General features: G+C 36.2%; 2 protein-coding genes across 2 annotated transcripts; both read left to right on the forward strand.

The window, feature by feature from the left end:
• The first annotated feature begins 34174 nt into the window (after positions 1-34174).
• On the forward strand, positions 34175-99015 carry grin2da (glutamate receptor, ionotropic, N-methyl D-aspartate 2D, a). Its single transcript, XM_051137116.1, has 13 exons — positions 34175-34461; positions 43362-43628; positions 50339-50667; positions 71074-71188; positions 72406-72611; positions 76689-76857; positions 77122-77275; positions 80223-80348; positions 80588-80817; positions 82792-82952; positions 89596-89783; positions 91079-91311; positions 92726-99015. The coding sequence occupies exons 1-13, from the start codon at positions 34216-34218 to the stop codon at positions 95756-95758; spliced, it is 5457 nt and encodes a 1818-aa protein (XP_050993073.1). The 5' UTR covers positions 34175-34215; the 3' UTR covers positions 95759-99015.
• Positions 99016-115767: 16752 nt separating this feature from the next.
• cacng7a (calcium channel, voltage-dependent, gamma subunit 7a) lies at positions 115768-140257 on the forward strand. Its single transcript, XM_051137117.1, has 6 exons — positions 115768-116017; positions 123518-123713; positions 126309-126395; positions 126783-126923; positions 134991-135136; positions 137682-140257. Exons 2-6 carry the CDS (start codon positions 123518-123520, stop codon positions 138135-138137), a joined length of 1026 nt encoding a protein of 341 aa, XP_050993074.1. The 5' UTR covers positions 115768-116017; the 3' UTR covers positions 138138-140257.
• Positions 140258-144179: the final 3922 nt, after the last annotated feature.

Consider the following 144179-nt stretch of genomic DNA (forward strand, 5'->3'; position numbering starts at 1 on the left):
TTCAGCTCGATGGGCTAATCATGGAGCCCATCAGGCTATTACAGCATACAGTTACAGGTTCAAGACCTTCGAGACTGCCTCTGATGCATGAAGCTGTGAGAGCCTTTGACAAATATGGCTGCCTAGCTCCGTGTTGATTTTCTAAGACAAATTATCAGGGCAAATCACTCTCTGCGGTGGTGAATTTCATTACACCAGAGCACTTGATTGCACTTTTTCTGCGCTCATTGAATGTGATCATTGGTAATTAGCACTGGGGTGGTGACAAGTCAGAGCATTTCTGGGAATATGTTTGGACGTGCAAAAGACACTGAAAAAATGTGCCTTTGCTCAACTGAATCTCTAATTAGAAACAACTTTTCTTTTAGGAAATAAAACTCCTTATTTGGAAAATCCATCACACAGCTAAAAGAGGTTATTAGAATAAGTATATAAATGCAGTTTGATTTTAAATCAATTAAGGAAGCATCCATGCCACTGTATTATTTAACATTTCACATGCGTAAAGTATTTCCGTGTGTGGCTCAGTTTATGCTTCTTAAGTTTAACATGTTAGGTATTAAATGTAGGTTAATATACTAAACCAACAATATGGAAAGGTGTCCAAAAATCAACTATAAGGTGTCGGTTGTAGCTCAGAAATCACTTTTATGCACTAAATCGGGAATTTACGTTCATTTAATGCACATGAGGCCATTGTGGAGTGTGGAAAATGAGAGCTGGTTTTGGTTGGCTGTCTATAATAGAGGTGCTTGGGCATAAAACTGACTCTCTGGAGAGCCACTCAGAAATAATGTACAGAGAATAAGAAGAGTTCTTGAAGAAAACGTATGCTGGAGGATGGGTCAGAAAGACTGAAGTAACTTAGCGTTTAAAAAACTTCATCTATGGAAAGATATTCGGAAAACCCCCCAAAATAACTGATGCACATTTGTGACCCTGGACAACAAAACCAAGTAGTCTTAAGTAGCACGGGTATATTTGTAGCAATAGCCAAAAAATACACTGTATGGGTCAAAACTATTGATTTTTTCTTTTATGACAAAAATCATTAGGATATTAGGTAAAGATCATGTTCCATGAAGATATTTTGTAAATTTCCTACCATAAATATATCAAAACTTAATTTTTTGATTAGTAATATGCATTGCTAACTTAATTTAAACAACTTTAAATGTGATTTTCTCATCATTTTTATTTTTTTGCACCATCAGATTCCAGATTTTCAAATAGTTGTATCTCAGTCAAATATTGTCCTATCCTAACAACCATACATCAGTGGAAAGCTTGTAACCCTGGACCACAAAAGCAATCATAAGGGTAAATTTTTTTAAATTGAGATTTATGAATCATCCAGAAGCTGAATAAATAAGCTTTCCACTGATGTATCGTTTGTTAGGATAGGACAATATTTGGCCGACAGCTATTTGACAATCTGTAATCTGAGGGTGCAAAAAAAAAAATCTAAATATTGAGGAAATCGCTGTTAAAGTTGTCCAAATGAAGTTCTTAACAAAGCATATTACTAATCAAAAATTAAGTTTTGATATCTTTACATTAGGAAATGTACAAAATATCTTCATGGAACATGATCTTTACTTAATATCCTAATGATTTTGGATATTCTAATTTTGACCCATAAAACGTATTTTTGGCTATTGCTACAAATATACCCATGATACACTGTAAAAAATAAAAAACACAATTTGTTGAGTCAGCTTAAAATAATTTGTTACCCTGCTGCCTTAAAATTTTAAATTCAGTCAACTAAAATAGGTTTATTCAACTTGAAATGTTAAGTTGTACTAAGTAACAACTTAGATATTTGTGTTTGCTAAACTTAACAGATGGTTAAGTAACCCAGCTGCCTTAACATTTTAAGTTGATTCAACTCAAATATCTAAGTTGTCACTTATATAATTTAACATTTCAAGTTGAATAAACTCTTTTTGAGTTGACTTAAAATTTTAAGGCAGCCAGGTTACAAATTATTTTAAGTTGACTCAACAAATTGTTTTTTTACAGTGTACTTATGACTGGTTTTGTGGTCCGGGGTCACATTTATTCAGCTTTCAGATGATTTATAAATCTCAATTTCAAAAAATGACCCTTATGACTGCTTTTGTGATCCAGGGTCACATTTCTTTTAACCCTAAAACACAACTTGATGCAATCTGTAATTTTAAATACAAATAAACCATCTGTGAAAATCTACAGAAAATTTCTTCATATTAACACAGTACATTGAAACATATTTTAAAAGACTTTTCTTAGAGTGTAGGGCTGTTAGCACCTGCAATTAATTGTTTAACACTGTTAATCCTTTTTTTTAAACTTCGTTAACACATTTATTACATTTTAATTGTTTTGTTCTTTGTGACTTCTAGAAACTGATTGGTGCTGAACAAATCAGTGCAAGTGTCTCACTCACACACACACACACACACACACAAGTGAAATACCCAAGGGTGAAATGCTGTGGTCCATAGAAATGTGAAAAACCAGTCTAGGATTGCAGGTCAGTGCCATCAGTAGAAGCAGAAACCTGTTTAAAAGCAATCATTTTTCATTCTTTTGGTTGGTAACACTAGTACAACATAAATTAACTATTTTTCTTTAAAATCCAAAAGAATGTGTACATACAATAAACTACAAAAACTAAAATATTTATCACAATTTTTCATTGTCAGCCCTTGAATAAGTCTTTCACGTAAAAATGACAATAAATTCTGAACATTGTTCTCTGAACTCAAAATACACATAAAAGTTTTATCTGATATGAACAAGACACGCTTGCCAAACGCTGCCTTAATATCCAAATCAAATTCACTTCTGGGGATTCTGCCTGTAACTGCGATCCCAAAGTTCATAAATAATATACTCACTGTAAACAAAATAATATGCACCATTCATGCAAAGCCCTAAAGCCCCCTAGCTGTTTGTATTTGAGTAAATCAATAACCTAATAAGAAATTTCTGCCATTTCTAATAGAAGATGACAAAACTAATAAATAGGTTCTGAGGCTGTAACTCAAATCACATAATTCCTGTCTGAGCATGTAAAATAAATAAAAGTAAATTGCGAGGTACATGTGACCTGAAGGAAAATCAATACATATTTGAGAATATCACACTTTTCTATGAAGTATAAACATGCACCTTTTTGGGCATTAGCATATCAGTTTTCATATTACTTTGCCTTAAAGGAATAGTTCACGCAAAACTGAAAATTCTCAATATGTTATGCTATGTATGACTTCCTTAGTATGTTTTTTTTCTTATATAAATATATACCTTTTATTTAATATACCTTAATATATTTAATATATAAATATACAACTCAAACCTTGATTTCTATGCCCAACCTCAAAGACTGCATGCATAAAGAGACATTTTTTCCCCTCTATACATATATAGTGATTTAGTAATGGGGAAAACTTATCCAGAAACCGCACTCTCATTCTTTGCTTGAATGTAAGACTGCTGATAAAATGGTTTTCACTGTAATCCTGAAAAAGTTGCTGATTTTGCTGTTGGCTTGAAGTAGATTCAGAGATGAACAAGCTATATAGATACACATGGATGGACACACATTCAATAGCCAGTGCCATTGGAAATAAGAAAAAAGCCATTTATACGACTAATATTTCAAGTATATATAAAGAATGATTATGACATGAATGATTCATAATGACTATACAGAGACCTGCTTACTGGACTGTATAGCTAAATTATTCACTTTCGCCTCTGGTAGCAGCTAAAATAATATAGCAGGGAAAGCTTTATATCCAGATTTTATGGAAGTAGTCTACCATTTTCATAATATTCACATTAGTTCTATACAGTTCGTCCTGCATATTCCCTTTTTCTGGTGCTGCACAAGGGACTGCATGTCAGAACTGTATACTGGACTGACTGTACCAGTATTCGCTGATTTATGTATCCATGTTTGGACGCAGTCGCCACTGTATAAAAATATTTTCAATGTTCATCATACCGCTACTGCCAACAGAGGTCACTGCCCTGTCCTCCAATTACTGGCTAGACCATACAAAAATGGGATGCGAGTCCTCTGCTTTTAAATTAATTAGAGCTATTTTTAATATTTGAAGGAAATTGAGGGCTGCTGAGTATTTATGGACAAATACAGACCAGTGGAAATACAATCGTGTGTAGCTTTTAGGAACACACATAAACACACTCACAATCCTCCTCTCAGTCACACTTGTGCACACACACACTCACACTGTCAATCTGTCACACAAATATAACACATAGATACACACCTCTTGGCCCATGTGTCTCTCGCTTGCTCTCTTACACACACACACACACACACACACATGCACGCCAGGGTTGTGTGCCATTCAGAAGTGAATTGAGAATGGCTTTTTAAATTCTGAATAGGAACTGAACAACAGGATTCAGAAATGCAATTTAAATTTAAGGAAATAGCATTAAAATAGAAGGAACTGACAAAGCTGCAGCAATATAATATTGATATTTTTTAACTAGAAAAGAAAAGTTTATCATGACAAACATTTATTTTGGTTTGAAGGTTTTATAATGTAGATTTTATGCACGGTTCAGACTACACGATTTTAGCCCGTGGTCTGCTTGGCGTAGGGTGTTGTGTGGGTTCATAAACGACAATGGCCGTCAGAACGCAAGTTTCGATCATTTCATCTTGTCATAGTGGACAACATCTGATGCCACCACTGCAACACTTCACAACATCACCACAGAAAGACACCGAAAGTATGTTCAAGTTCAGTCGGATCTGTGACATTGGTCAACAGGAGCACAGAAGCGCCTTCGTACATGCTGAAACAAAAGAGCAGGGGTGCCCAACCTCGGTCCTGGAGGACTGGTGTCCTGCAGAGTTTAGCTCCAACCCCAATTAGACACACCTGAACCAGCTAATCAAGCTCTTACTAGGCATGCTAGAAACTTCCCGGCAGGTGTGTTGAGGCAAGTTGGAGCTAAACTGTAGGACACCGTCCCTCCAGGACTGAGTTGGTGCACCCCTGTGAAAGACAGACAATGGTATCGGTCCTGCTAGGTGGACTTTTACAATGGAGGAAATGTTCGTGACTACTGCAACAGTCCATACTGACCTCTTCATGCAATCCAGGTTTGTGTCCACTCTCAGGTTTTCTTTTTTTTTCTGATGACAAGACAATGTTTGCTATCCATTGTTTGTTTACGCTCACAGCACCTTCCCTGATAGCACACATAAATCTTGGAGACGTCTATTTGTCTGCATTTACATCTGCAAGATGTAGTTTGCTCTTCTGCAATACGTCTATTGAACGTTTCCTATCAGATGTCAAATAGACGTCTATTAGATGTCTTTAAGATGTTCATGATTTAGAATGTATGTAAAACTGACATCTTACAGATGTCTGCCAGACATTTGTACACAGCAGATGCTTTCCAGATCAAGAGATCTTTAACAGACATCTTGCAGACGTACGTGTGCTATCTGGGTTGTCTAGTCCCGATGACAGGATGCACGTTGTTAAAGATGGCAAGCGATCAACATGTAGTTTGACATTATTCTTGTTCACGTCACAACAAGATTTTAGGAGTCAAAATCACATAATCTGACACAGTGACTGCCGTAACCGACAAAAACGTGTAGTCTAAACTGGGCTTTAAATGTACACCAACAGATACCAATATAGTGATAAATAGATACTATATACTGCCAAAAGTTAAAACAAATCAAGGAGATGAGTGCAAAAAACTCTCTGAGGAGCAAAAGGTGTTTGTGGTTGGCCAGACTGAACCAGGATTTCCAGGGCAAGAATATTGACAACATTTGTGTTGATTTCCAGGTAGGTCAGGTAGGTAAAATATTAGGCTAATATCTTTATTAATACTGCTCATACGTATCTTTACCACCTATTAACTTTAGTTTGTCAAAATATTGCACCTTTTCCTGCTTACTAAGTAATTCTCTATATGATTTGGCAGCTTCTACACATTTTTTTACAAGGTTTAGACAGCATAAATTAGCAGAACAATCATTGTGTTTTTTGATTTATTAAGTTGATGCAAACTGCATTATTAAATATTCTATGGTAATTATACAATAATATAATATTTTGTATATGTAACATATAGTTTTATTGTACATTACAAAAAATAATCATTTTATTCATTTCAACAAATTTACCCAGATAGCACACGTAAGTCTGCAAGATGTCTGTTAAAGATCTCTTGATCTGGAAAGCATGTCAGTTTTAAGATGTAAATTTTACATACATTCTAAATTATAAACATCTTAAAGACATCTAATAGATGTCTATTTGACATCTGATAGGAAACGTCCAATAGACCTATTGCAGATGAGCAAACTACATCTTGCAGATGCCTTGTAAATGCAGTAAAATGCAGATGTAAATGCAGACATCAAATAGACATCTCTGAGATGTATGTGTGCTATCAGGGTACCGTCAGTACAGACGCTGCCCCACTAAACATTGGACGTCGGATAGACGTGCAGATCATGTCTATATTGGGTCCGTCGGTCAGGGTCACGTCACTACGACGTCCAATGTTTAGTGGGGCATATCTATTGTCTCTGGCTGCAGTCCATTGCAACCCACACGTTTTTCACTGACGCGCCCCCAAATCGGAAACTCGGGGCTTAAAGAAAATTTTGAGTTTCCCACTCGTAATAACGACCCTGTGGTGGCGTTCATGTGCGTTCAACTCGTAAATACAATCTATCTGACATAACTTGAACGCGCCAAAAGTGCAAACCCTCTATTAACTGTAGCATTTTTATTTTTTATAGTAAAACACAGCAATTTATTTATTTATTTAATTTTCAATTAAAACATTTTACAATGTTAAAATGCCAGTTAGTAATCATTAGTATATTAGTGTATTTCATTAATTAAGCTTTCTCTCGTTCTTTTTGACTTTTAATTCCGATTCAATAAATGTGTCTTCCTGTCAATTCACTTCAACTTCCTGTGGCCAAAGGAAAGTCAATTTTACAAACTCACACACCTTTCTGCTCAATCACACACAACATCTTAACCCACGTGAACGCGTTCTGCATCTCCCAGTCCGTCCACATTCACAGCATAAAGTGATTACCTTCAGATAGGACAGCGGAGTGCTGAGCACTCACGTTCTCTGCAGCATTCAACACCCAGATGTCCAGCAGAGGACAACAAAATGACCGGCTCGGGGGGAGGAGTTCGATAAAACAGACAAAAATCCTCAAGAGTTTGCTACGCTCTCAATATAGATCACCTTTTTCTCCTTGCGCCGGGCAAACCCCCATCTGGATGGATCTAAATTAACGATTTGTTAAAAAAAATGACTTTGTTAGTGTTCTATGGAACACAATGAACGAATAATCTCGGGTTAGAGAATAATTTAGTCGCGTTTTATATCTCTGATGCCTCTCCTTTTTGGCGGCTTGACGCTAAGTTGCGTCTCCGGGGTCTGTTGGGGGGGAAAAAGAGGGAACGTTCCCGGCTGGGGTTAAAGGGACGGGAGGAGGCGTGTGAGGAAGCGGGCTATAATAACTATCTTGATTGCATAGTGATACGCCACCGGCGCGTGTACGGGCGCTTTTAAAATATTCCTGCAACCGTCCACAACGGCAAGTTTAGCATTCAACACGTGTCGCTCGAGTGATGAAGAGAGAGAGAGGTTGCTAGGTGACGGGGCGTATATACTGAATTTTAACAAAATAACTGGGGAGAGAGACTGAGTGAGTGAGAAAGAGAGAGGAGGGGGAGGTAAGGAGGGTGGGAGAGAGCTAGTCAGCAACATGTAGGCAGGCTGAGTAAAGAGAGGTCGAGACTGTGTACGTACATTTTTTACGTTTTTTTTTTTTTTACCTCAGAGAAACATACCGGGTGGAAACGTCGTGGAAATGGGCAGCTGTGGAATGGATATACAAGTGACGAAGTGCCGCAGGGAGAACAGAGTGTCTGGATCCTGAAAAACAGTGAGTATGCTGTTTTCCTGCTTTCTTGTGGGGTGTTTGGTCAAGTCCTCAACGGATTTTTGCCCTTCAAATCGGTAAAAGGCGGCAAGCGCTAGACACGCTTCTGCGTCAGCGCCTAGAACGCGCGCATATCCACTTTGATGGATAGCAGACAACCGGCCGGTGCGCGAGGGGTTTGACCCCTCTGTCATTGATGCGCGTGCACGTATCGCAAGGTCTCTCTCTCCCACTAACCCGACTATCATCTAGACATCCTAAACACATATAGGATAGTAGTGACTTGTACCCTACGGGCTCACGAATAGCCTCTCAACTTTACCTCACTGACAAGGGTAGAGCCTAGTATGCTTCCTCAGGGAGAGCAGCAGTGCACGGGGGAGAGCACGTATGTATAGCCATTTCGTATTCCGGCGTTATGTGTGACAAGTGGTCGCGTTAATTTCCTTGATAGACTAATAGTCTTATATATTAACTGTTAAATATTTTAACGTTCCTGTAAAAACACTGCAGTTTTAATGCAGTCATTCGTTTCTCCTTGTGTGTGTGTGTGTGTGTGTGTGTGTGTTTTCTTTTGAGTTGCGTTCAAATGATTAATCAGTTTTCGTCATGTTGTGTGCAAAAATACGCCGACATTTCAAGGTTTCAGCGTTTTTCCTCGTATAAAACACAGAAATGCTATCATTGCTGAAACTCACAGGGATATAGTTTTAGAAGTGTAGCATATTAAAACAGGTTTAATAAATTTAATGTTTTTCAAATGCGAGAATTAAATTTCATTAAGTCTATAATATCAGAGCCAGTGTGCTGAGTTTAGTAATTGAGGTGCCTTCTTTCTTGTAGCTCAGATTGCCTCCTTTTGTGTGCCACTTGTTACTGGGCAATCAAGATCCAAGGAATCTGCATGTCTCCGGCTTATTAGATGGAATAAGCTGGCTTTTATTGTTCGGCAGGCTTTAACATTGCTGCAAATATCTAAACGCTTTGCTGCGAATGTCGTATGTGTTGTAGGTTCAATTACTTTTGGTGTGGCTGCCATTCTACTCATTCCTCTAACCCGGTTTTATATAGGCTACTCAGGGTATTTGACAGCGCTTCACAAATACTTCAGCCACCTCCTACCTAAATGTTGAAGTTCTGCTGGTGACCTGCTTGAGACACTAGAGTTGGTTTGACAGCCTTAGACGATTCCCCATGGGAAAGCCAGGTTTTTGCAGGAGCCACCTAAAGGCTCGTCTGACAGGTTTGAAGGTGGCAGGAATGTGCTGGTGACACCGGAGGAGGGGGCATCGTTTGGACTGTCTGAGATTGCTAGTGCTTCAAAGTCCTCCCCAGGTTATAGTTGCTGACTCTAAGAACATAACCACCCACCATATAAACACACCACACATATACAAACAAAAAAAACCCTCACTTGCTTCAGTTGAAGCAGCACAGCTTGAGGGCATTTTGGGACGACTGCCCAACAGGAAGCTGGCCTAGAGGTCTTGAAAAGGCACATCCCAGGGAGAAAGCGAGAGAGAAGCCAAATTGCGTCCTGTTTTCCCCTCGCCTTTTTAAGCCCCCCTCCCTACGGGATTCGGTGCTTGCCAGACCCCAGCTGTTCTGAGGAGCCACCTCCTACGTCCAGCCCTGTCATGTCTATGCATCAGAGCTGTGTTACATCACCCTACGTACAAGACTGAGACTGACTGATTTTTTTTCACACGACTTTAGAGCAGTTGAAAATTGACTACATTATCTAACGGCATGTAGCAATCGTCGATTTTTTTTTTTTTTTTTTTTTGCGGCAGGGCAGTATCTAGATCCGAAGAACAGTCTGAACTGAATGAAGATAACACATTTTGACATCACATTGGACATTTTTAATTTTAATTTGATTAATTTAAACCTCGCTTATATATTACAGAGCATTGTTTAATTGTGGGATGAACGGGAGCATTGTTCTGGATTAGGGTGTGGATGCAATTGAAGGCCCAGACAGAATACACCTGTATTTGCCTCTAGTCTCTAGTAGTATGTTAATATCGGTCACACAATAGATTTTAATCATACCCAAAACCCCCGGAAGGACTTACCTTGCCCTTTAAACTTAATTAAATGTCAAAAAAGAGATATAGAAGCAATTAGCCTCTCTATATTCCAAAACATGTCTCAACAGGTGTCCAAAAATGGGCTTCTAAAAATCCACAGAGATACTGAATATTTCTATATCATTTATTTAACCAGTGAAATGAGACGGGCAAATATAACCAGATCTGTTAAATACTCGTCAAACCTTTTCACCATGGTACGGTTTAAATAACCCCATAGCCTTCTGTTCCTGCTGTTTGAAGCTCATAGGCATGTAAAACTGGAATTGAATCTAAATGAAGAGGATGGTAGCAGTCGGCATTACTTTCCCATGGTACCATAGGATTTGTCAACATCACTATGCAAAGTGAGACTTAAAATCTTGACAGTGTAGCTTCTCGGCGAACTAGAGTGCTAATGATTTTCAGCAGCTCTGCATCCTGCTTTTCCTGTTCTTCTCCTTGACGGTTCGTATTTGTTGATGTTGTCTTCTCACTGCTCGGCAGTGAGATCACTGGGAGGAACAACTCAGACGTTGGCTGCATCTGGAAATAGCAGGCATTTTACTTTAAAAAAAAACTCAATGTATGCTACCGGGGGAAGACGCTGAAGCAGCAAAACTGCTGGCTTTGAAGCACGTAAGGGCATATGCTACAACGCAAGACATTTATTTATGTCTGTGATATATTTTTACCTAGATATTGATGCCTGAGGCCGGCCCACTGCGAAATTGAGGAGATTTGTCTTTCTTTCATATGATTTCAGCATTATGGATGCACCAAGGAGAGCAGGCATTGTCCATTTGCGCTAATGAGAATAAATGTAGTTAAGTTAAGTGATATTATGTTCAGTTTGATGTACCAAACTCTTTGGAAGCCCTCATTGCACATGTGTAGCGCTTTAATAATGGAAGCCGCTGTCTCAGTCTCAATGACAATTCTAGACGTGGTTTCACCTTACCTTTTATTTTTACCTTTGTTTATAAACTCTTGTCCCCAGATAGTTGTAGTGCCGTCCACACTCCCAGGATACTCTCAGAAAACAATAGATTTGACTTTCGATCCAACTTTATGTCAAGGCAGGGTTTCGGCTCTTCCGCAAGGTCGACCTCAAAGGCATGCGACAGGAAGTCAATGGTGCAACGAAGCCACAATTCCAAATAGCCTAAGCCATCATTTTGCGTTGCACTCTCTGTGATAACCTTTTGATTGCCACCGAAAGTGCATATATCATCATATTCTATAGCATTTAATCAAACCCCTGATAGTTGAACCGAAAATTTGAGTGATGTAACCTCTTTGTTTAATTTATAATCTATTTCAGACTAGTATTTCTGCTTTCCTTCTAGCTATTCAATGTCCTGTTTTTGCTTTATTTGGCTGTGAAAACACTCGGACCCCCCGCTGCATACCGTGACAGAGTGACATGATATTTAAACACAATCTCTCCCAATGCGCAACAGACATTTTCTGTCTAATGGCCCTGCACTAGGCTGCCTGGCAGCCAGCATCGTTCCACATGCTCTCTCCCGCCGGTCTTTTCTCCACCCCCTGAAGAATCTCGCCCAGACCCAGATGCGCTCTGATCACTGTGAATTAATAACTCCACACTTCCTTCTCAGTACCAACAGAGACTCCCCAGATGTATTTATTCATCTGATTTTTAAGTTCGATTCCAGTAAGCGCACTGCCCTCATGCATGAACTTGGTATGAACTTGATGGCCATTGAGTTTTGTCCTTAATTTGTAGCCTTTCGGTCAAGTTGTATTTTGTAAGTTGTATCTCAAGTGATATGTGGTGGAATGATGTCTTTGTCTTTCGACCGCTGGGCTTGATTGCTCATCTAAATAAGTACCTTAGTGAAAAGGGAACAAGGGCGAAGCGCTATTTCGCACTCTGTTAACATCGGGGCTTGAAATCAGCTGTAAATTACCCTTGCTTATCGGACAGGCGTGAATGTTTTTTTTTTCTCTTTCTCAGGCCATTGATTGTAAATCCCTTTTTGTTCCAGTGTAAACCGACATTTTATCTGTGCGCTTGGGCTTGATGAAGTCTAAGCTGTGGAGTCCAGAGCCTCCGAAGCTAGCCAAGCTCATCCTGGGTTCGAATTAATCTGACATGATGTCTTGCGGGGGCGGGCGGATGGTAGGGTGGGGTTTGCAGGGATTCCCTCCTTCTCTTTCCCCTGAGCAAGACAGACAGAAACCGGCTCCCCGCGAGCATCCGAAATTAAATCTCAGGGGCCTCCACAGATGTGATTTTCAACGTAGGGCAATATGGCTTGCTGCTGCCACTGTCACTTTTACTCTTTGGTTCTCCACTCTCTCCTCCCTCCCACTGGGCTTTGGGATATGACTCAAATTAAGCTCCTCACCTTTGCAAGTTTTTTTTTTGGTCTCCTGAGTGGGATATGGTTCTGTGTGTGATGAGATGGATGAGTTTTTTCAGCTCTTTTCATTTTGTACCTCAAGGAGGAGACATTCATTTATCATGGATTCATAGCGAGAGGCTTCTTTGTTTTGGACATGGCTGTTTTCTGATGTTTCACCGATTTATGAAAAATGTGTTGTTTGCAGTGGTTCATACAAAAAAAGACTTCCATAGAAATTTTTTATTGCTTGGAGGTTGCTCTGTCACAGCTCAGGGGACTTAATGGGAGTCTCAGATTCTTTTAAGGAATATTCCAGGTGCAAGTTAAGCAAAAAGGCTTGTGGTATAATGTTCATTACCACAAAATTATTTATGCCTCACTTTTTTTTTCAAAGTTCAGTGAAATTCAAGGTTCAATCAAGGTTGCATTGAGGCACTTACAATGGAAGTAAATGAGAGCAATTTTAAACCTAGTGGATTTAAAAGCAGAATTGTGAAGTATATTTTATAACCACACTTACGTTAACTTTAATGTGTATATCATTAGTAGAGTTGTAAAGCTGTTTAAATAGTTTTTACAGTAATTTTAGAATTTATATTGTCATGGTGGTTCAAGTTGTAAAAGTTGAATATAAGTTTACAAAGAAAAGGCTAGTAAGTGATTTTTTTTTTCTTGCTCTAAAATCACTTGAACACGCATGTTTACTTTGGTCTGTACTATTAATAAAGCAAGTACTTTAACATTTATGGATTGGCCCCATTCAGTTCCATTGTAAGTCACTCATCGTAACCCACATTTTTCACCTTTCTTAAGAAAAGGAAAGACAAGTGGAGATAAATTTCTGTAGTTATCAACATCTACTGAGCATAACTTGCACTGAACCCAAAATATTCTTTGAAGTGCCAATTTTGTTCACTTAAAATTCCTTAGGAGAAATAAAATTGAAATAAAATCAGACAATTATTGCGAACAGAAAGCATATGACAGCACTGTTACCCTGTTTGCCAATGCACTTGAATGAAGATGGTGAGTAATGGATTGGGCAGAAACATCTGGCTGTGATTCTCTACTCTAACAGCATTGTTACAGCTAGGGGCATTGTTAGTGTGAAGAGAACTAAAGTAGATATATATCTATATCTAAAATAGATACACCGATCAGGCATAACATTATGTCCACTGTCAGGTGAAGTGAATAACATTGATTATCTCTTCATCACGGCACCTGTTAGTGGGTGGGATATATTAGGCAGCAGGTGAACATTTTGTCCTCAACATTTATGTGTTAAATGCAGGAAAAATGGGCAAGCATAAGAATTTGAGCGTGTTGCCTAGGGCCAAAACTGCAGCTCTTGTGGGGTGTTTCTGGTCTGCAGTGGTCAGTATCTATCAAAAGTGGTCTAAGTGAGGAACAGTGGTGAACTGGCAACAAGTCTCACTGATGCATGTGGGGAGCGATGGCTGGACCGTGTGGTCCTATCCAATGGATGAGCTACTGTAGTTCAGATTGCTCAAGTTAATGCTGATTCTAATGGAAAGGTGACAGAATACACAGTGCGTTGCAGTTTGTTGCGAATGGGGCTGCGAAGCGCAGACCTGTCAGGGTGCCCATGCTGACCCCTGTTCATTACCGAAGGTATTGATAGTAGGCACGTGAGCATCAGAACTTTACCACGGAACAATGGAAGAAGGTGGTCTGGTTTGATAACTCACATTTTCTTTTACATCATGTGAATGGCCGGTTGCGTGTGCATTGCTTACCTGTGGAACACATGGCACCAGGATGCACTAGGGGAAGAAGGCAAGCCAGCGAAGGCAGTGTGAAGCTTTGGGCAATGTTCTGCTGGGAAACCTTGGGTCCTCCAAATTTCACAGATCTCAATCCAATTGAGCATCTGTGGGATGTGACGAACGAACAAGTCCAATCCAGTTGCAAGTTAGGGTCCAGGGACCCTAACTTGCAACTTACAGGACTTAAAGGATATGCTGCTAACATCTTGGTGCCAGATACCATAGTACACCTTTAGGGATCCGAAAACCCAAGGTCCGACCTGAGACCTGAGTGGGTTCGGGTCCAAAACGTCTATGAGTTTCTCGGATACGGGTCAGGTTTGGTATTGAATGGACCCGATAAGACACGAAATCTTTTAAACTATCTCAGATGCGTAGCCTACTTTTTGTTCTTGTTAATTTCTTTTTTGAGAAACGCACGTAGAAAAAGAAAAACGACTCGCTTCTTTGCCCTGCATCTTCATGCAGGGCTTTTCTTTTTTGTACAGAAGCCCTTCACTGGAGACGAGGTAAATTATGTTGCAGACAACACTAGCGAATCCATGGTTTATTAAGCTGTCGATTTAATTTTTGTCAAACTACCATGTTTATTTTTCAAAACTAATGGTTGCAATTGAAAGACAGAAATAACATGTATTCATTAGGCAGTCAAAAATATAAATAATAATAAAGTAAATAAATAAATGAAAGTAATGGAACAGCAGCCAAATCAGTCAGCAGGACACTGGGTTTTTTCCAGACTGACTGTGAGGCTGCAGGCTGTGCACACATCAATGCTGTTTATGTTCAGGTTTGGTAATAGCCTAAATGCAATCAGGTCGAGACGGACTTGGGTCTAATTTCATCGGGTCTGTCTCGGGTCAGGTTTTTCTTTTAAAAAATTAATTTATACACTTCGGGTTTGGGTACTAAGTGATTCGGGTTGGGTATGGATTGTAGGACCTGAGAACACCCTTCTACTTCAGGGGTCTAGTGGAATCCATGCCTCAGCAGGTCAGGGCTGCTTTAGCAGCAAATGGGGAACCAACGCAATATTAGGAAGGTCGTCATAATGTTATGCCTGGGGCCGGTTGCATAAAAGGTTAAGATTATTCTTAAAAGTTAGTCAGCTGGGGCCAGTTGCATAAACATAGTCACTATGTTAAGACTGTTTCTTAAGAACTAGTTTCATCAACTAGCACTAAACAAGGGGTACTTTTCTTATTCATATTAGACTAATGTATCTTTTTGTAACTGAATTTAAAAAGTTATGATGAAGGAAAAAAAAATTATGACTAACTTTCTAAGCAGTTTATGCAACCAGCCCCTGATTTTTTTCTTTAAGACTAGTCATATTTTTTAAAATTCAGTTACATAAAAATGTAGATTTGTCTTCGTTGATTTAAATAAATAAGATATAGAATAGTTGGTCAGACTAGTTCTTAACTGGCCCCTGATTGGTGTATATGCTTTTGTAGCTATGTATCTATAAAAATGAATGTGGATGTCATAGCTCAAATAGCTTTGATCTTGGAAAAATTCATGTTGAAATCATTGCTATTTAAGCTGGGTAAATCTTAGAGCATTGTTGACACTTGAGATTGTTTGGGGAAAAATCCGGAGAACTTTCACAAAAGTCTCCATTTGTTCTCTATTCAATCACGTTGCTGGAGAAATAAAGTATTAAACAATTGGGAGGCCTGTTTTTTTTTTTCTTTTTTACTAGCCAGTTCCCTAAACCTGTTACAGCATGGAACATATGTCAGGCTGGCAATCAAAAGCGACGCGGTTTTCTCGTCAGAGCCACACTTAAAGTGATTGTACTGAAGATGAAGAAGCCCATTTGACAGATAAATCCAATGACATCAGTATCAAAGGACGGGAAGAGTGACTACGAAGCATTCAACTGTAACACTCACCCTGGGATTGTTTCTCATTAGCTCTAATAAAGTGCAGGGTCCTTGTGTAATGAAATAAGCCTTCAGGTGTGTTGTCAATGCTTTTCTGTTTATTATTTATCATCCCCCATTTTATTACTTTAGTCCTCCTCACACTAACAATGCCCCTAGCCGTAACAATGCTCTTGAAGTAGAGCATCACAGCCAGATGTTTCTGCCCAGTCCATTACTCACCATCTTCATTTAAGTGCATTGCCAAACAGGGTAACTGCGCTGTCATACTCGACATGGCTGGAATTTGTCCTTTGTGTACAATTATTTTTTTTCAACGTTATCTCAGAGTCTGAGAATGCTATCAGTTCAGGGACTGATATAAACAGCAAGTGCATAGACAGTGTTGTTTTTAGTAGATGCATATGGGCAGTTTTCTTGGAGATGCATTTTTTAGAGGCAGCGTTGAGACAGGAGACTTCAAAAACAAAGATGTGATTGCAGGATAAAAATAGAGATTAAATGAAGGTTGAATTTAAGGGTTATGTATTTTACAAAAGTAAAAGTGAAGTTGCAAAAAACTTTGAGACCACAGTGGAATTTTGAGTGACCCACGTTGGCTGTATCTTAACATGCATTACTTGCTTCAATGCCATCAGTCAATCAAGGCTTAAAGTGGAGAGGACATCAATCACTAAAGTGGAGGTAGATTCACTTTTGTGTAAAGACACTGGGGTGCATACTGATTGTGCCAAATCTTCTCTTCTTGATTTTGATGTCCACATAACAGATGCTTTGTGATTTGGGTTTTCAGATTGGGGAAATGTGTGTCTGCTCATGTCAAGAAAGCCTTTTTGTTTCATCAATATTTGTGGTGAATCTTACCATTCTGTCTTTTTTGAAATTCACAGAGCTAACACTCACTACAATGTTGAATTTGTACGAATCTCAGTTTGTAGGAATTCTAGCTGAGCAGCTGCCAGTTTCATACACCAGTGAGCGAGACGACCCGCTCCGCTGATGCTGGGAAAGTTATCGCTTCAGGTCGCCGAACCGAGATGGTAGGCTACTGGCAGTCCATCAGTAAATTTAATGTTACAGCCAAACATAACAAAGATATAACACTCATTGATGGCACTGTTCCAGATTCAGTGGTATCTCTAATCTGGCTTCGGGACCCATAAATGGGTACGGCTAATTTATTAATGATGCAGTCATAGTTCTCTATAAAGCGTGCATACATTTAGCATTTATTAGTGGATAAAGAACAGCAGGGTGATAAAAGCAACACTGCAGATAGCGCACTAGGCATAGTTTTAAAACAGTGATATTATTCAATACAAGGCTCATTAGGCATCCAAATGAAGACAACAGATTTGATAGATTATATTACAGTAGGGAGTAGGGATGTCAAAAGTATTGGTATTTTACTGTCAAGTTGCCTTTGAACCTTGTCATGTGAATTTATGTGCGTGATCTGCGAAGAGTGCTTACACCTCGTTTTAATGCAGATGGAACAAAAATGCAATTTATGTAAAATACTGGATATGTAAATTATTCTTATTTTAATCAAACAACAGTATGATGAGAAAACCACCTGCTCTTAATTAATTTCTCTAGATTTCTTTAAAAAAAAAAAAAAACTGAAATATGCTTTTAATTTAACTTGAAATTAAGTGTTTAACATCACTATTTTTTGCTGTGGAAATTAGTTACATGTCATTTCATTATGGTATGTTTACGTTACTGAAATACTATCATTTTGGTAACCTGTAAGAAAACTAACACGTATAGTGTGCTGTTTAACTTGCATCTGGTTAACAAACATAAAGCTACGCTAAAACCTCAAACCTAACCTTTAAAATACAGCCTAATTGATTAAAACACATACATTGACCCAAAAGCCATGTATGCAGTAAATAATGCATGGATTTATTTAATTTTCTGGTCTCCAATAAGGAGACTCTCTCTCTCTCTCTTTCTATCTTTTTCTCTCTCCTTGTGTGTGTGTGCGTTTTTTTTTCACGTCAGAAAAGTGAATGGTACAGTGTGGCTCCCACACACCGCAGATAACTAGTAGATGTCATCAGGGACGATTCTGTTTGAAATACCTGACAGCCCCATGATCAATTGCAGCCTGTGAGATTACAGTGATGTGGCGTGATGTGGTAAATGTTGTCTAAAATCGGTTACATCAGTATCAGCCTGCATGCCTCGTGCATGTCATTTTAAAGCGTTCTTTGTTGAATTCTTTTTTCACGTAACAGAACATTGTCGTGTTTGTTGTTACTATACTCAAAAACATCTATTACTTAAAATCTACAATTTGTGGCCAAAACTTGCTCATATCAACATTTCCATTAAAGGAGAAGTCCACTTCCAAAGCAAAGATTCACATATAATGTACCTACCTTACTTGTCATCCAAGATGTTCATGTCTTTCTTTCTTCAGTCGTAAAGAAATTGTTTTCTGCATTTTTCTCCATATAATGGACTGATATGGTGCCCTGATTTTGAACTTCCAAAATGCAGTTTAAATGCGGCTTCAAACGATCCCAAATGCGGTTGTAAACAATCCCAGCCTAGAAAGAAGGGGCTTATCTAGTGAAACGATCGGTTATTTTCATTAAAAAAATACAATTTAAATACTTTTTAATCTCGTCTTGCCTTTCTCTCCATGAACTCTGTGTATTCTGTCTCAAGACAGTTAGGGTATGTCGAAAAACTCCAATCGTATTTTCTCCCTCAACTTCAAAAATAATTTCAAAATCATCCTACATCGCTGCAGAAGTATTGACCCAGTCTTTGCAAAGTGAACATGCAAAGAAGATCAAACACCCATTAACAAAAAAGGTAAAACAGCGATATAGTTGAGGGAGAACATGAGATGGGAGTTTTTCGACATACCCTAACTGTCATGAGCCGGAACAAAAACAGTCCATGCAGAGTAAGACAAGATGAGCATTTGGCATTAAAAAGTATATAAATTGTATGATTTTTATTAAAATAACTGATCGTTACGCTACATAAGCCCCTTCTTTCTCCGCTGGGATCGTTTACAACCGCATTTGGGATCAGTTGAAGCCGCATTTAAACTGCAATTTGGAAGTTCAAAATCAGGGCACCATATCAGTCCATTATATGGAGAAAAATGCTTAAATGTTTTCCTCAAAAAACATAATTTCTTTACGACTGAAGAAAGAAAGACATGAACATCTTGGATGACAAAGGGGTGAGTACATTATATGTGAATCTTTGTTTTGGAAATGGACTTCTCCTTTAACATTGAAAAAATACATGCAGTAATTTCCTCAGTTTTGGAATTTCTTTACAAATAACGTGCTGTATAATTTAGTTTAAAATGATACATTATTCAGTTATATTATACACTACCAGTCAAAAGTTTTTGAACAGTAAGTTTTTTTTAATGATTTTTTAAGAATTCTCTTCTGCTCACTTTTCTGCATAAATGTATTTGATCCAAAAAGGCAGTAATATTGTGAAATATTTTTACTATTTAAAATAACTGCTTTCTGTTTGAATATATTTTAAAATGTAATTTATTCCTGTGATCAAAGCTAAATTTTCAGTATTATTACTCCAGTCTTCGGTGTCACATGATCCTTCAGAAATCATTCTAATATGCTGATTTGCCGTTCAATTTTATCAATATTTAAAACAGTTGAGTACATTTTTCTTTGATGAATGGAAAGATCCAAAGATATAAAAGAAATAAAAAGCTTTTGTGACATTATACACTATACCATTCAAAAGCTTGGAGTCAGTGTATTTTATTTTATTTATTTATTTTTTTGGGAATGAAATTATAGAAATGAATCATTTTTTTAAGCAAGCATATTTTTAAATCCATCAAAAGTGATGATAAAGACATTTATAATGTTACAGAAGATTTCTCTTTCAGATAAATGCTGCTCTTCTGAACTTTCTATTCATAGTAACCTGAAAAAAAAAAAAATCTACTCAGCTGTTTTCAACATACTAATACTAATAATAATAATAAATGTTTTTGAGCAGCAAATCAGAATATTAGAATGATTTCTGAAGGATCATGTGACTGGAATCATGATGCTAAAAATTCAGCTTGAAATCACAGGAAAAAAAATGACATTTTAAAATATATTCAAATAGAAAACAGTTACTTTAAATAGTACAAATCTTTCAAAATTGTACTGTTTTGCTGTATTTTGGATCAATTAAATGCAGGCAGAAGATAAATCTTTAAAAAACATAAAATCTAAAAAAACAAAAAAAAACTTTTGACTGATAGTGTATATTTGAGTGTACCAATTTAAATGTATTATGGATAATTAATATATATTATACATTTAATATAACTATCTCTTAATGATAATTTCTTATTAAATATACTTTAAATAATAAATGATACTTTAAATATTAAATAATTGTATTGTAGTTTTTTAACGAATTTATTTTATTTATTGTTTGCAAATAAAGATAAAAATTTGGTAGAGGTTTTAAAATTTTTATAATTTGCTTTATGCTTTATTCCTTTTCCTATTTGTTTGAAATATGAATCGAACATGTTTTAGATTTTGTGAGATTCACCCTGTTTTAGTTAAAGGCTGCATATTTAGGAAAAAAAATATGTTTATTAAAGCCTGAAGTGAGTTGCAACTTTTTTTGTCTATTTTTCAGATATAATGCCAGCTGTGCAAGGAAACTCAACATGTACTTATTGTGGTTTTCATTGAGTGCTTTTTTTTTTTTTTTTTTTTTTACTAAATTTGAAATCATGTAGTGTTTGTAAACCAGTGACTGACCCTATTTAAGTGTGAGAGTTGCATCTGCATGGTGGAGTGGGCCCTGAGGCCCCCGGCCAGCCTGCAATTCCCAGCAGCTCTCTTTAAGAGCCTGTGTCTGAGCCAGCTAAATATCAACTCATTAGCTCAGGCAAATGGGACCGCAATATAAAAAAAACAAAAAGGGAAAGAGAGAATACTGAATCCATTTAAGCCCTGGTGAGAAACACAGGAAACACTTGCAAGGTAGGAAACAGAGTTTTGTTAGCATTCTTCTAGCATATTTTTGCTTGTTTTTCTTTCCTGTATCAGACCTTGTTGCTACTGTCCTTGGTCTGTCGTCATATTTCTTGTTCCTCCCCTCTCGGTTTCTTTCCCCCTCTCTCGCTCCCAGATTTTTTTTTTTTTTTGGTGTGTCTGTTCCTCCCTGTCTGTGGCCTATATCTTATGCGTTCACTTTTTCCTTCTGCTCGCAACCTCTTTCACCTTTTATAATCTGTAATTTCCTGTAAAATACAGCCATGCTGAATTTGGCCCTCATTTTTCGAAGCCTCCTTTAAATCTAATTAACTAAATGATTGTTAAGAACACTGGAAACAAGGTCACACTGATGCCTGTTGATTACATTCCCCTTGTTGCAGAACACAGCAGAGCCGGCCGGCATGTGTCGATTCATATGCTTGGATGCTTGGAGCCTCACAGATACCGTAACACCCTTTTTTCCTTTTCGTTTTTTAGCACCTCATTTACAACAACAATGCTTTTTTCATCACGTCGTCCTTTTGTGCATACAAAAGATTGCACCAGTGCCCAATCAACTGAGACGTTCTTTTACCTACAGTGTATCGTTTTATATTTCGCCTCCTTTGACTTCGTTGTGCTTCGGGGCTTGCTGGTTCTCAGGTAAAGTCTGCTCTCTCGCAGTGACACGCTCTTGAAGAATATGCTTGAAGTAATGCGTCTGTGGTGCAATAAATTGCAATTCTGTGCTCCTTACGCCGGTGGACTTGTGCCAAACTGCGTGGAAGACTGAATGAAGATGTCGTTGTCGGACTGATTTTGCCAGGTGGGTCTCTGAAAGAGAAATGGCAATTTGCACCAAGGAACTAATGATGACATTATTGTACGCAAAACAAATATGCGATTAAATATTAATTTAACGCTATAAAGATGGGCTTTCAAATTGAAATTAGAGCCTGTTGCATAGGGGATGGAGGTAGCCCCAAGCAGACTGGCACGTTGGCATATGAATTAGTATTTTTTCGGTGTGTGTAGTGCACGGAGCGTCACCCCTGTTGCGAGGGACAAGGCTGGGCCTGAGTGAGAGGAAGCCATCTTTAGCTGCATGAAATTCCATCTCTGTCAGAGCAGGGGCCCTGCAGTGCCGTGAAAAGCAGTTCGGTCTTGACAGAATTTAATTTGTTTTTCTTCACTTTTCTCCTCCTTTCTTTTGGGTGGAGGTTGTGCAATATGTTGGTAAGAGGCTGTTTTTGTTGGGAGGGGATCTTCAGCTTGATTGTAAATTCAAAGATAACTCCTCGCTATAGAATCCTTCTCCACGGAGAAGGTTATTGCACTGAGTACTTGTGTGTGCTCTTTTGCACTAGCAAGACCGAGGGGATGACGGCTTACGTCAAGGTTCCTCTCTGTAATGTATTCAATGAATGGGGTCTGTGCTCTGCTAATTATCCGAAGTAATTAACAGCAGGTTTTCAAGGTATTGCATATTATTATGTCATTAAAACTCTCCTGTGCGGAGGCGTGCGGAAGATGGTGGTGGACTGCGCGACCTCTGGAGTGACCGTGGGTGGACGTTTGCTCATATATTGCATTGTACAATAATATCACTCTGAGCTCTGTGTTGTAACTACATATACGCTTATGCACCCTGAAATAGGAACTGTTGGAAAGAGCAGTGGGATCCGTCTTTGTTAAAGTCAACATGAAATCAAAATTGACCTTATTTACTTGCTTGATACACATTTCGGCTCATATTTTTCATGAATCATTGATGCATGTTATTTGAAAGAAAAACGTGTTTTTTGTGTTTTCATTTTCTTTGTGTTTTTTCATCAAAACGGCTTCTTTCCGGTTGATGCCGCCAATTCCTCTTATTTTTCGACCAGTTCCACTTGACCCCGTTCTGACATGCCACGCCCACTTTTCACAATCCAATCAATTCTGCTGGATTAAATTAAGTCCTGTCTTGCACTGATAAGAGTAAAAGTTTTCAAGCGATTCTTTGTTAGAAAGTATTCTTCCATGAAGAAACTTTAACTTTCTGAGTACCTTTTCTTTGCACAAAATGTTCCCTCTCTTAAAAATAAAGGTGCCAGGATGAGCTAAAAATGTTTTTTTATTCCAGTGCCATAGAAGAACCATTTCTGAGTTCCTTTCAGTGTTTTTTCTTAGTGTGAAGAACCTTTTACTAATCTAATGAACCTTTTTTCACTTTATTGATGTTGAAGGTTCTTAACTGAACCACAATGCCAACATAGAGCCTTTGTTTTAAGAATGATATAGTAGGCTGAAATGGTTCTTCTGCATTGAAAGTTTATTTGGGGTACAAAAAATGGTCTTGCTGCTTAAATTCCCATTATGGTTCATCCCTGACCTTTATTTTTAAAATGTGCTTTTTTTTCTTCTTACAGGATTAGTTAAATTCCAGAATAAAAATTTGTAATTTCAACTGAAGTAATGGTTTTTGAGGAAATTATTCCAGGATTTTTCTCCATATAATAGACTTCAATGGGAGACAGTGGGATGAAGGTCCAAATTGCAGTTTTAAAGGGCTAAAGTAATAGTTTTTGAGGAAAACATTCCAGGATTTTTCTCCATATAGTGTACTTCAGTGGGAGACAGTGGGATGAAGGTCCAAATTGCAGTTTCAATGTAGTTTCAAAGGGCTGAAGTAATGTTTTCTGAGAAAAACATTCCAGGATTTTTCTCCATATAGTGGACTTCAGTGGGAGACAGCGGAATGAAGTTCCAAATTACAGTTTCAATGTAGTTTCAAAGGGCTGAAGTAATGTTTTCTGAGGAAAACATTCCAGGATTTTTCTCTATATAGTGGACTACAATGGGAGACAGTGGGATAAAGGTCCAGATTGCAGTTTAAAAAGGCTGAAGTAATGTTTTTTGAGAAAATTATTCCAGGATTTTTCTCTGTATAGTGGACTGCAATGGAAGACAGCGGGATAAAGGTCCAGACTGCAGTTTAAAAAGGCTGAAGTAATGTTTTTTGAGGAAATTATTCCAGGATTTTTCTTCATATAGTGGACTCCAATGGAAGACAGCAGGATAAAGGTCCAAACTGCAGTTTCAAAGGGCTGAAGTAATGGTTTTTGAGGATAACATTCCAGGATTTTTCTCCATATAGTGGACTTCAATGGGAGACAGCGTGATGAAGGTCCAAATTGCAGTTTCAATGTAGTTTCAAAGGGCTGAAGTAATGTTTTCTGAGGAAAACATTCCAGGATTTTTCTCTATATAGTGGACTTCACTGGGAGACAGATTGCAGTTTAAAAAGGCTGAAGTAATGTTTTTTGAGAAAATTATTCCAGGATTTTTCTCCATATAATAGACTTCAGTGGGAGACAGTGGGATGAAGGTCCAAATTGCAGTTTCAAAGGGCTGAAGTAATGGTTTTTGAGGATAACATTCCAGGATTTTTCTCCATATAGTGGACTTCAGTGGGAGACAGCGGGATAAAGTTCCAAATTGCAGTTTCAAAGGACTGAAGTAATGTTTTTTTAAAGAAAACATTACAGGATTTTTCTCCATGTAGTGGACTTCCGTGGGAGACAATGGGACGAAGGTCCAAATTGCAGTTTCAATGCAGTTTCAAAGGGCTCTACACAATCCCAGCCGAGGAATAAAGATCTTGTCTAGTGAAACGATCTGTCATTTTTTTTTTTTTACAAAAAATAAAAATTTATATACTTTTTAACCAAAAATGCTCATCTTGCACCAATTCGACTTCACACATTTACGTAGTCATGTTAGAAAGGTCACACATGTAGTAAGTGGAAGTACTGACCCAGTGTTTACAAAACGAACGTGCAAGAAAGTCAAATGTCTTTTACAAAAAAGTAAAACAACGATGTTGTACTATTTTGAAATTGGGGGAGAAAATTATTTGGAGTTTGTTGCCCTAACCTACCTTTTTGAACCGGAGTACACAGACAAAGAACTAACAACACGTGGTCTTTCCAATGTGATGTGTGAAGTCATAGATGTGCATTGTAGAGCTAGTGCAAGATGAGCATTTGTGGTTAAAAAGTATAGATTTTTTTTTTCTTTAGAAAATGATTGGTCGTTTTGCGAGATAAGACCCTTTATTCCTCAGCTGGGATCGTATAGAGCCCTTTGAAGCTGCATTGAAACTGCAGTTTGGACCTTGAACCGTTGGCTCCCATTGAAGTCAACTATGTGGAAACAAATCCTGGAATGTTTTCCTCAAAAACCTTGATTTCTTTTCAACTGAAGAAAGAAAGACATGTACATCTTGGATGTCATGTGGGAGAGTAAATTATCAGGAATTTTTTATTCTAGAAGTGTGTTTTATTCTAGAATGTTACAGAAATAAATGGATTGTGACTGTTGGTTTAACTTTGACTTTTTTAAACGATAGGAATGTTGAATGCATCCAGAGAAGTCTTTATAAAACCTCCACCATGAGCTGTGAATGATGAAGGGCTCATGCTGTTAGATGAGACACAGCAGACTCCACCATAACTCATCTCCATGTCCAAATCACAGACGACCGCATGTTAGACAGCGCTGTGCAACCCAGACAGTGATCTACCCACATCCCTCGCAGCAACAACAACAAAAAAGACCTGCAGGGATGGCGGCTTGCACAACATCCAGGTCTTTCACAAAAAAAGAAGCTTTGAAAGTGAAGATGTTGAAGTCAATACCGCCCAGACATTGGAAGAAGTTCATGGTGGGCTTTTTCAGATGCTGATGCATGACATGGGGCTACCCGGATTAGCATCTCTTATTTATTTATTTATTTTTCCCTTTTTTTCTCCCAAGAGAGTCATTTCGGATAAGTGCTTCTCTCTGGAAAGCACTGCACTGCAGACCTATGATCTGAACAAGTGACCATCTGTTCAGCCCTCCATTTTTCCCCCAACAAGCAACTTGCACATGTAAGAAATTTGCAAGCTACTGAAAACCCATGGCACAGATGCTACAGTGCCATACCGGAATATTTATAGGGGTTCATTGAGGAACACTGAATGATTTTTACAGTCATTCACTGAAAGTGCGCTGCTGTAAATTTACCTGCAGCAAAATCCTCATGAGGTGGAGGGATGGGGGCACAGCTGAAGAGTGAATGATCCCAGAGATGTCATTTAGAGACAGAATGTTATTTAAAGGTGCATTATTAACATGAAAATGCCCTGAAGAGCCAGCATTTTCTAAAGCTGAGAGTAAAGCATTTTTTTTTTTTTGACAAGAAAAAAAAAACGGAGGTTGCTCTGCAGATACCAAAAGCACAACCAATGCTTGTCAAAGCACTGTACTTAGCTTTAGACGTTCACAGAAGCACAAATTGCTGTTTTGAAAAGAGCACAATTTCGGATGTAGAATACCTGTGACTAAAAGAGCAATAAATTCTTGTTAGCTTTGTGAATAGATCCTGTTTTTCTAGGATATGCCAAGTCATACGCATGCTGGCAAGTCATGAGGACTAGCAGAACGGATTCCAAGCCAGTCAATTTCTCAGAGTCAGTCAGTCGGATACAGAGCTCCACAAATTTACTGCCGGGTACGCTGGTACCTCAAGCTGAACCATGCTGAAAAGAACCTGCTTGTTGAGCAGCGAGTAGCTCTTATTTGGTTTTCGCCCTTCAGTTACCTTGACAATTCCACAGTTTATCTTGTTTGATGTGGTTCTGAAAGACTAAAAGAACAGTTCTGAAATTTTGTCATTATTTACGCACCCTCGTGTCATTCCAAATCGGTGTGATTTTCCTTTAATAGAACACAAATGGTGAGTTTTTAAGAATATCCTGACACTCTTTTCCGTATATTGAAAGTGAATTGAGGCTGGGGCTGTCAAGCTCCAAAATGATAAAAGAAGCAACGTATGAAAGTGTTTCAAACAATTTGCATGTTCCAAGTCTTCTGAAGTCACACAGTACTTTTGTTTATCGAACAGTAAGTCAGTTGAATGCAAGATGTGAATCATAAGAACACTTTAGACCAGTGGTTCTCAACTCCAGTCTTGGGGACCCACTGCTCTGAACATTTTGTATGTTGTCCTTAATACACCTAATTTAAGATCATTAGCTTATTAGGAGAGAGAGCTTCATGAACTGAACTGAATGTGTCAGATAAGAGAGACGTATTAGATGTGCAGAACAGTGGGTCCCAATGACCAAAATTGAGAACCACTGAATGAAATCTTTTTTTGTTTCTTAACTGCATCAAAAAAAATTGACTTAAATGGTAAGACTAAAAAAATAAATGTATAATGAGGTGAAAAAAATATACATTTTCTAATTAACCTAGGCCTGCCCTTGAATAGTCGACTAACCGTTAGTCGACGAGAAGAGGTTTGGTCGCTCAAAATTTTATTAGTTGTTTAGTCGTAGAAAAATAAATATATAAATCCACAGGAAGTGGCAAAGTCACACAATCCGTGATGGACAGATGGTTAACGGCTGGTCTATGTGGTAATGCGGAACATTGGGCAGGACATACAGACGCTCATCTATCGTTTATCCACCTTATCATTTGTAACATGTAAGTAGTACCAACTTTACATGGCCGCTCAATCTAATGTTAATCTGGAAAAATGTGTGCTATTCAAGTGTCTGTGCGGAGTGTGGAAGCTGAATAGTAGCACGCTCACTGCATGACAGAAATACTCCGTCATTTTGGTCATACAGATAAGAGTAATGCATCATTTGAATCTGTAAAGACTCTACATTTATTTGTATGCACTCACAATAACAACAAAACACTGTGCTTTTGTAAAATAATGGAACTGAATGTGCTTCTGCCACCTCGGTCTCTGTGAACTTGAGCGCGAAACTCCATTTAATCTTACTTAACAGACATAAAAAATATATCTATAGAGTGCGAAATGTCTACTTCCAAATAAACCAAATAGAAACGATACGATATTCTGAGATTATGTAATCTGTATGAAACATGCATACAAGAGTATCCACTGCTGCAGAGATGACGAGTCAGTGTCGCCGACCTTATCTCTTAAACCGAAAACAAAGAAAGCACTGGTTTATCAATAAATTATTAAAATGTTAATGCAACCTCCTTACTGTTTTGCCCTGATACATTCATAATCATTACTTCTGCTGGTGTGCTGTACCAAGTTTTACTTTGCCTGTTTTCAATGGCTGGATGATTTTTTCATATGTACACAAAATATGCATTTATACTAGTGTTGGGCAATATGCTCAATTTTCATATCGCCCTATCGTCAGCCTGTGAGATTGCCGATATACGATGTTAGTGTGCTAATTTATTTAATTATTTACTTACTTAGTTTCATTGCCAGCAAATGAACCAACACCAGCATAAGGCTAAAAGCAGCCTAATATTTTCTTAATTTGTGTTTATCATGATAACAATTTAATAGAAACATTGTAAGGTACTAATGCTTACATTTCCTTAGTTATTCTAAAAGCAGCTACAGAAAACGAGCAAAGAATATTTAGCCTAAGTCATCAAAGAACATAATCACTGACTAGCCTAGCCTAGCGCAAGTTTAAAAAACACTTCCGTTACCATAAGTGAGTACAATAGTTACATCACTGTATGATGAATATATTTCTTACCCCTTATCTACACTGCACACGTCTGCGGCACGAAGAGGGGCCGTTCCCCCCAAAACGAGTTGCTGTGCCCACCTTTTCCATCTTCTCCCCTCCTTGCTGAATGGCATCGATTTCAAAAGTTAAAGTAAAACCGGAAAAACAGCACGCGATTGCACGCTTTCTTGAGCATCAGCAACTGCAATTACAGATTGCATGCTTCCCACCCGAAACACCCCCTCCTGCTCACCGTGATTTGTGCGTATGTGTTTATACCAGCCACCTCGCGGCAAGTTTCTAAAGCACCCCAGAAGCGGCTCTCTGCACTGTATAAGTTAGACGCCTAGTCTGTTTTTGACGGATAATAATCATCTTGCTATCATCAAAGGCATCAGCAACAGGCGACTCTGACTATCGTTGATACACGATACTATCGTCTATCGGCACAACCCTAATTTATACCTGAAATATGCGCAATGGTTTGAAGGTCCAAATTGCAGTTTCTTTGCAGCTTCAATGGGCTCTACATGATCCCAGCTGAGGAATAAGGGTCTTGTCAAAAACGCCCTTTCCAAAAAAAGGTAAAACAGAGATGTCAGGCGATTTTAAAGAGTTAAAGAGAGATTTAAAGAGTTTTTTGCCCTACCCTACTTTTTTGAAACTAAATACACAGACGAAGAACTAACCATGCGTGACCTTTCCAACATCACAGAGCTAGTGCAAGATGAGCATTTGTGGTTAAAAAGTAAATAAATTATTTTTTTTCAGAAAAAGACCAATTGTTTCACTAGATAAGTCTCTTATTCCTCAGCTGGAATCATGTAGAGTTCTTCGAAGCTCTATTGAAACTGCAATTTGGACATTCAAGCCACTGGCTCCCATTGAAGTCCACTATATGGAGAAAAATCCTGTAATGTTTTCCTCAGAAAACTTAGATTCTTTGCGACTGCAGAAAGAAAGACATGAACATCTTGGATGACATGGGGGTGAGTAAATTATCAGGAAATTCTGAAAGTGAACTGCTTTAAGATTATTGCTTTAGCTTCTTGAGCACCAGAAATGGTCTCTATATAGTACACACTGGAGAGCAGTGATGTGATAAGATGTAGCCACCATGCAGAAAACGTATATTGCCTTTACAGTACGCCACAGAAATCTCAAGACATTTTCTCTTTGACTCATTTCATCATGAGGTCACTCGCCCCAGAATGAGTCAATTCTACTTATCAACCCTGAACGGATTTGCACTGTGCGACCTGTGTGTCGAGACTGAAATATTTATTGCCATCATACTCTTGGGGAAACAACATGAAGTCTCACAACAGTACCCCACAGGGGAAGGTAAAATTTCATTTACTATCCCTTTAGAATCCTATTTACTTTTCTTTATCATCTAACGTAGCATAATTTGAATAAGGTGTTAAATTGGGTGGTGGTAGATTTATTTTAGAGCTGTGGCTTATTTTGAGACATATTTAGAGCTTGTTTAGCCTCACTAAGTTCTTCTTTGTCTTTCAGCAGCTGCTTTGTCACAACATCTAGCTTTAAGTAAAGTAAATTTTCTTAAGTACAATTTAAAAATGATAATGAAGTTACTCCTTAGTGGTGTTTTCATTTCTGTGTGCAGGTTTCATTGCTAGTGTGCTTTCATGTAGGTTATTTGTCATTTAGCAGACGATTTCTACTATAGTACACAAATGGCAGGAGCTGTTTCCCTAGAGCAACATGGTATTAAGTGTCTTGATGAAAGGCTTGATTGTGTTAGGCTTCACTTAGAAACTCCCCAGTTTATGTGTCAGTCCTGCCTAGAATCACATTTGTGACGTCTACGCTATCAGCGCAGAGTCTTAATCACCAGACGGCCACTCACAGAGACAATGACTGGCCAAATTGCCTGACTTAGAGTGTTTTCACATTTTGTACGATTGCTTTAGTCCATACCCAATTTCAGTTGTTCCCCTCTGGTCTGCTTTCACACTTTTTCTGATGAGCTGAACCGCTTCCGTCATCAACATGTGGTGACAAGCTTTTAACGGGTTTTGCAAATGTATTTCAAGCACATTTCAAATCATTATTCATATTGAATAAATTAATATTTATGAATTTGGAGCAATGTACTGTACTGTGTAAGCTTTTTGATTTCTGTGTAGAAGCGCTTGAACTGCTGTCTGGTTTCATTGTCGATATCGTAGCTAAATTTAGTGTTCCAGAGTCAAAAGCAGCCCACTCTTTAAGCTCGTCTTCAAAAAGTCAAGCTCACAGACTTTGAAGGCAAACAGAATATTATCTCGCCGTTTTGTCGATCACCTTAGTTTTTGCTCAGAGTAAAATTGTGATATATACACTTGTGGATATATAGCAATTGAACATTGTTCAATGTACTTATTCACATCCCGCACTGCTGATGTAACAGTGTTGGCTGTGTGAATCTTATAGATGCGTGAATGTATATTTAAAGGAGTCATCGGATGCAAAGTTCATTTTTTCCATGTTGTTTGAACATTAATGTGTGTTGGCGTCACACCGACAGAGGCCGCTCCCACGATAGTTGATTGACATGAGCTGTTACCTCAGACCAGCTGTCACAGTCCAGTAACCTTCCTTGTTTCGATGCTGGAGCAGGGATGTAAGTTAGACAAGAATATCTTCAATTGAGCGATTGAGGTGTTGTCTTGCTGAATGTAATAATGAACATAATGGTCGTCATTTACTCCCGACATCTGAGCCGCTGAAGATGCAGTGGATTACGTTTGTTTGTGAATGGAATGTGCCTCCCGATCAACATATATGTCCGTCTATGTTCGCGTGAATCATTCATGATCCAGCTTCACTTACAGCAGAAGTGTGTATAAGGGTTTTTTTCATGAATCTTTGCGATCGCCTTTCCTCATAAAGTAAACAGGCTCGTCATTCCACAGAGAGAAGAGAGGGGCGGGGCGAGCAGAGCTCATTTGCATTTAAAGGAACAACCCTTAGAATGACATGATTTTTTGCAGAGCTCATTTTGACAAAGTAAAAAGGGTGTTGTTTTACACTACCATTCAGATTTTTTAATCAAAGACCCTAAAGAATCATATCAACTTGTGGAAAATGGGCATCCAATGACCGCTTTAAAATAAAAAAAGACTTTTAGAAATAAAATAACTGTTTGACTGAAATAACATGTTGAAGTAAATTATTTTTGGATATTAAAATTGCTTTCCAGAGGCGTGCTGCGTGCCTCAACCGCTTGCCTAGATGACAAGAACCCTCAACCTCATTTTCAAGAGAAGTCATGCGGTTCCTTGGTGCATGCAAACCAGACTTTACCGTCAAACCACTCAAAAGTGTGAACATTTTTGACACTTGCACCTTTGCAGGGTTCATATTCGCCCATAATTACTTTGCCATGTTAGCCTTGAATTGAAAAAACACCTTTGAAAAGATCTATAGTGCCTGTAGATACTTAACCTCTCAAATATTTATCTAACCACCTTTTCAGTGCACTCCATGTTTAGAAGTAAGTCTGATGATTTTGCCTGAGGTGTGTGTTGAACTTCCTACTCTGCTGTTTTAAAGAACATTTTTTTTGCACTCTCTTACTAATAACCGGTTTGAATCAAACATAAGGAGCTTATACCTCCACAGCTTCATTTGTAATCATAGTTAACTATCCAGAACAGATGTTCCCATCTAGACTCGGTCTACTGTACGGGTTATTGTTTTCTTATCCATCCGTTACTTCGTATTTCTTTGAAGCGGAATTATAATTTTAATGGATTTTTATGCTTGATGCACCAAAAAGTCACCTTCTCTGGTCCTCAATCCCTTTGGATTGCAACACACCGAACGAGAACTGGAACCTATAGCCCTTTTCAAAAGCCTTCCATCCAGTTGAAGTGCTGTGCACTAGACATAATAACACAAGAGCCAAATAAATTTTGTTTGTGTTCTTCCATTTAGTCCGCAGTATTTCCCCCCCTTGCTAGCCACTGCAGTCTTTGCCCATAGGCCGGTGTGAATGCAGTAATGATTGCTGAATTATGCAGCAGACCCTCTGATAGGCCCTTTTGCCTTTACTCAGAACTCCCTTTTAGGCATCTGTCCTTTACGTTATTGAGCTTGCTCTTCCATATTTCTCTTTTTACCTCCTTTGCACCCATCATTCTCACTTCACACACTCCAAATCTCTTTCATTTTTTTTCACCCCCTCTTCTCTGCCTATTGGTCTTTCCCAAACGGATCTTGCTTTCCCAAGTCTTAATCCCCCATTCTGTGTGTCTTTCTCCCTAGTGTCAAAAGAACCACAAGGAGAATTAATGGGGGAGAGAGAAGGAGGGAAATGAGAGAAGAAATTATGACGTCAGCGTGCCTTCTGGTTCAAAGCTATGACATTAGCAGCTCCGGCGCTGAAACGTAGCCAGTATGACGGAGAGATGGATGTGTATTTGCGTTTGTGGGTGTGTGAGTGTGCTGCCAAGCCCTGAGTCAGTGCTTTACTTAATATGCACGTTAGTGCGAGTATAGGTGCACTGGCGCTATACATCACACGGTATATCACACCATTGACTGTCTGTGCGCTCACGTACACGCTGTTTGTGTGTAAATAAGTGTGTTTAGTGGGAGGTTAATTAAAGAGAGTGTGTATGTGCACATCTACAGCGAAGGCGGAGGGATGGGTGGGTAGGTTTTGATGGCTGGCGTACAAAGTGACTTGAAAATGATTCATGGTGTTGCTGGCGCTTACATGGCCTGCCATTTGTATCAGCACAAGCGCGCCGTCTCTCCCTCCCTCTCTCGTTCTTGTGTGCTCTCGCTTTTTCGCTCATTGTGCGAGGAACACAAACAAAAGGCGCGGAGGGCGGCCTCATCCCCTCTGCTCTTCTTTTATATTCACTTTTATTTACTCAGTCTGTTCTGGATCTACCCAGGCAGAGATGGACGCTTTACGACCAGGTTGATTTATAGCGGAGAATCGAGACTCTCTCCTGCGTTGACGGATCTAACGCATGAATCAGTGCAGGAGGAGTAATGATTTCCCATGTTCCCTGGGGAATGGTGGGGTTCAGGGAGGTGAGGTGTGTTAGCTTTCCACTCCAATCCCCGTGCAGCGACTAAACTCCCTCTGCCAGGTTAATGTATCTTGGTGGCGTCCTAATTGATGTTGATGGACTGTATGACTGTTTGTTTCTAACGATCCTTCTTTCTTTTCTCCCTCCAGGTGTTGTTCCTGCATAAAGCGCTACCCACCCAAGTGACTTTCTGGCCGTGTCATGGCGGCGAGGCCCGCCCTTTCGTTCTTATTGGCTGTGCTGGCGTGCACTGGGCCGGCCCAGCCCTCCCCCCCACTGCTGCTCCGCCCCCGGGAGAGAGAGAGGGACTCTGGAGGGGCTTCGGGCGGAGTCAACATCGCTGTGGTCCACTCCGGCTCCTCCCACCTCCCGGAAACGAGCGCCGGGGTGGGGGGCGTGGGCGGCGCCTCTTCGGCGGGCTCCGGCTCCGGTGCCGGGCCAAGCAGCAGCAGCAGCAACTCGGGGACGGGTTTTCTGAGTCGGGCCTGGTCGGGACAGGTGGGTGAGAGCGTCATGACGCCGTGGGGACCCGCGAACGTGATCTGGTTGGCCGTCAACGAGAGCAGTCCTGGGAGCCTCTTGCTACAATTGTGCGAGTTACTGGCTACCACTCCGCTACAAGGCCTTGTGTTTGAGGAAGAGAAGCCACCACCGCCCAATCGGGCACCGTTAGCACCTATGCTGGAATTTGTCTCGGCCCAGACGGGAGTGCCTGTGATTGCTGTAGGAGGAGGGGCTGGCTTGGGGAGGGAGCCACAGGTAGGAGTTAAGATTCATTCTTGTTGCCTTAGATGTAATGGTTCCTCATAAATTTGAAAACAAATTGATTCTCTAACCAAAAATGAGAATTCTCTCATTATTTACTCTTCTGGATGAGTATGATTTTCTTACTTCTGTGGAAATTAAAAGAAGATTTTAAGAGATAAAATCCATCTTTGTAAGGGCCCGTTCACACCAATGGCCAGTTTTACTAAACAGGGCAAATTAGCGCGAGAGCACAATTCCAAAACAGCACCAATGGGAGTGCAAATTTCTGCAGGTGATTTATTAACAGTGCACAAATTAAAGAACACAGACGCAACATGTCATTTACATATTGACCAACGCAATAGACCAAGCACAGTGCAAATTAGCGTAGTCACAAATAAAGAATAAAGAAATAAAAAAGCCACAGTATGTTGAAAGGAACCAGAGGCCAAAAAATGAAGGTTTGCTAGAAGTTTTGATAGACCTGGTATTGCGTGACTCCTAGTTGAGGGTTCCAAGTCGTCTTTTATTTCCTGAAGCAAATTAAAAATAACGTAGCTTGGCAAACAATATGTTCGAATAATGTGTTCTTCTGGCATTCTAAATAAACTAATACATGTAGAAAAAATCCTCTCCCTTCTACCACATGCTCTCTGTTCTCTGTGGTGCTTCCTCCTAGCAACAATAATTGCAGCCATTTCAAGCACAAAATAGTTTGAGACTTTGAGATGTTTTTGGGCGTTAAAACACCAGGAGTTTGACGAGCGCAAACGTTAGTAAAAGCTTTGTGTGATTCATTTGAATACTCTCCTCCCATAAATTTTGCGTCTGAAAGAGAAACTCTTACAAATGCATATTTAATAAGGTCAGGCGCAAAAATAACTGTCTAGGCCTTTTCAACACTAATTCATCACTGCGCATCTTTAGTAAAACCTGACAGCACAATTTTAACGCAAAAAGTCTGCGCTGGCATGAGCTGTTGGTAAAACTGGCCCCAAGAACGATAACTATAAAGAAAACTATAAAGATAACTATATTAGCGTCCACACCAGCGGTGTTTATTCTAAGCACACACTTGTCTGCCGGTTTAAGTTCTCAAGCTCGTTATATCAGGATTGATTCTGATTGGGTGTCAACGTTTTTATCATTCATCAGCTGGAAAATATCGTTCTAAAAAAGTGATTCCGACTAAATTGTTTCTTTGTGCCTTTAACATTATAGCTGCTATTCTTTAATATTGAGAACGATCTTTAGAACTATATCTTTATTGTTATCTTTATACTTATATAGTCCATAAAGGTAATTAAATTGCTGTAAAATTACCAGTATGACTTTACCAGTAAGTACACCAATATGTTGTTTGCACAGGCAACAACGTTCTGGCTTTTTGCTAGTAAGAGACCATTCACACATCAGCACCAAAATGCGGTAAATTCTGTGATGTCAGTCATCGGAAACTATCTTTAAAAGCCACGCTGTTGTCTTCAGTCACTGGCATGAGCAGAAGCACTTCAGCTTCAGTATCTGTCCAATTTGACAACATTTTTGAAGTCTGAGTGACCGGCATAAGTGGATGAACAGAACACGTTTTTGCTCTTATAAATACAAGACGTGCATAATAGTATCCAACAGCAAAGCCGCAGCACTGATAAATGGAAAAAAAAGCTGGGTCTCCAGCGCGACATGTTGAAAAAGCTGCGAGACGAAATGCAATGGTCAAAGATGTCCATCTAGCACATATTTACATAGAGAAACTCATTTAAAAAAGTAAAGGGGCTTTGTAAACAGCTCAAAGTAATCACATCATCTCCATAAGAATGCTATGATTGGTCAATTTGGACCAAATCAGACGTCTTTTGTCAGCACGTTATATGTGCTCATACTGGTCATTTTCATTCTGCGTTTACACAGAGCACATTACCGGTAATTTTCTGGTAATGTTACAACTTCCGGAATTTTCCGGGTCTAATGTCTTCTGAAGCAAAACAGTAGGTATGTGTGAGGGGGAAAATACTGATATTTTAAATGTTTTAAAGTATAAACCATTTCTTCCAACTAGCTGAAACATGTGCATTCTCTGCATCATTTCATGTGTAAGTTTCACAAAAATAAAAATTAATTTTGAAGGGACCATAAACTGAGAAAATTCCATTGATCTTTAGACATATACGAAGTCATTGTACTATAAAAACATCCTGTAAGTTTCAGAACTTTCTCTTTACTTTAATTCTCGTTAGTTAACTGCTTACAGAAAGTCAGCCTGACTTTTAACCTGAAGAATGCTGTGCATTTCCAGGGTCCAGTGTTTCTAGTTAAATTAGCGTATATTCCGAGTTGATAATCTAATGTTAAACCTGTTAAAATGTTTTTAAAAAGCACATGGCTTTATAACGCCATCACTTTGCAATGTCGCAATGACCGTCATTTGTCAGTGCCTCACTTCTCAAAGTTTAATGAGTGTGTAGATGACACAAAGCTGCCGGCGTTATCTACATTAAAAACAGATGGGCGCTATTTGAATAGGTTCCTATGGAGACCAAAACAGAAGAGCATCATCGTTTACTCAGGAAAAAGGTCTATATTGAAGCAATCTACCAGAACAAGAAGTTATGGAATGTGCCACTTTATGATGTAATAATGTGGCTAAACCCCACCTCTGCACAAGGTCAATGCCTACTTCTACATCACTGCCTTTTTAGACCCAACCACCAATTTGTGCACGCAGACAGAAGCAAACACAGGTCTATGCAGAAACTAAACTACTTCCAAGTCTACAATCAGACACACCTGTTCAAACAGAGGGGTTCTGAGGGGTTAAAACAAGACAGAAAGAGCTTATTACCTTATAATTATGATGTTTTATGACGTAAAAATCTTTATAACTTTATAAGTGGACCTCAGAAAACAGTACAAAATAATAAAACAAAGGCAGTTCATGACTCCTTTAAAACATATTGGTCACGGGTAAATTTCTGTGATTATTCGTTGCCTGCAAAAAAAATATTCCCTTAGAATCCACAAATACTTTAAATTGACAACAATGGAGAAAGATGCTTTTTGTAGTTACCGCAGGTACTACCTGGACTAGACTAGCCAGACAAACCCTGACCCCTCTGTGCAGTGTAATTGAAAATAAACCAAAGCTCATTACCATTTTCTTTAGACCTAATTCTTTTTTTCCTGGAATGCACAATAACACTTTCCCCCAGAGATGTAAGAGTATTTGGTCATTTTTCAGCCATGACCTCAGTTGTCCTCTCTATGTACACCGCTCTCAGCTGCCTGGAAAAGCACTGAGCTGTCTCCCAGATATGCCTCTTCTAATTTTAGTGAAACAGTGGCTAATTATTCAAAGTATTAAGCATTAGTCAACAATACAGGTCACCCGGGGCTTTTTCTAAATGGTGAATGGGCAGTAAACAGAACAGTTGTGTGAGAAGCCTGTGTACAATAGTAAAATGTTTTCCCAACGTTATGGTAGGTAATTTTTAAATTACGGTGTGTATGTACACTGGAATTTATAAATGTTTTGGCTTAAAGGAGAAAATGCAGAGGTTTGCAAGAGTGATGCATCGTCATTCAACCATATCTCAAGAAAATTGAATCCAGAAGTTGTAAATCCAGAACGGCAGAGAGCATTTCTGATTGGCTAAAAAAATATGGGCCACTCTCAGATTGTTTTTTTTGCTGTTTATGGAATCTAGGGTTGTCAGGTAGGACATATTTTAGAGATTGTCAGGAATGTCAACAACTTAAGCACCTTTAATCTAAATTTAAACTAGTATGTACAGTATAAAGATGACATTGTATTTTCATAGCAAGGTGCCATCAGTAACTGAAAACCTTGTGAAGATGGTTTTGTACCCACTATGTGATTACAGTGCACGAGTGTTATTCCACACAAACACATCCGGTACATCTATTATGCTCAGAAATGACTCAGTCAGAGGCCTTTTGAAGGTCTCTTTTGTCACTTAAGCCTCATGCTGTCAACACATGCCCTGGATTTACGATATTTAAAATCTCTCTCTGTTTCGCACTTTTTCTCCCTCCTTTGAACAAACACCGTCTGGGCTTGTTTGGAAAAATCCCTACTTAAATTATTCATTCCACAACAACTGGGATCTGCCACTCGCATGTGACGGTGGACTAAAAATTCACCGTGTCATACTACTTAATAAGATTTCGGCATAATTAAGATGACCAATTAAACTCAGAATAAGTTTCAGGCTACCTATGTTGTTTTATTCTCACTTGGGAGGCAGCCTCTCCGCCACCGCATTTCTCTCCTGTGGAAAAATATTACATTACATTTTCATTTGCTTGCTTAGGCTTTAATTAACTACACTTCGAAAGGCTCATGTGTTGTGGATTGGTGAGAGCGTGGGTTTGGAGCCATGGAGTTAACTCTCTCTCGCAGGGCACGTCTCCAGAGACTTCTTTTACCTCTTCACAAACCGCCAACCAGAGCACGGCACAAAGGAGTCACTTAACTGGTTTAATTAGGACAGTAATTAATTACATCATGTGGTTAAATATTTCTGTGCGAGAAGAAAGTAGATGTTTCAGACACTCTTCTGGCACCCGTCACACTCTGCCAGAGCTGCAAAATCTAATGCCGCAAATCCAGTTTCAAGTGCTCAATGTAAATTGATTCAGCCGAATCAAAGCTGCGGCATCAGAAGAGACTGAAGTCTGTTAGTACTAGGATTCTTTTGAAAACACAAACACCTCAGGCACTCGCTCTTCCCCCTAAAAGAATGAAAAATACATGTAGAATTGCATATTGCTTCTGTTTTAGGTAGATTTTTTGTGTCATTTTTAAACATAGCCTTCCAGGGTCCATTTTATTCTCTGAAAGCTTGAATAAAATAAAATAACGTGGTCCATCTGGACCTCAATATGGAACATAATGCAGTACAGACGATTATTGTCATCTCAGGGGCACAAGCTAGCACATGCACAACTTCTGGTTCAAGTATAGCGAGCGCATAGGAAACCAGCACGTTTGGTCGCTATGCCATTATAATACAGAGCTATGCGATGCTATAAAATATGTGACATTCATGCAACACTGGAATACGTTCTGAAGTGTTTCAGATCTCCCTAGCAACAGCATTAATGTATCATTGTGGAGTCCAGTAATTTCAAAGGCTGTGACCTCTGATTACAAGATTATATTAATAACTGTTCAAATGTCCCTTAAGGAAGCCAACCTATTTAAATTATCAGACTCTTCAATTATCTCTATGTGTGAGAAATTGGCACATCTAAATTTCCACTCCTAAAACAAAATGATGAGTTCAAATAAAAAATGATTCCTGTCAGATTTAAATAGGTCATTTTTTTTTTGAGAGGAAAAAAGAATTGATTTTATATTCTTACCAATATAGATTAGATCTATACGTTTCCTAAAATACATTGTGTTTAGTTTGGTTGGTGAGAGGTTGCAGAGCAGGCTGTTCCAATTCTCTATGTACAGAATGTAATTGCTAACAGAAGGTACTTCATTAGCACATATAGATTTACATCTGGGGTCATTTAGAGCTGAAATTGATTTAGTAGTGTTTAATATACTGTATATTGTTGTGCAATTTAATTTAAACCTTCCCACCTGCAATGCATTTAATGCATGAAGCAAATCCAGTTTCAAGTGCTCAATGTGGGTTGATTTCAGTCGAATCAAAGCTGCGACATCAGAAGAGACTGGAGTCTGTTAGTACTGGGTTTCTTTTGAAAGCACAAACACCTTAGGTGCTCACTCTCTCCACTAAAAATAGAATAAAAAACGGCAGATACCATTACACAGTAAACACCATTTAGGTTTTTTTAATTGTATATTTTAATTTCATTGTATATGTACATCAGGAAGTTCTGAAATTACTCCCTCCTGCTTTCAGTAAAATATAATAGAAGATATATATATACCTGCTCCAATTTTGACGTATCAAATTTATCAAGGTATTTGATTCCAATACAGCGTTGAAGGAAATGTAAAAGTGTGGAAAATGTAACCTGACCCATTTAAGAGCTTCACCGCTGCAAGTTACAGTACTACTGTAAGCTCTTTGAGCTTTTACAAGCTAGTCTTCATTTAAATATAGAGCGGAGGTGAGCCGTTATGCCTGGTTAATGCTCTGCAGTCATGACATTTTTCTCCTCACCGGGTTTGCGGCTCCTCCGTCTGGTTATTATATGAAGGACTCGACGTAATAGCCTGCCTTTGTCCTTTGGTCACACAGTATGAACGCTTGTTTTGCATGTTTGAGGTGTTGTGTTGTAATGAGCATGTTGGAAAACGTGCTGAGTGTCTTGAATGCTGACAGAGATGTTAAAATTCCTCTCTTATTTACAGGTATGTATCATGAATATACTAACAGTGTAAGTGTAATTATATAAAAAAAAAGACAGACTGCCAAAGTAACGCCCAAGGGGGAATTATTCATAAGGGAAAAGTACTGTGGTGTTAATTGAGATTTTATTTGCATAGGAAGTGTTATGTGGAAAACTATTCTAGATGAAGACAAATTCAGTTCATCAGCAAGTTGTGGTGGTTGTCATGACCGCTATTTTGTTATGTTAATATGCCAGGTGTCTATACTTTTAAAAAAAAAATGCTGGGTTAAAAAACAAGCCAATTTGGGTAGCTTTTAAACAGAATGTCGGGTAAATAATAGACCGATGACATGCTGTGTTAATCTTATCTGACAAGTTGGGGTGCTCATTTACTCAGCAGGCTGGGTTACACATTTAACACAGATAGAAGCTCATTTTGACTAGAATTCTGAGTTGATTTGACTTCACAAAATAGTTATTATTTTAATCTTTATGTAACTCTATAAATTAAGTGATTAACTTTGAACTTGAATAGACTGTTTTTGCAATCATGTTGAAAACGTTAATTTTTTTTAAATGGGGATCAGCAGGTTGAAGGTCTAAATTGCAGTTTCAATGGCGTTTCAAAGGGCTCTATCAGCCAAAAAATAAGGATCTTTTCTATCAAAATGATTGGTCATTTTCTACAAAAAATTTAATTTCTATACTTTTTAACCACAAATGCTCGTTTTGCGCTAACTCGACTTCACACATTATGCAATCACGCATGCGTGACGTAGGTGGAAGTACCGACCCAGTGTTTACAAAGCGAACGTGCAAAGAAGCAATGTCGGACGTTTTTGAAGTTAGAGGAGAAAATGAGACTCTACCCTACCTTTTTGTGGTCAAAGTGTGTCATTTTTAATTTTTTTCAGAAAATGACTGATCGTTTCGCTTGATAAGATCCTTAATTCCTCAAGTGGGATCATGCAGAGCCCTGTGAAGTGGCACTGAAACTGCAATTTGGACTTCAACCCGCTGATCCCCATTGAAGTCCACTATATGGAGAAAAATCCTGGAATGTTTTCCTCAAAAACCTTAATTTTTTTTCGACCGTAGAAAGACGGACATTAACATCTTGAATGACATGGAGGTGAGAAATTGATTAGCAAATTTTTATTCTGGAAGTGAACTAATCCTTTTAATCAAATATAGATGACTCAAATCATTTAGATAAAATTAGCAATTTGGCTCTTTGAAAATAACATTTATTAAAATCCAGAAATAATAATATCTGTGGACAGATAGCCTAGGGGTTAATATATTATATACCAGAAAATATGTGCTTAAGTCAAATTCAGTATATAAAAACATAAGATAATATTCAATTTCACAAATGCGTAAAAAAAAACCCACCACTTTACAGTGCGTCATCTCCTCAATCATCAGAAATCGCCTTCATTATGATCAACAAAGCTGTCTATATGGTAACTGTGTGCAATGACAGCTTTGTTGATTGTAACGGGGGCCATCTTTTATAGCCATATATCTCTTCACTTGCTCTGACAAACAGGATGTTTGTGTAAACCCAGCAACCCTAGCAAATAAAAATAGTTATTTTCTTTGACTTGGGTATGTATTGGTGCAGGCGTATTAACCCAGAGGTTTTTAAAGCGTACAAACAAAGGCCTCATTTCCGCAGAGCACTTTGCACTTACATTTCTTTATGCAAACTTCTCTAAAGGCATAAATACGCTTGAAATGTTTTCTATAAGTGAATCTTTTTTCAATTCAAGCTGTTTACATGCAGATGTAAGTAATCCGTGGAAATGAATAATTTGTCTGTATATAATTTGCATCGCTGCAATTACAATATTTACTCTAATGTGTTGTTTTAGCAGCTGCAGTATACACAAAACATCTGCCCAGAAATGATCCTTCAGAGGTCACACTTAGCTCATCTGAATTTTCAAAAAATAAAGTCAATTATAAAAGAAGCACATTTCTCATTTAATGGCCAGTGTCACCAGAAGGCACAAAACAGGTGTCATGCCACATTCGTGATATATTTGATCATGATTATGATGCATTAGCAAGTGTCAGACTAAGCGCTGCTATTTTTCACTATCAGAAATACGGCTCTATGTCAGAGTCATAAATCTCCTCCATTGTACAGTGGAATGGTCACCTTCCGGGATATAAAAAAAAAAAGATGCTGAGATGAGCTGAAGCAAAGCCGAACTGACTGTTTCGAATCCCGAAGCAGCCAAGGACACTAATGTCACCTGAAACACAGGCTTATGAATAGCAATGAATCCTTTACGTCATGCTGTGTGGGTATTAAGAATGACTGTATTGATCTGAATGAGTAAGATGAAGCAGAGGGTAAATGGAGGGAAGAGGAAAAAGACCTGATGAATGAGAAATACTGAAACAAAGGGCTAATAGGTGTTGGATCTAAAACTACGAACAGACTTTTAGAGAAAATTTTGGCTGGGAAGGGAAACGGTGGCCTAGTCCTTTCAGAAGTTCTTCTATTTATGTATGATATTATAATGCAAAGTTTTAGCATGTCCCAATTTTTCTTTTGCTTTCAGGAGAGCGGCTCCGTCTACTTGCAGTTCTCGTGCTCCACTGGCCTGCAGCTGGAGGTCATTTTTGAAGTTCTGGAGGAGTTTGATTGGACGGCTTTTTCTGTGGTTACCACACGCCACCACGGCTATGAGGACTTCCTGGCCATGGTAGAGGGCATGATAGATGGCTCCTTCATCGGCTGGGAGAGAAAGAGCGTGGTGATGCTCAACCTGACTGATGACCCGGGAGGGGCTCGCACACGCAGGCTGCTAAAGGAGAATGAAGCACAGGTCAGGAGTGAGAATATGAATGCAGTGAAGTGTGAAAGTCTGAAACCACTGGTAAAATGCTTCTATTTGCATCCTCTTGTAATTGAAAAAATTTCACTTACAAATGCCAAGTTCTGTCACGGAAGCAAACTGATGATATTCACAGCATCATGTTGCATACACAGCCAAAGAGCTTGCAGCTTTACAATTAAATGGCTGGTTAGCATTCACTAGAGCATTTTGTTGCACCCTCCTCCTCCCCAGCTCCACCTGTATAGAGCTGCTACGGGTTATTATATATGCTACTTGTGCAGAGGCACTCACAGCATGTATTGGCACTAGTACTCTAAGTTCCTGTGCTTGTTTTGCAGCAGCAGCAATAACCAACATCAGCAGCATATCAGATCTACTCCTCCAAGGGCAAATACATTAACACTGTCATATCCATCACCATGCTAAAATCTTCCAAGAGTTTTCATAATAGAAATTACAAAGTTTTTAGTGAAAAGTCAACATTTTAGTTTAAAAATAAACACATCAGGATAGTATTTGGCTTGTCTCTCTTTTGCTTTAATGACAGCAGCACTCGAGCAGCTGCTTGAACTCAACAAGCTTGTCTAAAACCTGATGATCATGTTCTCCAGCATGATCTGAGAATGATCAAAGAGCATCTTGAGCATCAATGAAAACAAGAACATCCAACTGTCTGTACAAAGGAGTCACATGATCACTGTTACAATTTTACTTGTGTTTTATTAATTATATAGAAATTATGCAGGATTATTTTCCTTTTTCTATTTTTTCTCTTTATTTATTAATTTATGCTTTTTTCATTTTTTTATTTGTATTTTATTTTATTGGTAACACTTTGCAATAAGGTAATTTGTAAACAATGTATTAACTAACATGAACTAACAATGAACAATACATTTATTGCATTTATCAATTTTTGTGTGTTACTTAATACAAATACAGTTTTTCATTGTTAGTTCATGTTAGTCCACAGTGCATTAACTTGTGATTTTTAATAATACATTAGTAAAAGGTTGAAATTAACATGAATTAAGATTAATAAATGCTGTAGATATTATTCATTCATAGTTCATCTTAACTAATGTACTTAACTAATGTTAACTATTGAAACCTTATTGTAAAGTGTCACCATTTTATTTACCCTTTTTTTTTTTTTTTTTTTTTTTTACATTTTTTCCAGATAATTTGTCTATCTGTCTATTTATCTACTTATCCATCTTTTATTTATTTATTTTATTTGACTTATTTCCAGATTCAAATCCCAGATTTTCTGATGTTCATCCATTCATTCATTCATTCATTCATTCAATTTCAAAAGCTGACTTTCTTGTACATCATTTTACGTCTTTATTTAAATTATCAAATGTTTATTTTATTTTTTTATTTTATTTCATTTTATTTCCAAGTAAATAATAGCTCTTATCATTATTATCTTATTTTAATTGTCTTATCATTATTACTATTGTCTTATCACAATTGTTTATATTCATTCATTCATTTAAATCAAATCTCAAAAGCTCACTTTTGTGTACATCATTTTAAATCTTTATTTAAATCATAAAATGTTTATTTCTAGGTTTAAAGCCTAAAAATCTTTAGTGATATTTTTTTTTTATTTTATTTTCAAATTGTTTATTTCCAGGTAAATAACAGCCTTTATAGTGAGATCTTATTATTATTAATATTATCTTATTTTAATAGTCTTATCATCATTATCATTATTATTATTATTATCTTATCATAATTGTTTAAATATAGAGGGAGAGATTTGTTATTGGGATAGCTCACATTTAAAGCCAAAATCTTGGTAATTCCCAAGTTTTCATAAATAACATTCTTGTTTAATCTGTTACTAATCCGTTTAGTGAACTGCTCTGGAAGCTCTTTCTCTCTATTGCAATTGTCCAGTTCATTCTCTTCCACTTTTTCGCTTCCTTTCATTGAACTATCGTTCCCACTCCACCAGCTCCCATTTCATTTTTTTTCCCCTTTTTAATTCAAAGTGGCTTCTCTGGCAGCGCAATTAACAACTGTATTACCAAATCAGTCTTGTTTAATTATAGAAGTATGAATATGACAACGAAAAGAGAAAAGACAGCTCTAATGCCCCAGAGCAATTATTCCATAGCACTCCAAAATCAGCAACATAAGGTAAAGCTCCTCAAGCGTTCGCCAAGTCACTTCCTCCATATTCCCAGCTTGATTTCTCGATTAACCTTCTCTCTCATCGCTCATGTATTCGTTCCACTCTTTCTTTTTCTTCTGTCCCTCGCTCTCTCACTCTCCTGCGTTCTTTGGCCTTTACGTGAAGGCTCCCAAAGAGAAGGAGGTCGCGTGACCTACGAAAGGGGAGATGGCATCTGTAATGTTACTGAGCAGCGTGACATTAAATGACAGTTTCCATCTGACCCAAAGGTGGCCAACTCAATTCCCCACAGGACTGGCTATGCCAGCAGACATCCTCGACGTTCAACGACTTGACTGATTAATTCTCCACAGTGTCCAAGCACCCAGACTTTCAGACCCTAATCAGTGACTGATACAGGTGCACATTCAAAGTGCCTGTCACAGTTCCCGCATGGAAAAGTACGAGGAAAAAATTGGGGTCAGCTTGATGCAATGTGATAGGAACTTTTTCGTTTTTTCTCGCCGTGATTAAACGTCAGTTCGGTTTTTGTAAGGGCCCAACAGACACATGCTACATCAAAGTGCAGATGTTATCGACTAGCTTTGTTATAAATGTAAAAACTCTGCCTCCAGTGATTTGCTTTGAAACACAAGCTTACTAGCTTTATTTTATTTTAATAAGCTTCACCAAAAAGACCAGCATGATAATAAATTGTAAATGTAAAATGTAAACTGCTCCATTATCAAAACTGCTATCAAATAATCCATTCCTTCTTCACACGTGTTTAACCCTCAGAGACCCATCGTAGAAGAAATGCAACAGTTAAGAAAAAAGCAATCAATTCATGAATCATTTTCACTAAAATGTGGGTTAAAAATAACAGATAATAGTAGGCGATACTCTAAAAATGAAGAAAAATGTGCATATTGATGCTAAAGTCAAAATCCGTTGATGCATTTCTTAGTGATATTTTATTCTTTTGAACAGAGAAAATTTTTTGACATTTTTTGTTAAAATATATTAGTGCCAAAAAATTGTTTTCTGTTTTTCTGTTGTTGTTATAAAGAGGTGCCTATTAATTCAATTATTCCATTAATTGTATTTATTCCATTTTTTCTGTTGTTTTGTCATTTTGCTGTAACAAAATATAATTTTTCAAATAAGAGGTATCGGAAATAAATACATTATATTTAAAATATGCTTTAATATGAATAATTGTTGCAGTATTTAAATGGTCAAAAAATGAAATTTATGAACTTATCATCACTGTATTTTTTTTTATCATTACTGTAAAACATTTACTTGATGTTAAAAAAAATTAAATCTTAATTAATTAATTGCAACACAGGGTATTTAATTTTTATAAAGTCTTTTAAACCATACTAGAAAGCAAAATGTCTAAACAAAGTGTTTTTATTTATTTATTCTAGGGCTGTCAAACGATTAATCGTGATTGCATACAAAATAAAAGTTAGAGTTTGCCTAATATATGTGTGTGTACTGTGGAATTATGATGTGTATATATAAATACACACAAATTAATGTATATATTTAGGAGAAATATGTTATTTATGTACAAAATATTTTTATTTATATATAATATAAATTATAAAAATTATAATAAATACATATAAATATTTGTTAAATATATACATGAATATGTTTGTATTTATATATACATAATAATTACACACAGTACACACACATATATTACACAAACTCAATCTTTTATTTTGTATGCGATTAATTACGATTAATTGTTTGACCTAATTTATTTATTTGTAGCTTATAAAAACTTGGTCATGCTAAGGATAATGCATATTTTAGCCTTTAAACATGTTTTTTATAAGGCTTTTATTTATATATATTAAGATTTCTAAAGAAAATGATTAAAGGCTAAAACTATCGTATTACGAATATCAATGCTTGGGCCTCTGAGGTTAAAATGGGAATAAATGGAACCATCTACAGTGCCAACAACATGTCAGCGTTTGCATTGCAAGGGTCAACAATGTTAGATGTTTATATGTAAAGATTTTCATTCATTTTTGCCCATTTATTTAGCTTTTTTGAAGGAGAAAAAAAAAAACCCACACAGAGAATAAGACCCATGGCCATTGAAAAAACATCTGGGGGTGTAGTCCAATAGCCGGAGCCTAGCCTTGCCCCTGCTGGAAGGTCTATTGATTCCACACTTGTACTTTCGCTACAGTTGTTATAGTGTAGGAATTGGTGGAGGAGTGTAGGTCACCAGTCAACAACTCTCAAGAGTAGTTTTATCTCCCTGTCAGGAGCCTGTGGCTACATGTCGACAAGTGGGATAAGCAACCCATCTCCAGCAAGAAAAACAACACCCCTGCACATCGAAGTAATTTTAAGATGTCTGACATCCCTGACCTTTTTCTGAAACGTGTGAAGAAAAAGCCCTCGTACACCACTTCCCTGGTTCGAGGTGTGCAAAAACACCCTTGGTCATGCTAAGGATATTGAAGAACATGAGTTAGCGCATGTATAACAAGATGACCGGATCACTCTGTTCCGATGGGACAATCTCTGAAATCATAAAAGTATCATGAGCAGCCAGAAAGAGCGTATTGAGCTTGATGGTTGTAATACATTTATTTTTTTGTTGAGCTCTCTTAAAGTCACCACGAGATTCATTTTCTAGCTTGCATTCATCAGTATTCTTTGCATGGCCAAAGATGTTTTTATAACCCCCAAACCTTCCTTTTCTTCCTTAATGTGACCTGTTTTAGAGTAAATCTGTATATTTAATGAGAAAGAAGTGGATCAAGTTATTTAATTTTCATTAAAGTAGATCTCCACTTTCAGAACAACTATTTACAAAAAATTTACTCACCCCCTTGTCATCCAAGATGTTTATGTCTTTCTGTCATGAAGAAATTATGGTTTTTGAGGAAAGCATTTCAGGATTTTTTTCTCCATATAATGGACTTCATTGGTGCCCTGATTTTGAACTTCCAAAATGTAGTTTAAATACAACTTCAAAGGGCTCTAAATGATCCCAGCTGAGGAAGAAGGGTCTTATCTAGCGAAATGATCTGTCATTTTTTTTCCGGAAAATAAAAATTTGTATACGTTTTGAGCACAAAATCTAAGAAAGCGAACGCGCAAAGACTAAGGAAGTGCATGTAAGTCAAATGCTGTTTACAAACAAAATGGTACAACGATGTCAGACAATTCTGAAATTGTAGGAGAAAATAAGAGTTTTTCACCATACTCTACCTTTTCGAGCCGGAATACACAGATGATGAACTTAGACGTGATTCGTAGTGTCGTGGACGTGCATCCCAGAGCCTGTGCTACACCATCTTTTGTGCTTAAAAATGACTGATCACTAGATAAGACCCTTCTTCCTCTGCTGGGATCGTTTAGAGCCCTTTGAAGCTGCATTTAAACTACATTTTGGAAATTCAAAATCGGGGCACCATACCAGTCCATTATATAGAGAAAAATCCTGAAATGCTTTCCTCAAAAACCATAATTTCTTCACGACTGAAGACAAAAAGACATGAACGTCTTGGATGACAAGGGGGTAAGTAAATTATTTGTAAATTGTTCTGGAAGTGGAGTTCTCCTTTAAAGACATAGTTAACTCAAAAATGAAATTACCCCATGATTTATTCACCCTCAAGCCGTCCTAGGTGTATATGACTTTCTTCTTTCAGACGAATACAGTTCAGGTAAAATTAAAAAATGTCCTAGCTCTTCCAAGCTTTATAATGACAGTTGAAATTTTTTGCAAAATAAAGTGCATTCATCCATCATAAAAAGTACTCCACACGTACTGCATACACCTTTATAAACCGTAATCTCTTGCTAAGCATAGTGTAAGCTCCTATGAGAATATGCTAGTCTCATGAGAGCCAAGTTTTGTTTACAACAAAGGAAAACCACTCTTTTCTCAGCTTATATCGAAATCCTCTGACATTTTTCTTCACAAATCCTTGTTTTGTACTTCTAATTCGTGACCAGTGTTTTGTTTTGTTTTGTTCTCTCCACTGCGCTTCCATGTTTGTCACCGCATTTGTCTACGTCCTACGTCATCCGCTGGATGCCACTCTCGCGTACAACAGTTAGCATAAGCTAGAGATTACGGTTTTTAAAGTTGTAAATATTGATGTTCTTATACAAACGCATTGCTTTGCCTCAGAAGGCCTTTATTAACCCCCTGAAGCTGTGTGGAGTACTTTTATGATGGATAGATGCACTCTTTTGGGCTTCAAAATCTCAACAGCCATTCACTGCCATTATAAAGCTTGGAAGAGCCAGGACATATTTTTAATATAACTCTGATTGTATTTGTCTGAAAGAAGAAAGTCATATACACCTAGGACGGCTTGAGGGTGAGTAAATCATGGGGTAATTTTTATTTGTGGGTAAACGATCTCTTTAAACATTCTAAAGATTATTTTCTTCACAATAATTTACACCACTGATCATCATGCACAATAAAACCAGGAATGAGCATTAAGTTAAATATGTTTAAGTTAAAAAGTGAATGCTTTTTTGAATACTTATTCCTGTCTTCCTTTGCTACTCTTTACAGGTGCGACTGCTATATTGCTCACAGGAAGAGGCGGAGCACATTTTTAGGGCTGCATGGGCATCAGGGCAGGCTACTCCCTCACATATGTGGTTTGCGGTGGGCCCAGGTCTGTCTGGACTCGGTCTTGAGGGTTTACCCAAGGCTCTGTTCGCTGTGCGACCACAGGGATGGAGGGACGAGCCACGGCGGCGAATTGCAAAGGGTGTGTCGGTACTGACACACGGTGCTATGGCTTTACGTAGGGAGTACGCTGGGGCCCGAGGGACAAGCTTCGCTGGGAACTGCGTGATGGATGGAAATCAAACACAGAGGGTACCAGACAGAATCAGGTGAGAAAACAGTTAAAGAAAAGTTTCATCCAAAACCGAGAAGAAAGATAAAGGGCATACTCTACTGTTTTGGGGTCAGTAAGGTTTTTTAAATGTTTTTGAAAGAAGTCTCTTATGAAATGCAAAAATACAGTAAAAATAGTATTATTGTAAAATATTATTGCAATTTAAATGAACTATTTCTTATTTGAATATATTTTAAAATATAAATAATTCCTGTGATGTCTAAGCTGAATTTTCAGCATCATTTCTCCAGTCTTCAGTGTCATATGATCCTTCAAGAATCATTCTCATATGCTGATTTGCTGCTTAAAAACACCTTCTTATCATCATTGTTGAACAGTGTGAGAATCTTACTGACCCCAAACTTTTGAAAGGACCTAATTTTGTAAAGACTTCATAAAATCACTTGATGAGCACAGATGTGGAGGCATTTCTCTTTCTAGTATGAATTTGATTGAATGTGTGCTGCAGGATGAGTCGTCAATATTTGGTAGATTTTCAGCAAAAAAATAAAGTAAATAAATGTGAATATCCACTAAAAGTAAATTCTGACAACATTTAGGTATATGTTATTTTTGGAAATTTTAAAAAAGTTATTGGAGTACACGACCAGTCAAATGTTTTTGAACAGCAAGTGTTTTAATGTTTTTAAAGAAGTCTCTTCTGCTCACCAAGCCTGCATTTATTTGATCTAAGGTACAGCAAAAACAGTCAAATTTAAAATAATTTATTACTATTTAAAATAACTGTTTTCTATTTGAATATATTTTGAAATGTAATTTATTCCTGTGATCAAAGCAAAATTTTCAGCATCATTACTCACATCACATGATCCTTCAGAAATCATTCTAATATTATCACTATTATTATCAGTATTTAAAACACTTTAATTAATAAGTTTTTTTTTTTTTTCAGGATTCTTTGATGAATAGAAAGATCCAAAGATCAGCATTTATCTAAAATTAAAAGCTTTTGTAACATTATACACTATACCATTCAAAAACTTTGTGTCAGTATATTTTTTTGGGAAAGAAATTATAGAAATCAATACTTTTATTTATCAATAATGTTTTAAATTGTTTAAAAGTGATGATAAATACATTTATAATGTTACAAAAGATTTCTATTTCAGATAAATGCTATTCTTTGAACTTTCTATCCATCAAAGAAATCTGAAAAAAATCTACTCAGCTGTTTTCAACATAATAATAAATAATAAATGTGACCCTGGACCACAAAACCAGTCATAAGGGTCTTTTTTTCAAAATTGAGATTTATACATCACATGAAAGCTGAATAAATAAGCTTTTCATTGATGTATGGTTTGTTAGGATAGGGCAATATTTGGCCGAGATACAACTATTTAAAAATCAAGAATCTGAGGGTGCAAAAAAATCAAAATATTGAGAAAATCGCCTTTTAAAGTTCTTCAAATAATGTTCTTAACAATGTATATGACTAACCAAAATTTAAGTTTTCATACATTTACAGTAGGAATTTTACAAAATATCTTTATGGAACATGATCTTTACTTAATTTCCTAATGATTTTTGCCATAAAAGAAAAATCAATAATTTTGACCCATACAATGTATTTTTGGCTATTGCTACAAATAAACCCCAGCGACTTAAGACTGATTTTGTGGTCCAGGGTCACAAATGTGTTTTGAGCAGCAAATCAGAATATTAGAATGATTTTTGAATGATCATATGGCTGGAGTAATGATGCTAAAAATTCAGCTTTGAAATCACAGAAATAAATTATATTTTAAAATATGTTTAAATAGAAAACAGTTGTTTTAAATCATAAAAATATTTCAAAATGTTACTGTTTTTGCTGTACTTTGCATCAGATAAATGCAGGCTTGGTGAGCAGAAGAGACTATTTTAAAAAACATTAAAAATCTTCATCTTCAAACGTTTTTGACTGGTAATGTACGTTTTACAAGAAAATACTTTCTACTTATAATTTAATGTTTAATTAAATGTGTCTCTTGCTATTTCTTTGTAATTATTTGTGAAATTTACTAGCCGTTTCTAAGTGAAAACTGTTTCGCCACCAAATCATTTTCAGCTGAAACTCTGATCCATAAAACATGCATTTTACTTTTATGGGGTCTTTAGATAATCATGAACAAGTATTTATTTATTTTTAACCATGATCCTCACGAGTGTGCAGGGAGAAATGTGTCCAGCTGCATTTGAAAGAATAAAAGTACTGACCCAAATGCAGTTCTGACTCATTCCGCTCAAATTTGTTAACGCATTCATTTGATAATAAATATTTATTACATTTTTGTTGTAATATATCTCCCCACAGACTCCTAACACAAACTGAAATCTTTATTTCAGGCCGTGCATCATGTTAATTATGTATGAACACTACATTGACTTTGTACTGTTAGAGGAAATGGCCCTAAACCGGGTGCATCATGAACGGCAAAACAAAAAAAAAATCTAACGAGTTCCCGTTTCATCTCTTGCAGCACAAAATTCAAAGAGCGGTGCCAAACAGTGCGACTGTGATGACTTATCAAAAACCCGTGTTGTCTGTTTCCTGGGTCTCTTTTCACCCATCACCCCAATGAGGCCACATGTGTTCAGTCACACACACACGCCCTTAACCTGCGTTTGATTTGTGTTTGACAGCCCATACTGCAGGGATTTGCTGCCTGTCAGTCATGCTTCTCACAAATCACTCAATCTCCAAAAAACTGTGGCCTCAAACAGCACCGTCGACTTGCCTTTTATGGTGGGGGGAGCGCTCTGAAGTGTTCGTGTCACTCAGCTATGAACTGAGAGAATCATAAATCTTTTAACCACCTTCAAAAGTCAATCACTTAAACATGCCATCAGGTTAGGTTAGCTGACCCGGCCAGTTCATTTTCATACTGAGCATTCTCTGAAGCCTGCTTTACAAGCACCGTTATCAATCATCCGATTTTGTTTGATGTGACATCTGCATACTAGGTGTAACCAAAATGATCCATATTTTAAAATGAATTTCTCTACTCTTCGCCCGAAGAGGGATTTGCGTCTCTACCTCAAAGTATTGCAACATCTACTCCTTCAGGGAGACAGCGGACAGCCTGTACACTTTGAGTTGCTGCTATATTTTGCTCAAGGTTTTCTCATTGATCTCTATTCATTAGCGCTAAGCACGGGATCTCATCTATAGATTCTTTACGAGTGTTTTCCGTACAGGATTTTTTCCATTGCTTCCCTCTCATTTAATTTTCTTCCTTATTTTGAAATCATTGCAAACTGCATTTGAACAAACTCATATCCGATCTTCATGCTCTTCATATTGATTAAAGCGGTGGGGGAATAGGACACCATTAGTACATTCTGCATAGCTTTTTATAGGTTAGTCACGGAGTGCATTTTTCGTTCTCTACTTAATTTTTTTTTTAACGGAGATGTCTTCAACATGTCTGGATCACATTCAGTTCCAAAAAAAAGAAGAAATTGTAGTTTGCATGTTTTCTATTTTTGGAACCATTAAGATGACATTATTTTCCTGACAAATAAGCATATTTTCCTTCCACATTCTCATTACAGCAATATATCCAGATATTTTACTTTTGAGTCTATTTGTAGTTCTCATTATTTTCAATGGTGAGTCTCATTAGGTTCTCATTAAATTACCTTACCATTTAAAAAATATACCATTATTTATTTCACAGTACGGTAATGAGTAAGAGATTTTTCTTTTTTTTTTTTTGGTGTGTTCTAATAATGAGAATTTGGGTTAAATGGTCATGAAAATAATGTCACAATGCAAAGACAGTGTTCTTTTCGACCCCATTAGCTTTAATTGTGTGGACAAAAAAAATATGTCGTACAGGTTTAAAACAACATGAGGGTGATAAAATGAGGATGGAACTATCTGTTCATTGGTCCTACAAATAGGATGCCTTTTCTTTAAAATTAAAATTAGCCCATTATTTACTCACCCTCCAGGCATCCTAGGTGTATATGACTTCCTCCTTTGAGATGAATCCAATCGGAGTTATATTAAAAATTTTCCTGGCACTTCTAAGCCTTAGAATGGGATGGGCGGGTGTTTCTTTTCATCAGTCCAAAACAAGTCCAATAAAGTGCATCCTTCCATAATAAAAAGTGCTCCACATGGCTCTGTGGGGAGAATAAAGTCCTCCTGTAATAATCGCTAAATGTAAAAATCACTTTAATCTAGTTTGCGCCAGCTGGTCGTACGTGGAAGCCTTTCCGGGGCGGATGACGTAGGATGTTGGCGATGCGCTGGTGAGTCTTGCACAAACCACTGTTTGTTTACAGGAGCACAGGAAGCACAGTTTCCTTACTTTAGCAAAGGAGAACCAGTCTCCTCTTGGTTTATATTGAAATCCTCTGACATGTTTTTTTACAAATCCTCATTTTGAATCTCTAATTCATGACCGGTGTTGTGTTTCTCCACGGCGTGTTTGCGTTTGTCACTTCTGAGCCGGCGCATGCACAATCCCGACGGCTCCTGTGCACGATTAAAGTGATTGTTGCGTTTTACATGTTAATATTTTTCTTACACGAAGGCATCGATTCACTACAGATGGTTTTTATTCACCCCCCTGAGCCATGTGAGGCACTTTTTACTATGGATGGATGCACTTTATTGGACTTGATTTTGCTTGATGAAGAGAAACACCCATTTATGCCATTCTAAAGCTTGGAAGTGCCAGGATCATTTTTAATATAACTTTGATTGGATTCATCTGAAAGAAGGAAGACATATACACCAAGGATCTCTGGAGGGTGAGAAAATAATGGGTAATTTTCAGTCATTTTCATTTTTGGTTGAACTATCCCTTTAACTAAAATGTATTTTCTCTTTCTTTTATTTGGTTTTTAACTGAAGTATATTGAAAGCCTGTTTCTTCCAGCAAGTGTGACTGTTTATCTCACAATAGAGTGGTACAGGTATGATGACAGAACCTGGAAGTCTAATTAGCCACTGATTCCTTTGAGATTTTCCTATGGGATTTTAAAATGAGTTTTTCCATTTATGAGTAAAATAAAGCCTGTGGTAAACATAACTTGATAATATTTTGAAGTGTTCCACAACATAAAAAGCACACACTCGTCCCGAAAATGCAAAATTAAGCCATTATGTTTTTGAAAATGTTTATTTCTAATAAGTAACTAAAAATAAGTTTGGGGTGTAAGTGTGTGCAGTTTGTTGTAAAATAAAACGTCAAAGTGTTGTCAAGTTATGTTTACCACAGGCTTTATTCCATTTGAAAATGTCACAGGAAAATGTCGAAGGATCTAGCGGAAAATGATGACATACCTGCACCACTTTATTGTGATATTTTTCTCACAATTCTGAGTTTATAACTAAATTCTGAGAAAAAAAAGTCAGCATTGCAAGATATAAACTTTTGCAAACTATAAGAACTACAGTGCATGCATAAGTATTATGTAATTTGATATTTTGGTCGTATTTTTTTTCCCCAAGCACATTTTACCAATTTCAGACCACATCAATCTTAATAACTGCTAGTGATTATGTATTTAATCATTTATAAGTGACATATATGTGTTAACAAAGGCTGGAAGTGATAAATGCATAGATGTGCATAATTATTTAGCAGGTTTACTCTTACAGGTTAAATGCTCTAAAAAAAGAGATTGACAGTAAATCACACTGAAAAGTCACAAATTGTTAAATGCCCATGAGCAATATTCAAAACTAATGCAAAACAGAAATTGCTAAATTTAATCATGACCACTGGACAGCGAAATGCTCATTGGGTCAGCAGGGTCAGAAAAAAAAATGTATGTTAACAATGAAGAATTAGGTGTGAAACCACCTTGATCGCCCCCATTTTCCAGAACTGCAACCTACCTGGAGGCTCCGGTCTCCAAGGTAGAGACTCAGAGACTTTGCTAAGATAAAAAATGCTGAAACATAACCCCCACTTAACGTGAATCACATGCTGTGTAACTGTGATTATGAAATATATGAAGACTGATTGTTTGGAAAGGTTTTATGAACAGAGTGATTCTTGACGTATCAGCACCAGTTCAAGATGGACAGAGTGGAAGTGGTGAGGGGCTTTCAGGGTTAGAGATGGACTAAAAATGCGCTACCGATACTTACTGCCAGATTCTTGAAGATATATTCTTGAAAAAGTGGTACAAGAGGATGTGATGGTCACTAAAATAACAAGAGTCACTATCTGTCTATAAAACCAATAAAACTCAGTCTTCATCTATTTCACAACACTTCAGGATGGTACACCTTGTACTCTTGGAGACTCCAGGTAGGTTGCAGTTGTGGAAAAGGGTCTTGTGCTTGCTGACCCAATGAACATTTTGCTGTCCTGTGGTCATGAATACATTTTGCAATTTCTGTATTGCACTAGTTTTGAATATTATCAGGGACATTTAATAATTTTTATATTTTAATAATAATTTTTAAAGAGTTAAATCTCTTCTGTTTTTTTGGTGCATTTTACCTGTAAAAGTAAACCTGCTTAATAATTATGCACACCTGAATCTAAGGCATTTTTCACTTCCAGCCCTTGTTAACAAGCATACGTGACCCTGGACCACAAAACCAGTCATAAGAATCAATTTTTTGAAACTGAGGTTTATACTTCATCTGAAATCTGAATAAATAAGGTTTCCATTGATGTATGGTTTGTTAGGATAGGACAATATTTAAAAATCTGGAAAATTGCCTTTAAAGTTGTCCGAATGAAGTTCTTAGCAATGCATATTACTAATCAAAAATAAAGTTTTGATATATTTAAGATAGGAAATTACAAAACATCTTCATGGAACATGATCTTTACTTTGACCCATACAATATATTGTTGACTATTGCAACAAATATACCCGTGCTACTTATGACTAGTTTTGTGGTCCAGGGTCACATATATCACTTATAAATGATTAAATACAAAATTAATAGTAGTTATTAAGACTGATGTGGTTTGGAATTGGTAAAATGTGACCAAAATATTGCATAATAATTATGCACGCACTGTAAAAAAAAAAAAAAAATCATAATTAAGAGAAAATAAAAGATCAAAAAGATGTTTTTTTTTTTAATTGTGAGATGTAAGCACAGAATTCTGAGAAAATTGTACGAATTGCGAGATAAAAAGTTGCAATTACCGTTTTTATTTTTTTTATTCCATGGTGGAAAAGTGCTCCCATGGAAATATGACCTGAAATGTTTCATCATAAGTGTGGTGAGATTCATGTGGTCTCTCAGCTTACTTTGATTGATATTGATCACGCTTTCTAAGCTGTGAACCACCCATGCTTGATATTTGAGCTTGTGGTCATGTATTAGTGAAGTTGAATTGATTATTACAATGGTGGTCAGCTGGATAATGGAAAGTTACAATACAGCTTCTAGCATGAATAGGTTTCATCTACGATCCACTTCTGAGTTAATGAAATAATCAAATATCGCTTTGATTTATATTTCTTTTTCCTCATTATATCCCAGCATTATCTGCAGTCCAATCGATGGCACTAGTTCACAGATTACACGTCATACGGTTACTGTATATTATACAGATTCGTCTCTAACCGTCGTGCCGTTTAACCGTCTGCTCTGCGAACAGTATAGTGCAGTCACTCCAGATTAAATATGGAAGCAGATGTGCAGAAAGCTGTACCTAAATCAGTCATTACAAGCTGGCGCAGGAAACGTGAGCGCTGGCGTTACTATGAGTAAGCATATTGCAACAGACCTGTTGCCCCCTACTGCTAACTTTTTGTTACTGCTTTAGTTAATGGAGTGTGATGAATGCTCACCTGCACTCCTGCCCACTGTTATTCACCCTTCATCGCCTTTCTCCTTTCAGCCTTTTCACCCTATTTTGGGCCGTGTTCTCTCTGGTTTCTCATTGTTTTGATTTCTTTTAGTCTCTCGAATCCCCTTGCCTCTTTTTCCAGTCCTCCCATTTTTTCATCCCCGTGCATTTCTCAGCGCTTGCCCACTTTGGTAATAACTCTCCTCTCTCATCATGTCGACATTACTGTCCCCACTTTAATTCCATCTCTTTATCTCATACTCTTTGCTCTCTCTCGCACTCATTCTTTCCTGTTCCCTCCTTTTGTTGGCCCCCACTGTCTCATCCCTTCATTTTTCCTCTCTGCTCTCGTCTTGCCCCTGCGGGCAGCTCTAAAGAGGCACGCATGCGGTGTCGTTTTGCATGTAAATAGGATAATTGGTTATGGTGCACGGAATGCAGGGGAAAATATCACAGACTGTCACCAATGGAACTGATCTCGCAGCCACCCGGCTTCACCCACACACACACTTAAACTCAATCTTACTCTCACTCATTCACACACTCAAGGTCTGCTCCATCCCTCATTCGCTCACTCTTACGCCCACTTCCTTCTATTAACTCATGCTGTCTGTGCAGGATGTCGCAGCAGTATTGACGTCTTCAGCCAACTTCGCCAACTTCTCTCTCTCTCTCTCTCTCTCTCTCTCTCTCTGGTTGTGTTTCAACGTCTAGCGAGCTGCATATCTAGACAGATTTTTGGATCACGAGCACATTGGAACTTTCCTATATGGGCGCATTCAAATATTATTACTTTTGTAGCATTATTATAGTGTGTTTTAAATTTCCCTGCACAGGCTTCATTTTTGGGATCAGATTAGTCAAATATCATTGGTACATTAAACATTTTTATAGACTAATTTTTGGAGGCATCATAACTGCATTCAAACGATGTGTTTTAACATTGTAGAACATTCGTTGGCTTAAATTGTGCGTTTAAAGCATCCTACCTAGGCTGTATCTACAAAGAATATTTTTGGCAGCTGCACATCCAAGAATGATAACTATATTAGCGTCCACTAGCGACCAGTTCTCAGGATTGATTCTGATTCACTGATTCAGTGTTTTATTGTTTTATTGTTCATCAGCTGGAAAAAATCATTCTGAGAGTGATTCCAATGATGTTGTTTCTCTGTGTTTTTATTGTTATAGCTGTAGTGTGAATTATTCTTCATTATTGAGAAAGATTTTTAGAACTTATATCATTACCTTTATAGTTATCATCCCTGGTGTGAACAGGCCTTTAGACTGTGGTTTTAGCCATTATAGGCACATTTGAACATTTCTACCTGGATTTTTTTTTTTTTTTTTTTTGTGGGTACATTAAAAAAAAAATTCTACTCAGACAATTTCTGGACACTGTTCTGTAGATGCATTTGAATGGTCCCTCAGATTTTGGGCCTAGTAGGCATGTTTAAATGCATTTTTAGTCATTAGGCACATGCAAATGTTTCTCCATGTGTGCTTTCAAGCATTTCCATTTTGGAAATTATAAATATATTTGGAGGCTCCGACCTAGTCCATTTCATTAAGCAGCAGTTTTGACCAGCGTAGGTACAGTATGTTGAATGTTCATAGATAGCAGTTTTGGGCATTGTTAGAGTATTCCCTGCCAAGAATTCAAGATTACAGTATAACCTTACTAGCCTTTTTTGGCATCATAGCCAAATTTGAATGCTTCTGAATTGACTGCTATTTTAGCATGATACTTTGGAAGACTCCAACCTAGACAGTTACTAAAAACTGCACTTTTAGCAGCTTGGGTGCATTGGTTATTCATACCTAATATTTTTGGAGATCATAGGTTTTTTTTAGGTATTACAGTAGGCACATACAAATGTTACATCATAGGTGCTTCCAATCATTCCTACATTCACCAATTTTTGGCAACATGGATGCATTTGAATGCTTCAACCAAGACGTTTTCAACAAGGTGTGTTTAATGTTCATAGACATATGACATATATCACAATATGAGTCATTTTATTTCAAGGTAACGATATATCACCATATACGATAACTTTTTACGGTTTCTTGACTAGTTGCTTATTAGCTTGCATATTACTAGAATATTAGCCATTTAATAGTACTTATTAAGCACATATTAATGCCTTATTCTACATGACCTTATTCTACATCCATAATTCTACCCAATACCTAAACTTAACAACTACCTTACTAACTATTAATAAGCAGCAAATTAGGAATTTATTGAGGGAAAAGTCTTAGTTAATAGTGAATAAGTGTTACCTTTTCTGAAGTGTTAAACAATATACTTATTTTTGTTCAAAATAAGGTCTTTATTATATAAAATGTTATTATACCATAGAAATTTCATAATTCTCATCACCAGTGCAGTGTTAATTTCTTTGACAAATAATTTCCGTCATAATTTTGGTCAACAACATTTTTTTTTTACAGACAAAAACAAGACAAACTAAAACCAACTAAAACTCGTTTTGAGTGACAAAAACTATGACAAAAATCTATTGACATTTTTGTCAATGAATAAAAGCGAGACGAAAATGTTAGGGAGGGACGATTTAAGAGATTCATTCAGAACTAATCTGCTGAGTGGTTACGAGTTTAGATATGTACATATGAACTGTATCATAGCCTACTGATCTATCCGGCGGGACATAAGCTAACATACACTTGCTGCACGTCTCATAAGATGTTCAAAAATGTCAGTATCTGGGAGTAAGAGAAGAGCAGACATAGGGATAAATTTGATGACGCAAAAGAGAAGAGTACACTTCTGTGTCTCATGAACGGAGAAACACAAAATTATGTTGAATTGTCCGTTTTGCTGAGTATTCGCATAAGCGCAGTCGATTATGTTTTAAGTGAATGTAAACAGTAGGGAGAATATCTGACATGGATCAATACATTGCGTTCGTGCATTCGGTTTTAAAAGGGACAGCAGCCTAATTTAGTTGCTATTGTCTAAGTCATTTATGTTAATCAGGCAACAAAAGAAAAACAGAAGATCACTCTTCGCTCTTGACTGAATCACTGTAGTAGCCCTAATAAATATTAATCTAAATGTATTTATATAAATAAATATGTCTGCTTGAAAGAATAAAGAATTTGGTAAACAAGTTGTTATAAAGAATGCATAATTAGCCTATATAACCATTAGTATTTTTAATTGAAAAGAAGACCATGTTCATGTTCTTTATGAGAAGTGGTTTTATTTGATTTTAATATAAAGGCACAAATCGGTTGAATTTCAATCTAAAGTCATGTTGAATTGGTTGAATCAGTTAAATCGTTGTATGTCATAAAACCTTAATAACCTATATAATGAGTTTGGAAATTTTAGAGAAATGCTTAATGAATGCATTACACTGTAACTAAACCCATTAGATTTTAGCGGATCAAATTTACTGTAGATTTTAGACTAAAACTAGAACAATTCAGATGACTAACATATGACTAAAACTAAATGGCATTTTAGTCAAAAGGCTGACTAAAACTAAATCAAAATTTACTGTCAAAATTAACACTGCACCAGTGTCAATATCACAAATACTAAAAACAAACAAACAAACATAAGCTCACTGAAGACAAATAAACAGTCAGTGATTAAAAAAAATAATAATAAACTAATTACAAGAAATAGGACAAAAAAAAAAACTACAACAAATAAATAAGAAATGCTACAGTACATGCATTGTGTAAAGTAATCAAATGAAAAAAAAAAAAACCCTGCATATTCTTCACTATGTAAATTTAATATATATTAAAGTTACAAAAGTGATTTAGTCAAGAGGAGTAAAAGATTTTCTCTCTTTTCTTGTTTGATTAATGTGAATAACAGACAGCAGGAATATATTAGACTGTTGTCACTTTAAGAGCTGCCCGGGTCCAGTATATTGTTACACATGTGGGTTTTTTTCCTCAGCTGTTTGCTTTCACTTAAGACCTAAATTACTGTGCTTACATGGATACTTGCAAAGACTGGCATTTTAACACATACAAGTGTGTATATATAACCTTTCAAGGCCTTTAAAGTGGCAAAAATAACTCAAGGTCAATACAACCACGCTCTATGAGTGCCATGTGCTTGGTTCTCTGACGACGCTCAGAAACAGTCCCTCAGACAGCGCGCACATACAGTGGCATGCGAAAGTTTGGGAACCCCCTTGCTGAATCTATGAAAATGTGAACAATTTTAACAAAGTAAGAGAGATCATACAAAATGCATGTTATTTTTATTTAGTACTGTCCTGAGTAGGATATTTTACATAAAATATGTTTACATAAAGTCCACAAGACAAAAAAATAGCTGAAATTATTAAAATAACCCCCTTCAAAAGTTTGGGAACCCTTGGTTCGTAATACTGTTTGTGGTTACCTGCATCTATGACTGTTTTTAAGTTTTATGATGGTTGTTCATGAGTTTCTTGTTTGTTTTAAACAGTAACAGAAAAATCCTCCAGGTTCTGCAGATTCTTTAGTTTTCCAGCATCTTTTGCATATTTGAACTCTTTCCAGCAGTGACTGTATGATTTTGAGATCCATCTTTTCACACTGAGGACAATTGAGGGACTATTAAAAACTATTAAAAAAGGTTCAAACATTCACTGATGCTCTAGACGGAAACACGATGCATTAAGAGCCGGGGTGAAAACTTTTTGAATTTGAATGTCAAGGTAAATTGTACTTAATTTGTCTTCCGGGAAACATGCAAGTATATTCTGTAGCTTCCAAAGGGCAGTACTAAATAAAAAAATGATATTTCAACAAAATAAGAAAAATTTGGGCATCTTCATCCTGTTCAAATGTTTTCACCCCCAGCTCTTAATGCGTTATGTTTCCTTTTGGAGCATCAGTGAATGTTTTAACCTTTTTTAATAGTTGTGTTTGAGTCCCTCAGTTGTCCTCAGTGTGAAAAGATGGATCTCAAAATCATACAGTCACTGCTGGAAAGGGTTCAAGTATGCATAAGATGCTGGAAAACTGAAGAATCTGCAGGACCTGGAGGATTTTTTTGAAGTGCTTAGTTTAACTGTTCAGAACAAACAAGGGACTCATAAACAACTATCACAAAACAAAAAAAAAGACAATGTCGTAGATCATCCAGGTAACCACAAACAGTATAAAGAACCAAGGGATTCACAATATTTGAAAGGGAATTTCATACAATTTTTCATGTAAAAATATCTTACAGTACTCAGAACAGTACTAATTAAAAAATAACATGCATTTTGTATGATCTCTTTTATATTGTTAAGATTCACATTTTCACAGATTCTGCAACAGGGGGCTCCCAAACTTTCGCATGCCACTGTATAGAGCAAAATGAGATCTCTTTCACTGCTGATTGCATTTCAACAGCTTAAAGTCACTTGTTTTTAAACAGCAGTGCTTAAACGCTAACAAACGATACATTTTCGTGACCATATAGCACAGCAAAGTAGAGTGAGTGTGTAACCGCGATAGAGGCGATAGTCCAATTTCTCTACCGGCTGACAAATTTCTAATTTGTCCAGTTAATCGTGTCTACCGGTATATCTCCCACCCCTAATGGGCTTTAATTTTGGGCATCGCTAAAGACAGCTCACACAGAACTCCTTTGTGCATTCCATTGCACTGATTCTCCATTGTTGCATGTAAACGTAAGATGCTCTGGATGGATGTGTTTGACCGTTTGCACCCGTGTCTTGCATCTGTTGATCGCCCCTTAATACCTTCCAGTCTAGATAACCCCAGAGGCTCCTTTTGAGCATCATAGGCATGTTAAATGTGCCTAGAAAGCATTTTGGGGCATCACAGGTGAGCTCGAACATTCCTTCCGACAGCATTTTCACAATATAGTAGGCATTTCGAATGTTCCTACTTACATTTTTGGGCATCATGGGTGAGCCTAAACATTCTGAGACAGCATTTTTGGCCATTTCAATTAACTTTTGAACCCCGAAAATGCGTCTAAATCTCGCTAGATTCTTTCTCCATGACTTTGGCTCATTTGATAACTATATTGCCAGTGTATCCAGCCATACTGCTTTGAGATACTCTCACTTTCAAACACACACACATACACACACAGCTGCAGAGGGCAGTGCCTCTGCTCATCACCATACTAATGCCGCTTTAATGGACACATTAAAACCCCTCAAATGTTTCTGATGTTTAAACACCCCTCTGATGTTTGAACATTCCGCATCTCTCCTTATCCTGTCCTGGTGTGTGCGCCTCGCACTTTCCCCCCCCTGCCTCTTCTTCCTTGTGTCTCTAGGCTTTTTCATTTCACATTCCGTGTGACAGTACATCACTGCTACGTTTCCATTTTGTGTCAAGCTCACGCTCCCTTTTTCCTGCCTCTCTCTTTCCCGTCTTCATTGTGATGACACAAGTGACATCTGTATTCCGCTACGTGCTGTGCTTTAGGTTGTTTGTTCACCCCACAATGTAAGGCATTAGCGGAACACATGTAATGTCAATGGCTGTGTCGCTATGACAACCTTGCAGGGGTCTAGAGCGAGGGAACGAGGGAAGTGTGAGTGCTGGCATCGCCGACTTGAGGTTGTTAAGATTGTCACGCTCTCCACTGCACTCTCGAAATGAGTGCAAGATAAATTAATTACGCCGGATCGGACGTTTTGTTTAATTGCCGATCCGCGGCAGATATCGCGTGTGACGGATCGAAGAAGTTCGAGAGCGATTTGAAAACTCGATTAGGATTCTCTCATGAGTGTGCATGAAAAAAACGCCTCCATTTCGTATTTCTAGAAGTGTTCAGTGTGCCGTTTTAAGACGGGGGAATGAAGTTTGGCTAAGCAATACCGCTCACGTTCTATTAAACGGGGCATTAAACCAAAACCCCGCCATAGCCGCCATTGCAGCCAACACTTTGAATTGAACATAATCTCTTATATAGAGCCTGACGTAAATTATGGATCAGATATCAAATACAATTTCTCCCAAAGACAGAAGTGTAAAGACTTATGAGATGCGTCTCATAAAAACGAGTCGAGCGTCCCGTGCAATGATGAGGTAATATAAAAAATGAGAAACGAGCTGATTGAAAGAGTCTTTTTGTCTGGCCATTACCGCATCACCAGTGAAAAGAAAACTGCTGACAAATGCCCGCTGAGAGAACGATACTCTGTCGTGATGTTCGCGTTTGGCGTCTGTTCCAGAGTTTCAGTGCTACTCTCGTGCTCCTAGTTGTCATGGCGACTAACAAGAGCATCTCGGCAGCATCCTAAGAGCTCTAAACACTGAATATTGAAAACAAGCCACTGGCGAGATGACTGCCGTGTCCTGCCGCCGATCTGGAAGTGCGATAAAAGCGCAGTCAGAGCTGTGGCTGCAGTGCCTTAGGGCATGTCATTCATCCTCCATCCACCCAGTTCCTCCTTCTTAGATTCGTCGATTCATTCCTCTGTGAAGGTTATCCTTTACGCAACCCTTTTTATCTTTTTTCTTCATTAAAAGTAAAGGCATGAATAAATGCTAATGTCATCAATTTATAGATTTTTTTACCTGTAATTTATTTCATGAATGCTTTCATTGTTTGTGCCTTTAATGGACAGGACAGTAGAGGGTGACTGGAAAGTACTGGGCAGAGAGAGAGGGGAGGGGGATCGGCAAAGGACCTCAAGATGGGAATCGAACTCGGGTCGTCGCGAGCGCGTGCACTATATGTCGCCACACTAACCACAAGGCTGTTGGCGCCTGATTGATTCATTTATTCATTTATTCATTTATTCATATACCCTTTAAACTATTCTTAACTTTTATTATTTATTCCTTCCATTTATCTTCTTATCCATCTTATCCTTGTTAATTTATTCAGGAAGTTTTTTTACTTCCATTAATTTTGCCTGTCCATTTATCCATCTTGTCCTCTTTAACATCTTTTCCCCTTTATTAATTATAAATTTATACTTCCGTATAGGTTATCTTTCATTACCCCTTTTTCTTTTTTATTCATTTATGAATTGACCGTCTTCTGTCCGTTTATCCATCTCATTTGTGAAGTTTATCTTTCAGTATACCATTCATTTTATATTCAGCTGTATATCCATCTACCCTTTCTTTCAATACACTTTTAGCGATTCACAAATAGATTCACTAGCCATTAGCCATTCATTCATTCATTCATTCATTCATCAACTTTCTTATATTTATTCATTTGAAGTTTGTTTGTTCATTCAGCTATACTTTCTCTATTCATTTTTTTTACTGTTTTCTTCTGTGTTCATTGATTCACTCATTTGGTTTGGTGGTTTTACCCTGAGTTTTCAGTTGTTCTGTATAAAAATTTCTTTATTATGTTCATTGAGATTGTCATTTCTATTTAATGTTCATACAGTTTTTCCTTTATTTCATTAATTTGTTATTTTTACCCTTTAAAATAAACGATTCATTTTTTATCCATTCATTCATTACATTTGTCTTTCTGATTTGTTCATTCATGAAGTTGATCCATTTTACTCTTGTTCATATTTTATCTGTTCATCCATATTTTTCCTCTCTGCTTATTCATTCCATAATATATCCATTTGTGAAGTTCATCTTTCAGTGCCCTTCATTTTTTATTCAGCTGTACATCCATCTACCCTTTCTTCTAATATATATTTTATTGATTTACAAATACAGTACATTCACCCTAGCCATGCATTAATCAACTTTTTTTGTATTTTATTCAAAATGTAACTGATTGATGGATTGATTCGTTCATTCGTTCGTTCATTGATTCATTTTTTTTTTATATTCATTCATTCATCTTTTCTTTTTCCTTTTTTTTGTTAATTCTTCCATACTGTCTGTTTTCACCTGTATTAATTCATTTGGTTAGGCAGTTTACCCTGTGTTTTTGGTTGTTCTGTAAATTAATTTCTTTTTTGTGTTCATTGAGATTCAGTCTTGTCATTTATGTTTAATGTTCATACAATTTTTCCTCATTTCATTCATTCATTATTTTTACCCCTTAAAATAAACTATTCATTTTTTATCCATTGATTTATTCCAGTTCTCTTTCTGATTCGTTTATTTATTCATGAAGTTGATCCGTTTTACTCGTTCATTTTTTATCTGTCTGTTCATCCATCTTTTCCTCTCTACTTATTCTTTTCCTGATTTATACATTTGTGAAGTTCATATTTCAGTACCCTTTATTTCTTATTCAGCTGTACATCTATCTACCCTTTCTTCCAGTATACTTTTTATCGATTCACAAATACAGTGCATTCACCCTAGCCATTGATTCATTCATCAACTTTTTTTGTATTTAATATTTAAATTTTGCTTTTTGTTTGTTTGTTCGTTCATTCAGCTGTTCTTTCTCCCTTCATTTTTTAAAAATCCTTCTATACTGTTTATTTTCTTCTGTATTAATTCATTAATTCATTCATTTCGTTTTACCCTGAGTTTCCAGTTGTTCTGTAAATTAATTTCTTTGTTTACTGAGATTCAGTCTTTTCATTTTTGTGTAATGTTCATACAGTTTTACTCTATTTCATTCAATCATTATTTTTACCCTTTAAAATAACAGTGTCTGTTTGCACTAAGTGCAAATATCCCGCCTTGTTGGCAGAGGCTATTTACACTAACTCCGCCCACCAGCATGTAATTGGACTAGTCAACATTACAAAAGACGGTTGGCAATCACCATTTCCAGTGGTGTAGATGATAAAGTGCATCATGCTCTTTTTGACGTGATCGACCCGGGTTCGAATTCGCCTTTTGCCAAACTTTTTTCTCCCTTTTCAAATCTCATATAACATCGGAAAAGCATTTATTTTCAATAAAAATGAAGGAAATAATTATGATAAGTTCAAATAATAATATGTTGAAAATAAAGTACTGGGTAGGGTTAGGGTGGATGTAGGGAGGGCTTTATTGTCCCAATAAGGGGGAATCCATTTAATAATCTGAATTAAAATTGTAATTTACACTCAGTAAGTTATTATTGCATACTGTTTTATAATCTACTACAGTACTAAGGTGCAGATAATTGCCACTATTTGCAACAAGTAGTATAAATAGCAGAAAATCCTGCTATTTTAACAGTGTGTCCATCACTATTTGCAAATATTTCTATTTGTAAATAACATATTGCCAAAAAATACTGCCATTTTCACTTAGTGTAAATAGAATCCATCACTATTTGTAGTGTAAATAGCCGCTGCCTTAAAATAAACTATTCATTTTTTATCCATTCATTCATTCCATTTTTCCTTCCGATTCGTTCATTTATTCATGAAGTTGATCCGTTTTACTTGTTCATATTTTATCTGTCCGTTCATCCATCTTTTCCTCTCTACTTACTCGTTCCCTGATTTATACATTTGTGAAGCTCATCTTTCAGTACCCTTCATTTTTTATTTAATATACATCCATCCACCCCATTCTTCTGATTTTTTTAGCAATTCACCATGGGCATCACTTGTCCATTTTTAGGGGAGCTGTAGCCCCTCTAAAATGACTACTCAGCCCCCCAAAAAACTTTGCGATCAGCTACATCTAACTGTACACGAATTTGTGATCACCTCAGTCCCCTTTATCTGAATCTGTGCAGTTCTTTGTCATAAATACAGTTTACAAAATAGCATGGGGAAGCAATCGGTTTCCCATCTACTGTAATTTTTTCGCTGCGTTTACCCCTCATCACACCACAGCTGCCTCCTCTAGCGAAAATGAAGCCCTTAACACATATGAACACTTAATTTATAAAGCGATCATGTTGCCATATTCATTTGAAAATGTAAAAATTAATTTGAAAATAAGCGTCCAGCGCTTTGTTTGTAACCATTTCTGAGTGTGTTTCGGGTAATTTTTCTGCTGGAAAACCCATTACCTATGGGGGAGATGCAGCTTTTAGACACTGGCCACTACCTTGTGCCCCAAAATTCTTTGGTAATCATCAGATTTCATGATACTGTTCACATAGTCAAGGCATCTAGTGGCAGAAGCAGCAAAGCAACCCCAAAACATCTTTGAACCTCCTTTGACTGTAGGGACTGTGTTCTTTTCTTTGAAGGCCTCATTTCTTTTTCTGTAAACAGTGCCATGATGTCCTTTACCAAACAGCTCTACTTTTGTCTCATCTGTCCACAGTACGTTCTCCCAGAAGGATTGTGGTTTTGTCACATAAGTTTTGGCAAACTCCAGTCTTGCTTTTTTATGCCTTTGTGTCAGCAGTGGTGTCCTCCTGGGTCTCCTACTATAGCATCCCTTTTCGAGGCATAGTGCGAACTGACACTGTTGTACCCTGTGTCTGCAGATCAGCTTGAATTTGTTTGGAAGTTAATTGGGGTTCTTTATCCACCATAACAATCCTTCGTTGTAATTTTTCATTAATTTTGCTCTTCCGTCTACATCAAGGGAGGTTAGCTTCAGTGCCATGGGCTGTAAACCTCTTGATGATATTGTGCACAGTGGACACAGGAACTTTAAGATCTCTGTTGATGGACTTGTAGCCTTAAGATTGTCCATGTTTTTCCACAATTTGTTTCTCTTAAATTCACAGACAACTCTTTACACTTCTTTCTTTTCTCCATGCTCAGTGTGACACACAACACAAAGGTTGAGTGAACGTTTCTCCATTTTAACTGGTTGCAAGTGGGATTACTATATTACAGGAGCATTACATGCTTGAAAAGCAATTGTTTATTACATTTTTGACAAGGTGCCAATAATTTTGTCCAGTCTATTTTTGTGTTCTGTGTGAAATTTGATCAAGTTTTACTTTTCTTCTTTGTTTTATTTTTGTGTTGTTGCAGTGCACACAAAAATACCAACACATTTGCAATTGGAACAATGTTCTGAGAGAAGTGTTGCATTTTCTGACAGAATTGCAAGGGTGCCGGTATTTTTGGCCATGACTGTACTACACTGCATGTGGCAAAGAGGTTTGCATACTTGAGCTAAAACAAATGCAAACAGTACCCCTTTCTGTTTGTAACTACAGTAAATAGGTGTGTGTGTGAGATCAGGAAGACTTGTATTTGGCTTATTTAGTACTCAAATGGAATACTGCAATAAGTTTAGTAAACCACCCCTATTAGGCAATTATTTTTTTATTTTATTTATATATTTCTTATTATTTTTTATTATTATACCGTCACTGGGGGCTGAGCCCCCACCAAAATGAAAATCCTAGAATCGGCCCTGCAGTTCACAAGTATAGTACATTCACCCTAGCCATGAATTCATCAACTTTTTTTGTATTTAATTCAAAATTTAACTCATTCGTTTATTTAACCGATTTTTAACCCTTCTAAACTGTCTATTTTAGTCTGTATTAATTTATCGATTCATTCATTTGGCTAGGCAGTTGTACCTTGACTTTCCGGTCGTTCTATAAATGAATTTCTTTTTTTATGTTCATTGAGATTCAGTGTTGTCATTTCTGTTTAATGTTCAGCAGAGAAGGTTTGCTTAAGAGTCCCTTAAGCATTCAGCACAAATCACACACACCACCCCAAGTGGAGAGGTGACTAATGGAACTCCCATCTATCACTCTTTATCTCTCACTGCTCTCTCTCCTTCTCTTTATCACTTTCACTCAGACTCCTCCTTTATCACCCCGCTCTTTTTTTCCTATTCTCCTCCTGCAGGTTCTTCAGTAACATAACTCTATCCGGACGGGACTATTCCTTTAATAATGACGGTTATCTGGCAAATCCACTCCTGGATGTTATCTCCTACACTGCAGGAAGAGGCTGGGAGGAGGTAGGGGTGGAGCCATTAGTATGCTTAAATGTGTTTAGATATTCATAGTTATCACTGAACTGTTTTAAATGCAGCTCCTAAGCGAGTTCACATTTTGCCTTGCCATTTAAATGCAATATAAATGAAATGTGAAGAATGCATTTCAAATGAACTGTGTGTCGCATACAGAAGGGACTGAAGTGCATCAAAGAATAAATATATGCACATTCACATTACATTACAGTACATTTTCTGCAAAGCCCAAAATTTGCATTGACACAATTCCTTAAATTGCATTATAACGTATAAACTGCATTATGAAAATCAAGGTCACAGTGGTGCTGTATTCATTGGAATTGGAATTTGTTTTTGAACTTGAATTTTTATATTCGGTACTATATTCAATACTTAGTGAATATACTTTTGATATAAGGCAGCAAAATGATCAACTTACTGTGCACTGAGAGTTTTATAACATCTCACTCTCTCCCTCTGTTAAAAACTCTACAAATGAATTCTAAAAATGACTAGTCTGCAGTTCACTCCTTATGTTTTTATGTGCTTATTTATGTTTGGCTGTATAATTCACAACGTTCTTGTTTTTCCAATAGCATGTCTGTTATTTTAAATGGTTCTCAAAGGGAAATTGTTTACGGGGCAGTGCACTTGAATGCAATTGAGCGGCAATTGCAAATGATTGCCCATACAACATTTTCCTGGCAAATGTCAATAAGCCATGGGAAATAATAGATTATTGTTGGAACATTTTTGGTATTGGATATTCATGCACTTTTTGACAGTTTGAAATAGCTGGTTTCAGACCTGTGCCAGTGGAGCTGCAGAAATATTAAATAATTCATTGTCGAGCTAGAACAGAAGTCTTTTTTTATTATATTTAATTGTCATGTTCACTGACAGATGGTTAACACTTGGGATTGGGAATCATGTGAAGTTAAAAAGGTGCCATGCTGCAGTAGTTTTGAAAGGAGTGGGTTTACGTGACTTCTTGAAAGGTAAAATAGCTGTCACTTAGACAGGCATTTTATGTGTTCTTCAGCTTCAGCTCTTACTTAATACAGCTGGCACTCGATCCACAGTCTGTCTTGAGAATGTCAGATAGGAAGCCGATGCCAGCACTAATCAACCAATTTAACTTCTTCAAAGTACCATTATGAAACATTCTGAATCTCTCTGAAATGTTTTTGTAATATTGTAATGGCATCTTGTTGTTGTTGTAGGTAGGTTGGTGGGAAAATGGAGTGCTGCGCCTGCGTTACCCGCCCTGGTCCCGTTATGGCCCGTTTCTCAAACCTCTGGATGACTCCCAGCACTTGCGTGTGGTTACTCTGGAGGAGAGGCCATTCGTCATCGTAGAGCCTGCTGATCCTGGAACGGGCTCCTGCATCAGAGACTCTGTGCCGTGCCGTCTGCCGCTCAACAACAGGTCAAGGTTCAGTCTGTGGATTTTTAGTCTGGAAATGTTCAACCTTTGGGGTTATCACTTTGGCAAATGTGGCAGTGAATATGCAGATGTGGCAAATTATATTCACATTACCCCAGGGGCATTCATTCCCCGTCCTGTCACTAGCACTGATGGAATTTAAATAAATTAGAAATGCACATAGAAATGGAAGAGGTTGATCAATGATAGTTCTCTGTTGGAGCACTTTACTTAATTTACTTTATTTAAATGCAGAATTTCTCTTTCTGGTCTAACATACATGTACAGTGTCTAGACAAATCTCACAAAAGTCATAAAGCACCCCAAGATAATGTAAATTGGCTTTAATTAAATACATTAAACATTTTTCACAACATTTTACATATAATAACATAAAATAAAATTAAATCTACCTCACATATTCTCATTACCAAAAAGTAAAGCGATATACACGTCAAATGTTTTTAGACAGTAAGATTTTTTATCCAAATATAATATATATTTGAAAATATTTCAAAACTGAATTTTTAGCATCGTTACTCCAGTCACATGATCCTTCAGAAATCATTCTAATATTTTGATTTGCTGCTCAAAAAACATTTATTATTATCATTATTAATATTATGTTGAAAACAGCTGAGTAGATTTTTTTTCATGTTTCTTTGATGAATAGAAAGTTAAGAAGAACAGCATTTATCTGAAATAGAAATCTTTTGTAAAATTATAAATGTTTTTATTATCTCTTTTGATCAATGTAAAGCATCCTTGCTAAATAAAAGTCTTAATTTTGAGTGGTATAGTTTATAATGTCACAAAAGCTTTTTATTTCAGATAAATGCTGATCTTTGGATCTTTCTATTCATTAAAGAATCCTAAAATGTACTTAACTGTTTTAAATATTGATAATAATAATAATAATTGTTTCTTGAACAGCAAATCAGCATATTAGAATGACTCCAGAAGGATCATGTGACACTGAAGACTGGAGTAATGATGCTGAAAATTTAGCTTTGATCACAGGAATAAATTACATTTTAAATATATTCAAATAGAAAGCAATTATTTTAAATAGTAAAAGTGTTTCACAGTATTACTGCTTTTGCTCTATTTTGGATCAAATAAATACAGGTTTGGTGAGCAGAAAAGGAGAATTATTTCAAAAACATTAAAAATCTTACTGTTCAAAAACTTTTGACTGGTAGTGTGTATATATATATATATATATATATATATATATATATATATATACACACATACACAGTGCTGCTTGAAAGTTTGTGAACTTTAGAATTTTCTGTATTTCTGCATAAATATGATCAGATTTTCGCACAAGTCTTGAAAGTAGTCAAAAGAGAATCCATTCAAATAAATGAGACAAAAACGTTTTCTATGTCATTTATAGATTGAGGAAAAATTATCCAGTGTTACATTACTTTGCGTTGCAAAAGTATGTGAATCTTGGTTTTCAGTATCTGGTGTGACCCGCTGTTTCCTGTAACTGCTGATCAGTCCTGCACATAGTTTTGCACATAATTTTAGCCCATTCCTCAGTACAGAACCACTTCAACTGTGTGATGTTGGTGGATTTCCTCCTATGAACCTTCCTATAAAGCCTTCCATAACATTTCAGTTGGATCAAGGTCTGGACTTTGACTTGGCCATTCCAAAACATTAGCTTTGTTCTTCTTTAACCATTTTTTGGTAAAATGATTTGGGGTCATTTTCTTGCTCAATGGCCCACTTTCTCTTGAGACAGATGTCCTGACATTTTCTTTTAGAATTTCTCAGAATTCATTGTTCCATCGATGATGGCAAGCTGTCCTGCCCCAGATGCAGTAAAACATGCCCAAACCATAATACTACCAATGTTTCAGATGGGCAGCAGTGATCTTTTTGGAGAGCAGCGGCTTTCATCTTCCAACTCTGCCATGCACACTATGGTTGTTTAATCATCTTCTGATGATTGGACTCATACACATACATTAGCCAAAGTGAGAAAGTTGCTTAGAAGTTACCCTGGGGTCCTTTGCGACAATTACTCGTGGAAAATTCTTGCTTTTAGAGTGATCTTTGTTGGCTAACCCCTCCTGGGGAGGGTAACAATGGTCTTGAATGTCCTCCATTTGTCTGACTCTGGATTTGTACAGTCCAAACTCTTTAGAGATGGTTTTATAACCTTTCCTACCAGGTGAGCAGCAACTCTTTTTCTAAGGTCCTCAGAGATCTCCTTTGTTCATGCCATGGTACACTTTCACAAACATGATCAAACACTGATAGATCCCTGTTCTTTAAATAAAACAGGGCACACACTGACACCTGATAGTCATTCCCCTGTTTGACAGTACTTTTGAACAGATGGACTCTAGTTTCACCCTCAAATTAACTGCAAATCCTAGAGATTCACATACTTTTGCATCGCACAGATATGTAATACTGGATCTTTTTTTCTGAATAAATAAATGACAAAGATTTTTCTCTCTCTCTCATTTGTTTAATTGGGTTCTCTGTGTCTACTTTTACAAACTTTCAAGCAGTGTTTAAATGTGAACTCCTTCCAGAACAACAATTTACAAAGAATTTACTCACCCCCTTGTCATCCACGATGTTCATGTCTTCCTTTCTAAAGTCGAAAAGAAATTATGTTTTTTGAGGAAAACATTTCAGCATTTTTACCCATATAATGGACTGATATGGTGCCCCGATTTTGAACTTCCAAAATGCAGTTTAAATGCGGCTTCAAATGATCCCAAATGCAGTTGTAAACAATCCCAGCCAAGGCAGAAAGGTCTTATCTAGTGAAACGATCAGTTATTTACATAAAAAAAATACAATTTAAATACTTTTTATCCTCAAACGCTCGTCTCGCCTTGCAGTCCTTGAACTCTGTATTCTGCAGTTGACAGTTAGGGTATGTCAAAAAACTCTAACCATATTTTCTCCCTCAACTTCAAAAATCATTTCAAAATCATCCTACATCGCAAAATCATCCTACCCACAAGTTCCGACCCAGTCTTTGCAAGGTGAACATGCAAAAAAGATCAAACACCCTTAACAAAAAAGTAAAACAGCGATATAGGACAATTTTGAAGTTGAGGGAGAACATGAGATGGGAGTTTTCCGACATACTGTCATGAACCGGAACAAAAACAGTCCAGGCAGAGTAAGACAAGACGAGCGCTTGGCATTAAAAAATATATAAATTGTATCATTTTTATTAAAATAACCGATTGTTACGCTAGATAAGACCCTTCTTCCTCGGCTGGGATCATTTACAACCGCATTTGGGATCGTTTGAAGCCGCATTTAAACTGCATTTTGGAAGTTCAAAATCGGGGCACCATATCAGTCCATTGTATGGAGAAAAATGCTGAAATGTTTTCCTCAGAAAACATAATCTCTTTATGATGGAAGAAAACAAAACATGAACATCGTGGATGACAAGGGGATGAGTAAATTATTTGTGAATTGTTGTTCTGGAAGTGGAGTTCTTCTTTAAAATAATGGCTGCTTTTTGCCATTAAAGAAATAAATAGAAAACTGATATTTTAAAATGTAGCAATATTTTACAATATTACTGTTTTATTGTATTCTTAGATTAAATAAATACATCTTTCCAAATTCCAAACTTTTGGTCACCAGTGTATATTTCACAGTATATTTCACTTACTCTGAAGGAAAATTATGCGTCACGGTGATGAGAATATAGAGGATATATAGAGTCAAGTTACAACATAAATCTGGGAAATCTTAGAAATGGTCTTCAATTCGGCAAAATGTATACAGGAAAATATATTTTAGATAATATATGGTATACAGTCTTTAGACAAATAATGACCTTTTCCTGTTTGATCACTGCTCCATTTTCTGTTGAGTAGTGCTTGTCTTTAAAACAGCAGACCTTTAAAGAATCTTATGCTTTATGCTGATAGACCTGACAAAGCACTGAATTCTAAGCAGGGATGCTCATTTAGTTTCTTTTGCTTGGTTTCTCTACATTATTTCTTTCTTTTGTCAATGTCCCCTTTCTGTTTCTTTTCCTTTTCTATGTCTTTCTCCTCTTCTTCTTCTTTTCAATTACAGCATGGTTGTTGAGGGCATTCAATCCATGAAGCACTGCTGCAAAGGCTTCTGTATTGATGTTCTCAAGCGCCTGGCTAAAATAGTGGGCTTCACCTATGACCTCTATCTGGTGACCAATGGCAGGCATGGAAAGAACATAGATGGAGAGTGGAATGGAATGGTCGGGGAGGTCAGGCCCTCATTTTATCTCTCGACTGTTTGTTCACCTTGATTTTATTATCACAAAGTCCACTGAATTCAGGTGCAGCAGGGTTTTTGGTTTTGTCTTGAATTGTGAAAAAGCACCAGGTCATAATATGCAAGCTAATGTTCTTAAATATAAATGATAAATATAAGTAGTCCATAAAGGTTAGTTACTGTCTTGTAAAACTTTACTTCACTTTTTAAATACGGTTTCTCTGTTCGTAATGTTATTAGCCTCTTTCCCCACCAGGTGGTGTCCAAGCGGGCCGACATGGCGATCGGCTCCCTGACTATTAATGAAGAGAGGTCGGAGGTTGTGGAGTTCTCTGTTCCGTTTGTGGAGACTGGCATCAGTGTCATGGTCTCTCGTAGCAATGGCACGGTGTCACCATCTGCTTTCCTTGGTGAGGGAACAGGAGGGAGCACCTGACTTCATTTTTACTTTCAGGCATTTGGCAGACAATTATGCAAAGTAATACAATTTATCAGTATGTACCTTTCCTTGAGAATCAAGCCCTTGACCTTGGTTTTTCCAGCACCATCCTGTGCAATTTGAGCTACAGGCTTCACATTACTTCAGATTAAGTGATATATATATTATATTTGTGTTCAGTGTTGCATTTGTAATTATTCATATTATTTAAAAAATGCTGATTGTCTTTTGGCTTTTTATGCACATTGCCAAAGATAGTGTTTTAAGGATCTTTATATAATCTTGTACTTGGCCTCTTCCTTACAATGAACATTGTTAAGATGGTCTTATCATCATCAAATATTCCTTGACTTTTTTTTTTTTTTAGATAAAAACATACTGTAAACATCCAGTCTAAAAAGAGGATTTATTTTAAAGGATAGTTAACTCAAAAATGGAAATTCTGTCATGAATTACACACCTTCATGTTGTTCCAAACCTGTAAGACTTTCGTCCATCTTCAAAACACAAATTAAGATATTTTTGATAAATTATTTTGACCCTGCATAGACAGCAATGCAACTACCATGAACGATTAACTAAAGCTTGGGACACACTACATGACTAGCAGAAACACAATATGTAAGTTTTCGCCACTAGAGGGCACATATTTAAAACAAACAAAGAACCAATTTTTTTTTTCCTGTTACATTTCCAGAGTTACCGGTTAGAACGAAATAAAACATTACTTAATAAATTCAAGGCACTGTAATTTCCTCATCCATTTTACACAAAACTATTATATATAATTAATATAATTAATTAATTATAATTAATAGAATAATTTTATTTCATCATATTTGTAATTTATTAAATTTTATAATGAAAATTTCATTTTGAAAAATAGCTAGGCTCTTCGTTATGTTCGTATATTCGTTATGAAGAAAATTCATTAGCTTAGCCTATTTGTTATGAAGCTGATTTAAAATTCTTCCTAAATTTAAATGAGTTAAAAGTTAGGAAAAAATGGAATTAGTTTATAGTCTATAGATAGATCTATAGGCTAATTCTATTTTTTCTTAACTTTTGTTAGAATGCAGATCGAAATTAAAGAATTCTTAAAGGGGTCATCGGATGCAAAGTTCATTTTACATATTGTTTGAACATTAATGTGTGTTGGCAGTGTATGTACAAATCTACCCTTTAATGATAAAAATCCATGCAGTGGTTTTTAATTAATCTGTAAAAATAATATCACACCAACAGATGCCGCTCCCACGATAGTTGATTGACATGAGCGTCTTACCTAAGATCAGCTGTAACAGTCCGACCTCCATTGTTTCGATGCCGAAGCAGGGATGTCAGTTAGACAAGAATATCTCCGATTGAGCGATTGAGGTGTTGTGTTGCTGGATGTAATAATGAACGTAGTGGTTGCTATTTACTCCCGACATCTGAGCCGCTGAAGATGCAGTGGATTACATGTGTTTATGAGGGGAATGCGCCTTCCAATCTACATAAATGCATCTATGTTCGCACAAATCATTTGTGATCCAGCTTCACCTACAGCAGAAGTGAGTATAAGGCTTTTTTTTTATGAATCTCTGCAATCACCTTTCCTAATAACGTGCTAGTTAGCAAGTTTGGTGGCTAAATGCGGCTAAAATAAACAGGCTCGTCACTCCACAGAGAGAAGAAAGGGGTGGGGTGAGCAGAGCTCATTTGCATTTAAAGGAACAATCCCTCAGAATGAGATGATTTTTACGGAGCTCATTTTGACAAGATAGAAAGGGTGTTGTTTTACACAACCATTAAGAATTTTTAACCAAAGTATATTAGAGACTTTTCATTAAGACCCTAAAGAATCAAATCAACTTGTGGAAAATGGGCATCCAATGACCCCTTTAATAATCTTTAAAATGAGGCTATACTTTCTTCGACTGCAGAAAAAACAAAGCCATTTAATTTACATTGTTAACTTATCAATTAAAAGAAAGACAAGAAATAAATCACAACAAGAACAATCGAGATTTCTCTTGTAATCAAGAAAAAATATTTGACGAAATGAATGCTGAATGATGTTTGACAGTGAAGGCATCTCCACTGTCGTTGGAGTCAGTCACGTATATTAAATGTTTAAAAACAATGGTTGTGAAAACAACTGGCAACTACTGGTTCATGAAATTTAAGATTATACTCATTAGACACCACACACTAGGCGAGTTTATCTGTTGACTGCAAACAGCGACTGAGCCCAACTGGAACAGACACTGTTGACTGGGCACGATCCGTTGTCAAGACCAAATTCCATTTAGAATTGGCCTGACAGTCGTGTTGTGTGTCCTCCGCTTAAAAGAGATGGACTTTCTACATCAGAACGCCACTCCTGCATCCGCACCACACACGCCTTGCGCTACCCTTGTGAATGCGCTGCGGAGACTGACAAGGAAGAGAACAAATTGTTGAATAAAGTCATAATTATTGTTTTCTTTGCACACAAAAAGTATTCTCGTAGCTTCATAAAATTAAGGTTGAACCACTGATGTCACATGGACTATTTTAACGATGATAATCCATTCTGAGATTAATGCATCAACAAATAACAGATCTTTGCATGTCAGTGACATGTATTGGCTGATCAGATGCTTGATAATGATAAAATGTGAGAAAGTTTGTCAAAACCTTGTGTTGTTCCTGGCTGTGTGTAGCACATACTGCTCTGCAAAAGCCTCTGAAGGATCCTAACATTTAAAAAAATGGTTGATATATTTTTAATAAGGTCTCTAATCATTTCTCGTTTGATTTTAACAGTTTGTGTGGCACATTTTTGCAAAGAGACTGATAATTGGGCTGTTTAATTCTAGGGTGGAAAATGGAGCTCAGGGCAAAATTATTGGATTGTCATTATTCATTTTTATATTTTTTTTCCACTACTGTAGAGCCATACAGCCCAGCTGTGTGGGTGATGATGTTCGTCATGTGCCTGTCTGTGGTAGCTGTGACCGTCTTCATATTCGAGTTCTTCAGCCCTGTCGGATATAACCGAAGCTTACAGAGTGGGAAGAGTATGTTGTTTGTATATTTAAGGTTTTGCTCTAGGCACTTTCATGAATGCAATCAGCAATGAAGGACTTGTTTGCAGATAGTTATTATCATTGTAAGCATGTTCCACAGTTCACCTCGAGCTGTGTTCGTTCTTTTCTCATATGTCTTTTTGCTGTCTCCCTTTACACTTGCTGTTATCACCGTCTCTGTCATAATAAGACATGTCTTATTTGGCCTTCCTGTGTTGTTCTTTTTTCAGAGGCAGGAGGTTCAAAGTTCACCATAGGGAAGTCTATCTGGCTGCTCTGGGCTCTGGTGTTTAATAACTCTGTTCCGGTGGAAAACCCACGAGGCACCACCAGTAAGATAATGGTGTTGGTCTGGGCTTTCTTTGCTGTCATCTTCCTGGCCAGCTACACTGCTAACCTGGCTGCTTTCATGATTCAAGAAGAGTACATCGATACGGTGTCTGGCCTCAGTGACAAGAAGGTAGACAATGATACAAGTGATTTTATTTTGTAACAAATTTCCCTTTTTTAGCTATTATGTTGCGTTTATGGAGGTCATAATTGTGTGAAAAAATTCTGTAATCATTTTAAATATGCTTTATATATTTTAAATATGTTTTGGATTTTTGTTGTCATTTATACTGTATAATTATTTATATTTTATAATAATCATAATATACCACTATTGTTTCTGTCCATTTTAAGTTTGAATTTGTTTAGATGAACATTATTTTTTTCTAAAATTGATTTTAGTATTATTTTAGATTTTAATATTATGTAATATTTATTTATTTTTAGGCTTCCGCTTTATGAATATCTCTAATAAAAAAAAAGTATAAATACTAAATAACACATAATAAAATCTAAAATAATACTAAAATAACACAATTAATGTGCAGAATGAATAATGAATAAACTAACAAACATTTTTCTTTAATACTTGCTTTAAGAAAAAATTGGTTTTTAGGGTTCTGTTTTTATGAATATCGCTAATTAAAAAAAATATAAATACTAAATAATACTAAAATCTAAAATAATACTAAAATCAATTAATGTGCAGAATGAATAATAAATAAATAAATAAACATTTTTCTTCAATACTTGCTTTAAGAAAATCGTTTTTTAGGGTTCTGTTTTTATGAATATCCCTAATTCAGAAAATTGATACATACTAAATAATACTAAAATCTAAAATAATAGTAAAATAATAATAAAATTAATTTTAGAAAAAAAAATTTTTAGAGTTCTGTTTTTATGAATATACCTAATTTAATTTTTTTTATTTTATATATATTTTTTTTATTATTTTTTTTTAAAGAAAAATATTTATTAATGTATTTATTTATTATTCATTCTGCACATTATTTGATTTTAGTATTATTTTGGTATTATTTTAGATTTTAGCATTATTTAGTATTTATCAGTTGTTTTGAATTAGGGATATTCATAAATACAGAATCCTAAAAACCTATTTTTTCTTAAAGCAAGTATTGAAGAAAAATGTTTACCTGTTTGTTCATTATTCATTCTGCACATTTACTGATTTTAGTATTATTATAGATTTTAGTATTATTTAGTATGTATCAATTTTTTAATTAGGGATATTCATAAAAACAGAACCCTTGAAGCTAGTATTGAAGAAAAATGTTTATTTATTCATTATTCATTCTGCACATTAATTGATTTATTATTATTTTATTATTATTTTAGATTTTAGTATTAATAAATTTTTTAATAGTCTTTTATTTTTTCAGTTTTCAGTCATTTTTATGTGCTTTTGTAATTTATATTAGTTTTTTTAATTAAAATATCTGTTTAGCTTTAGTTTATTTTTATTTAAATTTTCAGTGTAATAATTTTAGTACTTAAACTTATTTCAGTTATATTGCCAATTTCATTCAAGTTTACATCTAATATATTTATTTTATTTTATTGTATTAATCATCTTTATTTTAATCACTGAAAACATTTTTAATAGTTTTAATAGTTTAGTTAACAATAACGGCACGGTTATCTGCTGTTAAATGAAAATTATTGGCTTATCAGTATCAGTCACAATTTTAATTTTAATCAGTGAATCTCTATTTACAGGACCTGATGTAAACTAAACTGAGCTGTAGCGAAAAATTGTATAATTCAAAATTGTGGTTTTATAACTATAACTGACATTGCAGTTAATATAGAAACATTCTGTAAATCTTGTTAAATAGGTCTCACTTGTATTTGAACCAGATATTTGTTTGTGTGGAGCAGTTGGGGCTAAATTATGCAAATAAATCATCTGCCTATAATCATATGAAACAATGATTTCATTTTCATTCTTTTTACTCCCACCACATGCTTTAGCGTTTCCAGTCGTAGTTAGCCGAATGATTAATTGTGTGAATTTCAGTGGCCTAAACTGTAATCTCATATTTCAGAAACTTAATGAAGTATCTCCTGCTGTTGTCTCCAGTTTCAGCAGCCTACAGAGCAGTATCCTCCCTTACGCTTCGGCACCGTCCCAAACGGGAGTACTGAGGAAAATATACGGAGCAATTACCCCAACATGCATCAGTACATGGTGCGGAACAATCAGAGAGGAGTGGAAGAGGCCATCGACAACCTTAAAACCGGGTGAGTGAATGACTATTATGAAAGACAACATTAAATGGATACAAATGACTCTAAATTCTGATTAAGTGAGCCAGGTTTAAAGGTGTACACACTCTCCTGGAAGAATCCATAGGTTATTCCATATGCATAAGCTACATCTATAATGAAGTGTTTTAGCAGTAGCCAACTTGGCAAATGAAAAACTACCAAACTCAAGCTTTAATCCTGGCTCTAAATCAGACCACAAAACTGTTACGTCCCAGTGAATCAAGATGTTCTTTTAAGCAGTGGGGGGAAAACAGATGTGCACACAAGTAATTGACTGATATGGGTGACATGATGGATCACAACAGAGGTGTTAATTATTTTGTTGGCTGTCACTTTTCGTCTCCATTTTGAAGGAGGGTGTGAAGATTGACTTTACTCCTTGGTGCTATGTCACTGGAAGCACCAAACATTCAGTGCCATTACTTCTTTCACAGGACACTACTTTTTTAACCGGTTTTGTGCTTGCAGGGCATGGTATTAATATCTCTCGCTTAATGTATTCCAACCAAACATCATTTATTTTATTTAGATTTGACATATATTCATCTAGCACTCACTTTTATCCAAAGCGACTTATAAATGAGGAGAATCACAAGCAATTTATCATAACGGGGCACTCTTTTTAAATGTACAGTGTGTACTAGTTATGCTTCTATTCCTAGCAAGGATAGTTACAAAAGATTGCAATTTCAAATAAATGCTGTTCTTTTGAACTTTCTATTCATCAAAAAATGTTTCCACAATAATATAATAACTATTAGTATTAATAAACTACTGTGTTTAACATTGATTGTAATAAAAAATGTTTCTTGAACAGCAGATCAGCATGTTAGAATGATTTCTGAAGGATCATGTGTCACTGAAGACTGGAGTAATGATACTGAAAATTCAGATTTGGCAAATGCTCACATTCGATGGTTTCTGGCACTTTGGAGAGGTGTTCTCTTCATGGATGAATCACGGTTTTCACTGTACAGGGCAGATGGCAGACAGCGTGTATGGTGTCGTGTGGGTGAGCGGTTTGCTGATGTCAATGTTGTGGATCGAGTGGCCCATGGTGGCGGTGGGGTTATGGTATGGGCAGGCATATGTTATGGACAAGGAACACAGGTGGATTTTATTGATGGCATTTTGAATGCACAGAGATACCGTGACGGGATCCTGAGGCCCATTGTTGTGCCATTCATCCACAACCATCACCTCATGCTGCAGCATGATAATGCACGGCCCCATATTGCAAGTATCTGTACAAAAGGATCATGAAAACATCCTAGTTCTTGCATGGCCAGCATACTCACCGAACATGTCACCCATTGAGCATGTTTGGGATGCTCTGGATCGGCGTATACGACAGCGTGTTTCAGTTCCTGCCAATATCCAGCAACGTCGCACAGCCATTAAAGAGGAGTGTTTTTAGAGTGGCCTTTTATTGTGGCCAGCCTAAGGCACACCTGTGCAATAATCATGATGTCTAATCAGCATCTTGATATGCCACACCTGTGAGGTGGATGGATTATCTCGTGCTCACTAACAGATTTAGACCAATTTGTGAACAATATTTGAGAAAAATAGGCCTTTTGTGTACATAGAAAATGTCTTAGAACTTTGAGTTCAGCTCATGAAAAATGAGGGGGAAAAACAAAAGTGTTGCGTTATAATTTTGGTCAGTGTATGTATAGTAAGCTTTAAAGGTTTTAAAAGAAGTCACATTGAAAACAAATATTCTCTAATAAAGTAAAAGCTCCAGTTTTTCTCAAGTTCATCTCGGCTACTTCTCGTTTCTAAAAGAAGATGTGCTAAGAGGAATAAGCCAGGATTTACCTCAGAAGAAGAACACAAAACCTACTCAGATGAAAACTGCTTCAGTGAGCTCAATTATAGTAACGCCACATTTTATTGTAACGGTAACAGCATTGTAACAGGGGAAACAGTAATCCGTTTGATTGCTTGTTACTGAAAAAAAGTAATGCCATTAGTAATGCTGTTTATTTATAACGCCGTTATTCCTATCACTGATTACAGCATTTTTGACACTGTTTAATGTGGAGTGACAGATCGCTGTAGTGACTCCATTTAAGAGAAGCGGCAGTGCAAATCACACGTGAACTGATCATCTCCTCCACTAAACAAGAATAAACATCAGACAGTACATTAAAAGAGAGTACTATTTACCGAAATCTGTATCCTATCTCATGTAATCGCTCAAATCAGTGTTTCAACAGTGGAAAGACGTATAAGTGCTTGTAAGCAATATGTCCCGTAATGTCACATTTACTTCAGAAAAAACATATTCGGTGACCATAAACTCATTAGTCAGCTAGAAAATGAACTCTAAAGAGGAGCATTTTGATAAATATATGCACCTTATAACATATTCATTGAAATTTTTACTGCTCTTCAATGTTTAATTCATGTTTAAATAAATCTGTCAAGTTTTTATGACCACAACCATTTAAATGTTTATATTTCAAAAAAATAAAAATAAATTGTAGCAGACGATGTAGTTGTAACTTTATTATTATAAAAATATTACTGAGTGTAGTTTAAGCGTTTGTATACAAATCAGTTAATTTTAACCTTAATATTATAGTAATATAGTGCCAACTGACTCTCATGTATATTTTACACCATTAGCTGCGAGATTTTTTTTTTCCTGGAGAAAATTTGTGACCCTGGACTGTGAGTAGCACAGGTATATTTGTAGCAATAGCCAACAATACACTGTATGGGTCAAAATGATAGATTTTTCTTTTAATGACAAAAATTATTAGGATATTAAGTAAAGATCATATTCCATAAATATATTTTGTAAATTTCCTACCATAAATATATCAATACTTCAATTTGATTAGTAATATGCATTGCTAAGAACCTCATTTGGACAATTTTAAAGGTGATTTTCTCAATATTTCTATTTTTTTTTTTTTTTTTTTTTTTTGCACCCTCAGATTCCAGATTTTCAAATAGTTGTACGTCGGCCAAATACTGTCCTATCCTAACAAACCATACATCAATGGAAAGCTTATCTATTCAGCTTTCAGATTATTTCACATTTGGCATATACTGTACCTGATAGATACCCAAAGTAATTGCTATGAATCAAATCAAATCAAATTGCAAGCTTGTGGATCAGAATCTAATAGAGTTGTCAAATTTGCATCAAAACACGAGCCAAGTTTAATGCTGTCACACTAAATACATTCTTTGTTTTTTTTTACCAGTCAAAAACTGCTCTAAATGACAGATACAAATCATGCTCTAAAAACAAATAATAGTTGGCTAGTTGTGTATTTAAAAGATCGTTTCTGTTTGGAAATACAAATATAGCCAGAGATGTCATTATCTTTAATGTATTTATATAGAAGGCAAACAGTGACGCCTGCTTTATACTGTAGTAGCAGAATGTGTTCATAGCACATTGTGACCACAGCCGTGGCAGCCTTAATGTAGAGGCATGGTGGCATTATAGCTGTTCATTCAAGCATGGAGTTTTCCTTTAATGGTGTTTTTATGTGCCGAGCCAGTTGACACCACTCTGCATGATGCTGGTTTAGAAAAACAAAACTTTTTAAAAGCTTTGCCAGACTTTGTTATACAAAGAGCATTTGATGTCATTCCATTTTCACCTGGTAGCGTTTAATCACCAAACAGAGCAATTCTGCACTTGTATTATTCATTCCCTGCTCTGCATCATAAGATGCCATGATTGTTCCAGAATTATTAAATAGCAATGTGGTATCGCTAACGCTGCCTCACTGCCCTTGGATCTGTGTGCATGAGAGTGTGTGGGCGTGTGTGTCTACGGCCATCCTATCTAAAGCTCCAGTCCCTGCATTATGCGTACAAAGGGCATGAATATGCATCCCGTCGCAAAAGGTTATGTTTGCAGGCTAGAATGTGTAATCGCAGTATTCAGGCGTTTGCAATTTCTCATGAAGATTTCATCTGTCATTCATAAGCACTTGGTTTGTGTAATAGTCGTAGCTTGCAGAGTGAGACTTTCGATTTCAAGCCGCGCAATGCAAGGCAGGCCCGCCGGCCCATAAGTCAACAAGTCAGGTCTCCAACTAGGCGCTAGCTGATTCTCAAAGGCACTTGTGTACCTCAACAGCCTACCTACTGCTTTTACTGCCTTCCTATTTCAGTCGGGCTGCACTGTGGCGTGGGGTGCTGTGCTATCAAACACCTGTCTGTGTGTGTTCTGTTCGTTTGGTTTCACCCTTACTGAAATGTGTGACTCATTTTCCCCTAAGGGCTGTGTTTTGTTGGATACAACACTTCTGACAAAAGCTGCCACCTTGAATGCTAATGTGGTGCTCGCTGGTCTTGGAGGGCCAAGTTGAGCTTGTTAATAACCTCAAGGTGTGCTAAGCAGGAGGTTGAAGAGTAGCCAGTAATAAGCTGTCAATTTGGGTTTTTGCTGCAATGACATTGCCATGTTACAAGGTGGGTAAAATATGATCAAAGAAAAGAGGCATACTGGTGCACCTGACTCTGATAAGGCACAAAGCTTCCTTGACTTCTGAAAAGCTACTTACTTTTATGACTTTACTGTAAAAGACTCACCTGATGAATTATTTAGCACTGTGAATATGGAGTAATAAGATTAAAGTGGATTTTTGCATTATTTGAAAAACACGAGCGCCTGTTTTATCATGCAGCGGGTGAAAATTTTCAGTCTGATTGCTTAGAAACGTAATTGCACAAAATGCTCCATTCCCTGCATCACATTTCAAACTGTTACTCAACAATCTCCACCATGGAAGAAATGTGTAGGCTATTTGTGACGGCACAGACCTGCTGCTGGCCAATCCGGTCCCAATTTCAGTTTTTTTTTTTTTTTTTTTTTTTTTTTTTTTTTTAAACATGGGGTTATTTGAAGACCAGTGTCTGCACAAATTAGCCCTCCTATTATGCACTGCTCATTTCAGCAAAGCGAGCAGCCAGACAATATCAGTGTTCTTTGGCGCTATTCTGCAAAGTGCTTGTGCGCATATATTATCACATTTATGGCAAAGAAACAAGTCGTGTCCCAGAAAACTCTTGAGGTATTTGATTATCCACCTGCATATAAAAACAGAGTATGCAGGCATGAAGTAGCTGTTTACTGAAGGCTTATTCATGCTACCCTAGTACCATATATTTTCCTTTTCTTCACACATTCTTTCGCTTTAGCACTGTGTTTTTATTTATGCATTTAAACATTCATTTTGTAAATTTGAAGGAGTAAAGTGATAGCCAGTGTAATTAAACTGAAATTTGTAATGAAAGGTGACCTTAAATTATGAATTTGAAACTGTGACATTAAAGTTCACTTTCAGAACAAAAATTTACAGGTAATTTACCCCCTTGTCGTTCAAGATGACTTCCTTTCTTCAGTCATAAAGAAGTTTTTTGAGAAAAACATTTCAGGATTTTTCTCCATATAGTGGATGATCCCAGCCAAGGAAGAAGGGTCTTATCTAGAAAAACTAGAAAACAGTTTACGGCTTATATACTTTTTAACCTCAAATGCTCGTCTTGTCTAGTTTTGCGATGTGTATGCGTAATCTGTGTAATCCAGGTCCATACAGTTAGGGTAGGTCGAAAAACTCCCATCTCATTTTCTCCTCCAACTGCAAAATCGTCCTACATCACTGCAAAAGTACCGACCCAGTGTTTACAAAGTGAACGTGCAAAGAAGGCCGAACATCCTCTACAAAAAAGGTAAAACAGCGATGTAGGATGATTTTAAAGTTGGAGGAGAAAATGAGATGGGAGTTTTTCGACCTACCCTAACTGTACTGACCCGGATTACACAACGTACACATGCACATCACAGAGCTAGACAAGAAGAACATTTGAGGTTAAAAAGTATATAAATTGTAAAATTTTTTTTTAGAAAATAACCAATTTCAAGAGATAAGACCCTTATTCCTCAGCTGGGATCATTTAGAGCCTATTGAAGCTGCATTTAAACTGCATTTTGGAAGTTCAAACTCATAGGCACCATATAGGTCCATTATATGGAGAACATTCCTGAAATGTTTTCCTCAAGAAACATAATTTCTTTACGACTGAAGAAAGAAAGACATGAACATCTCGGATGACAAGATGTCATCAACGTCTAGAAGAACAGCGTTTATTTAAAATACTTTTTTCCCACCGTAACAATGACCCCAAACTTTCAAATAGTAGTGGAGATATTTCTGGTTATTCTCTGCTCTGTAATATTACATTGGCTCTTTTTGAGTGAAAGTCTATAAAATTATTTTTAAAAAATCCTTACACAGTAATTCAACCGGAAAACTAATAGAAAGGTAATGGAAAAATCACGGAAATTCGTTGGTCTTTTAAGGCAGTTGCCAGCAGCAACAAAGAACATTTTGAGAGGAACTAAAGAAAAAAAAAATCCAAGTTCTAAAAAGGATTTTCAAACAAATGCATGGTGTACAACTGGGGTGGGCGCTTGACTAGCTTCACCCATTACACACCATTTAGCTTAGAAATAGGATTTCACGGAAGTTCATCAATGTTTTCCTCTTTACATGTAACAGTCAATAAAGTGATAATTGGTCTCATAGTAATTTCCCCATGCCTTGTTATTTTGTTTCCCATTTCCTTTTTCCCTCTGCAGGAAACTGGATGCATTCATATATGATGCGGCTGTCCTGAACTACATGGCTCGTAAGGACGAGGGTTGCAAAGTAATGACCATCGGCTCTGGCAAAGTATTCGCAACAACAGGATATGGCATTGCCTTACACAAAAACTCCCGCTGGAAGCGGCCACTAGACCTTGCCCTCCTGCAGTTAGTTGGAGACGGTAAGAGAATTTCTACCTAGGTACACCCCAAGTCCCACATTTAACAACACCTTAACCCCTTGCTAATGGTGTTTGGTGTTTGTGGAGTTGTAATCTCCTCTACTCAGTCTCAAACTCCTGACAAACAAACATTCTTAGTGACTTGTTTACATAGTAAAATTTTTGGAAATTAAACCTATTTGAGTGGTGTTACACTTGTTATTCTGATTCTCTGAGGTACTTCCCCCTTTCTCATTTTCATTCACATTCACATGCCTTTCCCCCGAATTATTTGTTTTTCTTTGATGAGACTTGATGATGAGGAACCTAGTGAGTTGCCCCATAATGATTAAAGAATAAATGTGAAAGGGAGCTGGAAGAGTCTCAGTGAAATATGATAAATGATATTAGAAAGCGTGTCACAGCAAATGAACACAATTAAGAATAGCCAAAGGGTCACTTCAGTAAACAGTGCGGTCGAACGCCTCGATTTTTAATTTTGCCACATCCCAATTTGGATTGAAATTCTCTGGGCTGATTTTTGCTTGTTTGAATAAATAAATGGAATGAAATATATTAGGAATTCAGTTCTGGTGATTAAATTTCCCATTACCTAAGCCATAGTTCAAGGCCATGCCGTCATAAATCGAAACACGTAATTAACCTGCGGGACTTGTTTTTATTCTTTGTTTCATATAAAAAGAGGATTTAGATTTATCTCTCTCTCTCCTTCGTGTGAAAGAATAATCCTCAATATAAAGCCGGCATCTAAATGCATATGTCATTTTTCTGCCAGAAACATGCCCTTGTCATGCCTTTATTTTTTCCACAGTGACATTTTCACTCTGATAAATGCACTAATGGCTATTGTTGGGAGGTAGGCCCATCAGTCTAGAGCTTTCATCTCCAAACTACTCTGGGCCTGTCTTATCACAAGAGCCTCGAAACCAGGCCATTTCAGACCTCCATCAAAGCTGTTATTATCCTCCAGTCTCTCTTTCTCTGTTTCTCTCTTTCCTCCTCCTTGCCTTTCATGGTTCTTTTCCTCTGTTTTTTTTTCTTTTCCATTTTCACCTTTTTGTGAACACAGTGTAATAATAACCGAAGCTAAACCAAGATCTCCACTGTCTGGAGATTTGAATTAAAGGCTCACTTTTCCCAACAATAGGGTTTGAATCTAGTGCTCTTTTGCTTTCTTTAGCCTTTCTTTTTATTCTCTTCCTTCTGTCCATCTGTATTGCCCCCTGTTTGTAGGCCTGCTTATCTTCCATGCTTCTTATCTCCTGTCATTGTGCGCATCTTTTTCTTCTTTTCAGATGAGATTGACATGCTTGAACGACTCTGGCTGTCTGGGATCTGCCATAATGATAAGATTGAGGTGATGAGTTCCAAACTGGACATAGACAATATGGCAGGAGTCTTTTATATGCTTCTAGTTGCGATGGGCCTAAGTCTGCTGGTGTTCGCATGGGAGCATCTTGTCTATTGGAAGCTCCGCCACTGTTTGGGCCGCTCTGGAGGATTGGACTTCCTACTGGCTTTTAGTCGGGTGAGTGACCTAAATAAAAGCCATTATATTAAAAATAGGCCTGTCAATTGTTTTTTGTTGAAAGTTAATTCATTCAGTTCATTTTTAAGGAAAAAATGAAATAATGTGTCATTTTTGTTCTTCAATTTGTGTTAATGGCACTAATATATGTATGTACTCCCCCCCACTGCCACTGACCCACAGTCCTCCGCTGGTGATTGCATTAACATTTTTATGAATGATGGCGTTCCGCTTGTGGATGATGTTTCACTTTTTGAGCTTCGATGATAATTAAATTTCATTATATAAAGGCTGCAAATGACTTCACCATTGTTAAACATCCCACATGGGTTTGATTTATAAATAAATAATCTGTAGAATAATGGTTTTCTCAGTCATTTAGCCCACTGATAAATGGGAGCTCCCATTGGGAATTTTGTGCATGTGTGTGAGAAAGACTTGCACTGTGGCTCCAAACCATTTCGGTCAGTTCTGAAAGCTTCCCATTCATTTTTAGAAATCACACAAAATAGATCAAATTTAATATCAAACTGAATAAATGTGTTATTCTCTATATAACAAATTTAGTTAATCATAAGCATTAACATGTTAATTATCACAGTCCTTATAAATGTACTAATTTTATGAATATTTCTTATGAAACTGTGCTGAAATTTGAGAGAAGGTGATAAAATACATTAAAAAGCAATAATTGTGCCATAATGATTACTTGATGAACTGAATGAACTGAAATCAGTAGCCCAGGAAATGTACAAAAATGAACTTAGGAAGGAAAACTGGAATCATTTCAGTTTATTTGCAAGTAAAAGGAAAGATTACCCTTTTTGCAATTGTTGTTACTTGCAACAAGAACAAAGACTGACACGCAGTAATCTCTCGCAATCAGGCGTTAAATCCTTAGAAGGGGACTTTGCAGCACACTCTTTTAATTCTGTCATTTCTAAAATGTGATTGTACATCCTGCATTCCCACTGCAGGGATTTTATGAAAGCCCATAACTTCTCTCGTAGTAATGAAAAGGGGAGGAAGAGGATGACAGAAGATGGATCATTTATTCATTCTGTATTATCACTCTCTGTCTTTGCTTGCATTGTAGAAAGAATGAGAAGAACCTTAAATCCCCTTGCAAGCAAGCAGACTTTCTATGAGAGGATTGTAAGGCGGTTAGGTTAGATGGGACACTCAAACAGTGAGGTCAGCATTGCCTTTACCTCAGAGAAAGGTTAGCTGAGCTTACAGTGTGTACTCTTGCATCATCAAAGCACTGGGAGCTTTACAATTTCATTATTATGGTAATGTTTCATGTCTTTAGACATTTTCCAAGAGCCTAAATCGGTTTGTATGTCACCAAGGGGAATATTATGATATCCTGAACTGTTTGTTAAATAAATCTTTTGCTTGTTATCTCTTACAGGGAATGTACAGCTGCTGCAATTTTGAGGATGAAACAGCTCCTGGAGGTTCCCAAAGCACACTTCCTCAGTATCATCATGTCTCCACAGTTCCTCCTCCTCCTCCGCCTCATGTTATCTCTACAGCCATGCCCAATCCCCCCATCGCTATGGCACAACAACAACAACAGCAGCAGCAACAACAAAAGCAACACCACCAGCAGCCACCACCGGTATACAGTGCTCTTCTGCCTGGCTCTCCTCCTTCAGGTGGACATTCCGGAATGGCTCTAGGGCCATCAAACAGTCCCATTCTTGGAGCACCCATGCCTTGCTCTACATTCCTACCACGGCATGATCGTCGATTAGCTGTAGTGGATCGGTGGACACGTCCAAAGGTGGGCCCTGAGAAGCCTGGCGGTGTAAGCAGTGGGATAACAGACTTATCTCAATTCCAAGGCATGCCCCCACACTGGGGTCCAGGAATAAGTGGAGGAGAGGGGGGTCTGGATGAGTACAAGAGATACTACGGCCCAATTGATCCAGAAGGCTTAGGGGTCTCTGCTGAACCTCAAAACGTAGGCACCCAAACTCCAAAAGCTAAGCATCGAGGGACAAAATCCACTGGAAACCCGCGGTTACCTCCTAAAGGTCAAGCCTCTGGACACTTACCAATTAACCCTGCTTTGCAACATCCCTCTCCACCTCAGCAATCTATGTGGAGGAGAAGCAGCTTCTCAAAAAGGAAGGGCTCAGGGGGACCACTCTACGAAAACATCCTTCCACTCGGAAGGAGAGGTGGTGGCAGATATGGAATGAGAGATGGCGGTGGGAGAAGAGGACGTCGTCCTCCTCCCCTTCCTCTGCCTATACCTGTGCCCCTCTCTTCCCCAACACAGACTCCGCCTTCACCTTCTCCATCCATATGCTACACATCCACTTCCTCCAGCAGCTCCAGCACCTCCAGTTCATCCTCTTCTTCAGAATCAGTCTCCCGATCCAATTCTCCTTCTTCTTCATCCTCGTACACATCATCACAGAGCTTTAGATATCGTGCAGATGTACGAGATGTGTACGAGGAATATGACACAGATGAGCTAACGGAGGAGTCAAGCTTGCTTTTAGGGAGGAGAAAAAGTCGTTCACGTATGTCCTCTCGATCCCTGCCCAGCAGTCCTCCGCCACCACCTATACCACCCCGCAAACCTTGCGGACAGAGGGCGCAGGTGAGAGACAGAGCAGGCAGCCAGATTGCACAACTTCAAGAGTGGTGGGCCTCTTGGGGAGAGAAAGAAAAGGGTAGAAGAGCAGCAGGAGATAGAGATGTTAAGGAGGAGAAGCGACATCATAAAGAAAGGGAAAGAGAGAGAAAGAGGAGAAAGAAGGGTAGAAAGAAAAAAAAGAGAGAAGAACGTGAAAGAGAGAGGGAGCGTAAAAGACGTAAGGTGAAAAAGAAAAAGAAAAAAGAGGAGAAATCGAGAAGAAGGGAGAGGGAAAAACGATCTGAACAAGAGGAGGTAGATATGGACAGGAAAGATGTTTTTGAAAAAGGAATAGTACAGGAATACTCTTCCTATCCTGCACTGAGGCGAAGCTCTTTCCGGAAAAAGAGTGAAAGCTCTACTAGGAGTTATGAGTGGGATATTATCAGAGATGGAGTTAAGAGAGATAGGGATGATCAAGGTGGAGAAGATGAAGAAGGCAGTAGAGGAAAAGAAAGGCATCAGAGAAGCCCAAAATCGCAACGCCAGTCCAGGCCAAGGTCCAACAACAAGCATTTTTCTAGCTCAAACAAGCCTCCTTCAACCGTCAAATTTTGGAGTAGCGGGAACCCAACTTCCGATTCGCCATCGTCTTTTGTACCCTTGCTTCCCATATCTAAAAGACGAAAGTCAGTAGGAACTGAGAGAGATGAGCGAGGAAGAGGTGGAGAGAGTCGACCCCTTTTGGGAAAAAACAAGAGAGTCAAGCCTTGCTCGAGAGAAGGCCTGTCATTTCACGAATGGGATTCCGAGGAAGAAGAAGACGAGGAGTCTGAAGTGGAAAGAAGTAGGCCAGAAGAACAGGGGCGACGGCGAGAAAGCAGAGGAATGGACTCTGAATCCGAAAGGGACAGAGAAAAAACTGTTGAGATATACACAGACGATGAAGGTTCCTCAGGAGAGTTTGGTAAGTTTGAAAGATATTGGGAGGGTCACGAAGGAAGGGCAGTTGGAGGCATTGGAGGAGGAGGATGGTTTTTTGGCACCTACCCTGCCAGAGAAAGGGGAGGAAGTATAAACAGTAGAGATGACTCCTTTTTGGGGTGGGGTGGTGGAGAAGGTAGCTTCGGTTTTGGAGCAGGAGCAGGGTGGGGATCAGGAGGCTTAGGATCAAACCAGTGGCCTCCAACTCCATTGACTCCCCCACCTCCTCGAAGATACTGGTCTGTTGATAAATTACCAGTGAAGACTGAAAAGAAATCTAAAAGCAGGTCTCAAGAGAAGAGCCGAGCCCACACGTCCTGTTCCTGCCAGTCGCCCCATCACTCTGCCAGCACTCACTCCAAATGGAATCGGGTGACTTCTAGGAGTCAGGAGGAGCTACTCCCACACTGCCACAGTTTCAGCAGCAGCGTGAGACCCAAACGGCAATCATCTAAACCAGATCGGGCTCAGAGCCAGGCGAAATCTGGGAGCCAATCCAACCTCAGTGCACAAAGACCACAGCGCTCAGACCGGTCCCGACAACAGCCATCCCCTCCTCAGAGTCTACCGCCATCTTTACCCCCTCCAATGGTCCCTGCACTCCCAGCCCCACCCTCTTCCTCTCACCATATACATGTACCCCCACCTACCTCCTCTTCATCAGTTTCCTCCCCTTCGGTTGTCTCATCTACACCTGGTGCCCCACAGCCCTCCTCTTTATCCTCCTCTAGTGCTAAGCTCCAGTACCAGAAACTACGATCGGTTCCCCAACCCCAAAGGTATCAGTCCCCACATCTTCCCCTCAAAACCAAGAGCCTCTGCTCTCGTCGAGGCTCTGCCCACTTCTCCAGTGTGGAAAGTGAGGTCTGAGGAACATAAATAAATGAGGAACATCAGCAAGTAGCCCCTAGGGGCGATCAAATCACCTGCTCATGCCACAAACTGTTAACTGTTCATAGCAGTCGAGTTGGGTTGTTTTCGCTGGCACCCATCTCTTGCACAAAGCTCTAATGCTCAGAGACAAACCTGGATTGGGATGTCACATAAATTGTAGCCCTTTCTCTTTACTTGTGTAAGAATGGAATACTGCCATGCTGACAAATCTTGTCGATGTTAGCAAGGCTGTTTGTATGGGATTGGCTTTGCTTTTCTTACTTCTTGAGGGCTTGAAGGTGGAGCATCAATAATGTGGGTAAATGTGATTTTTCTTGGAGTGTTTTGCTGCTCGATGGCTCAGGAACGATTTTTTGAAGGGAGATTCTAAGGTCAAATACAAAGCCCTAACACCCCACACCCATCGTTTTTTTTTTTTTTTTCTTTTGCTCTCAGAGCTCTGAATCATGATGTGATTGTTGTGTATATTTGTTCAAAATATCTCAAGGGAAGCATTCACAAAGGAAAGTAGCAAACCATTTTCCTCTTCTCAGAGCATTTTTCTTGACCTCCACCTTCTGCAAACTGACATCTACCATTCTGTGTGTTGTTGTCAGTGTTTGTATTCCTAGCAACAGGGTAAGTTAGCCATGACTGATCACATATTGGCTTACTGAAGCTGAATGCCAAACTAAAGTGGAGCTGATGTACAGTCCTGTTCCGTTGAAACCATTTCACAGGTCCTCATGTTTCATTCTTGTCCCTTGAGCAATACATAATTAACTATGAACAGCGTTCAATACATATATTTTATATTTAAAAGTTATTTTATTATATATAATATATATGTTTTGTGATCTGGTTCCAAACAGTCGTGTTGAGTTATTAAAAGAATATAAGCACTGTGCTGTATTACCGTAGGGCACATGCAATGTTTCAACTACCTATAATCGGTGGCAGCCCTTCCCCTTCTCGATTGAATGTACATGTTGCCATGACAACACAGTGTGCTGCAACCAAGACACTTTTAAGATCGTAGCTTTCTCGAGGGAGACCTTCTCGTCGGAGCCAGTTAGGGTAGCTTTGAACGCTGATGTTGAGAGTGCCAGGATGACAGGGCTAGCCATACTGCAGCACTGTACTCGCCAACCGAGATGCCAGTGAGTGATGAAAGACGTGTCATCATTCGGAGAGCGATAAGTGAAGGAGAGCACTGTTTACAGTTTAACACTGTGTTTTTACACCTTTTTTTACAAGCTGCTCTGCTCTGCCATTTATTAGCTTCGGAAACAATATTCATACTTGCTTGGCAAGTTTGCTTAAGCTGTGCAAGTAGCAGCAAGTCTAAACTGGTCATATGAGCAAAATAGAGTTGCAGTTTTATGCTTTTACTAGACATATCTGTTAAGTTTAAAAAAAAAAAAAAAAAAAAAAAAAACAAAGAAGAAAAAAAGCCAGATCAAGTTTTAAGTTAACTGTGAGGAAAAGACTGATTAGAAAACCAGTCAGGTAGATCTTTTGTTTAATTTAGCTTTTACCATTAGCCAAATGCTAGCATCTTTAAAGTGATTGCTATAATTGACTGTGAATATTGCTAAGGGCAATGCGTGTTGGCAGCAGGTCTGAGTCAACTATGTTTTAATTTTATTTATTTTGTTTATACTGTATTTAAAATGTTTGTCAGCATTGTCTTTCTGAGTTTCTTTGGTTTCATATTAATGAATTGTGTAATCATGTTGTCTTGACAAAGCCAGCATACTATAGCTGCAAAGATTTTATTTTGGATTTTTCAAAATCCCAACACCTTTCTGAACTAATCGAGGATGTTCATGCCAGGGTCAGAAATTAACGTTTCCATTAAGGGGCAATATTTGCCCACTGGAACTGATTTCCTGGGGCATTTGTAACATTTGTGAGCGCAATTTTTATAGTCACCTTATTATGTTGTCTTTAACTTCAAATACTTAAATTTACCTGAATACTTTAAACAATATTTTAAAATGTTGTCAACAAAAACAGTCAGCGTTTTCAGTGCTGACTAATCTACGGCCTCTGGTTGGCGCGTTTTCAGCTCTGTCTAATCTAAGCACTTTTAAATGGCGTGTTTTCAGCGCTGACTAATCTAAGCTTGTCTGATTGGCTGTTTTTCTGCACTGACTAATCTAAGCGCCTCTAATTGGCCAACGCATTCCTAAATTCAACAGAAACACACTTACCAACAGCTCCAGCGTTTTCTAACTAATCTAAGCACCTCTGATTGGCCAACGCATTGGCTCAACGTTGCACAAAACACCATGTAAAAGCAATATGGTGCAGTGTGAGCAGATCTAAATGTAATTCCACGAATTGACACTGTTCATTAATTTTCACATTGTATTTTAATCGCAGCATCCGTAATACGTTGTTTAATAGTGCAGGGGCATTTTTTGCCCATTTGTCTTGAATTTATGGGGCATTTTTGTTCACTTTAGTGCCATTTTTGCCACAAGCCCTTGTTAATTTCCAACCCTGGTTCATGCTATGTTTTATGTTTTTTAGATTAATCAGGTTAATCACATAGAATATTTATAAAAATTGACCAAAATTAAATAAGTCAGTCCTGTATGCCTTTGTATAGTTCTTTAAGTATTCAAACTGAAGGCTTTTTAAATTTTCAGGCAGGGCTTTGTCAAGCCAGCAGCAAAGTTTGGCAATTTCAATTTGTTTTGAAGCACTGTATGTTGTTATTTACATATGTATGAATTTATTTAAGTGCATATTTGACACAGAACCACGCACAGTCCAACAGGCTAATTGTTTTTTGTGCGTGCTTGTAACTGCATCTGAGCCATATTAAGCTTATTTGTTGTATGCTGAGCTTTTTACAAGTGGTACTAATTAATTGGGGTATATTTTGTTGTCAGTGGGCTAAACCGTAATGTCAAGAGACTTTGGAGTACTAGAAACATAATGGGTTATGATTATTTTAATTTTTTTAAACACCAACTTCTGTTTGGTGAAATCGGGAGGGCAGTAACACAAATCTTGTCAACTCTGACCAGAATCATAACACTCTGCCTCACTGTCACAGATTTTCGGAGTAATTCTGAGTAGTTTGACATTAACATTTAGAATATTTGGCAGCTTACGTATGTATATCCTTTTGACTCCAACTTTGTTGTGTAATACGTGTCTGGATTACTTTATATATAGATGTACCTCATATCTGTGTTTGTGACGTTTAGATAGCAATAGAGAAATAGCTGTTCAGCAAAGCAGTATAGCTGAAGACAAGAGTATTGTTTTCAAACATTTCTGTCGGCTGACTTGATAATTAAGATGTTTCATGTATTAGCTGCGAAAAATAATTTTCAATTCTCTTTCCATTTCATTGTGCACATTGAAGTCAGTAGACAGCTTTGATAAAACATTTGGGCTGAAACAGCAAGGACCTTAAGGTAGTGTCTTTTTCTTTTCATTTTCAAATGATAAAATATCAGGCATATTGCACAAGTTTTAGTAGGAGCCGCCGCCACCAAGAATCTCAAAATGGCCTTTCTCTAGACATGTGTCTTGTTGTGTTGATAGTGTCTTTGACGGTAAATGTTTCGTTTGTTTGTTCGTTCATTTGTTTATTACTCTAAGAATAAGTCAAAGCAGCAGCATATAAATATATACATATAGATATAAATTATATATTTCAATGAATAACATGCATATATATATATATATAATGTTTATCTACTAAATTTATTATCTTTGAATTGGTCTTCTTTTGTCTCTTTGTCCTCTCTCGTCTCATAACAGCTGACATCAGAGACCAGTTTTCAACTGTGTTTTTATGAATAACATGGCCGACCATCGACCACAATGAATTTATGTTGCAAATAACCAACGCTGTGATTGAGGTGTGTATGTCTCACTGTGGTGAAAGTTTTGGGATGTGGTGATGCACAGCTGTGGGCTCCACACTACGAGCGTCCATCTAAATGGATTTGACCTCGCTCCGTCGAAATCTTTTGAAGTCTCCGCGTGTGTCACACAGGTCTGGCTTTGGAAACGGTGTGTGTGTGTGTGTGCGCTCTGTCTGTGCCAAACTGCAGTTATGCTGAAAACACATTTGAACACATGCGATGCTGCTCTGTAATACTTTATGATAATGTAGCTGAGCAGAGCCAGTTATGTTTTATGCCACTCTGTGCCAGGACGGTAGTGCCCCCCCCGGTACCACTGTGTTAGGTTCTTGTGCCATACTCCTCTCAGTAGGGGAGCCTCACAGGGGGGCCACTCGCTGAGCCGCTCGACCATGGGAGACTATACTATGCTGTGCTGCGAGCAGAACAGAATAAAAGACTTTTAATACAACGGCGTTTGGTCTGTTTTGTTGTTTTCAGCGTGTGTTCAACAAAGAACGTTTGTGATTGACAGCAAACGCGGTGAATAATTGTGTAAGTCTTTGTTTTCTAGGTTTCTGGGGAGAGCGAGGACTTGAAAAGAAAGAGTGAAAAGCCTTTTGAAAGCACTGGTGAGGACACCTACGTTTTACCTTGATTAATGCAGAGAATTTTAAAGAAGTTTTAATAATAGTTGGGAGAGCCCTTTTATATTCCTGTAAATCACAAATCAGATGTTTCTTCTAGACAGGGACAACACTTCTCATCAAATTCTGCTTAGGCAAAATTGTCTGAGCTCTTTAACAATACTATACACAGTGTTACTTCAATATTTGTATACTGTAGTATTTATTTATGTTTTGAATTTTGTATTTTCAGTTTTCATTTTCATTTTTGGTTTCTTATTATTTCTTTGTTTTAATTGTGTGTGTCTGTGTGTGTGTGTAATTAAAGTGTTTATTTTTTTTGTATTAATGTGTTATTGTTTTTAATTATTGTTTTTTGATTAATAAACTTTAATAAACTAATTAATACATTATTTTGTATTTTTAGTTTTCTAATTTCACGTTTAGTAATTTTATGTACTTTTGTAATCTTTTATAATTCTAATTTTATAATATTTTTATTCAGCTTTATTTAACTAATTTCAGTATTAGGTTTACTCATATAAATACTTAAACATTTACACTTATTTAATTTCATCTAAATACTAAGGCAACATTTTAAATAAGTTGTTTAATATTAATCATTTATTTCAGGTTTATTTTATTTAACAAAAACTGTTTAATAGTTAACAATAAAACGTCAGTGTGTATATATACATACAATTTTATTTCATTTTTGGTTTCTTATTTTTTGTTTTAATTGTGTGTGTGTAATATTTTTATAGTATTTATTAATATTTTTTTGTTTTCAATTAAGAAATTATTTGTATTTTTATTAAAATATTACATTATTAAAATATAAAATATACATATAAAATATTACAATATTTTTAGTTTTAGTTTTCTAGCTTTATACTTGGTAATTTTATGTACTTTTTGGTATTTTTTCTAATAATTCTAATTTTCCAATATTTCTATTCAGCTCTAATTTCAGTATTAGGTTTACTCATATTAATACGTCAACAACATTTACACTTATTTTATTTAAATACTAAGACAACATTTCAAATTGAAAGTTTAAGTTTTTTGCTTAATATTTATATTTTATTTTAGCTATTTTATGTAACAAAAATTTGGTAATAGTTAACAATACACACATACAATTGTGTTTATTTCATTTTGATTTTTGGCTTCTTCTTCTTATTATTATTATTATTATTACATTTTATTTTTGTGTGTGTGTGTGTGTTTAATATTTATATAGTATAGTATTTATTAATATCTTGAATTCTTTATTTTTATATAAGAAATTACATTATTTTGTCATTTTAGCTTTCTAATTTTACATTAGTAATGTTATGTACTTTTTGTAATTTTTTTTATAATAATTCTTATTCTAATATTTCTAATTACAGTATAGGTTTACTCATATTAATACTTCAACATTTACACTAAATTAATTTAAATACTAAGGCAACATTTTAAATTGTAAGGTTTTTTTTTTTTGTCTGATATATATATTTTAACAAAAAATGTTTAATAGTTAACAATAAAAATTTTATTTAACTTACATTTTTGGTTTCTTATTATTTCATATTATTTTTTGTTTTTAGTTTTAGTTTTGTGTGGCTATGTATGTATGTATGTAGAATATTTATATAGTGTAGTAATAGTTTGAATTACTTTTTCATTTTTTATTTCGAAATTACATTATTTTGTATTTTTAGTTTTCTAATTTCACATTTGGTAATTTTATGTACTTAAATGATATTTTATGTACTGTAATTACAATAATTCTAATTTTCTCATATTTATCTTGAGCTTTATTTTACTAATTTCAGTATTAAGTTTACTTGCATTAATTCTTAAACATTTACACATTTAATTTTGTTTAAATACTAAGGTGTTTTTAAGTTTTTCTTCTGATATATATATATTTTTTTATTATTTTACAAACTGCTTATAGTTGACAATAACAAAACTGTGGTGTGTATACACACAAATAAAAGTAATAGTTATGTTTCAGATGTCTCTTCTAAAATGTAAGCTATTTTTTTATTAGGCCTACTATTTTCTTTTCTTTTAAAAGAGAAACATCAGAGACAAAGTCTGGGCTCTATTAAGTCTTCTGAAGTATGAAATGTTCTTCTAGATGAATTTGATTGTAACATCACAGTAGCCTACTTTTACAGAACACTGAGGCATGTAAATACCACAAATTTGTGACTCGTATCTTGCAGGAAAATCTATCTCACTACCACCCTGGCCATATTGAATTGCATGAAGTCCACAGGTGTTGGCTTTCCAGTAGCACTGCTATCTATTCACTATCCTCAGCAAAGGATTTCAGATGAATCTACCATTTATTCTTCGATCCCAAATATGCCAGCATCTGCAGCGAATTCAGCATGTGTGCTCTGTGTGAGTGAGTAAATTCTGTGCGAAATATTGGAAATAGGAGATAAGAGAACTATTGGACGCAAGCTGTTGGTATGCAGGAACATTAGAGATTGTACAACCCAAGAGAAATATAAGTATGTAAAATGCAGGTGACAGCAAGTTTGCAGAAAGCACTGCCTCCTCGTCTCAGCAGACGCTGAGGTGAAGGCAACTAGTATTACTCATTTTCCAGAAAGAGAAAAGCGAGAATGAGAGGTTACTGTGGGTTACCTAAGTAATAGATTGAGCATTTATCAAGCATCAGATATTTTGAACAGACTGCTGCCGCAATTTATTTTTTTGCCTCCTCACTTCTATCTCTCTCCCTTTTTGTTTGGTATCATAAGTCCGTGAACTCTCTCTCCCATTTTTTAATTAGTTACAAACGCAAGATTTATGTAACCACACTGTTTCCATGCCACCACAGAGGGAATATAATTAACCGATGGTGGCCATTTACTGGAGATTAATGGAGGAAATATGAGGCGAGCTGTAAGAAAATCTTTACCTTTCAGGGCTTTAGTTGGAGAGTGTGAAGAAACAGAATGTCTTGGTAAGATTATACACAGTATGTATGAGTATTGATTAGCATGCATCAAACTGTATTTGCATCTGCATTGTAGGATCAGAGGGTTATTCAAACAAACAGTGACTATGAGTTACGTTTGACTCTTTCAATTATGTCTTATCACCAAACCAATTCTATTTGATGTTGTGCCAAAGCAGGGGCGAGCATCTCTCCAGACTTCGAAAGATTTTTCTCCCTCACCTCGTTTTCGGGAGTAGAATGTAGAGCAGAAATCAGGCCAAGGAGAAAGAAGATAAGAGATGAAGAAATCATACAGGATGGTTTGAGAAAGATTGGGAAAAGGACAGACGAATAGACAAAAGAGAGAAATCTGGGATTAGGGGGACTGGGAGAACCAGATAAAATGATCAACGTTAATTTGAAATTAATTTAACGGTGTGATTTGTGAAAATGCGCTGATAAACTGCCGCCTCTGGTGAAATGCACTCAGGAAAATTTCTATCTTGATAGAGCTCCTGCTATTGTGTGCAAGCTGGATTACAGCATCACAGGAAATAGATGCCTGCAGTGAGATTATCCGACTGCAATCCGTGAGAGGTGGAGGGCAGGAGCTTGCTAATCACTGTGAAAATTAAAAGATACTTTAGGCACCATTTGGGGTTCCTCAGATCATCACGCTGTCAGAAACCTCTGGAGAACATCTAGGCTTTCTTTTGAAGGTACCTCTAATGCTGGTTCCTTACTGACAACACTTCAAATATGTATTTCAAGTGCCTTGAGTGTCTTTTAGAGTTCTTGCAGGAACTTCCATTTTACAGGTTCTCCAGAGGTTTCTGCCAGTGTGGCAACCCGAGCCCAAATGGTGTATCAAGGATCTTTTTTGTAACAATGTTTAATTTCAAAGGGCATATTTAAAACTTTATTAGGAAATCGGCTTCTTTTATCTTCTAGGCTGTTTGACACATTTAATTAATGTTTTGCCTATCCACCTTATTTTTCCCATAAGAGCGACAGCGGCCATTTATGAATTTAATGTCCGGTGTCAGGTGCTTCCAGCTATTTTTAGCTTTACAATACAGGTTGTTTTGCTGCTTAATATTGCAAACTAGGGTGTGTTGCCATATTATTTTAAAGTATTATCTTAATTATGAACACACTGGTTTGTAGTGCAAACAGTTTTAACGTTACTGGTCAGTTACCCGGATGCGTGGCCATACTGGAGATCAGTGCTGGGGGTAACGCATTACAAGTAACGCAAGTTATGTAATATTATTACTTTTTTTCAAGTAACTAGTAAACTAACGCATTACTTTTTAATTGACAAGAAAATATCTGAGTTACTTTTTTAAAATAAGTAACGCCAGTTACTTTTCCCCCCATTTATTGATTAAAGCTCTCCTGTCCCCATGTTGAGAGAAATCCGGAGAGAATAAATTCTAGAATAAATGTGAACATGCATTAATTCATCTCACTCACTAAAAACAGATTATTCTGTTTTATCCATTCCTCAAAATGGATAAAAACAGTGAAATTCAACTCAGAATATGATGCAAACCTGCAATAATTAAATCTGTTAAACAATACAAATATGCATTTAATCCTGTTTTATTAAATTATGTCTTTGCTGCCGACCTTCAATGATCCAATTCAACCATACTAATAAGCAAAAATTGCTAAAGATAATCTAACATTTGTTTTCCTTTTTTTATTGCTGAAGAGTTGACAGTTTTTTCTGCGGTCTACTGTACAGACGTGAATTTACTTTTCTCAAAGCCTGAGGTTTTTGGTGTGAAAAGCCTTTTACATTTGCCAAAAATAGAACTTTTATATTAAAAACAAACAAGCAAGCCCTGTCCAGATTTAAAAAGTAACGCAAAAGTAAAGTAACGCAAAAGTAAAGTAAATATTACTTTATTAGTTACTTAAACGTAATTAGTTACTTTTTTAGGGAGTAACTCAATATTGTAATGCATTAATTTTAAAAGTAACTTTCCCCAGCACTGCTGGAGATACTCGTATGTAAACAACAGCATTGATTGCACAGTTAATGTACTACTGATTATGTTGTTCTGCTAATTTATGCTATCTAAACCACAGACAAAACATGTGGAAGCTGCTAAATCATAGAGAGAAGGACTTAGTAAACAGGAAATGCAATATTTTGACCAACTAAAGTTAATAAGTGTATAAGATACATACGAACAATATTAATTAAAATATTAGCCTAAGATTTCACCTACCTGACAGGGAATGATAAGAACAAACACGAATGTTGTCAAGATTCTTGCCCTGGAAATCCTGGTTCAGCAACCACAAAGGCCTTTTGTTCCTCATACAGTTTTTTGCACTCTTCTCCCTGACTTGTTATAACTTTTGGCAGTCTATAACACTCCAAATGTTTTCCCCAGTCCGACCGATTAGTACAGCCCAAAACATGACAAAAATCAACCATTTTCAGCAGTAATAATAAGCAAAATATGTAAATTTTGTTCGGTTCAGATGCGTTGTTTACATTCAATGCCGCCAATTATTGACGCGTCCTGAAAACACTATTTTTAGCTGTACAAAACACCTCATTTTGCTGCTTGATATTGCAAACTAGTGTTTCTAACAATATTATTTTAATGTATTATCTTAACTATGAACACACTGGTCTGTAAGGCGAACAGTTTTACCGTTTCCTGCACTTTGTTATTATTCTCGTTATTTCCGAACAGAGGCCAATGAACCGGAAGTCTCGTCCATTCACATAAAACGGCCTACCACCGCGTTAAAAAATAAGGTGCACAAGCAAAATGATAATTTATGCTGGTATACAGTGAAATTACTAATAAAAGAGGTACATGTCTGAGCTCAGTAGTGAAAAGGCTTCTGTTTTTCAAAAATATCTTGAGCCTCAACATAAACGAGAACGACTGATTACTTAAGACTGAATAGATTGATTACTAATTACCTACTGAAATGTGCACAATCTGAAACATTCCCTTTACATAATTTTATTATTTAAATTCCTAAAACTTTGTTTGTTATTAGGTTAAATGACAAGAAATGACAGGTTTTCAATGTAGTCTCAGACTTCTGGATCCCTCTGTATGTTTAGTGTTATTATATGAATTATATTAAATGAATACAAATACAGAAAAGGCCTATATATCATGGCATTCTCGTACCATGCCACCAGAGGACAGCATTTCCATACTTCCTTTCAGGAAATTCCCAAACGGACGCGTTCAACAGCATAGCCCATAAATCGGAATGACAACCAATTACACAGCCTTCTGCCTATTAAATCCACTACAGCCATATTTAGGGCAAGAACCTCCGTGGCAGACAACATACAAAGAAAATATGGCCCGCCTGTCTTGACGCATTAAATATACCAATAAACTCCAGAGTGGTGGATAAATTTATCCTGCGCTTGTGCCACAGCTGACAGCAACGGGGCGCTCTCAGGCTGAACTGGGGCAGCTTGACGGGGGAATCTCTTTATACGTGCGTGGTGGAGGATATCTTGGGCACGTAATAATGACGCGGTGGAATTTAATTTGCATCGCTAAAAAAACTCGTAACATGTCACTGTCAATTAAATATCTCAACGGCGAGATATAATTAGGAATGAAAAAACTGCAAGTGGGAGATGGTGATTTTTTTTTTTTTTTTTTTTACTACAAATATTAATCATTCATTTACATAATATGAAATGAATGTATAAACATGAAATGAAATAAAAATAAAAATAAAAATAGTTTTGTAGCCTGTGTATTAACAGATGTTAATTATGTTCTAGCCTTTTTAATTCAGAATAAGTCAAAATGAATCAGTTTGACTGATTAATTGAAAAAAAAAAAAACTGAGCATCACTGGCTGTGATTCAAAAACAATCTATTATTTTAGTTTAAAAATATTTAAATATAAACACCATTTGTATTAAATATATTATATAACAATTTTCTAGCATTTTATCCATTCCAGTCCTAGATTTCATACTTTATACCATGAATTCAAGAAAATTGGTATTTGTATTGAGGTGGGTGGAAAAAACCTGTTGTTTTGTCTGAATTCATCTTCATTCATAGTCTTCAAAGAATTCATCTCTTTAAATAAGCATACAAAAACTGAAGATTGAAAGAGCCCCAAAGTTTGTCTCACTTCTGGGAACGAGTTGTCAAAAGTCAAACATGACGAATGAGGAAAATAAACGGATACAATCTCTAATGACGTGAGAGAGATAAACCCGAATCGTGCCGGCAGCACACAACCGCTCCATACATGCAATCCAAACATCATTAGATACAAATGGCAAGCTGTGGCCTTAAGACATTTCGTGATAACAAGAAACTCTGATCTGACACCATAAGCGGCTGCAGTCTCAATTCTATCTGTTAGATAATCACTGGGAGCAGGAGTGAATGCCAGCAGTGGGTGTAAGGCAATTTTAAATGTCCCTTTAGTTATGACATTTTCTAGGTAATAATATGCTCTGAACTATAACTAATGGTGAAGTCAAGGTGATAATTAAATAGGCTTGTTTTAACTGTTGGCCACTGAAGCATTTCCTAGTTCATTCCTGGCTCACCTCAGTATCCTAATTAGTCAAATTAATTAATAAATGGGCCTGTTTCTCCTAACAAGACTATTAACAGCCCTGTATGAGTGTAGCTAATAAGAACAGATTGCCTGTATTTTGACCTAAAGGGGCTTATGTAATTTGTGAGTTACTAAGTGTGTTTGTGCACACTGTAGTGTGTGTCTTTTTGCACTCAGTAGACTTCTGACAGTAATGAGCAATTAAGGTATGAGAAAATAAACAAAGACTTGTTCCATGTAATGGGTTTTTTTGTAGAATCTTTGACTGACTTTAACTGCAGTGCTTTCTGTCGTTCTCCCAATTTCTCTGCAGAGCTGTTTGTAACTTCAAATGCTTATTGCAGAATCTGCAGTAATTTATATTTTTTAAAATTAAAATATGCTTTTTAATTAGTGCTGCCTGGATGCAGTTAATTGGTTAAAGTTATTTACATACATTCTACAAGACTACATTTCCAGAAACAATCCTGTTCAGAAGTTTACATGTTCTTGCTAAATAAAATCATCTCTTGTCTCCTCAAGCATTGATGACTGTTTGTAGGCTTTTTTTTGTGGTAGTTTCATGAGTCACTGGTTTGTCTTGAGCAAAAAAGCTGCCCAATGTTCTTGACAAACATCCTCCAGGTCCTGTCAGTTATGCAGATATATTAAATCTTAAAACCCAGGCTAAATCATAAAAAATAAAAAGTTCAAAACTTAGGGTTGATAAGATTGTTTTTCAAAAGAAGTCTTTTATGCTCTCCAAGACTGTCTATTCAATCAGTACATTCAAAAGAGTAATACTGTGAAATATTGTTACATTTTAAAATCTGTGTTTTACATTTCAAAATGTTATTTACTCCTGTGATGACAAAGCTGAATTTTCAGCCCCTTATCTATCTATCTATCTATCTATCTATCTCTCTGTCTGTCTGTCTGTCTATCTATATCTATCAGTCTGTCTATCTATCTATCTGTCTGTCTATCTATCTATCTGTCTGTTTGTCTGTCTGTCTGTCTATATCTATCTATCTGTCTGTCTGTCTATCTATCTATCTGTCTGTCTATCTATCTATCTGTCTGTTTGTCTGTCTGTCTGTCTATATCTATCTATCTGTCTGTCTGTCTATCTATCTATCTGTCTGTCTATCTGTCTGTCTATCTGTCTGTCTGTCTATCTAGCTGTCTGTCTATCTATCTATCAGTCTGTCTGTCTGTTTATCTATATCTATCTATCTGTCTGTCTGTTTATCTATCTGTCTATCTATTTATCTATCTGTCTGTCTGTCTGTCTATCTATCTATATCTATCTATCTATCTATCTATCTGTCTGTCTATCTATCTATATCTATCTATCTATCTATCTCTCTGTCTGTCTGTCTATCTATATCTATCTATCGGTCTGTCTATCTATCTGTCTGTCTATCTATCTATCTGTCTGTCTATATCTATCTATCTGTCTGTCTATCTATCTATCTGTCTATCTGTCTGTCTATCTATCTATCAGTCTGTCTGTCTGTTTATCTATATCTATCTGTCTGTCTGTTTATCTATCTATATCTATCTATCTATCTATCTATCTATCTGTCTGTCTATCTATATCTATCTATCTATCTATCTATCTATCTATCTATCTATCTATCTATCTATCTATCTATCTATCTATCTATCTGTCTGTCTGTCTGTCTGTCTGTCTGTCTGTCTGTCTGTCTGTCTATCTATCTATCTGTCTGTCTGTCTGTCTGTGTCTGTCTATCTATATCTATCTATCTATCTGTCTGTCTATCTATATCTATCTATCTATCTATCTATCTGTCTGTCTGTCTGTCTGTCTATCTATATCTATCTATCTGCCTGTCTATCTATCTATCTATCTATCTGTCTGTCTGTCTATCTATCTATCTATCTGTCTGTCTATCTATCTATCTATCTATGTATCTGTCTATCTATCTATCTATCTATCTATCTATCTATCTATCTATCTATCTATCTATCTATCTATCTATCTATCTATCTATCTATTTGTACTACCAGCCAAAAGTTTTTGAACAAGATTTTTAATGGGTTTTTTTTGTTGTTGTTTTTTTTAAAGAAGTCACTTCTGCTCACCAAGCCTGCGTTTATTTGATCTTGCCTTTAAGAGAAACATCACATATTCTGCAAGAGAAGTAAATTTATGTTAATTATATGATTATGATGTATGTTGTACTTTCCTATCATTTAGCATGGGCTTTTCAGATACCCATGTGACACAAGGAATGAGGCATTTTTTAATAATTATCTTTTTGGAATGCTGTGTATACGTGTAAATGTAATTTTTAAAGATTAAAAAAAACAATCTGCTTCAAGTAAAATTAAAGAGCTTTTTTTTAGGATATTGATATAGTCTTCCAGTTTTGTGGAAAACCCTGTAAAAACCCCTTGAAATGTCTATCAGTGTATACAGTGTATGATGTTTATCATATTTTTAAAAAGCACCATTTATTATTTCTTTCTGCTCAGTGTTTAATAAGGAACAAATATTTGAGTATGGCAAATTTTGTGAAAATATGTTATATTAAAAAGTGATCAGTTATTAGGTACTGAACGCAACTCATGATATCATGCAACATCTCAGAGGTCTTCAAAAACTTGAGTTCCAGTGATTTTTGTCACAGATGTGGCAGAGCTGGACAGCTCGAGGCCACACGCACACACACTGAACATCAAGGCACAGCACGGCGCTGCCCTGAACTGGGTCACAGCCACAAAACATAACAGCCCTAAAAACATCCAGTACATCACACAAACACTTTTAATCATTTCTATGGACTATGTTTACATGTATACAGCAAACACACACACATTTTATAAGTAAACTTGTAAAAGGCTGGTTTGCTGTCTGCCAGTTTAATTTGACTGTAAACCTTTTGATAAACTTTCCTCACTTATAAAATTGAGTGAAATAGTGTATCAGTGTGTGTGTGAGTGAGTGAGTGATTGTGCACTTGAATATGCATCATAAATCATGGTTGTACATGGATGAGCGTGTATGTGTGTCTTTCAGTGTAAGTGTTTAACCCAGCTAAGCTTGTATATATGTATCCTAAGTGTTCATTATGCTTATAATTAACTCCCTTCGGGATTTCATGCCTTTGCTCTCAGGGACCAAAGAAAAAAGAAAGATAATGCTAGTTTTAGATTTTTAAAGAAATTACTAGGCGCTGTATTGTGTGTGTGTGTGTGTGCTTGTGTAGAAAAAAACTAAACAGGCAGTACTTTTCAGATACATGCATAAAATTAGATGCTTTTTCAAATAAATGATTTTATTTTCTGTGTGTAGCTGCAGGAGCAGTGCTCAGTAATATTTGATTTAATTTACCTTTTTTTTTTTGAGGCCAGAAATTGCAAACTTCACTTTTAATAATTTTAAAAAATATCTTTCTCTTTCATCCTCCATAAAATTGTTTTCTCCCTGTCGCTCTTGTTCTGTCTCCATCCATCTCTCACTTTACGAGCTGCCTGTATCCCTACAAGTTATCCATATATATGCATGAATGTATTATTCAAATCATCTCTGCATGTCCCTATAATCTGTCCTCATTTGCATAATCTTCACATGGGTACTTATGCATTTCCTGCTCTGTGTTCTCACTGGCTGGACTGTGAGCTTCTCCCTGTTGCCTTTCCCTGTCCTCTTCCATCAAACTCTAACTCTCTCTCTCTTTCTGTTGATTTCATGTTTTAACTCGCCCCTACTTCCCGCCTCTCTCTGATGAGACCTCTTTGAAGTTACGGTTGTCACAGCAACGACATGATAGTGAGGGGATGGTTGCGGGCCGTTTCTCTATGGAATGCTGGGGATTCTCTAATCGGCCCAAGTCTATAAATCAAACTCCAAAATTAGCCTTTTTCTTACTAAGTGAATACGGTAATCATTCAAGCACAATAGTAAATGCTCACCACAGTACTGGTATTGTTTTTCCTCGATACATTTAAGGATGTGCCTGCAATCATTGCGTGCCGTGAAAGCCGTTTCGAATGTCACTCCGTCTGTGATATTCGAGAGCGCAGTAGTCGTAGAAGGAGGTCTGAATGCAGATTTTAGGCCGTCCTTGAATAAAGATATCAGGTCAGTCAGCAGCACTGTGTGTTATTTTTATCACACATGTATTGGGTTTCCCCACCAGGGGTCTAAAAATAGACAAAAACAAAAAAAAAGGGGAAGGGAGAGGCAGTTTAGTGAGGAGTGGGAGGGAGGAAGAGGATAGAGAAGATGAACGAGCAAGTGAAAGACTAGTCTGCTCCTCCTCCTCTTTCTGTGATCTCTCTACTGAAGTGGATCGATCACGAAGACCCTCAGAGAGTCTCAATCTCAAGACCAAAATAAAGTCAATTCTTTAGTACATACTGCCAGTGGCAAAGCCTTTTTGTGTGCAGACTGAAGCCTGAATTTGGTGCAAGCTGTAGAAATTGATATATTAAAGAGTACCAGAATGTGGTCTGAAATAGTGTGACAGATTCATGTATTCAGATTAAACTGCTTTATAAAAAAAAAAGCTTTCAAGTTCTGTCATTTTTTTTTTAAATAAATTCAAACAATGTTTTGTGGCTCTTTAATGTTTCATGACAGATTGCTGTTGCGCCTGTAGCGGGTTCGACAATCGTGTCAGTGCGGTGCTTTTGTAAAATAAAGAAAACAAACAGGATGCACTTTCTGCCGTCTCTGTCTCTGTGATCTTCATTTAGAAACGTGTCACAAAAATGAACTGAAACTCTGTGAATACTCAACACACAGACAGGAGAGATACATCTAGAGAAAGCTTGACATGTCTACTATAGTATATAAGTATAATTTATCGAAAACAAATATTCTGGTATAAAGTAATCCATGTGAAACCAAGACGATGTCCAGCACAAAATAAACGTGAGTGAACATCAGAAGGTATTTTATTTAATTTGCACAAAGATGTCAATACACCATTTTTTAAGCACAACAAAATTAATCTACTCTCATGTCTGATTTGTTTGTTGAACAAAATGGCAAATATAAACTCTCTGCGATGGGAATAAATTCATGTGCAGTTAGATGAATTTATTATATTTGAAGTTCAGCTAGAAAGTAAAAATTCTGTTGCATTTATTCACTAATTATTGACTGATTCTTCATACAATGATAGTCAGTGGATACTAATTTTGTTTGGACATATTCTTCAACATATTTTTGTGTTTTGCTGAAATCATACAGGTTTATGAGGGTGATTGAATTAGTGTAATTTCCCTTCTAAGTTAAAACTGTTTAACTGTTTATCATTAAATCACCTTAAATCGTTAGGTTACACAACAAAATTTAAGGGTTACTGTTGTTCTCTGCTGTTTGGTGCATTTCTTTTTATCTTCTTTTTCACAGTTAGGATGATTATCAAAGCATAAGAGATGAGAATGCCTCAGTTTATCCACTGAATTATTAACTCTAAATGTATTTTTCAGCTGTTTTTGATCCTGACTGAATTGACTGAATGTTAAATGTCTTTAACTAAGACACAAGAAGTACCCGAGGAAAAAAATGTGTTTGCACAGTACACTGTCAGAAAAAAATGTGCAGAAAGTGTACCTTTAGGGGTACAATAGCTTGTCACTGAGAAAGAATTCTCAAAGGGATACCTTTTGTACCTTCTTTACCTCGCATATTAGTATCTTAGAGTAATGTTAGTGCGTATTAGTACTATATAAGTAGTAATACCTGTATATACACTTATGGGAACCACTTAGGAGTTAAGAAGGCACAAAAGTGCCCCCGTGACCAGCTGTTGTACCCCTAAAGGTATAATTTTTGCATGTTTTCTTTTTCTGAGAGTATATGTTGCATATGTTTTGGTGTAATCTAAATATTTCCACCTGGCCAGCTTTTGTTTTTTAACCTTACTCCTCCTTGTTCAAGCACAAATGCACATGCACCACAAACATCAGAGCTTCTCTGCTGCATGGGCAGGCTGAGAGTAAAAAGCCCAAGGCTGTGCAGTGCAGCACCTTGAATCTCTCACACACACACACACACACACACACACTTTTTCTTTAGCACATAATGGTTTATCACATACAGACACTCAGAGGCTGCATACAACACACACACACTGCAGTGTTGTAAACATCTGCTTATGTGCTGCAGTCTAGTGGTATCTTTCCGTTTCCCACAGCAGAATTAGCTTTCTTTTACTGCAGTACAGTGGGCTTCTGACAGGAACTAAACATCTGTTATTCACCATACTTTCACGTCAGGAGTTTGTAATTGTTCCCTTTGAGAGGGCATAGTTTCATGAGATAAATATTAGGCAATTCTGATATTATTCCTCATTGTTTTCACCAAATTTTTATATTTCATATCACTTTTAAATAAAAAAATGGTTCCACTTTATATTAGATAGCCTTAACTACTATGTACTTGCATAAAAAATAAGTACAATGTACTTATTGTGTTCATATTGTATTGCAAAACACTTTTGCTGTTATTGAGGTGGGATACGGGTAAGGTCAGGGACAGGTTTGGTGGTATTAGTAGGTTTAAGGGTGGGTTAAGGTGTAAGGAATGGGTCAATAGTGTAAATATACAGTAAATGTAATTACAGATGAAATTACATGCAGGTATGTTTTAAAATATAAGTACAATGCAAAAACATGTATGTACATAGGAAGATATTAGTAAAAGCTACCATAGTTTATCTTACCATACACTGTAACATACTGTATATTAATTTTGTACATATTCATTAAATTCAAAAATACATATGTTGTCTTTTAAAATATATTTCATATTTAATATATTTTTAAGACCATACATAAACATTTACAGTAAAAGTATATTTTTAAAATGTTTTTAGAAGTTTTGTACACATTGTAAAAAATAAAGATAAATTCCCTCTGCAAACAATTTAGTTTAAATGTTTTTTTATTATTATTTTTTTTTTTTTGTTATCAGTTATGTGCATTGGGCTGTTTGTGTTGCATTTTATGTTGTTTATTTAATGTACACTACCAGTCAAAAGTTTCTGAACCGTAATATTTTTTAATTTTTTAAAGAAGCCTCTTCTGCTCACCAAGCTTGCATTTATATGATCCAAAACACAGCAAACGCAGTAATATTGTGAAATATTTTTACTATTTAAAATAACTGCTTTATATTTGAATATATTTTAAAATGTAATTTATTCCTGTGATCAAAGCTAAATTTTTTAGCATCATTACTCGTCATCATTGTCACATGATCCTTCAGAAATCATTCTAATATGCTGATTTGCTGTTCAAGAAACATTTATTGTTATTATTGTTGTTGCTGTTATTATCAATATTTAAAACAGCCTAGTACATATTTTAGGATTCTTTGATGAATATAAAGATCCAAATATCAGCATTTATCTGATATAAAATATCTGATATAAAAGCTTTTGTAACTAGAAATTAATATTTTTATTTAGCAAGGATGCTTTATCTTGAACAAAAGCGATGATAAAGACATTTATAATGTTTCAAAAAAAATCTATTTCAGATAAATGCTGTTCTTTTGAACTTTGTTCATCAAAGAAACCTGAAAAAAATCTACTCAGCTGTTTTTAACATAATAATAAATGTTTTTATTATTATTATTAGCAGCAAATCAGAAAATTAACATGATTTCTGAAGGATCATGTGACTGGAGTATTGATGCTAAAAATTCAACTTTGAAATCACAGGAATAAATTACATTTTAAAATATATTCAAATAGAAAGCAGTTATTTTAAATAATAAAAATATTTCAGAATTTTACTGTTTTTGCTGTACTTCGGATCAGATAAAGGCAGGCTTGGTGAGCAGGAGCAACTTCTTTAAAAGCATTAAAAATCCTACTATTTACAAATTAAATGTTCTCCATATATGACTCACATGCCTTCACCGACATATACAGACCTAAAACTAACCGTGACCTTATTGAGCCTCATCAGCGTCAAACTACAGGAGTGAAAGTCTCTCTTCTGTCATCCCATCCTCATTCAGCCAAATCACCGCAGTGCTGAAAGAGTGAGAGAGCTGAAGAGACGTGAGAGAGAGCTAGAAAGAGAGCGAGAGAACACGCGTGTGTGGTGTGTGTGTGTGTGTGTGTGTGTGTTAGTGTGTGAAAGAGCGAGTGAGGGTAGAGAGAGAAGAAAACTGCAAAATCTGTCAAGGTTTCCAGGCGTTCGGTTATTCCTCTCGACGCCTGTGCAGCGCTGACTCGGGTCGCGGTGCTGGAGGGTGAGTGCCCGCGCTCTTCGTTCTTCATTCACGTTACCGTAACCGAGTGGCGCGTGATTAGACAGCATAGTTTGAAGCCGAGAGATCGATTCGTTCCGGTGTTTTCGAGCCAAGTATGACAGATTCAGTCAGTTCATATCCTGTAGTCCTTACGTGTGACTATTTCGAGTGCGAACTACGTAGTGAAACGCTCATTTTATGTTGTTATATTTATTTATCTCATTTTTGCCGAATTTTCTGAAACATTAGACCTGAGTTTTGTATCGTTTATTTTTTTTGTCGCACTCGTAGTTAGGTGAGGAGTACAGACTCGTGTCGTGGCGGGACTGGTACTGTATGTGTCATGGATGTTGTACATTTCTCTAGTGCTGACTTTGGTAACGCCACGAGGAAAGAGTGTACTGCGGTTGTGGGGATTTGAGAAGGGGTAGTCACGCTGTTTGTGTGTGGCTCAGGATTTGCCTTTACTGTGGGCACTATAAGAATGATAGTATAACCTGCAATCATCTACGTAGCGAGGACCTGCTTACATACTGTAGAAGTAGGCTAAATAATGTCCTGATGATATGTAAATATGCAGAAATATTCTGTAAGCGTTGTGTTTAGGGCTATTAGCTGAGTAGTTAAACAAATTAGAAAGTCCTCATAATGATAGAGAAAAGATATGTTTGTGAGGGTCATTTTTACCACTAATGGAGATAATGGATGCAAGGATAGTACAATCTGAAATCTACTACTTTGTAGGATCCATCCAGCTGTTCTTATGAGGAAAATGGCTTATTATTTTAAATAATGTAATGAAAAGTAAAACTGCAGTAGGGTTCATAAGTAGAGGACAAGAAATGTCATCAATGTGTAAACAATAGAACTACTCTTTTAAAAATGAACATTCTTTTTTGGAATCAGTGATTCCATGAAGAATCTTTAACATCAGTGGAAGATTTCCACAAAAGATTCTTTATAGTGAATTTTAAAAATATTCTTCAGACTAAGAAAAAAATGGCTCTTTTTAAGAACTGATGATTGAAAAATGGCTTTATTGCATCACTGCAAAACCCCTTTGAAACCTTTATTTTTAAGTGTAAGGAAAGTCTCTTATGATACTGTGTCTGTGAGAGAGAGCGTGTGAGGACAAAGTGACGTGTAGAATGGCTGGCTGTTTTATATATATATCTACTTTTGATTCTGCCATTTATGGTAATCATTTATGGTAATTTTCTGGCTTCTTGTGGCTCTGCTGGAATAAAGATATCAGTTTGAGCTCTGTGGTGCTTTACATCTGTGAAGTGAGCTGAAGTCATCAATGTGCACATGTGAATGCATGTGCATGTGTCATTGAGAGCTCGCACATGCGTGTGGGTCTGCACGCGTGTCTGTCCTCTGAGATATTTTGGGCCAAGGTCTTTCCCCGGACCCTGTCCTTTTTTTCTCTCTCTCATTCCTTTTGCTCTACTTGAATACTGTTCTTTCATAAAGCATGCATTTTTTTTGTTGTTTTCTCTACTTATTTGCCTCCCACACTTGCCAGTTGGCCTAACCTGCTGACAGGGGAACATATTGCCATCTCAACAGAAAAGTACACTCCCCTTGGGCTCTTGCTCCCTAGTCGAGTGGACACACCATCTGTGGAACCCCCAGTACACCACGAGGGCTGTCTTTCGAAATGTGGTCATGTCTGGCATGTATTGAACGCCCTCTGATGTAAGACCTATATTGCTCAAATCCCCTGAAAGATATAAAGGACGACTGGATGTTGTTCAGTTGTGCAGTACGTCTAATAGGGGCTGATGTTTCAGATTGGTTGAGTTATGTTATAGTGTTTTTAATGGTCACAGCAGTGTGGTTTTATTGTGTTCCTAAAGTCTTTACTGGACTGCCAGATTTTTAGCCCAATGTCGATTACAGCACTTTACGGTTATTTTACATTCCATTTACAGATGCCAGTGTTTTAGGGTAGGCATAAAAGTTTTCAGTTACTTCCAAAAGCCATATTTCTGTTTATTTCTGTTTATAAAAGAGCTTTTCTTTACAGTAGGTGCCGTATTTAACTACTTGTACTAGAGTGCAGTTTGGTTATACATATGTGGTTTTTGGACAAAAGTAAAATATTTCATACTTTGTATTTTCACAAATCTCTAACCTCCTGAAACCCTTCTTGATCAAGATTACAGAGCTTTGGTGAGGGAACACAAGTCTGTGCGTCGCCTGATTTCAGCACCACTGTGAAGGACAGCTCCCAATTGCCTCACTGTTTTCTCTCCCACCCTGTAGCCTTGATTTGCTCTCTTTTATCTTTTTCTCTTTCATTGAGTATCCTTCTACTCGCTTAGCCCCTCACGGCTTTTAAAAAGGGCTACATTTGCTACCTGCACATTTACATTTCAATAGCCATATCACATGACCAGCTGTTTCTGCAGTATGCACATATTGGCCACTATGATTTATTCATGGTTTTTTTTCTGTTTAGTGTGACTGTATGCTACTGATACACTATTTGCACACTTAAACAGAGATTCAAATGTCATAATTTTGTTCATACTTAGCATTAGGGATTTGAACAATTTCCGTAATTAATAATGTAAAAAAAAGTCAGTCAAAAGTTTTTGGATTTTTTATGGATTTTTAATGTTTTTTAAAGAATATTCTTCTGCCCACCAAGCTTGCATTTATTTGACCATAGCAAATTTGGAGCTGATTGCAGCAAAAACAGTACAATTTTGCAATATTTTTACTATTTAAAATAAATGTTTTCTATTTGAATATATTTTAAAATGTAATTTATTTCTGTGAATTTTTAGCATCATTACTCCAGTCACATGATCCTTCAAAAATCATTTTAATATTCTGAATTGCTGCTCAAAAAACATTTATTATTATTATGTTAAAAACAGCAGAGTGGAATTGTTTTCGGTTTCTTTGATGAGTAGAAAGCTCAGAAGAACACCATTCATCTGAAATAGAAATCTTTTGTAACATTATAAATGTTTTTATCATCACTTTTGATCAGTTAAAATAAAAATAAAATAAACGTATTAATTACTATAATTTCTTTACAAAAAAAAAAAAATAATAAAATAAAATAATAATAATATTAAATAAAAATTATGCTGACTTCAAGCTTTTTAACTGTATAGTGTATAATGGTACAAAAGCTTTTAATTTCAGATAAATGCTGGTCTTTGGATCTTTCTATTCATCAATGAATGCTGAAAAAATGTACTCAATAATAACAATAATACAAATGTTTCTTGAACAGCAAATCAGCATATTACAATGATTTCTGAAGGATCATGTCACTTAAATCTCAAGTAATGATGCTGAAAATTCAGCTTTGATCACAGGAATAATTTAAAATTTTTACATTTTAAAATATATTCAAACAAGGCAGTTATTTTGAAATAGTAAAAATATTTCACAATATTACTGCTTTTGCAGTATTTTGGATCAAATAAATGCAGGCTTGGTAAGCAGAGGAGAATTCGTTAAAAAATATTAAAAATCTTATATATATATATATATATATATATATATATATGTGTATGTATATATGTATATGTGTGTGTGTGTGTGTATAATTTATATTTATATAACTTATTAAATCATTAAGTTAAATTTTTTTAATTATTAAATGTAATTAGTTTACATTCTTTTTAATTAATATATATATATATATATATATATACACTACCGTTCAAAAGTTTGGGGTCAGTACATTTTTATTGTTTCTTTTTTTTCTTTTTCTTTTTTTTTTTTTTAAAGAAATTAATACTTTTATTCACCAAGGACATATTAAGTTAATAATTAAAAGTTTATTAAAAGTTAATAATAAATAATTTACATTGTTATAAAATATTTATATTTTGAATAAACACTGTACTTTTTAAACTTGTTATTCATGAAAGAATCCTGAAAAAAAAAAATCACAGGTTCCAAAAAATATTGCAGCACAACTGTTGGTATTATCCAACACTGATCATTCTAATAATAAATCTGCATATTAGAATGATTTCTGAAGGATCATGTGACACTTAAGACTGGAGTAACAGCTGATAAAAATTCAGCTTTTCATCACAGGAATAAATTCTATTTTAAAGTATGTTAAAATAAAAAACATTATTTTATATTGTAAAAACATTTTGCAATATTACTGTTTTTTTTTTTCTATATTTTTAATCAAATAAATGCAGCCTTGATGAGCATAAGAGACTTCTTTAAAGACTGTTACAAGTCTTACTGACCCCAAACTTTTGAACGGTAGTGTATATATATATATATATATATATATAATTGACATTTAAATATAATTATTTAAATGATTAAATGTAATTATTTTAACTTATTTTTATTGTAAATATTCTAAATATTGCATAAATATGAAATACTCTAGCTTTTCTATGGACAATGAATCATACTGTACATTAAACAATGATTTTTGCTTACTAGATGAAAAAATCATCCAGTTTACTCCAGACCCATGCATTGTATTGCTCACATTTTCTTCATAAAATGTACTACTATTCCAATGCTGGTACCCCAAGTTCTAATGCTTTTCTTCGGAGGAACTTCATTATTCCCCATATTATCTTTCCCGAAGCCATTTTTCCTTACCTTTAACTTCTTCAAAGCACCCTCGGCTCTGCTCTGTCAATGCTCCATGGATTATCTTAACCCGCACACATACACCACCATTCACTATGACTCCTTCATTCATATCAAGCACACCCTGGGGCTCCCGACACAAACCGAAGAGGATTTCACCAATAATAACCCATTATTGTGTTCTTCTCTCCCTGCCAAAAACCAAGCCCCCCAAAAAATGTTAATTTTCCAGCCTTCTAATCCACCAGCTATATGGTGCCATTCAGTGAATTGAAGGAATTCTGGGTCTTCTGGAGGCATGCCAGTCAAATCCTCACTCGTGTTTCAGAGCGTGAGAGCAAAACGTGTAACAATCCAGGAGGTATTACACTGCAAAAAGCTTTCTGATACAGTTCACCTTCTCTTTTTCTCAATTATTCTTTCAGATTGTCGATCTGTTCAACCGATACATTGCAATAGGCAGCAGTGATGTTTTACTGAATGTTTTACCACAACCCTGGGTTCACCCTTGCCCTTTAGCCTTGAAGTTGTGAATTTAGCTCTACATGTATTTGTCAGAATGCAGACCTTTTAGGGACTAGTTGATTAATAGCCAAAATTGGCACAGTGGGTAGTGTAGAATCCAGCTTGTATCCCTATTTTCGCTCTCTCCCTGGACTTTCCTCTCTATTCCGTCCTGTTCATTAGAGGCAAAAGCCATAAAAGTAAAATACCAATGATTTATAGTGTGTTTAAGCCCTCATGTAATTGTGAAGATATGTCTCACTGCACACTTGCCCCTAATCATTTTAGTCATACACTATTTAAAGGACACTGTTTGTCCTTCATCTGTTTGTTCTGTTGATGAGTCACACACTAGTTCAGTAGTCGATGGAGAGGAATTTTTCATCAAGGCTTACAGGCACAGCTAATGTAATCATTCTTTGCTTATGTATTATAGTGCACTCTGTTCACCTTAATTGATAAATGGTTGATATTGAAACAAAACTCAGTAAAGCAATTTCTGAGTTTTCCCTCATGATTTCACGCATTAAGTACTGTAAGAATGAATCACTGGTAAGCGGTTGTATCATCTTGGGAACTCTTTTGCAGGAACATAAGTTGTTGAACAATTGATGTACTCACCCCTTGTCATCCAAGATGTTCATGTCTTTCTTTCTTCAGTCGTAAAGAAATTATGTTTTTTGAGGAAAACATTTCAGGATTTTTCTCCATATAATGGACTGATATGGTGCCCCGATTTTGAACTTCCAAAATGCAGTTTAAATGAGGCTTCAAACGATCTTAAATGCAGTTGTGAATGATCCCAGCCGAGAAAGAAGGGTCTTATCTAGCGAAATGATCGGTTATTTTCACTAAAAAAAATAACATTTAAATACTTTTTAATCTCAAACACTCATCTCATTTCTCATTACAGAATAGGACTGCCAACACGTAAGGTTCTGTGCAATGCTAACATTAATTTTAGGTGTAATTAATTATTTATTTATGTGATCAGACCTGCATTTTTTTACCCAGGATATAAACTATAATTTAAATGTTTCGAGTTGATAAGATTTTTTTTAATATTTATGAAATAAATATAAAAATTTTCGGTCCAATCTTCTCCAGTCTTCTATGTCACATGAGCATTCATCTAATATTCTGATTTGGTATTAAAGAAACATTTCTTTTTATTATTAATGTTGAAAACAGTTGTGCTGCTTAATATTTTTGTGGTAACTATGATACTTTTATTTCAGGACCTTTTGATGAATGTAATGTTTAAAAGCACAGCTTTTATGTATAATAGAAATCTTTTGTAACATTATAAATGTATTTAATGTCACTTTGATCAATTTAATGTATCCTTGGTGATGAGAGAAAAAAATTACAAAAATGTGATTAAATATGTTTAACATAATTATTAATTTCAATCTAATGTTAATTTGGTATTAAAGAAAAATCTCTTATTATTATCAGTGTTGAAAATTGTTTTGAAAACTTGAAAACTGCTTAATATTTTTGTGAAAACCATGAAAAGTATTTTCAGGATTTTTTCGATTAATGTAATGTTTAAAAGCACATATTTTTTGTATAATAGAATTTTTTGTAACATAAATGCATTTAAATTTGATTTGTTTAATGCATCCTTGGTGAATAAAAGTTTTCTAAGAGGAAAAAAAAAATTACAAAAATGTATTTTAGTGTCAAAGTTTAAGATTTTAAATGTCAATCAATCTAATATGTTGATTTGGTATTAAAGAAACATTTCTTATTTTTATCAGCGTTGAAAATAGTTTTAATTTGAAAACTGCTTAATATTTTCATGAAAACCATTAAATAATTATTTTTGGGATGTTTTTTGATTAATGTAATGTTTAAAAGCACAGCTTTGTATTATATAAATATTTTGTAACATTATGCCAATTTTTTCAGTTTAATGCATCCTTGGTGAATTAAGGTTTTCTGAGAAGAAAAATTACAAAAATGTATTTTAGACATTTTCTGTGTCAAACTTAAATATGTTTAACATAATTATTAATTTTAATCTAATATGCTGATTTGGTGTTAAGGAAAACAGTTGTCCTACTTAATATTTTTGTGGAAACCATTAAATATTTGTTTTAAATTTTTTAATGAATGTAATGTTTAAAAGCACAGCTTTTATGTATTATAGAAATCTTTTGTAACATTCTAAATGAATGTAATGTCACTTTTGATCAGTTTAATGCATCCTTGGTAAATATGTTTTGTTTGTTTGTTTTTTTAATTTTACTGATCCTATAATTTGAATATTAGTGCTTCTAGAAACAACGCAGAACACCCTTGCTGTCACAAAGCAGTGCTCTGGCAACCATCCACAATGTATTAAATTATATTTTATTTATTTATTTACGTATGTTCTTCTCTCCCTTCTAGATGAGTTCATTTAGCACCAGGGCGCTGACGCTCCTGTCGTCCGTGTTTGGGGCGTGCGGGTTACTCCTGGTGGGTGTGGCTGTGTCGACCGACTACTGGCTGCTAATGGAAGAAGGCATTGTCCTGCAGCAGAACCAGACCACAGAGGTGAAGATGGCTCTGCATTCTGGACTCTGGAGGGTCTGTTTTGTAGCTGGTAGGTGCCATTACTGATGGAGCTGCATCGTCTTCTGTTGCTGAGACAGATACCTGACTAAAAACCGAACGCCAGTTGATTGTGGCGTCACGCTGTTATGCATCACATTATCTTGACTTGGACTCCTGCATCAGGTGTTACATGCAGATCCACCCTGTGCATCGGTGTATCACCACATGACAGCGTTTTGGTTAAGTCGCGGTTTATTTGCGGGGCGTCCCGCTGTGTTATGCAGCTGGTCGCCTTTGTCCCTGCACTGCACTGGTGTGGCATCCTATTGCATCACCCTCCCAAATCGTGCCAGACACTGAAACAGGATCTAGTGAGGCTGTGTGGGCAAACCACTGCGAGATGCCAAATCAGTAACCACATCAAATTCCTATGCTAATAAAAGATGCAGTGAAGCATTCGTTTTTTAGTTTTGCTTATGGAAAATTGCATTTTTATGTTGCGTTGCATTGCATGCTGGTTTGTTTTCATGACACTGACAGGAAGTGCTGAGGTGGACTGAAACAGTGCCACACCAGTTGGCTGCGAATGGCTGACTAAGAGAAGTGTGAAGATGATGTCACCTTTTTTCTAGCTTAACCAGTCCTGGTATTTAGTTTGCCTGTATGTGGGAGTTTGAAAAATCACTACAGGAAGAGTCTTCGTCCGTTAGGTGTGTTGTGTGTATAATTTGGACACTTTTCATGCGCTCCGGAGAGCATATGATTTATGTGTGCTCAAACAGGATCTATTTTATATGTGTGTGCCGAGAGGGAGGTCTAATGTGCCCTGCTTTCATGCACGTTATGCAGAAGTGTCATGCTCATTGAGTGCTCATTCAGATTTTTGATCTTAAGCGTCTTTGACAATTAAATTTAATGAAGTTAAAATAATTAAAATGATTGTAGGATAAAATATTTTGTCTAAAAATGAGAGGCAGGGGAAGGAAGGGCGCTAGGATGAAGAAAAATTTTCTGAGATCATTTTGTATTTGATTATATTTCATTCTCCCTACCTAAGATGGGTCAAGAATTATGAAATTAATTATTTCAACCATTTCATTTATTTTAACAATTTGACAGTTTTTAATAAGAAGAAATAAGAAGAATAAGAAGAAACTTATCTCCATATAATTTTGTGAAATTTTAGGTGTTTATCTCAGATATAGAGAGCCTCGAAAGGGACATAATGGAAAAAAAATAGATGGAAAGAAAAATTACATTTCAGTGCTTTTGTATATAAATGATAGTTTTCCCTCCCATTTCATTTTTCTTTCTTTCTTTCCTTCCTTCTTTCTTTCTTTCTTTCTTTCTTTTTTCTTTCCTTCCTTCTTTCTTTCTTTCTTTCTTTCTTTCTTTCTTTTTCTTTCATTCTTTCTTCTTTCCCTTTCTTTCTTTCTTTCTTTCTCTTTCTTTCTTCTTTCCTTCTTCTTTCATTCTTTTTTCTTCCTTCTGTCTTTCTTTCTTTCTTTCTTTCTTTCCTTTTGTCTTTCTTTCTTTTTTCTTTCTTTCCTTCTTCATTCTTTTTTTTTTTTTTTTTTCTTTCTTTCTTTCTTTCTTTCTTCTTTCCTTCTTTCTTTCTTTCTTCATTCTTTCTTTCTCTTTCTTTCTTTCCTTTTGTCTTTCTTTTTTCTTTCTTTCTTTCCTCCTTCTTTTCTTCTTTCTTTCTTCTTTCCTTCTTCTTTCATTCTTTCTTTCTTTCCTTCTTCATTCTTTTTCTTTCTTTTTTCTTTCTTTCATTCATTCTTTCTTTCTTTCATCTTTCTTTCTTTCTTTCTTTCTTTCTTTCTTTCTTTCTTTCCTTCTTTCTTTCATCTTTCCTTCCTTCTTTCTTCTCTCTTTCTTTCGTTCTTTCTTTCTTTCCTTCGTCTTTCCTTCTTTCTTTCTTTCATTCTTTCTTTCTTTCTTTTATCTTTCTTTCGTCTTTCCTTCTTTCTTTCTTCTCTCTTTCTTTCTTTCCTTCTTTCTTTTTCTTTCTTTCTTTCTTTCTCTCTTTTTCTTTTTCTTTTTCATTCTTTCTTTCTTTCTCTCTTTCTTTCTTTCTTTCTTTCTTTATTTCGTCTTTCCTTCTTTCTTTCTTCTCTCTTTCTTTCTTTCTTTTTCTTTCTTTCATTCTTTCTTTCTTTCGTCTTTTCTTCTTTCTTTCTTTCTTTCTTTCTTTCTTTCTTTCTTTCTTTTTCTTTCTTCCTTTCTTTCTTCCTTTCTTTCTTCCTTCCTTCTGTCTTACTTTCGTCTTTCCTTCTTTCCTTCTTCTTTCTTCTATTTTTTTTTTTTTTTTTTTTTTTTAAGGAAATCAATATATCGTCAGGACAGCCACTGGTGCAAAAAAAAAAAAAAAAAAAGAAGAAGATGCATGATACTTCTGACAAAGTGCTTTGTATACGTGTAATGCATGTGAGTTTTCTCACCTCTCTTTTTAGTGTGTGAACCAAAATCATTGCTATGTTTCTCTCTGTTTGTCCCTGTCTCCCCTACTGTCATTGTCAATCTCTGTCCCGCTCTGCCTCTACACTCTCTCTGTCTTTCTTTGTGTCCCTATCTCTCTCTTTCTTTGTCTCTCTTTGTTCCTCTGTCTGTCTCTCTCTTTCTGTCTCTCTTTCTATCTCAGGGCCAGAGAAGGGGAGATGTGTGGCATCTGAATACTTCACTGAGCCAGAAATAGAGATCACTACTGAGAACACAGCCAATATACTGAGTAAGAAAAGTTAATGCACTTGATTGAATACAAATGTAAAAACAATGGTGTAAGTATATATTATATTATATTATATTATATTATATTATATTATATTATATTATATTATATTATATTATATTATATTATTATTTAAATGTATAACTGTATTAGGCTACATTTAGGTGCTGGTAATTTGCTTTCATTTTTCTGAGTGTTTTACATAATTATTTTTAATACAGATGTTGTTGTTAATTATTATATGTACAATTATTTATCAATAAATAAAAAAATAAAGATAAAAAAAAAATCACCAAAAAAAGGGGTTTTAAATAGTTTTAGATGAAGCATGTCACAATGTTTTTGAGGGACAAAAATTTTGAGGAAATGTTTTTCTGTCTCTGTTAGAAATGGTCAGGACGGCTACCCCCTTCCCTATGGTTTCACTACTCTTTGTCTTTACGGCCTTTGTCATAAGCAACATCGGCCACATCCGTCCCCAGCGCACCATCCTGGCCTTCGTCTCTGGAATCTTCTTCATCTTATCAGGTAAGTTATATGGAAACATAATGTACAGTGTGAAACTCTGCGAAATCATTTCATGATTCTCATCATCATATTTCACCATGATATTCAAATTTTTGCAGCCCATAGTTGTGTATCCGCTTACGTACTCTAGATTAGATGCTGTTTGTTGATATCCAGTTGCAGTGGTGAGCCTGGTAATTCTCCACAACTGCGTCCGAAATCAGGCTGAGAATCCCACTGAGAGGTTTGCATATTTAATGAATGGTGTTCCCGATATCCATCTATGGTAATGTGCGGTACACAATATCCATTAAATGCTCCTTTTTACTCACAGTAATTAATAAGAGCGTGTCTCTCTGATCCAGTCGACAGAACTCTGCCTAACAGCTGTCATTTGTATTCGGCTAATAGAAACAGATTGTCAAGAATGTCAAAGTGTATTTAGATTTGATTAATTTGCATGCACAGATCTGGTGTGCCTGAATGTTCTGAAAGAAATCTAGACTAAATGCATAACAGATATATGTAGGGATGGATTGATAACAAAATAATAATTCAGTTTAATTACTCATTTTCTCAAGGTGTGCCAGTACACTCAGACTGCACCGTGGTACTGTGAATTTTACAATACTCAGTGTGGCTTGAAGACAGCAATGTGCCAGAACTGTATCAGTTGATTGTATCAGTTTCCTGCTGACAGCTGTACAAATCAGCCTGCAGGAACAGATTTTCCGTGAAGGTTTAGGAAGCTTGTGTTTGAACAGTTCTAGAATGCTGGAACAGGACAGGTTTTAAAACGGCACTCTGGAATATTTCATTCTAATTGCGGAAAGTCGAATTCAGTCATGTATAGCCTATTCACTCATCTGTGTAACTGATCATTGTCCAAGGCTACCGATTTTCTACGTAGCTGTGTTTTGTCATCCAATAAATCGCAATAAGCTTTGTGCTTTGTTTCTTTTTATATGAAACAAAGTCTCAGATTTCAAATTCTGTCCATTTTATCATAGTATTTAAACAATAAATGCCATTTTGGCGTTGTTTAATGTGTGGAGTGACAGATCGCTGTAGCGCCTCAGTTCAAATGAAGCGGCACGTAAACTGTTCGGGCCCTATTTTAACGATATAAGCGCATGGTCGTAACATGGGCCCATTTCCTTTAAGAGCCAGTTGCATTCACGCCATGGCGGATTCACTATTTACACAGCAGAATTTGCAAGAACAAAGACTGAACACTTCTCCAGAGAGCAGGGCCGGCGCAAAGGGGGCTGAATGTGATCGTTTTCGAAATGGAAAGTGAAACCAAAAATTTATATTTATGGACACAATAATAATCTTTTACATTGAAATCCTTTCATTTTTAATATTTGGCATGTTTGTGTGCTGTTGCTCACCCCTGTTTGTGTAATGAGCAGAGTGTTTGTGCATTGTGCAACTGCCTATAGGCACATATTACTAACGCACTCTTTAAATAACAAAAATATTGCACCATTGACTTTAGACCAGGTTTCAGTGGTCAGTGGCGCAGTCTATTTCAGTTGCCTCAAAATAGCATCGTGCCAACAATGCGCCTGAACACACCATGTTTTCAGACCAGCATGCCCATGGGCGCACAAATGGGCGCAAATGCATTTGCTCTTTAAACCTTATGGCGCAGGACGTGAAAATGATAACTGCGTTGGGCTGAAGCTAGCAATTAACACTTACGTCACGCCTGGCGCCGCACTGCATCAGGTGCATGATAGGGCCCTTCGTCTTCTTCACTTTAATACAGTTTCAGCATGAAATAAACATGAATGAACATCCAGAGGTATGTTAAATTACAGCTTACAGAAATCCGTATCCTGTCTCATGTAATCGCTCAATTAGTGTTTCAACTGTGGAAAGACGTCAATATAACAGCTTGTAAACAATGTTACTTAATGTCACATTTACCTCAGAAAAACATATTCGGTGACCGTAAACTCATTAGTCAGCTAAAAAACTCTAACATTTTGCTAAATATATTCACCATAGAATATATTCATTATATTTTTTGATGTTCTTCAATATTTAATTTGTTTAAAATAGATCTGTCAAATTTTTATAACAGCCACCATTTAAATGTTTAAATTTCAAAAATCAAATTGGAGTCGAAATATAATTATGTAATTGTAACATGCATAGTATTTTAAAGCATTAATTGCAAATTGCAAGCTTGTGAATCTGAATCAAATGAAATTGTGAAATTTGTGTCAAAACCCAGCCCTAGTATTTAAGATTGTCTAACAGCTTGCGCCAACGCAAACCATCTTTTGGCATTAAAATAGTACTGTCAGGATTTACTAAAGACACGCAGTCAAGAATTAGCACTGAAATGCGTGGGCACAGTTACTTTTACACCTGACCTTATTGAACATGCATTTGTAGAAGCTTCACTTTCAGACGCAAAATTTATGGAAGGAGAGTATTCAAATGAATCACACAACGCAATTTACTAATGTTTGCGCTTGTCAAATTACTGGTATTTGCACCATTATTTAACGCCCAAAAAAGCATGTCTTAAAGCAGGAGGTAATTTGCGCTGCTGTTGGTAGATTGCGCTGGTCATTATGGAAATGATCTGACTGCGTCTGTGCTATTTAATGTGTGCATTGTTTAATAAAACACACAGAATTTTCCCTTCCCGTCAGCACTTTTATAGAACTGTGCTTTAACGCTAATGTGCCCTGTTTAGTAAATCTGGCCCTGAATATGATGTCAGTTTTTAGCAAAATTTTATTTTGTATTAATTTTCAAAAATTGTAAGAAATCATGCTGAGGCCCCCTGGTGTCCCAGTCCACTTTTTAAGAACCACTTGCACATAGATTTTTTCCATCTTAAATAAATGTTTATATACTTTTATTCCATGTTAATATTTTTAACATTGATAATAAGAAAACATGTTTCCTAAGCACAAAATCAGCATATTAGAATGATTTCTGAAGGATCATGTGATACTGAAATCTGGAGTAATGGAGTAATTAAATTGTATATTGTTTTCACTGCATTTGTGGTCAAATACATACTACAGTAGTACTAAATAGTGCTAAATAATATATTTTTATACATCGTCCCAAGTACACTAAAGGTTCCAAAGCTGTGTTTTTGCAGTGATGCCATAGAAGAACTATTTTTGGTTCCCCAAAGAACCTTTTAGTGAACAGTTCTTAAAAGAACCATTTCGAAGAACATTTTAAAAATCTAAAGAAACTTTTTAAACTATAAAGAACATTTTCTGTAATTGAAAAGTTCCATGGATGTTCAAGGTTCTTCATGGTACCATCGATACAAATAAAGAACTTTTATTTGTAAGAGTGTAGCTGATTTCCTACGTCTTTGCTAATTTAATTTCTCATATCACTCGTCGTCTTCTTACATGATACGATAATTTCAATTCAATAACTTAGAGTTAAAATGGCTATATTCACAATACAGCAGAGTCTCGCATAACTTATTGCTTAATTGCAGCACTTGATTTGCACTTCTACGTGAGACCATTTACACTCCAATCAAAACAATCAACATTTGCTAATTAGAATACAGTAAATCATTGAGTGGCTGTTAAAATCTAATTTGCCTCACCGTCTTCATTAGATGTCAGGAAATGAACAATGAGGCAAAAGCAAGGAGTCAGCAGCAGTGGGAGAGTGGAGAATCAGCAAAGCCCCTCAATCGTTTGCACAGAGCCAGGTCGACACGTCCCATGCGTTGCAGCCGATACGGCTTTAACGCACGCGCTACTGCAGTTTAATAATAATGGATTCTGTAGTACGACTGCAGATTCCTGTGGCAGCACCGGCAGCCGTCCAGCGCTGTTCCGTGTAGCTCTGCATCAGGTACTAATGTTACATTTAGCTCAGCATTTTGTACTACAGAATTATTAATAAAGCACAAGACACCACAACAGCGCTGTTGCAAAATGCTGAACACAGACACTGCAAAAAACAAAAACAGTCTGTGATATTCTAAACTGTAGTATAGAAGTAGGAAGATTCAGTCTTTTTGTGTCCCGCTTTTGCTTGGTTGTCTGGGAATATATGCCCTAGTGTGACACAGCAGTTTAATATCCAATGTCTTGCATTCCTAATGCGAAAAGGAAATATGTAAGCACATTCCTTGTCGGTATTCGCAGCATAGACAGCTGGCAGTGACAGACTGCGATAATGTGTTTGATTACGCCAGAGGCTTTTCCTTACCGCTGTCTCTCCCTCTCTCTTTTTTTTTCTCTTGCGCTCCACAATTACTGCAGCAGAGTTTTCTCCATCATAACACAGCAACATTTGAGCACGCTATAAATGTTAATGTTTCCCGGTATGACAGGTTGCGTGTTGGTGAGCTGCTTTATCGTTCCCTCTCCGCACCGAGCTTTCAGAAGAAAACAATGTTGACTGTTCAGTAGCGTGATAGGAAAACACTGCGGCATCAACTGTACTTTTATCTAGATGTTTACAAGGCATGTTTGTTTCTTTCATTTGTCATTTATATTGAGTGCGTTTAGGCTCCTTTGTGTGAACGTAACAGTTTCTCCCTTTACTAATGTGAACTACGCGGCTTTCAAACTAAAATTGGAAATTGTGCTATTTATTTAATCGGTGGAATGATTTTAATGTAAAGGATGGCAACCATACACAACACCTTAACATTATTGCAGCTACTTTTGTATAAGCTCTTCTCACATTTTCTGAAGAAAAAAAAAATCAAGGTACTATTGCATTACTACTACCTGTTATTAAGACTTTTCTCCTAGTAAACAAGTAAGTAAACACCTACTGTACCAACCGTATAGTTATCACCCATAACACCCATGCAACAAAGCAATACACAAACTACTATTTGTAACACCAAGTAGCCACAAATTTTGAATGGGCTCAATATTTTCTTTAGAATGTTCCCTTCAATCAATAAATCAATCAATAAGCTCTAAACCTGCATAATCCAGGTTTTAGAGAGCTGGTTAGACTAGAAATTCAGCTAAACACAAGCTTAACCAGACTGGGAAACCAATTTAAGCAAGCTAAGACCAGCTTTAACCCACTAAACATTGGACGTCGGATAGACGTGCAGATCATGTCTATATTGGGTCCGTCGGTCAGGGTCACGTCACTACGACGTCCAATGTTTAGTGGGAACATCTAATATCAGCAAACCAGCACTTGCTCAGACTGTTCTTTTGGCTTGCTTTAAAGGGTTTTGGGGGATTGAGTCCAGCTAAACACAAGCTTGATTAGTTAAAACAATCTGTAAACCAGAACCTGGTCAGGGCAGTCTTTTGGCTGGTTTTAGAGGAGTTTTAGACATTTTTCATCTGGTCAGGCTAGATGTTCTGCAAAACAAAAGCTTGGTCAGGATGAGAAACTGATTAGTTCATTCAAAAATTAAAATTCTTCATTAATTACTTACCCTCATGCAACCTATAAAATCTTTGTTCATCTTCGAAATACAAATTAAGATATTTTTGATGAAATCTGAGAGCTTTTTGACCCTGCTAGACAGCAATGCAACTAAAATGTTCAAGGCCCAGAAAGTTAGCAAGAACATTTTTAAAATAGTCCATGCGACATCAGTGGTTCAACTTGAATTTTATGAAGCGTTATGAATACTTTTTGTGCGCAAGAAAACAAAAATAACAACTTTATTCAACAATTTCTTCTCTTCCGCTGGCTCCTGCAGGACCATCATACTCATGTGTCATGGTACTCTTGTGAACGTGCGTGAAGACACGGAAGAGAAGAAATTGTTGCATGAAGTCATTATTTTTGTTTTCTTTGCACACACAAAGTATTCTTGTAGCTTCATAAAATTACAGTTGAACCACTGATGTCACATGGACAATTTTAACAATGTCCTTACTGCCGTTTTGGGCCTTGAACGTGTCAGTTGTGTTACTGTCTATGCAGGGTCAGAAAGCTCCCGGATGTCATCAAAAATATCTTAATTTGTGTTTCTAAGATGAACAAAGGTCTTACAGGTTTGGAACAACATGAGGGTGAGTAATTAATGAAAGAACCATACCTTTAACCCTTGTGCTATGATGAAAATCCTTTATCTAATTCCTGGTCAAAAATTACTAGCCTTTTAAACATTTCTTGTAAATCTCTCATTATGCTATATTATTACCGAATCTAGAATTCAATTATTTTGTCGGCTTGTTTTCTTTCAATTAGCACAGGTTTTGTTTTTCTTTTTAGAACTAATTGATCGTAGCCATTATTGATCTGAGCTTATGCACCTCAGTCTTTAAGTGAAAACAAAAAAGGATTGCTTATGGATAATTCTGGTAATTCACTCAAAAAACTGAGGTGCATAAGCTCAGATCAATGAGGTTTGCCAACAACCAGGTCTAAACAGAAATACAAAACCTGTGCTAATTAAAAGAAAACAAGCTAAAAAAATGATTGAATCCAATATTTTGTAATAAGATAGAGTAAGATGGCCATTGGACAGGTTGTTTCCAATGTACTATTTTATTATTATTGTTTGTTTGTTTGTGTGTTTGTTTGTTTGTTTGTTTGTTTTTTGCAGAGAGGGAGTATTATATTTTATTTATTTTATTTATTATTATTATCATTGCCCATTCTACTATTCTTGGTGCTAACTGCTGTCCCACAACCAAAAAACACATTTAAAAAGCATTTAAGTATTCAAATCTTAGATGTTTACTAAGATCTTTTAATATCTATTCAAACCCACAATAATATTTAAAAAATATAATTAAGCTTAATATAATATAATAATAAAATAAATAAAATATAATAATAGTAAGCTTAATATATATATATATATATATATAAAATCAACATTTTTGGGTACTTTTTATTGGGACGTTGCTGTCCCAAACCCTAACCCCTAAATTTCAACTTATGAAAATTATATTGAATTAATTTTTTTGTATTTTATTCCATTGTTGTTTTTAAATATATCTTTTTGATTTTGTTTTAAAAAGAGAAGTTCAATTAAGAAAAATATTTCATATTTTCTTTGTAAATTATTAAACCTTGTGTAAAAAAAAAAAATGTGCCGCACATTTTCATGTCACTACCGAAACAGTGTATGTTTTAGTCTATTGCCTGAGATTTTAACTACACCCCTACATTTATGATCAGATAATATTTATGTGTCACTCTCTCTCATGGTGAGTAGATAGGCCCCATCATTTTGAGGCAAAAGTGTTCAAAAGTATGAAAAATCTGTGTAATTAAGCACACTTTTTTTGGGAGTTTTTCCATAAAGTTTAGTTTTTATGTGTACAGCTGTTCAGAACTGTGCTAGCTAACCGTGTACTGATTAGCATCTTTGAGCTAGCTTCAAAAATATCTAAAATTGTCATTACCGAAACAGTCATGACTGAAACATTTGGTGAAGTTTTGGTAGTGACATCGTTTTTGGGGTGTTATCCCATAAAACTGCCACTACCATAACTGTCACGACTGAAACTTTCGGTACAAATGGGAACACACAGTTAAAATAAAAGTCTGTGATGTTATGTGGTCGCTACCAAAACATTATTGTCACTGCTGAAAATGTGCAGTCACAACGAAATGTGTTGTTTTGTCGAAAATAAAGTATACTGAATTATCAACTAAGATGTTATGATAGTGTTTGGTTCAGCGTATGTTCAAACTAATGAATCTTTAACATTGAAATCAGTATGATCAACTTTTTGCCTTTTACAAAGAAAAATTGGATTCAAAATACAACAAATCTCATAAATCACACTTGAAATAATGTTAAAACTGTAATTGTTAATGATTTACCTCTGAAACGTTTTAATAAAATAGAAAAAATACATATTTACAAGGAAGACGTAAACAAAATCTTAACAGGTCAATGTAACCCTTCTTATTAAATTTTATTACTGTGTTTTGGTAGTGACCAATCTGGGGAGAGGACAAATATTCCAAAGATGAAAATACAGTATGAGAATTAACTGCACAATTACTAGAAATGTGTACCTTGGATATTATTCAATTTGCATACTCTGAACCAATTCTGTATATAGATTTTGCATGATTTACCCCGTTTCTGCTGCGAATTACTGTTTTTTTCACCCTTTTATCCTCTCTCAGGTTTGAGTTTGGTGGTCGGTCTGGTGCTGTATATCTCCAGTATCAATGATGAAGTGATGAACAGGCCTCGGGAGCCAGAGCAGTTCTTTCACTACCATTACGGCTGGTCGTTTGCCTTTGCTGCCAGCTCCTTCCTGCTCAAAGAGGTCAGTCACAGAGAGCAGCAACTGTTAACACGCGAACTGACTGCGTGTGTACTCTTATCACAGAGCTCACTTCATTAATATGCAGCTGCGTTAACAGCTTTCACTGCTGTTAGCTCCTAAACCAATAGGTCTGCCCTCATCAGTATGCATTAATTTTATCCTAGCTTTTGCTGGGGTGAAGGCTTCAAAAAGTTGAGTGCAGCAATTTGTAAATGTCAGCATCTAGTGTCTGCAGTAACCTCAGCTTATATTCTTATGATGCATATGCATATACACTGGGGTCCAAAATCTGAGATCATACATTAAAAACTCAAAATCTAATTTAAGCCTTGAAATAGACAGTTTTAGGATTAAATTAGTAGTCTGCCACATTTCTGCATTTGAAAGTTTGGGGTTAATAAGATTTTCAAGTGTTTTTGAATTAAGTCTTGTATGCTCTGGAATTTATTTGATCAACAATGGAGAAAAAAACGTAATATTGGGAAATATTATTACAATTTAAATAACAGTTTATATTTTGATATATTAAATGTAAAAATAATTCCTCTGATGGTAAAGCTGTTTTTTTTTGCTTCAGTCTTCAATGTCACAAGATCCTTCAGAAATCATTCTAATATGCTGATTTAAAGCTCATTGTTATTATCAATGTTGAAAACAGCTTTGCTGCTTAATATTTTTTTCAGGATTCTTTAATAAATAGAAAGTTCTAAAGAACAGCATTCATTTCAAAATAGAAATCTTTTGTAACATTGTAAAAGACTTTTGATCAATTTAATGCATTTCTTAAATTAAAAGTAATGATCCAAAATCTATAATTTTACAATTATTTATGTCTTTCAGTCCTTTTATAATATTTAAATTGCAATTGAAAGAAATCAGAAAGGTGACTATATATTTACAAAATAGCATTATCTCAAATGCCTTATTGTTTTTACAAAATGACTACAACGTACTGCACTGTTCAGTCAACTTAAAATAATTTGTTACCCTGGTGCCTTAAAATTTTAAGTTCAGTCAACTCAAATAAGTTTAGTCAACTTGAAAAGTACAAACTTAGATATTTGTGTTGACTAAATTAAAAATTTGGTTTGTTCAACTTAACAGATGAGAATCAACTCAAATAAGTCACTTAGTACAACTTAACATTTTAAGTTGACTGAACTTTAAGGCAGTGGAGTAACAAATTAATTTAAAGTTGACTCAACAAATTGTTTGTGTATAGCAGTAAAAAGTTTTTTAAAGAAGTCTCTTCTGCTCACCAAGCCTGCATTTATTTGATTGAAAGCACAGGAAAAACAGTAAAATTTTGAAATATATTTGCTATTTAAATCAAATATTTTCTATATGAATATATTTAAAAATGTAATTTATTTGCTGCTCAAAACATTTATTATCATTATTATTATGTTGAAAACAGCTGAGTAGAATTTTTCAGGTTTCTTTGATGAATAAAGTTCAAAAGAACAGCATTTATCTGAAATAGAATTTTTTTAACATTCTAAATGTATACATAATGTAATATAAATCAATTTTGATCAATTTAAAGCATCCTTGCTAAACAAAAATATTAATTTCTATCATTTCTTTCCCAATAAGTAAATAAATAAATAAAAATTATACTGACTCCAAGCTTTTGAATGGTATAGTGTATAATGTTACAAAAGCTTTTTATTTCAGATAAATGCTGATCTTTCTATTCATCAAAGAATCCTTAATGTACTTTTATGTCTTAAATATTGAAAATAATTATAATAATAATAATAAATGTTTCTTAAACAGCAAATCAGCATATTAGCATGGAAGCATATATTGATTTCTGAAGTTATTTTAAATAGTAAAAATAAATTTTACAGTTTTGCTGTACTTTGGATCAAATAAACGCAGGCTTGGTGAGCAAAAGAGACTTATTTAAAAAACACTAAATATCTTACTGTTCTAAAACGTTTGACTGGTAGTGTAATAAAAACATCAAGTACAAATTCTCTTTGATTTTTTTTTAAGAGTGCAGCCTACAAATGTCAGCTTGCGATTCAATTTTGTCTTGATACATTGTGACACTTGTTTGCATTCTTTGATCAAGAGAAAGTGCAAAAGAACTGCATTTATTTGAAATAGTCATCTTTCACAACATCGTAATAGTAAAGTTTATTCCATCAAACTACATGAATACATTACTTTTGAATGTCAGTCAGTGCAAAAGGATGCTTTTTTGCCCCCAGATGGTGTAGTTACAGCTAACTGGGTCATGCTAACCAGCCAAACTTGAACCCTTGGGCAGACAGCATTTTTAATTGGCTAGTTTTTGGCTAAAAAAAACCACAATCTCAACCCCCGACACTTCTTTGGATTTTTAGCATACGACAGTCACAGAGAAAGGTGCGATTTCTCAGAACATCAATTTGCAATGATACCTGTTAGGTTGTAAGAACATTAGTGTTCCTGTTAGGTTGTAAGAACGTTTCATCTGCGAGATTCCAAAAAAAGACACGTGAATTTGAATTCAAAATGAGTACTTTTGGTGACTGACTAGTTTGTGTTGTGCCAGGGTGCCGGGGTCATGTCTGTCTATCTCTTCATGAAACGTTATGCTGAGGAAGAGATGTACCGACCCCACCCTGCGCTGTATCGCCCTCGCCTGTCTGAATGCAGCGACTACAGCGGCCAGTACCTCCACCCCGACTCGTGGCCTCCTCCTCAGCGCGGACGCAGCGGCTCCGAGGTGTCCAGCGACATCTCCATTCAGCTCAACCAGACCCCGCTGCCTCCTCCGCCAAAAAGCAGCGGGCCCTCAAATCCGCCCTCTTCCTCGGGCCCCTCCTCAGGGGCCAGCTATCATCTCCCACCTGCCTCCACCTCCTCTTCCTCTTCCTATCCTCACACCATCCACTCCTCCCATTCTGGCGGCCACGCCCCACAGTCCCTCCCAATGGCCACACCCCCATCCGCAGTCCCGCCCCCTCGCTACCACGCGCATATGCGTATGAGCGCCTCCCCATGTTAGATTTCCTCCGTTTAAGGTGCTTAAACAACAGAAATATGGGCATAACATTAGATAAGAGGATGAAACTCCAGAGACTATGGGAGCAAAAGGGTGCTAAGTTGAAAAGAAGTAGACGAGGAAGCACTTCACTTACAATTCTGTGCCTGAATGAAGTTAAACAGATTCTAGAGCGAGATTAATAAGTGAGGGGAATAGCATTTACACTTATAGAAAGAATGTAAGCAGGAAAAAGAAAACAGGAAAAGGTACAAGTTGAGAACAGCTGTATACATATTTAAATTTGTATGTAAAATGTTTAAATCTTATTGCACACCATAACATTTTTCATCACCTCATATATCATGAAGCACCATGAGGCTATTTATAGCATTTCTTGTTTATACTAAAGCAAAAAGACACGAATGTGCCCCAAAGGGGGCGGATTTATTTCAACAAACGATTTCTGTACATAATGTATCAAAAGCAGTAGCCATCTAGTGTAGTCCAACATACTTACCTACATTTTATCATGTGGGCAAAGAAAACTTTAGGTGCAAGGGGGTTCGATTTGTCCTTTACTATCGATTTGTAATGTTTTTAGATTTGTACATCAGGGTAGACGTTCTACAAAGCTGGCCGATGTTTCTTTACTGGGATGTTGTACGCTTGGCCCCACGGCCCTCAATATGCCTTGTGTTTTCTTGTGCTCTCATATTCAAAAAAATAATGTTTTAGCAGTGGTATAGCACGATACAAAAAGGAAACGTTTGACGATTTTAAACATATTAACCTAGAACGGAGGCTGACTCCTATATGAATTCACTGTCACAGTCATCATCTTAAAAATGCAGCCGTTACTTCTCGTTTATTATTGATATTGTTACTACTATTAATTGAATTGTTTATTATACAAAATCAATTGTAAACCTATGTATATGTGTTGATGTTTTAGAGTACTATGGGTTCATGAAAAATACTAGCAGTCAACAGTATAAAACAATGTGGTTTTGTTTTCCACCTTGAGAGCTGCTGGTATATTGCGCCATCTACTGGTCAAGCTGTATTAGTGCATCTAAGGAGCACTGAAGTACCACAGGTTGTATGAAATCAGTATTCGATTCATTGACTAAAATGAGGCAGATGACTCAGCACTTCCATACCTGGTGCCTGCGGATACTGCATCGATTGAGCAATGCAGTAAAGACAATTTGTACAGTATGATTATTATACCAATAAATCCGTCCCCTCTCCTAATGCATAAACATTGACTCTTGTAGAAAAAAACCCTTATTAAATATTAGCTATTAGATATTATTAGAACAATCTGTTATGCCCTTACCACCTAGTATTTTAATGCACAGAAGCTTGAGATATTTTCCAGAGTGTTATAATTGATAGAGTTCATTGTTGTAAATATTCTAATCATAAATAGTTATAAAATACAAATAGTTATGAAGAACAGGACTGGCTCCTGCTGGATAGTAAAGACAAACATAGCGTAATTTATATTATAGCCATACAAGTGAAATATGCAGATTCAAAGGATTTAGGGAAAATGAAAAGAGCTTGAGGAATGATTTTTGAATCCTAATATTTATTCAAGCATTGCTGATGGTACAAATTTAGTCTGCTTTTAAGTCTAAAATGTGAATATCTGTTTATGTTTCTTGTCTTTTACTAATAATTGCGTTATAATGAGCTTTCTGCTCTCACTGTTCCGGTTGACATTTGTTGTTGTTGCGGTCTACGCTTAGGGTCTGGCTTATAAATATGTATGTACCATTTTGCCTGACATTTTTTTTCTTCGTAGCCTTTTTCTTTTTGCTTTTTCCCGGTGGGCTGTCCTTTGTCTTGATTTGTCTCTCTCAAAGTTCCATTAAGCTAAAGCTGCCTCACTCATTTGGCTTGTCTTTTCCTCTTTTACACTTCATTTCTCTCTCTTCCCTGTCTCAGCCTTCCTGTCTTTCGTTTTCTGTTTTCAGTTTTGCATGCCTTTCATTCCATAATGCCAAAGCAATTGTGCCTGACTTAAGATGATGATGACAGTTATTATTATTATTATTATTATTAAAACTGTGGCATTTCTTCTTTGTAATCTGGAATTTGCTTAATAAAAATTTTAAAAACTAGAAAAAAAAGCACATCAAATGCCTTGTGTTTTATGTCCAGTGCAATTCTAATATTTTTACTATATGCTTGTGCTTAACTTTGATATTTAAAATGCAGAACAAAAATACAGAAATGATTATTATATAATACGCTGTCTTAAATACAACTTTGCCCTACATTACAGAGAATTGCTTTTTCCGGTTACGCTTTATTGTTATGGTTTTACTCGTACATTTAAATACTGAGTAATATTAATTAACTACATTTACTTACTATATGGTTATGGTTTGGATGAGGGTTTAGTTAAGGGTTAGTTGCATGCAATTATGTGTAATTTGTCATTACTATGGTAAGTACACTACCAGTCAAAATTTTTTGAACAGGATTTTGAATGACTTTAAAAGAATTATTTTCAAATCACCAAGCCTGCATTTATTTGATCCAAAATACAACAAAATCAGTAATATTGTGAAATATTTAAAATAACTGCTTTCTGTTTAAATATTTTTAAAAATGTAACTTATTCCTGTGATCAAATCTAAATTTTCAGCGTCATTACTCCTGTCTTCAGTGTCACATGATCTTCCAGAAATCATTTTGTAACAATATAAACTATACCATTCAAAAGCTTGGAGTCAGTATAATTATTTATTCATTCATTTATTTGTTTATTATTTGTTTATTTATTTTTGGGAAAGAAATCAATACTTTTATTTTAGCAAGGTTGCTTTAAATTGATCAAAAGTGATGATAAAGACATTTATAATGTTACAAAATATTTCCAATTCAGATAAATGCCGTTTTTCTGAACTTTCTATTCATCAAAGAAACCTAAAAAAAAAATTCCAACATAATAATAATAATAATAATAATAATAATAATAATAATAATAACAATAAAATGTTTTCTGAGCAACAAGTCAGACTATTAGAATGATTTCTGAAGGTTCATGTGACTGGAGTAATGATGCTAAAATTCAGTTTTGAAATCACAGGAATAAATTACATTTTAAAATATATTTAAATAGAAAACAGTTATTTGAAATAGTAAAAATATTTCTAAATTTTACTGTTTTCGCTGTACTTTGAATCAAATAAATGCGGGGTTGGTGAGCAGAAAATACTTCTTTAAAAAAAACATTAAAAATCTTTTGACTGGTAGTGTACATGCAACATACTGTATGTAATAAGGACAGCATAAAATAGTGTTACCCTTTTAAAATTAGAATTTCATAATTCATGAGAAACAAGTATTTTGTGCAGGCAGTGAAAAAAAAATGTCAGTGTCAACTATGTCATAATTTAAAAATAAATAAAATAAATATAAAAAAAAAAAAAATTCACACAAACACGTCATATTTCTTTCTTCTGATTTTAGGGTGACCAAGACATGTTTCACAAGATTCACCCTGCTATTTTTTTTTTTTTTTTTGAGATTTTAACTTCAGTTTTGACAGTTTCCTCAAAAATCAACTGAAAAACCGGTAAGTGTCAAAAGTTTATGGTTAAGGGTTTGTGTTGTCAATAATTGTAGTATATTTCTCAATCACATGGTGAACTTCAACATGGTTGTTTTCATATTGTGGATTTCTTTACTGCTATTATACTGACAAGTACATGCTCACATTCAAATCATTGTCATCTTGCTATATATTCCTTATACAGGTCAATGCAGTCTTGCTGCACATCAGAGAGACGTTTCCTAATATTCTCAGTGGTTTAAAAACACCCTAGAAAGAGGCCAGTGCTGGTTTTATTAATGACATTTTGCCTGTGGGGTGATGAAAGTATCTCTTTTAAGCTTTTGAATAAAACCACAGTTAATATATTCGTATAATAAGATGACAATGTAAGCATGTCTGTGGGGCAGCAATTGCGGGGCGAATGAGTGACTGGATGACTCGCTTGTGGAGAAATGAGTAAACGGTGGAGGAGTGTGAGCTGATGGGTCAATGCATCAGCAATGAGCACTGGCTAATGTTCGGGCCATGTGCTTTAGATCCACTATCGACTTTATGTATAAAAATCCATTGATTCCTTCTTTCTCATGTCTAACTTTGGCCTTGAAAGACCTTGGGAAATAATCCTGAGGCATAATTTACCCAGAGCGCTCAATGCACAATGTTTGTAAGGCTCCCTGTTGGTTAAAGGTACGAGTGCATTATTGCTGCAACAGCATCAATTGAATGCAAGGAATTGCTTTCATGGCAAAAATACCCTAGTGACAGAATAAACACCCACGTGAATAAGGCACCATAGTCTCTGATACACGCATCTCTCAGTGTGTTCAGACCACAGGGATGTTTGAAGCTCGACATAACTGAGTGCTGATAATCAGCGCTTCTTCTCTACCTGAAGATGTGTGGGCGAACAGTGGCTGGTGTGTCTCTCTTTCTCTCTCTCTCTCCGTTTTTTCTCTCTCAGAGGAAAAAACACTGAGGAACATGTGAGCAAATGAACACATGAAGCTGCATATCTTGAGCGTTTGCCAAGGCGTAAAAATAAATACATCACACGGCGTACTAGATTAAATAGTCACACCAACCTGCTGGACTCCTTATAATTTCACAGTGGATCAAAATCCCGCTAATTAAATACATATATATATTTATATTATATATCCAATCTTCCAGGTTTGGTTGGTCAAAGCTGATTAATTAACCAATATTTGACTATTTGGAATCAGAAATTATTGCAGTTATTATTTTGCTGTAAAAAATATCTCTTACTCTTTCTTATGTCTTTTTAGGGGTCCAGAAGCCTACCATCCCACGCCTCATGCCTTTCCCTTTTATGTCAGTCAGTATTTTAGTTTATGTTACAAATGTTCTCTTTACAAATATTTATGTGGATTGTGTAAAATAAATATAAATTTGTATATGTAAAATAAATTACAAATTAATTACAAATTAAATGACAAAATAAATAAATTTGTATATGCTTTACATACTGTATACAGCTGAAGTCAAAAGTTTACACCCTGCAGAATCTTCAAAATTTTATTTATTTTACTAAAATAATAGGGATCATACAAACAGCATTGTAATTTTTAATTTAGTACTGACCTGAATAAGATATTTCAAATAAAAGACATTAGACATATAGATATATAGTCCACAAGAGAAAATAATAGTTACATTTATAAAGATGATCCTGTTCATAAGTTTACATACACTTGATTCTTACTACTGTTGTTACCTGAATGATCCACAGCTTTTTATGTTTTGTTTTTTTGTTTAGTGATAGTTGTTCATGAGTCCCTTTTTTGTCCTGAACAGTTAAACTGCCCACTGTCCTTGTGAAAAATCCCTCAGGTCCCACAAATTCTTTGGTTTTTCAGCACTTTTGTCTTTTTGAACCCTTTCCAACAATGTATGATTTTGAGATGCATCTTTTAACACTGAGGACAACTGAGGGACTCATATGCAACTATTACAAAAGGTTCAAACACTCTGATGCTTGAGAAGGAAACACTGATGCATTAAGAGCCAGGGGGTGAAAAATTTTGAATTTGAAAAGGGTAAATTTAACTTATTTTGTCTTTTGGGGAACATCTTTGTCTTCTGGGAATCTTCTGTAGCTTCTGAAGGGCAGTACTAAGTGAAAAAACAAGATATTTAGGCAAAATAAGAAAAATGTACACATCCTCATTCCGTTCAAAAGTTTACACCCCTGGCTCTTAATGCATTGTTTCTTCTTCTTACACATCAGTGAGTGTTTGAACCTTCTGTAATAGTTGCATATAAGACCCTCAGTCGCAATATGAACCCTCAGTTGTCCTCAGCGTGAAAAGATAGATCTCAAAATCATGCAATCATTGTTGGAAAGGAAAAATGCTGAAAAAACCAGACTTTGTGGGACCTGAAGGATTTTTCTGAAGAACACCAGGCAGTTTAGCTGTTCAGGACAAACAAGGGACTCATGAACAGCTGTCAACTAATAATACTTTTTTTAA

This window comes from Labeo rohita, chromosome 19 (assembly GCF_022985175.1).
Source record: "Labeo rohita strain BAU-BD-2019 chromosome 19, IGBB_LRoh.1.0, whole genome shotgun sequence".
NCBI classification, from domain to species: domain Eukaryota; kingdom Metazoa; phylum Chordata; class Actinopteri; order Cypriniformes; family Cyprinidae; genus Labeo; species Labeo rohita.

Coding starts and splice junctions, on each gene's coding strand:
- cacng7a (XM_051137117.1), top strand. CDS start 123,518: ATGAGTTCATTTAGCACCAGGGCGCTGACGCTCCTGTCGTCCGTGTTT. Junction 123,714..126,308: donor GAGGGTCTGTTTTGTAGCTG/GTAGGTGCCATT, acceptor TTTCTATCTCAG/GGCCAGAGAAGGGGAGATGT. Junction 126,396..126,782: donor GAACACAGCCAATATACTGA/GTAAGAAAAGTT, acceptor TGTCTCTGTTAG/AAATGGTCAGGACGGCTACC.
- grin2da (XM_051137116.1), top strand. CDS start 34,216: ATGACGCCGTGGGGACCCGCGAACGTGATCTGGTTGGCCGTCAACGAG. Junction 34,462..43,361: donor GCTTGGGGAGGGAGCCACAG/GTAGGAGTTAAG, acceptor TTTTGCTTTCAG/GAGAGCGGCTCCGTCTACTT. Junction 89,784..91,078: donor CCTGCAGTTAGTTGGAGACG/GTAAGAGAATTT, acceptor TCTTCTTTTCAG/ATGAGATTGACATGCTTGAA.